The sequence below is a fragment of the Dendrobates tinctorius genome, unplaced genomic scaffold (assembly GCF_039654945.1).
Source record: "Dendrobates tinctorius isolate UK_male_01 unplaced genomic scaffold, ASM3965494v1 ptg000049l, whole genome shotgun sequence".
Taxonomy (NCBI): Eukaryota; Metazoa; Chordata; class Amphibia; order Anura; family Dendrobatidae; genus Dendrobates; species Dendrobates tinctorius.
Genome location: NW_027361717.1, coordinates 25,968,710 through 26,112,888, shown reverse-complemented (window position 1 = coordinate 26,112,888; position 144,179 = coordinate 25,968,710). Strand labels below are relative to the sequence as shown.

Sequence of the window (144,179 nt, the reverse complement as noted above, 5' to 3'; positions counted from 1 at the left end):
GGTGCCAGCACTGTCAGCTGGTCCTCGCTATTTCCATTTGCTCTTGCAGCTTATGCTACCCCTCCGGGTTCCAGCACCGTCAGCTGGTTCTTGTCAGAGCCTTTGGCCTAGGTGCCTCCATCTCGGTATCCGAGTTCCGGCAACGTCTGCTGGTCCTTGGTAGTGCTTTGTAGCACAGGTACCTCCTGCTTAGTAACCGGGTTCCAGCACCGTCAGCTGGTCCTCGGTAGTGCCATTGGCTCTTGTTCCTTCTGCTGCCCCTCCCGGTGCCAGTACCGTCAGCTGGTTCAAGAGGACAAAGAACAGGAAGACAACCACCAAGATGCAGAACAACAAGAGAGAGAAGACCAAGAAGCATAAAAAAAACAAAGCAGAAGAACATTAAGCATAAGACTAATACTCTGAGCAAATGATATTATCTTATTTATAAGCAGAAGAAGACTAAGCAGTGTATGGGGGTGAGTCCGTTCCTCCTCGTGGTGCCCCTGGAAAAGGCCTGCTGCTGCAGGCCAAACTGAACGCGGACAAATCCTGTTGTAAATCTTTTGTGACAGGCAGAACGGAAGGTGTAAACTTCTAACTTTTCCAGATAACAACTACAGGAATGCCTGACACAAACAAGAATATGATGAAGAAGAATAGGAAGAAGATGAAGAAGTTGAATATGTAGAATAATAATTGTTGAATAAGAAGAATATGAAGAATGTAAGAAAAGGAAGAAGAAGAAGAATGTAAAAAAAGGAAGTAGAAGAATTTAAAAAAGGAAGAAGAAGAAGAATGTAAAAAAAGGAATAAGAAGAAGAATGTAAAAAAAGGAAGAAGAAGAATGTAAAAAAAGGAAGTAGAAGAATGTAAAAAAAGGAGGAAGAAGAAGAAGAAGAATGTAAAAAAAGGAATAAGAAGAAGAAGAAGGTAAAAAAAAGGAAGAAGAATAAGAAAGAAGAAGAAAGAAGAAGAAGACATACATGTCTGGCAAAATATAAATGAGGCTAACATAGTCAATATCTTTGTAACTCCTAACATCTTTAAAAAAAAAGTTTAATTCCTGCTATTCCATTTGATTGGGCTAAACCTCTATGGCTTTAATGTCTCCTCCACCTCCCACAATACATTCTACATTATTCTTAGTTGTTTTTCTTCATGTAGAATTAACCTACAAGGAAAGAAAGGTTTTTTTTTAATTCCGATATTTTGGCCCCATTGACTTGCATTGGTTCCCGGTATCGGAATCGGCGATACCGATACTTTTTTTTAAGATCGGCCGATCCATTCCGATCCGATATTTTCAAGTATCGGCTGGTATCGCTCAACTCTACCTGTGACACATAGCAGCGACCGGCCCCCCCGCTGGATATCGCTGAACATGCTCGAATGTCCTAGGCCATTTTTTGATCGCTGGCGTCCCGCTGGCCAGCATGCATCGTTGTGTTTTATGCCGACGAGCGACCTCGTTGGCGACGCAGAACTCAGGGACGCAGGCGTGAGTCGTCAGAATAGCTGCTGTGTGACAAGGTCCCAAGGACTGCCGAGGTCATTATACGGATCGCCGTATCGTTGCTGCGTCGTTAAATAGATATGCCTGTTTGACAGCTTACTAGCGACCATGTAGCGACGTACCAGCGATCCTTACAAGGTCATATCGTTGTCGGGATCGCTGGAGCCTTATCTTTCAGGTTCTATCGGGGGCTTATCTACAGCATTACAGAATGCTGTAGATAAGCCCTGATGGCGGTAGCCGCAGCTCATAGGCCGAAAATGGGGTGACAGATTCCCTTTAAGGACTCTTACTCACATGCGAAAAACTCGGTCGAGACTCGCATGTCAATACCCTGCACTGCGGCTGGCACTCGGATCGCAAATACACTACCGTTCAAAAGTATGGTGTCACCCAGACAATTTTGTGTTTTTCATGAAAACTCATACTTTTATTAATCAAATGAGCTGCCAAATGAATTTAAAATCTAGTCCAGACATTGACAAGGTTAAAAAAAAAGATTTTTATTTGGAAAAATAATTTTCTCCTTCAAACTTTGCTTTCATCAAAGAATGCTCCCTTTGCAGCAATTACAGCACTGCAGACCTTTGGCATTCTAGCAGTTAATTTGCTGAGGTAATCTGGAGAAATTTCACCCCATTCTTCCAGAAGCCCCTCCCACAAGTTGGTTTGGTTTGATGGGCACTTTTTGCGTACCATACGGTCAAGCTGCTCCCACAACAGCTCAATGGGGTTGAGATCTGGTGACTGCACTGGCCACTCCATTACAGATAGAATACCAGCTGCCTGCTCCTTCCCTAAATAGTTCTTGCATAATTTGGAGGTGTGCTTTGGGTCATTGTCCTGTTGTAGGAAGATATTGGCTCCAATCAAGCGCTGTCTACAGGGTATGGCATGACATTGCAAAATAGAGTGATAGCCTTCATTATTCAAAATCCCTTTTACCTTGTGCAAATCTCCCACTTTACCAGCACCAAAGCAACCCCAGACCATCACATTACCTCCACCATGCATGACAGATGGCGTCAGGCACTCTTCCAGCATCTTTTCAGTTGTTCTGCGTCTCACAAATGTTCTTCTTTGTGATCCAAACCCCTCAAACTTGGATTTGTATGTCCATAACACTTTTTTCCAATTTTGTTCTGTCCAATGTATGTGTTCTTTTGCCCATATTAATCTTTTCCTTTTATTAACCAGTCTCAGATATGCCTTTTTCTTTGCCACTCTGCCCTGAAGGCCAGCATCCCGGAGTCGCCTCTTCACTGTAGACTTTGACACTGGCGTTTTGCTTGTACTATTTAATGAAGCTGCCAGTTGAGGACCTGTGAGGCGTCGATTTCTCAAACTACAGACTCTAATGTACTTGTCTGTTGATCAATTGTACAGCGGGGCCTCCCACTTCTCTTTCTACTCTGCTTAGAGCATGTTTGTGTTCCCTCTGAATGGAGTAGTACACAACGTTGTAGGAAATCTTCAGTTTCTTGGCAACTTCTCACATGGAATAGCCTTTATTTCTAAGAACAAGAATAAACTGTGGAGTTTCACATGAAATTTCTTTTTTTCTGACCATTTTGAGAATTTAATGGAACCAACAAATGTAATGCTCCAGATTCTCAACTAGCTCAAAGGAAGGTCAAGTTTATAGCTTCTCTAATCAGCCAAATTGTTTTCAGCTGTGATAACGTACTTGCACAAGAGTTTTCAAAGGTATTCTAACCATCAATTAGCCTTCTTACACAGTTAGCAAACAGAAAGTACCATAAGAACACTGGAGTAATGGTTGTTTGAAATGGGCCTTGTGAGAATCATGTGGGAATAGTGGATAAGGGCAGGTATATCTCGCCCAGATACCTTTCCTATGTGGCCTAGTCTGGTCAGTATCTCACCTGGTGACTAATGAATAATGGGAGGCGGATATAAAAGGATGCCAGGTGGTTGTGTGAGTGTCTCAGCCTGGGAACACAGAGAGTCTGTCTGTGTGAGAGACACGTGAGTGAAAGCAGTGCCCACTGCAACTGTGGTTTGGCTGGACGGGAGAAGCCTGCCAGTTGGTAGTTAGGTTGTACCTTGTTTAGTTAGTGCCAGACAGGCAAGGATTTGTTTTATGTTTTTTTTCTTTATGCATTGCTTTCACCTTTAATAAGCCTGACCCAGTGTTAGTTATACCCGGACCCCGGCTGTGCGCCTGAGTTTCATGCTGAACACACGTGACCTTTGACCCCAGCAAAGGCGATCCCGGAGTGTTTTATCACATTGTGGTGGAGAACGCGGGCATCACGTTGGACGCATGAGCATGGAGGACGTGGTGAAAGCGCTGGTACGGTCCACCGCCGACCAACAAGAAGCTAATCGGGTGATGATGGCCCAGCTGAAGGAGTTGGTGGACATGACAGCTACCGATCGTTCGCTTCTCCAGCAGGTGGAGCAGCGCCTGGCAAACTTACATGAGGTTAACCTGGAAGCCGAGTCGAGAGTGATTCACGTGAGTCGGTACTGGCAGAAGATGACGACCGAAGATGACGTCGAGGCATACCTGACCACATTTGAACGGACGGCGGTGCGAGAAAAATGGCCGAAGGCACGATGGGCCGGCCTGACTGCCCCGTTTCTTTCCGGTGAGGCCCAAAAGGCTTATTATGACTTAGAACCTGAAGCCGCGCAGGACTTTGACAAACTGAAAGCCGAGATCTTAGCCCGGCTGGGAGTGACGACCGCTGTCTGTGCACAGAGAGTGCATCAATGGACTTATCAGCCAGATAAACCACCGCGGTCACAGATGTTCGACCTGATCCACGTGACGAAGAAGTGGCTACAACCCGAGGTGCTGACAGCGCCAGAGATAATCCAGAGAGTCGTCATGGACAAGTACCTGAGAGCTCTACCGCCAGCCCTGAGGAAGTGGGTAAGCCATGGAAATCCTATGACGGCAGATCAACTGGTGGATCTGGTTGAACGTTACTCCGTGGCGGAAGGACTCCGAGACGACGCTACCCCTCCTCGTTCTTCATCATCTCCACGTGGAACCAGTAAGACTGTTCCAGGTAGTAGGGGAGAAGGAAAAATCCCTAAGACAGTGGGGGAGGAAACCGGGACTGCCCGCAATGCGAGGCCGAGAGTAACGAACTATAGTCTAAGCAAGGGGCCCGTCAGGTGTTTCCGCTGCCAAGAGATGGGCCACATTGCTGCGAACTGTCCGCTCACTACTGAACCCATGCAGTGCGACGTCACAGACTCTAAAAACCGCATGTCTATGGTTGAATGGGTTGTGAGTGTGTATGCCGGTCAAAAGGATGGGGAAAAACACTTGTGTGATTTAACTGTTGATGGCAAAAATGTGGTGGCATTGTTAGACTCAGGAAGTGTGGTGACTCTGGTGAAGGCTAGTCTGGTGTCAGCCCCGACTGGACCATCAGACAAATTTTCTGTAACGTGTGTGCATGGAGACACCTGTTCGTACCTCACCACAGTCATATGCATTACTACTTGCTATGGGTCTGTGCAACATAAAGTGGGACTCGTCCCTGCGTTATTGCATGATGTTATCTTGGGCCGGGATTTTCTCCACTTCTGGCAATTGTGGGAGAATCAGTTGATGCCCTCGGGTAATAGTGGACATGATTCTTCTCCCAGGGCGCGTGTGGGTCCCGAACCCCTGGAAGAGGTCTCCCCGGAAGACTCGGGGGAAGAGTCTGCTGGAAATGACCTGCAGTTTCCGTTTTCAGTCATGGCGGGTGATACGGAGGAGACCAGGGAAGAGGAGGAGGCCGACAGCCGTCCACCTCCCCGTTTGCCAGATTTGGAAGTTCAGAAAGATGACTTCCAAAGCGAGCAAATAAAGGATCCTACACTTTCTCAGGCTAGGACAAATGTAAAAGTGATAAATGGGGTACCCGTAGAACCTGGCTCTATGCTGGCATATCCTTACATGGTCCTGGAGAATGATTTACTCTATCAGATAGAGAAAAAGGGGGAAGACACGGTGCAACTATTAGTCGTGCCAAAACCCTACCGGCGGCAGGTGCTGGACCTGGCCCACGGACATGTGATGGGAGGTCACCTGGGTGTCCAGAAAACCACCGAAAGGATATTACACTGTTTTGCTTGGCCAGACATGCATCACGATATTCGTGTATATTGTGTCTTGTCCTGACTGCCAAGCCTCTGCGCCTAAGCCCTGGTTCTGTAGCCCTTTGGTACCCCTACCTATTATTGAGGTCCCGTTTGAGAGGATTGGGATGGATTTAGTTGGGCCCCTTCCACGGTCTGCACGTGGACACCAACATATCCTGGTCATCTTGGATTATGCCACTCGTTACCCGGAGGCCATCCATTTGCATAACACGGCCACAAAGACGATTGCCATGGAACTGGTGCATGTGTTTAGTCGGGTCGGTATACCAAAACAGATACTCACCGACCAGGGGACCCCCTTTATGTCCGGCGTAATGAAGGAGCTCTGCCGGTTGTTACAAATCGAACCGTTACGCACATCCGTGTGTCACCCTCAAACAGACGGGTTGATCGAACGGTTCAATAAAACTCTGAAGCAGATGCTGAGAAAGGCGATAGACAAGGATGGGAAGAACTGGGACTATTTACTTCCGTATTTGCTTTTTGCCATCAGGGAAGTGCCCCAGTCTTCCACGGGGTTCTCGCCTTTCGAGTTATTATACGCCCGACGTCCTCGCAGACTGTTAGACGTCGCCAAAGAATCCTGGGAGGGTCAGGTCACTCCGTTTAAAACGGTGATAGATCACGTATCCCAAATGCAGGACTGTATTGCAGCTGTTATGCCTATCGTCAAAGAACACATGATGCAGGCCCAGGGAACTCAAAAAAGAATCTATGATAGGGGCGCCAAGATCCGTACGCTTGCACCCGGAGATAGGGTGTTGATCCTGGCCCCCACGGTGGACAGTAAGTTCCTAGCAAAGTGGCAGGGCCCCTTTGAGATTGAGGAAAGAGTTGGTGAAGTGAACTACAAAGTATACCAGGCAGGTAAACGGAAACCTGAACAGGTTTATCATGTAAATCTGATAAAACCCTGGAAAGATCGGTCTGCCTTGTCAGCGGAGCTGGCCCGGCCCGTCTGCTCGCATACCGTACCGGAGGTATGGGTTGCAGAGACTCTCTCGGAGCGGCAAAAGACTGAGGTCAGGCAGTTTCTACTTCACAACCAAAAGTTTTTCTCAGAAAAACCCGGGTAGACTACGCTAATGAAACATGACATCGTAACGGAACCTGGTGTCACAGTTCATGTGAAACCCTACAGAATTCCGGAAGCGCGCCGTGAAGCCGTTTCCCGAGAAGTGAAGGCAATGTTAGAGCTAGGTGTCATTGAAGAATCGCACAGTGCTTGGTCCAGCCCGATTGTGTTAATTCCTAAACCGGACGGCACAATGACTTCAGGAAACTGAATGCGGTCTCAAAATTTGATGCCTACCCTATGCCCCGGGTCGACGAGTTAATAGATCGGTTAGGAAATGCCCGGTATATTACGACCCTAGACCTAACAAAGGGGTATTGGCAGATCCCTCTGGCGGAGGCTGCCAGAGAAAAGACGGCATTTGCTACGCCGGAAGGTCTATTTCAGTATGTGTATATGCCGTTTGGACTGCACGGAGCACCGGCGACCTTCCAGAGGCTGATGGATCGAGTCCTGAGGCCACATAGGCAGTACGCTTCGGCCTATTTGGATGACATTGTCATTTACAGCTTGGACTGGGAGACTCATCTCCAGAAAGTACAAGCTGTGATTGACGACCTGTGGGAGGCAGGTCTAACCGCGAACCCCAAGAAATGTCACATCGGGCTAGAAGAAGCCCGGTATTTGGGGTTTGTAATTGGGAGGGGTGTTGTTAAACCCCAGGTTGATAAGATTCAAGTGGTTCAGGACTGGCCGCAACCTGTCAACAAGAAGCAGGTGCAAGCCTTTCTGGGGATCGCCGGCTATTATCGCCGGTTCATACCCAATTTTGCAGCCATCGCTACCCCCCTGACGGATCTTACCAAAGGGAAAGACTCCGTCATGATTAAATGGAATTTAGCGGCTGAAGAAGCCTTCCATAGCCTAAAACGGGCACTTTGCTCTCAACCCGTACTGGTGACTCCGGACTTCCGCAGCGAGTTTGTGGTACAAACGGATGCCTCTGATACCGGTATCGGGGCCGTACTCTCACAAGTGAGGGACGGAGTGGAACACCCAGTCCTCTATCTCAGCAGGAAGCTGAATAAACATGAGCAAAAGTATGCGGTAGTAGAAAAAGAGTGCCTAGCCATTAAGTGGGCTCTAGAGGCCCTCAAATGTTACCTGGTGGGCAGAAAGTTCAGGCTGATCACTGACCATGCCCCTCTCAAGTGGATGCACTTACACAAGGAACGGAATAGCCGGGTGACCCGGTGGTTCCTTGCCCTGCAGGCCTACACTTTTACGGTGGAGCACCGCCCAGGGGTACAGATGGGGAATGCAGATGCCCTGTCCCGAGTGCACTGTTTGGCGGGTGTCATTGCTCGACCGGAGTGGTCTGAGCAGAGGATAAAAGGATGCCAGGTGGTTGTGTGAGTGTCTCAGCCTGGGAACACAGAGAGTCTGTCTGTGTGAGAGACACACGTGAGTGAAAGCAGTGCCCACTGCAACTGTGGTTTGGCTGGACGGGAGAAGCCTGCCAGTTTGTAGTTAGGTTGTACCTTGTTTAGTTAGTGCTGGACAGGCAAGGATTTGTTTTATGTTTTTTTTCTTTATGCATTGCTTTCACCGTTAATAAACCTGACCCAGTGTCAGTTATACCCGGACCCCGGCTGTGCGCCTGAGTTTCATGCTGAACGCACGTGACCTTTGACCCCAGCAAAGGCGATCCCGGAGTGTTTTATCACAGCCTCTATACACCTATGAACATATTGCATTACAAACCAGACATTTGCAGCTAGAATAGTCATTTACCATATTAACAATGTATAAAGTGTATTTCTGAATCATTTAATGTTAGCTTCATTGGAAAAAAATGTTCTTTTCTTTCAAAAATAAGGAAATTTCTAAGTGACTCTAAACTTTTGAACGGTAGTGTACATGAACGCACCGATCTGAGTGCCGGGTATTGACGTGTGAGATTCGTCCGAGTTTCTCGCATGTGAGTATGAGCCCTAAAACTCAGAATGTTCTACAGCGGACCTGTTGCCAGATCAAAAGTCACCAATTTTTGCTCTTTTTCTTTTATCCCTGCTGCTCGAAAAATAATCCACTTTTTTATTCCTCTTTACAGTTTTCAAGATATGAACCTTTTTACTTATTAATTTTATGGTGTTTACTAAATGGGCGTGATTTACAGAACAATAATGCAAAACACCCTAAAGACACACCCCAAGAGAATACTGTGAACCACCCAAGTGTTAAACAAATCCTTCAAGAATTAACAATTTTCACTAAGAAATTACCCAAATAGATAAATAAACCCCATCTTAGTGATTGTTGATACAATTTTACTTTTATTTATTTTAATTAATATAGATATATCTAAATTATTTCAAGACAAAAATGTGGTCTAATGTTAGTATATTTTGATATTATAATGGTGACCTATATTTTAGGGAGCCATACCCTAAGTGCCACTAATGCTAAACTAGCCAATTTATAGTATTGAGGATGTAATATCCTTTCTATATCATGGCTGCAGTCCATGAACTGGCCTAAAGATATAAGGATGAGTATATTTAACAAGGGATACAAGACCACACAAGCTGTTAAAAATAGCTCATAGCCTCTCTAGCAAAGCTTCCCCAATAAAATCCCCTGATGACGCATATCTAGCGAAACATGTAAGGGGGAGGCTATGAGCTATTTCTTACAGCTTGTGTGGCCTTGTATCAAATATACTCTCCCTTATATGCCATTTAGACTATACTTACAGGAAATCCTTCACCATGTTTTTGCCACCTAATCTGAGAGCAGCATGATGTAGGAGCAGATATCCTGATCCCAGTGATGTGCCATAAACTGCATAGTACAGTTTTGATAAAATCACTGTTTTATCAGTAGGAGATTATCACTAGAGAACTAGTAAACCTGATGCTAGTTATTCCTCCATATTCTTGATCTCTGTATTAGAGATGAGGAAACCTTTCAAGGTTCGGTTCAGTTCGTCGAACATACCTGAACCCCACTGAATTCAAGAGGCAAAACCAAGCGCATAGACAGCACCTTAAGCGGGGGCACAAAGCTTCCCAAACAGCTCAAATTAGGGTCAGACACAAGGAAAATTGTCATCAATTCACCCAGAGGACAAATAGTATAATTATGCAGCATGGATGCATGGGACAGGGCTTGTACCAGTATTTCTAGCTGAAACACTGATCAGTAACAGGTGGATTAGTGACAGGTGTAGGTCTGGTGCTTTGAGAGGCCTGCCAAATTCAGGCAACACACATGAAGGAGACTCAACTTGGAATTCAAACATTTGCAAAAATTAGGGGTAGACCCGATAAAAAGTGGCATTAATTGACCCACAGTAGAAATTTGATAATGGCATAGCAGCAGTCAACCATTGGCCATGCATGAGGTATCCGGGTCTGGGCCAGCATTTAGAGCTTTGAATTAAAGTTTCAATTAAGATTAGGTGGGTGAGGGAGCAGTGTAAGCCTGCTGTGCTGGGAGTCCTGATACCTCATGCAGCAGCTCCATCTGGATTTCTGCGCAGCCACACTCAGCTGCCTCAAATATCAGTTTGGTAGTTCACTAATGTTAGAAAAAATTAAGGTTAGTAACACAGGTAGTTTACTGAAAGTAAGCGCAAGCCTGCTGTTCTGGGAGCCCTACTGCTACAGGCAACACACATGAAGGAGACCCAACTTGGAGTGCAAACATTTTAAAAAAATATTGCCACACACCACTAAAGTGTCATTAATTTCCCCAAAGCACAATTAGTATAATGGGCCTCTGACACCCTTTAAACCAGGGTTCCCCAACTCCAGTCCTCAAGGCCCACGAAAAGATCATGTTTTCTGGATTTTCTTTGTATTGCACAGGTGATGCAATTATCACCTGAGCAATGCTAAGGAAATCCTGAAAACATGATCTGTTGGTGGGCCTTGAGGACTGGAGTTGGGGAACCCTGCTTTAAACTACAGGCAACCCTGCAGATGGAGATCCAACTTGGAGTCACTATATTTCCCAAAAAACTGTTTGTAACATCAGCAGCAGTAGCAACAGCAGGCACAGAAGTCACAACAGTGTAACAGACTGCAGTAATGTGAGATCAATGCATCACGCTAAAACCTGAACCATTGCCTAATCTGCCCAGTCTGTGACTGGGGTGCAAAATACATTGGAAATCAATGACTTGTTCATCTTGATGAAAGTTAGGCAGTCTACACTTTCAGAGGACAGCCGGGTATGCTTATCTATCAGGACACCACTAGCAGCGCTGAAGACACGTTCTGAGAGTACGCTGGTTGCTGGGCATGACAAAAACTCCAAGGCTTGACAGGCAAGCTCAGGCTGCTCTTCCATTTTTGAAGACCAAAATGCAAAAGGGTCCAAATTCCCCCTAATGGCATTGACACTGAGCTTGAGATACTCCTGCACCATCTTCTCAAGTCATTTATAACATGCCAGACTTGTACTCTGTTCAGGTGGTGCACGTGCTGGTCGAAAAAAGGTGTGAAAAGACCCACAGAAATTGCTTACGTCACTTACACTGCTGCTGCTAATGTTTTTGTGTTGACGACTCAACGTTCCCCGTGGTTGGAGGTCTATAACTGCAATGCACACTGTGTGCCTCACTGCTGTTTTAGGGAAAACCACTCTTAACATTGTCTACAAGCGTGTTTCGATACTCCAGCATGTTCACATCCCTTTCCATGGTCTGAAGCTTCGGGCAAAATGTACTCTTGTTCCATGGATCTAACAGAGTGACAACTCTGAAGTCAGCACTATTTCTAATTCTAACAAAACGAGCATGATATTGCAGACACTGCAGCAACAAGGAGCTCATGTGTCGGGCTCTTCCATGAGGTCCAAGTCCATGGTGTGTTGATGGTGGGGTAACACTCAAGCTTACTTCCTCCATCCCCTCCCGCCAACCATGGATAACAGAGAGGGGATCATTATGCTCCTCATCTCCTGACTGTTGCGCGCCATCACCTCTTCCCCCTGATCCTCCTCCATTTGTTCCTCGACTCCTCCATCATCACTAAAAATTTGTATGGTACCATGAAGCCCACCTCGATCTCTGTAATCCACCCTCCCATGGCACCCGCCTGTGCAACGACAGTCTGGAACTTAGAAATTTTGTTATCCCTTCCGCATCCTCATTTGCATCCACCTCTTCCTCTGCGACCACCACCTTCTCCTGCATACTATTCAAAGTGTGCTCCAGCATCTAGATGACTGGAATAGTGATGCTGATGGCGGCATCGTCAGCACTAACCATCTTAGTATCTTAGTAGCTATATCGAAAATGTGCAGAAGGGTGCAGAGTTCCTTCATCTGTGCCACTTGCACCACATCTGTACTGCTTTGGCCCAGGCTATGCACCAGGGCTTATTGCTGCTGCCACAGTCATTGTAACATGTGCAGAGCAGAATTACACCGTCTTGGCATATCGTATATCAAACGGTTAACGGGAAGGCCGAAGGACCTCTGCAACGATGCAAGTTGATGCCATGTGGGGTGCGAACGGAGGATGTGAGCACACAGCGACTGTGCTTTCTGAAGCAGCACATTCATGCGGGGATAGTGGCAGACAAACTGATGTACCACCAGATTGAGGACGTGAGCTGTTGTGAGTTCATTTTCCCCTTCACCATTGAGATCTGATGAACTCCCTCTTCTGGTGAAGGAAGGTAGTGAGGCTGATTACAAAGCACCTGAGCAGAATGATGATGACTGGGTGACTGGGATTGCTGACTGGATATAAGGCAGCCGACGCCCTTCTGCCTTGCGGGTGATTACTCAGAGGGATTCTTGGAGACCAGTCTGATTCCTGCTCCTCAAAAGCTAAGTTTTCTGCACTACTTTTTGCATTTGTGTTCTGGTTTTGTTTTGCCTTGTTTTTCTGGATTTCTGCCTTTCCCTGCTGGGTGAGCTGAATTCCTTTTTGCTCTGTCTTCAGATAATACCTGAGTACTGATATAGTCTTTTTGAAGCCTAGCGTCTTCAGGGCTTTTTTCCCTATTAGTCTGTTGGCTCTTGCTTCTGAGAGGGTTTTGGTGGATTGCAGACAGCAGCTTTTCTATTCTGTCCTATTTAGTTAGCTTGGGCCCCATCATTTGCTCAGCCTATCTTTCTATCTGTGTGAGTGTTTTTTCATCTTGCTTCACCGTCATTATATGTTGGGGGCTGCCTATTGCTTTGGGGTCTGCTCTGGGGCAGTTTAGATTTCCCTTTCTGTCTTTAGGCTATGTAGTTCTCCGGCTGTGATCGAGGGGTCTAGGGCACCGTAGGAACCCCCCACGGCTACTGCTAGTTGTTTTTGTTAGGTTCAGGGGTCTGCAATCCGATAGCTGCCAACTTCTCTGGTTTTCTGGACTTAGCTAGTATTTCTGTTTTTGCCTTCTACGGTGACTCATTCATAACAGTGAGCCATGCAAGGCATGTGTGTGATGTTGCCCTTGTACAGGGCCACCATCAGGTTCGCAATGTTATCACAGATGGCCTTACCTGGCTCCAGGTTCTGTGGAGACAGCCATTGCTCAAACTTGGCCTGGATAGCTGTCCACAACTTTTGAGCTGTGTGACTGCGATCTCTAAGGCATATTAATTGAAACGTACAAAAAGTAGTGAGAAAAGCAGCACTAGTGTACTTAGTGTTCAATTCCTATAGCAGGAAGTGGTTACTCAGATGATAGAGCTGAGGCAGCTTTTAAACGCTTGGATTCAAAAATTAGAAATAGTTTGCAGCACTCACCATAGCGTTCTTGAAGAAAGTCCTTTATTCCATAAAGCTGTTACAGGACATTAATTGTGGATAGCAAGGTATGGAGGCATGCGGGGAGAGAGTGAAAAGGACACTTCTACCACATCCACCTCTGGGGGTTAACGTCTGGTGACGAGGGTCTGGATTTTGCATGGACCCTACTTTATCTGGCCCCAAATCTAGCTGAAAAAACTTTGAGCATCAGTGCAGATGCTTTCCTTCTTTTGATTCTGTGAATCTTTGGAGCAGACCTCTGTTGGAATACAATCTGTGGACAGCTCTGCAGACTGGCTCATCTGTGGTTCCCCACAGTTATTAGGGTGGTTGGAGCCTGTCCAGTAACAGATGTTGTCAGATGTCTTTTGATAGGACAAGACGGTGCTTGTTCATTATTGTTCAGTTCAATATTGATTGCTACAAATATTTGCTTTGAAAACATGTAACTACCTGCCTCCCCAACATATTTCACCATTACTGGCATCTTCAAGGGAATGAGGCTGCGCTGGCATTGGCCTGCTCCCCCTGTGCATTAAACTGTTTTAAATACTTACCTGTTCTTGTTTTCCTTGCATCTTTTGACTCTTTAACGTCACAGGGCAGAGGGTGCAATGGCGTCACTACAGCATGCCCTCTGTGCTGAGCAATGCAGATAGCCAGAATATGCTGAAGACACCGGAGCTGAGGAGAAAGGAGCTGAAGACAGTGAGGAGAGGTAAGTATAAGATAAGTGAGATAATTTATTTTTTATGTATGGGCCCCATTCTGTATGGAGCATTATATGGGGCTCATTCTTTATGAAGTATTATATGGGGCCCATTCTGTGTGCAGCAATATACGGGGCCCATTATTTTGTATGGTGCATTATGAGGCCCATTATTCTGTATGGAGCTATATATGGGGCCATTATATACTGTGTGGACCATTATATGGGGCCTATTATTCTGTATAGAGCATTACATGGTGCCCATTCCGTATGAAGCAATACATGGGGCCTATTCTGTATGGAGGAATATATGGGGCCCATTCTAAATGGAGCAAATATGGGGTCAATTATTCTGTATGGAGCATTATATGGGGCCCATATGGGGTTCAATATTCTGTATGGAGCATTATATGGTGCCCATTATTCTATATGGAGCATTATATGAGGCCCCTTATTCTGTATGAAGCAATATATGGAGTCTATTATTCTGTATGGAGCATTATATAAGGCCCATTATTCTGTATGGATCAAAATATGGGCTCTAATATTCTGTATGGAGCATTTTATGGAGCCCATTATTCTGTATGGAGCATTATGTGACACCTATTATTCTGTATAGAGCATTATATGGGGTCCATTATTCTATATGAGAAATACATGGGTCCCATTATTCTGTATTTAGCAATATATGGGATCTGTTATTCTGTATGGAGCATTATATGATGCCCATTAATTTGTATGGAGCATTATATGGTGCCCATTATTCTGTATGGAGCAATATATGGGGTCCATTATTCTGTATGAAGCAATATATGGGGTTCATTATACTGTATGGAGGACTATGTGATACCCATAATACTGAATGGATGACAATATGGTGCTCATAATACTGTATGGAGAACTGGTAGATGAAATGGGAAGTTCACCAGCACAACCATCCTGTATATAATAAAATTATTTATTTATTGGAAAAAAATGATTAAAACATTAAAATAGAAACCTCAGAGCCTGTTAAACGTTCTTGGCTGTAACAGGATCCCTTAGCCTCGAGGGTATTGCTTTTAATACCTCAGGTACTCAAACACATACAGGCCTACACAAGGCCATGAGGATGTTAACATCAACCCTCAGAAGAAGAAAAAAAAAACCTCTTAGCGTCCAAGTATTGGACATCATCTTGAGACCCACCTGATCTCCAGCCATTTTCAAGATAAAAGGGGGATTATGGAATTCACCTCTTCCCCTCATCTACAATGGTGGCTTCACTTAAGAACTCTGGGACCTTCTAGACTTTTTCAGTTTTCTCCGGACTCCTCCCAATCCTCTGTGCCAACTGTAAAGTGTGATCTTCTCCCTTTTTCAACTTTTTCATCCCACTGCGGGGTTGTCTGTGATTGATGTACACACACAAAGGCTGCAGCTCCCTTAGCCAATTTTATGGTGGTATTTGCAGGTTGAGATCTATCTTTTGGCGGCCTGTTCTGGGTTGCTGCGACGGACTGGCATCGGGTCTGGGCAGACACAGTCTCCGACTGCCTCCTTGCATCAAATTGCAGCAGAGGGCTGCACTGCCACCTCTCATCCTCCACCCATTGGTTGATTTGACAGAGGTGCCTGTCTCTTTTGCGGGTCTTCTCCTTTTCTCGATTTCTCCATATCGTATACAGTATTACTAAGAACTCTGTATGATTTAAATGTACTTTTACTTTTTACTTATTTAATTATAGCAGGGTTTTTTCATTTTGTCTTTTGTAGGTTTTATATGCTTTTTGGCCATGTGAACATGCATTTATATGCTGCAAGTGTACCAACTCAAACCAAGCTCAATTTTTGTGTTTTTTCTTTGTATTTTTGCATTCTGTGCAAGCTGGGGTGTGGCCTCCCTCTCCTGAGCTGGAAGTTGTATTTAAAGGCTTCCCCTGACTGGTGTCCAGTGGTTGGGACCCAGTCCTTGTCTGCCCTTATTCACACAGACGTCATCTTTGACACATGATAAGGTTATTAATACTAGTCAGTGTAGGACCGCCCCGACCACAGAGTCACCTTGTCGATAGTGGGATGGCTTTTATGCTATTTTTGATCAAATACAGCATTACTAAGAACTCTGTATGATTTAGATGTACTTTTACTTTTTACTTATTTAATTATAGCAGGGTTTTTCTCATTTTGTCTTTTGTAGGTTTTGTATGCTTTTTGGCCATGTGAACATGCATTTATATGCTGCAAGTGTACCAACTCAAACCAAGCTCAATTTTTGTGTTTTTTATATCGTATACTGTGCACGGCCGTTGTGTCATTCGCTAATCTCCGGCAAAGCTCTGCTCAGCGTTCGCTTATCGGAACCATCGAAAGCCAAGATAACTGTCGATTTCACTCTCACGTGCTTGAACTGCAGCTATCGGCTCACCTCACTGCAGGCTCTCCTCAGTGTCAGCTTACACCCTTTCTTTTTCTCTTCAGCCCACCCTCCCAGGGCCACCCTTCTGACACGCTGGGGTATTATTCCCAACATCTTGCAGAACTAACCACAGATCTTCTGTGGATGTAGGCTTAATTCGAATAACAACCATAAGATTACATTAGACATAGGGAGCAAAATTAGCTAACAGAAATTGCATGATCTCACCTAAAATCAAATCTTTATTAATAACATTAAAAAATCCCAAACCAGAAAAAGAAAAAGTCACAATACATGTGAGACTGAATCAACACATCCCATAAAAATAATTACGGGACTAAGAAGAGATCCCAAATGAATAAAAACAATTTTATTACATGCCTATTAAAAATACAACAATAAAAAAGCAAAATGTCGTATCTGGGGACTCTGGAGCTCACTTGTGTAATAATCCTTGATAAGGCTAATTATAACAATTGTCCAGAAGCGTTTACATTAATACAAAGATGGTGTCTGGCCAAACACAATCCAATTTTGGCCTTTTTCTGTCTCTATTTGGAATGAGCTGTGCACTCTGACCTCTTATCCCTACACTGTAAACTCCTAAAATGATGATGTTTGGCCAGCCTCCATCTTTATACTACTATACTAGTTAAGTAGAATGAAAATGGGGCTGGTAGTCAGTCTGTGAAACATAGTCCAACGATTAAAGTGAGATGGGGAGGTGCAGGACCTGCATAGCAATGTGACTGTTAAGTAATTTTTTGAATACCTGTTTTAATAGTCCAATCAACTGTACACCCGACGACCGTGCTGCATGCTCTTGCCGTATTTCCATTTCCAGGCATGAACTGACATGTACCTACTTTGCTATATAGCATTAATGATTACTTTCCGTTTTTGTACAAGGAAGGGGATAACTGAACAAAAAGTAAATGAATAAAAAAAGCTAAAGTTTTATAACTGCTTTAATAGTCAAATTTAACAATATACACATCAAGCTAGGGGGCGCTGTATGGGCTCTCCAGGACATGTATGCAGGTGTTTCCTTTATTGTGATGGGGAAACAGTGACCGACAGTGTTGTAAATGGCTGATATGTATTGCATGGACATGTTTTGCTCAGCAGATCTACTGCTGAGGGTTTTTGCTATACATTGGGAGGCTTCCAGGTGACTTGGAGAGATGAGTGGGTCCAGTCACCTACATACCCACCCAAGGCTGTGTGTCTGAACACCCAAGATGAAGCCTGTGTGTGGCTGTGTGTTTAAGGACCTGGAGTGAGGTCATGACCATATGACCAGCCCATGTGATCCATACCTCACCTGCGGGTGTGTTTATGAGCTATAATGTGACCAAGGTGGGTCACTTGGGAGAGAGTGTATGGACCTGATTGGTCTGTGTGTTATGTCCGGGAAGGCCTATGTGTTGGAAGGTGTGCTTGCTACCTTCCTGAAGAGCACATAGTAAGGCTTTGGACTTGGTGGTCTTGGTGTTGGGTGGTTCCAAGTGGGGACATACGTCCTGAACAGCACACAGAGAGGCTGTGTTTCCAGAGTCAGTGACGTCTCTGCATGGGGAAGCTGTGGTACTAGCAGGTACGCAGGTTGCAGAGACGCGAGACGGTAATATTGGTAATAATAATAATTAATCTTTAATTTTATATAGCGCTAACATATTCTGTGATGGTCTTGGTGTTGGGTGGTTCCAAGTGGGGACATACGTCCTGAACAGCACACAGAGAGGCTATGTTTCCAGAGTCAGTGACGGCTCTGCATGGGGAAGCTGTGGTACTAGCAGGTACGCAGGATGCAGAGACGCGAGACGGTAATATTGGTAATAATAATAATTAATCTTTAATTTTATATAGCGCTAACATATTCCGCAGCACTTTACAGTTTTGCACACATATTTTCATCACTGTCCCTGATGAGGCTCACAATCTAAATTCCCTATCAGTATGTCTTTGGAGTGTGGGAGGAAACCGGAGTGCCCGGAGGAAACCCACACCAACACGGGGAGAACATACAAACTCCTTGCAGATGTTGTCCTTGGTGGGATTCGAACCCAGGACTCCACCACTGAGCCACCATACTGCCCAGTAACAACTTTTATAGGTTTATAGGTATCCACACGGATAGTCTAAGCAACCGAACAAGATAACAGGAATTGTCCTCGCAGGGACTCAATACAAGCAAACACGGAAATATAAGAACACGGCTACGTCCAGCAAAGCCGGTCACTATAGGGCCGCGGTATGGCCGACTATAACTATATAGTGTCACTTAACCGGCTCGACGTCCCTCGGCGACCCGGACATTGGTTCTTTGGCGTAGCAGCCACTGGACCCAGCCACTGAAGATCTGTCGCAGACTTCGAGCGTTCCGACGCTCCAGTGAGGCAGGGGCACGACAGGCCCTGGATGAGTCCTTGGACAGATGGGCCGCAGCCCCCGGATTGGGGCAAACAGCGGCGATGAGGGGTGGCGGCTGGCAGGCCACCTGCACAGCCAGTGACTGCAACGGAGGACCCGCGGCGAGCACCGGCCCAGCCCTTGCCGCGGACTGGAGCGGGACAGTGGTGGCCGCCGACGGCACTGAACTTGCCGCGGCCACAGGTAGAAGCGGGGCGGCTGCAGGAGGCGGGGGACAGGCTCCAGCAACAGGCTGACGTGAGGCGGCAACGGCCACGAGTGACTGCGGGCACGAGCCGAAATGGCCAAACTAGTCCGAGAACCGCTGCCTCGCATCGACCAGCGGCCGCTGCCACCTTACTCCAGCCCGCGGCTGCGGCCTGCCCGCAGTCACCAGCAGCCGCTGCCGCCTTACTCCAGTCCGCGGCTGCGGCCTGCCCGCAGTCACCAGCAGCCGCTGCCGCCTCACTCCTGCCCGCGGCTGCGGCTGCTGGTGACCACGGGCTGGAGTAAGGTGGCAGCGGCCGCTGGTCGATGCGAGGCAGCGGTTCTCGGATGGTCGTCTTGGCACCGTCCCACTGATGTCCAGGGGAAGTGTTTCTCCTGTCTCTCGCCTCCTTCCTGGCTCCGGTGAGTCGCTCTGGCTCTCAGTTGCTCCCACGGTCTCCTGGCTCCTTCTGTCCCGTTCTGCTGACTCACTGTGACTCTCATTCCCCGCCCCGTTTATACCGGCTCCTACCCCAGCCCATCTGTCAGTCTTACCTGTCCGTCCCTGAACTCTGTCCCCCGGAAACAGTTTCCCCCGGAACCTAGGTGACGGTCCCCTTGGTTCCGACCCGGACACCTGGCGGGGGCCCTCTCTCCCACACTCCCCCACCCTGTATGCTCGCCAGTCCTCGGGCGAGGGCTTTAGTAAACTCGAGTTAGTCTTTTGAGACAACAGTTCTTGTCTCCATACGAACTGGTCCTGTTCGTAGCGTTCAGGGGGTTTGCCAGCTGTTGACCGCTCGGAGCGTCTAAGTTCGGTTGTGGTGGAGTTTTCTGGGGTGATGGATGGTGGTAGGTTGGTTGATTCTGGTGGGGTGGCTGAGTCCACTGCGATATCACTACTTGGATGGCCTGCGGACACAGCTGGTGAATCCTCCTCCAAAGGCCTTACTAGTTTGACCATTTCGGCTCGTGGCTTCAACACGATATCTTGATCTTCCTGGTTGACGCAACGCACCAGGATGGTCCCTTCCCGCACCGTGGCCAGGGAGCGAGCTACCAGTATGCCAGGGTGCAGGCGGTCCGAGTAGCATGGCTCCACCTGCATCTCCACACCCTCCAATGGCATTGGGGGCGGATCGGCAGGGCCACCACCGTCTGCCCTGGGGGAAGCACGAGCAGGGGAGCCACTGGCGTGATGACTTTGCCCAGTTCCTCGCCCTCCTGGCAATCCTGGAGCACTCGTGCCTCCCGCACCAACTGCTGGAAGACCTGCCCTTGGGCTGTGCGGGAACCCCACTGGCTCAGGGTCTCCTGTGTGGGGTCATTGAGGAGTATATTGCCAAACTCCCGTAATATGTTCATACCCAAGATAACTGGATGGTGGTCGTTAGTTTCTCCTTGAGTCAGGACCACTCCCCGGCGGCTGAGGGGTTTACCACACAGCGTCATTTGGAGCCATACCACTCCGGCGACAGGAACCGGCAGTTGGTTTGCGGTTACCGGCTTTATCATGGGCCCCCACTGGGGCCTCGCTGCCTCCGGAAAATGCTGCCGAAAGTAGGTTGCAGGCATGGTCGTTACTTGCGACCCTGTGTCTACTAGGCACCGTACCGCACGGCCCTCGACATCTGCCCATACTACTGGCCACTTGGCGACCAGATCTTCGGGACTTCCACCACCCCTTGTTGTGGCTTCTGGCTTCGAGCGGCGTCCCCCTTTAATGTCCGTCGGGGTGGTTATCTCCCACGCCGCGGACACTCTTGTGCAATGTGGCCCAGTTCTCCGCACTCATAACACCGGAACTGCAAGGCCCAGCCGCGCCGGGCATTGAAGCCAGGCCACCCAGGCGTGGGCTCAGTTCTCTTCTTTACTTCTGCCAGCTCGCCTCGGACACTCTTCAGCTCCTGTCTCACTTCCTCAATCCACTGGGGCTCTCCGGCAGCGTTCACAGCTGCCTCCATGCCCCGGGCCTTCCCCACGGGGACCGTCATCCCCTGCTCCTGCTCTCTTACCCGGGCTTGACTCCCCACCTCAGAGAAAGCTATACGTGGTTTCACTCGGATCTGCTCCCGCAATGCCTGTTTTATTAACAGGTCCCAGAGTCCAGTCACTAACAGGTCACGTAGGGTAATGTCGATAGGTCCTACCCCTACTCCGTCCTTCCGCTCGATGGCTGTGTATAACTCCTGGAGGACATTCATATACTGGGTGATGGTCTCCCCCTCTCCCTGCATTCAACTGAACAACCGGGTCCTCAACTCTCCCACGTTTGTTGGATCCCCATGAGTTTCTTCCAGAATCCACAAGACCCTAGCAAAGGTGTTGCGGAGTCCTGGGGGTCTCAACATTACCGAATTCCGGGCTTCCCCACCTAATGCCATGAGAGCTACCTCCGCTTCTAAATCGGGGTCTTTGGATGTATGCGGAAGAGCCCCCGCATGCGCTCTGTCCAGCTCCACCACAGGGTATTGGAGCCGGAAAACCGTGGCAGTTTGCTTAGCATAGCCCCCAAAGAAATACTGGACCGGTGGCTCCCATTATCGGCGACGCCTGCGGCCCCACTTTGGTCGGGAGTACCGCTGTCTGCGCTAATGTGGAACTAGCAGGTACGCAGGATGCAGTGACGAGACGCAAGATGGTCTGGTGCTTTTGGTAAGAACTTTTATAGGTTTATAGGTAACTATCCACAGGGATAGTCTAAGCAACCAAACAAGATAACAGGAATTTTCCTCGCAGGGACTCAATGCAAGCAAACACGGAAATATAAGAACACGGCTACGTCCGGCAAAGCCGGTCACTATAGGGCCGTGGTATGGCCGACTACGGGTCCTTAACTATATAGTGCTATAGAAAAAGAAACGTGGCACAACTGGTGCGGTGCTCAGGTAGGATCCCAAACCAATAGTGCAAATAAGTAAAACCTGGCACTCAACTTGTTTAGCTGATTTAGTAGAAATTTTATTGAATAGTCAGTGGTACAAATAAATAGACGTTTCGGTCTAACTCGACCTTCATCAGTATACTGACAAAAGAAAAACAATACAATATACGTATGACTACAATGACCCTTATAGTGTCACTTAACCGGCTCGACGTCCCTCGGCATCCCGGACGTTGGTTCTTCGGCGTAGCAGCCATTGGGCCCAGCTGCTGAAGATGTCGCAAACTTCGAGCGTTCAGACGCTCCGGTGAGGCAGGGGCACGACAGGCCCCGGAAGAGTCATTGGACAGATGGGCCACAGCCCCCGGATTGGGGCAAACAGCGGCGATGAGGGGTGGCGGCTGGCAGGCCACCTGCGCAGCCAGCGACTGCAACGGACGACCCACAGCGAGCACCTGCCTGGCCCTTGCCGCGGACTGGAGCGGGACAGTGGTAGCCGCCGACGGCACTGAACTAGCCGTGGCCACGGGTAGAAGCAGGGCAGCTGCAGGTGGCGGGGGACAAGCCCCAGCCACGGGCTGACGTGAGGCGGCAACGGCCACGAGTGACCGCGGGCAGGCCGCAGCCACGAGCAGGAGCAAGGCGGCAACGGCCACGAGTGACCGCGGGCAGGCGGCAGCCGTGGGCTGGAGTAAGGCGGCAGCGGCCGCTGGTGACCGCGGGCAGGCCGCAGCTGCGGGCTGGAGTAAGGCGGCAGCGGTCGTCTCGGCGCCGTCCCACTGATGTCCAGGGGAATTGTCTCTCCTGTCTCTGGCCTCCTTCCTGGCTCCGGTGAGTCGCTCTGGCTCCTTTTATACCGGCTCCTCCCCCAGCCCATCTGTCAGTCTTACCAGTCCGTCCCTGAACTCTGTCCCCCGGAAACAGTTTCCCCCGGAACCTAGGTGACGGTCCCCTTGGTTCTGACCTGGACACTTGGCGGGTGCTCTCTCTCCCACAAAGCTACCACCCGGCTGAGGATCTGGAACTGTTAGGCGGCCTGGTGAACAGGGTGTTGTCCGGGACGGGGTTAGAAAGAGACTGTGTTCAGGCTATAGAGCCTGTGTGCCCACAGGCCTGAGAGAGCGAAGCTCTACTATGGACACTGAGGATTTGTATGTCTGATGTAAGACTGTTTGCCTTTTGTTCATGCTTCCATGGTTTATGGAGAAAATAAACCGCATAAGTGGAAAGTGTTCCTGTGTGCCTTAAATCTCACAGCCAAGTGAGTGTCCCCCAACACACGCAGTGAGTGCTGCACTGCAATAGTTATTATTAGGGTTACGTACGTCGTCGCATTTTTTTACTTTTTTTTAAGACTTTACAATCAAATGTTTTAGTAGTCAAATTTAACAATACATACGAGACACAAGAACACTGCAGGCTCTTGCTGTAAATTACTGTGCGCGGACCTAAAACAACATAGCAATCTCAGGCTTTTTGATCAGAGGGGATAATCGTGGTTTGAAAAATATATAAATAGAAATGTGAATACATTTTACACACAATTTACTTTCTGCATCCCTGTTTGATTATTTCAATTTGTCAACCATACACCCCAGAACTATACTGTGGGTCGTTGCTACATTTTGACACTGTCTTCATACCTCCTGCCATTGATTTGTTATGTGTTTGATTTAGGGCAAGGACAATTAATTTGCTTTAACCAAAAATATGAATAGACATTATTAGAGTAAATTGACTCATTTAGCAGTGCAGGCCTGTTTTGATACACTTGTTTAAATTGTGAACTGGAGACACATGTCACCCCATTGTTACAGTACTTCATTATCCTTTTTATCCATCACATGAGCCCCTGCCCTGTATTTGTGGTTTCATTGTTTTTCAGTGTTGGTTAGTTGTGTAATGGTACCACATTTTGGTAAAAGACTTAAACATTAGATTTGTGCCCAAAATGTATGCTAACCCAAATGTGGCACTGACAACAGAGGTGGTACAGTGAGAAAAAATATTACACTCACCATGGTAAAAAATGTGAGAGGTACTAGCAGCAGCACCACTAGCACTTCTAGCAGCAACCATCCTGTCATTAGTATTATGAAATGATGGTCGCAATTGGCTTACTTTGCCTCTGGCAAGCGCATCAGTGGAGACTAGAGGAAGCAGAGGGCATAATGGAATACATGTGACATTGCTCTTCTCAGTCACAGCAGGATGAAATAGCCTCTGACAGCGACACCATCAGCTTGAGTCAGTGTTCTGCACAGTCCACCTCCTCTGCTGCCATAATACTTAATGTTGCACAGAACTGAATTTCTATTCCATAAAGAACACCTGTTTCTGTTTAGACCGTTAGTCCCCTAACCACAGCAGCCCAAAGGCTGAAAAAGATAATACACCATAACAACATTTTCTAGTTGATTTTTTGGACAAGATGAACAAACCTTTGTCTTCGGAAGACGTGTGGCTCAGAGGAGATGGAACGCCCTGTGTTGCTGGCTTTGCAAGCAGTGGAGATAGGGGATGACACTGGACTGACAGTAGAACTGTGAGCCAAGAAAAATTTAAGGTGGTAATCAGGTGGGTGGGAAAGGACCTATGGTCATTTCCCACACAAAAACAACTGTCAGCTGAATTAGCGATCAAAAATGATGATGATTATGTGATGGATAAGACCTGGGAATATCACTGAAGGGGAGCTTGCTCATCTTCTCTCCAAATCACACATTACCACTTGTGCACTCGACCGTATCTCATCCGACTTCCTCCCCAACATCACCACCACTCTTATACCATCCCTAACCCACCTCTTCAACCTATCACTAACTTCTGGTACCTTCCCTTCTGCTTTCAAACATGCCACAATCACGCCTATCCTTAAAAAGCCAACCCTCAACCCAACAGCCATGTCCAGCTATCGCCCAATATCGCTGCTCCCATTCGCTTCCAAACTCCTGGAACAGCATGTCCACGCTGAACTTTCCTTCCACCTCTCATCTAACTTGCTCTTTGACAATCTACAATATGGTTTCCGTCCCCATCATTCCACTGAGACAGCCCTGACCAAAATTACCAACAACCTACTTACAGTCAAAGCTAACGGACAATACTTTATACTCCTCCTTCTAGACCTGTCCTCTGCTTTCGACACAGTTGACCACTGCCTCCTACTACAGATCCTCTCCTCCTTTAGCATCAAAGACCTCGCCCTATCCTGGATCTCCTCATACCTTTCCAGCCGCACATTCAGCGTCTCCCACTCCCACACTACTTCTTCATCCCACCCTCTCTCTGTTGAAGTTCCCCAAGGCTCTGTTCTAGGACCCCTACTCTTCTCAACCTATAAACTTGGCCTGGGGCAACTCATAAAGTAGCATGGATTCCAGTACCACCTTTATGCTGCTGATACTCAGATCTACCTCTCTGGCCCAGACGTCACCTCTTTGCTTTCCAGAATCCCGGAGTGTCTACCCTCCTTCTTCTTCTCTCGCTTCCTCAAACTCAATGTGGACAAATCTGAACTCATCAACTTTCCCCCATCTCACAGATCTTCCTTACCCGACCTATCTATAACAAAAAACGACATCACGCTTTCCCCCGCACCAGAGGTCCGCTGCCTCGGAGTAACCCTTGACTCTGCTGTTTCCTTCAAACCACACATCCAAGCTTTCTCCACCTCCTGTCGCCTCCAGCTCAAAAATTTCCAGAATCTGTCCCTTCCTCAACCCTCAATCTACTAAAATGCTTGCGCATGCCTTTATCATCTCCCGCCTCGACTACTGCAACATCCTTTTTTGTGGCCTCCCTGCTAACACCCTCGCATCTCTCCAGTCCATCCTTAACACTGCCACCCGCCTAATTCATCTCTCTCCTTGCTACTCCTCCGCTTCTCCCCTCTGCAAATCTCTTCACTGGCTCCCATTCCTTCAGTGTATTCAATTCAAATTACTAATACTGACCTACAAGGCCATCTATAACCTGTCTCCTCTATATATCTCTGAACTAATCTCCCGATATCTTCCCTCACGTAATCTCCGGTCCTCCCAAGACTTCCCTCTCTCCTCCACCCTTATTCGCTCCTCATCCAACCGCCTCCAAGACTTCTCCCGAATATCCCCCATCCTCTGGAATTCTTTGCACCAACACGTCCGACTATCAACCACACTCGGATCCTTCAAACGGAACCTGAAAATCCATCTCTTCAGGAAATCTTACAGCCTGCAATGATCCCCGCTGCCTCCTCACACAACTAGAGCTACCGCCTCACCAACACCAGAGCTGCTGCAACGCCCCAACCTACTGTCTCCTTCCCCACCATCCTGTAGAATGTAAGCCCTCTAGGGCAGGGTCCTCTCTCCCCTCTGTATCAGTCTGCGATTGTTAGTTTGTTTACTGTAAGTGATATCTGTAATTTGTATGTAACCCCTTCTCATGTACAGCACCATGGAACCAATGGTGCTTTATAAATAAATAAGAATAATAACTATTCAAGGTTGCTGAGGAGGTGGTGTAATCAGGGGAGAAAGGTGCTGGCCCTGGTTATACACCGCGCAGGTGACATGCAGTCAAAAGATCCTCTGGGCAAAATCTGAAGCAGATGATACTGTTGGTGTGGGGGGGGGGTGTTATGAATGAGTCACCGTAGGAGGCAAAAACAGAAATACTAGCTAAGTCCAGAAAACCAGAGAAGTTGGCAGCTATCGGATTGCAGACCCCTGAACCTAACAACAACAACTAGCAGTAGCCGTGGGGGGTTCCTACGGTGCCCTAGACCCCTCGATCACAGCCGGAGAACTACATAGCCTAAAGACAGAAAGGGAAATCTAAACTGCCCCAGAGCAGACCCCAAAGCAATAGGCAGCCCCCAACATATAATGACGGTGAAGCAAGATGAAAAAACACTCACACAGATAGAAAGATAGGCTGAGCAAATGATGGGGCCCAAGCTAACTATATAGGACAGGATAGAAAAGCTGCTGTCTGCAATCCGCCAAAACCCTCTCAAAAACAAGAGCCAACAGACTGATAGGGAAAAAAGCCCTGAAGATGCTAGGCTTCAAAAAGACTATATCAGTACTCAGGTATTATCTGAAGACAGAGCAAAAAGGAATTCAGCTCACCCAGCAGGGAAAGGCAGAAATCAGAAAAACAAGGCAAAACAAAACCAAAACACAAATGCAAAAAGCAGAGCAGAAAAACTTAGCTTTTGAGGAGCAGGAATCAGACTGGTCTCCAAGAATCCCTCAGAGAAATCACCCGCAAGGCAGAAGGGCGTCGGCTGCCTTATATCCAGTCAGCAATTCCAGTCACCCAGTCATCATCATTCTGCTCAGGTGCTTTGTAATCAGCCTCACTACCTTCCTTCACCAGAAGAGGGAGTTCATCAGACCTCAATGGTGAAGGGGAAAATGAACTCACAACAGGGGTGTCTCAGCAGTGCCTGAAAGCTGTGGTGGTGGTGCTGCCTGTTTGTGGGCATCTCAGGTACGGGATTTCTTTTCCATGTTGTCAGAAGGCCAACCTATTGTAGTGTGCAGGATTTACTTTTGGAAAATAAGCCATGTACATTCTGTCACACATTGATGAGGAACGACGTCACTCGATCAGCACATAAAACGGCATCACCTGCTCATGTGGGGAAGCAAAATCACCAGCAAGAAGAGGAGGGCTCAAGCTACCTTTTCTATATGTGATTATCTTTCTGGTAACCAATCTGCACCCACAAGTAGTGCCTTGACATAGACATCAGCCCCATCATTATCCTCTTTTACTGCTTTCTATACAATTCCTCATCTTCCTGCGATGCATCATCAGCCTTTTATTTGCCCAAGAAACATGCGTTGTCATGTGTATGTACGGAGACTGAATTTCCACATGTTCAAGTTCATCCCAATCAGTCCACAACACACACAAACCACTTGAATTTTGACTTTATTTTGTTGACTTTTGCAAAATGATTGTGTGTACTCCGCCTCAATGCAAGCTACTTCGCTGCCATTATTTTATTAAAAACAAACAAAAAAACCCCCACCATTCCTGACAGGGTTTGGCTCAAAATGCAATATCCCCCCACCTCAAAACGTATCATTGTCCAGGGATAAAATTTTCAACACGTCTCACAACTCTCACTATCTGTCACGTCTACCTGGGAGTAGATTCTTGTGAATCTCAGATTAAATGAATTTGGTTTCCTTTGTTGCCAAAGAGGTTAACAACCCTTTCAATGCTGGTGAGAAACTTGCAGCTCCATTTTCAGCTGCTTCTGATCAGGTCATTAACTCTTCCTATAAAACTTGGTAAAACCCTGTCTTAGCAATGAAAGCTTGGCTTCCTTGCTCCTTGGAGACGCTGTGCTGAATAGAAGTTCACTGTTGCTATTGGAGATTTTTCTTCCTGTGCTGTGTGCTAAAGCTAAGTGTTTGGAGACAAGTTGCTGTGGTGGTGTTCTGTAGTACATGTGTATCTCCTGGTCCTTTTTCCCATTTAGTTTATTCCTCCCTGTCCCTATCCTCCTCCCTATTGTTAAGGCCCTTTTACATTTAGCGATGCACCAGCGATCCAACCAGCGATACGACCCGGTCAGGATCGCTGGTGCATCGCTAAATGATCGCTAGTGAGCTTTCATACAGAAAGATCTCACAGCGATGCAGCAGCGACGCAGCGCACGATACTTACCATTCACACACAGCGATCCTGCGTCCTCCCGCCCGCCTCCACGCGTCGCTGGACATCACAGCAGGAAGTCTCAGCAGGAAGCGCCCGACGAGAAACGGAGCCGGACATTCTCGCGCGATCAGCGATGGACAGCGGGGGAGCCGGTCGGAGGTAAGTATCACACATAGCGATATCGCTAGCAATATCGCTATAACGTCACAAAACCGGTGACGTTTTAGCGATATTGCTAGCGATATCGCTTAGTGTAAAACCCCCTTTATTCACATTACATTTCAGGCCCATGCCTCACTGGGTGGGGGAGGGGACAGACCAGGGATTAACAGGAGCATAGTAAGGTCGGAGACTCGGGCCTCTCTACTATCAAGAGTACCCCCGAGACAGGGGTAGTTAGGGTCCCAGTTCAAGGGACAGTTTGAGGCGCCACCTCCCCTACCTATGACTGTCACAGCGTGACACCTTTATAAATTTTATTGAAACTGAATCTGGGGTACTTTCCCCCAGTAGCAACCTGAACAGGATTATATCCTAGCAATGGCCAGGGCGCAAAGGACAACATTGTTGTAACTTCTGTAACAAAAATCCTTCAATTTTTATTGAAATAATTTTTTGGGGGTGGATGAATTGGCGTATTATAATGATAAGCTGTGTTTGCTACTTGGAAAACCTTTCACAGAACAAATGGCTGTTGACCGCATGACTGACAAGCTGGTTTCAAATTTGCGGTTGTGTCCACAGCGTTTCTACCGCATACATCTGCATGCGTCGTGTTTTCCTATCTTTAACATTGGGGACGACGGTACATGCGATTGGATGCTTTTTGCCGCATTTGACGACGCATGCGTCATTTCGTCTGTGGCTGGGCGCGATAAACGCAACATGTTGCAATTTTGGAGACGTCAATTTGCCACCTAGAAACGTATGCGGTTGTTTGCAGAAGAAATGCGTTGAAGCAATGCATTGCAGTGTATGCGAACGCATGCGTTTCCAAGCACACGCGTTTGTTTGCGTTTGTGAACGCATGTGTTTTTCCTGAATAAACCTGTCTAGACACTAATTAGCCACTCCCCACACAAACCTAGATAAAAAGAGGGAGTGTGCATTGGCAGTCCACAACTCTGCAGACTGGGAACAAGAAAATAAGAAGCTCTGAAGCTGTGAAGAATCTCCACTTTGGACAATGTGAGTATTAAAGCCAATTGTCTGTCTTTTATTTTTTTCTCTTTTTATATGTACTAATAATTTCTGTCTCTTTTTTCTTGCAGCATTCAGAATGTCTTAATCTTCTTCAGAGGAGGAGCGCCCTGACCCTGAACATGGTGGATAGGAAAGTGAAGTGAGTACTCACCTCTACAGATTGGTAAGTATTCTCTGTCACATCTACACATGTTGCAATTTTTTTTTTCTTTTTCAGAACAGTTTTTCAACTGCAGCAGAGGGCGAGCAGGAGCAGCAAGTACAAGTTCAGGTGGCAAGGCAGCATGTAATTATACCTGACTGATTGTACTCTTTATTGTATCCTGACTGTACTAGTTTTGCCTGTTCATTTCTTCACTTTGCTTATTTCTTTACCTTTTTGGTCTTGACTACTTTTGTTCTTTTTTTCTTGACTTTACTTTTTCTTGCCTTATTCTGTCTCTGTTGTTTTCTTTCTTTTCCTTTTTTTAATCTCTCCAACATTAATGTCTTTCTTTCTTTTCTAGGTTCCAGAATGGGATGAAGACCTCAGCGAGTCCCATTGTGGGACACCCGGGTTCCGACAACGTGTCGATCTGGCGACTATGAAATTAGGTGGCCAGAGCAATGATGGATGGGATGACGCCCCGGATCGGGTCCGCAAGGCATTTCATAAGTATTGCAATGCTGTGTGATGCAGCAGTGACCTTGGCCGGGATCACACAACTGTGCGTGATGTGAGAAACTCCTGAGAGTTTCTCTCATCACACACAGTTGTGTGATCCCAGCCAAAAGTGCATTGTCTAACAATTTTTTTTTTTTTTTTTAAGGGCTCAAAGTCAAAACACATTGGTGTTCGATGAAGGATCGCTTCAACAAGGACCTTTGTCAGGAGAACCTGGTTCCCAGTGGTTCTGGAGCAAGGATAAGAAAATATAAATACCACTGCATGCTGGCATTTTTTAGACCGGTCCTTGCCCAGAGAGCGTAAGTATTTTTGTGGTCTATTGGATTGTGTTGTATTGCATAATCTGTATTTTTCTATTCCACAGGAGTTGGCGCTTTTACTATTGTGTTTGGTACTGTTTTTTTTCTTTTCACAGCACCTGGAGCAGCACCCTTGAGCCTGGTTCCGGAGCAGTCCTTCATAGAATAGCCACGGAGCCGTCCCAGCCATCCACCAGCGAAGCAGCAAGTGGGCCGTCAACACAGACTGGAGACCAGGAAGCTGGTCCATCAGGTGTCCCCCTGTCCCAGGCCTCTGCCATTTCTTTTTTGGCGTATCCCCGCCAGCGGCAGAAGGCCTCTGACAGGACGCTCATGCCCGAGTTTTTGCACTTGAGCTCGATCTTTCAAGATGGACTCAAGTCAATGGGAGACAGACTGGATAATAGCTTCAACCTTATGAAGACACTTATCCAGGATGTCAACAGAAGCCTTGACCAAGTGAAAGCAGTCCCCCAGAGGCCAGCACATAATTTTTTCAAATTGCACAGGGCATGTTGGAACACCTTACTCCTGATCTCCAGCTGAATGTCATGCAGGCCTGCAATGCTGCTTACGTGCAGGCTATGCAGCAGACTCGGTACTTGCAGCAGTCAGTGGTGGCATTTCCACCTGTGTCAACACTGACACGCTTGACCTCAATGCCGAGCTCTGCTGCATACCACTGCACGGCCACCCCCATTCCAAGCCCTGTCAGATACCACTACAGCACCACCACCATGCCTAGTGCTGCTCCTGCTTGGACATCCTCCACCGTCACCAGCATCACTACCCGGAGCCTGGCAGGACATCCTCCACTGCCACCAGCATGCAGTATCACTACCCAGACCCTGACAGGACATCCTCCCCCACCAGCATGCAGCAGCACCCGTACAATGCCAGCACCTTCCCCACCACCACTAGCATGCATCAGCAGCAACCGGACCTTAGCAGGCCGGCCATTAGCACCAGGTCCCAGCAGCACCCGGATCCTGCAAGGCCATCCACCATAACCAAGCTGCAGGAAAAAGCCACACCAAGGCTCCCTAGAAACCTGCGCAGATCCCAACAACGGAAGAAAAAAAAAAACCCGGACACTCACACTCCCTCCCCCCTCATCTCCCAATGTGTCTGTGATGTCAGGTTTGTCTCTCCTTTCTAGTGTGTCTCTCCTCTCCCATGCCTCCAGCACCATCCATGACCTCCCTGACCCCACTAGTTTGATCGCCCCTTCTCCTGCAACCCCTGCGTAGTCTTTACCCAGCCAGGCGTCACAGCTCAACACCCTCCCAGTTACGTCACTCTTCCCCCAGCCGCCGCAGTTAGTTTTTTATTTTTGTAAATAAATTGAATTTTTTTTGCCCCCAATACTGTTTGGTTCTTTGTGTATTTCACTGCCGGCAACACACACCGTGCGCCGTAAAAACACTGCGCCATACACTTTAAGTATTTGACACCACATAGTTCCAGGAGTGACACAGCTTTAACACTGCAGCTTTGCTTCTTGTTTCTGTATTGGAGCTATGAGTTGTTAAAAACTAATATTACTTGTATTTTCTCGAGCATCTCTTCAGTCTGCTTAATGTATGTGACGCAGACAGAAGAGACAATGGAGGTAATACAAGGCATATATCTATACTCACCTGGACAGGTGTCAGAAATAGAGAATTCAGGATGCACAAAACCCAGCATTCCTGAACTCACTATTTCTGACAGCTGGCCTGGTGAGTATAGATATGCCTTGTATTACCTCCATTGTCTCTTCTGCAGTATCTATTGGACGCAGACTGAAGAGACAATGGAGGTAATACAAGACATATCTATACTCACCAGGCCAGCTGTCAGAAATAGTGAATTCAGGATGCACAAAACCCAGCATCCTGAACTCATTATTTCTGACACATGGCCTGGTGAGTATAGATATGCTTTGTATTATACCTCCATCGTCTCTTCAGTCTGCATTCAATCGATACTGCAGAAGAGACGCAGGATGTAATGACGTCAACTACCATAGCACTGACATCATAAGTGGTTTTGACAGGAAAGACATAGGAGACTCAGGACAGGTATAAAAACACTGTTTATTAGCAACAAACATTAGGAACATTTTAAACATGACTGATACAGACCCAAACCCAACAGAACATTTTACACCATTTCATCTTACCATGCCACACATCCGATGTCGGCCACAAGGTAGGCAGCAAATTGGTCCCTCATGTGGCCAACTACAACTGTTGACCACAGAGGGTGATGCTGGTAATTTGGCAATGGGTTTGCAACTGGTTTATCCAGTTCAAAGTTGGGTCGCTCCTTAGCCATTATGTAATTGTGGCGAACCACACAGGCTTTGACAACCTCATGGACTGTCTCCATTTTTAGATTAATGGCTGTACCAAGAATGCGCCATTTGGAGACAAGAATCCCAAAGGTACACTCAACAGTTCATCGGGCCCTGGTCAGTCTGTAGTTAAAAATCCTTTTGGTGTTGGTCAAGTCATGACTGGAATATGGCTTCAGTAGGTCTTCAGACATCTGAAAGGCCTCATCCCCAACCATAACAAAGGGCATGGAAGGGCCTTCAGTGTTGGGGAGAGGTCGTGGCAGAGGTAAACTAAATTTTTTCCCATACAAGCGTCTGCCCATATCAGAGTTTTTAAAAGTCTGAGAGTCATTGCCACGGCCAAAAGCTCCAATGTCCACGGCGATAAAGCGACAGTCCGCATCTGCTATTGCCATGAGCACTTCAGAAAAATATTTCTTGTAGTTGAAGTACTCTGATCTGGTTCTGGCGGGTTTGGTAATCCGAATGTGCTTTCCTTCCACTGCTCCCACACATTTGGGAAAATTACACACTCGCCAGAAATTTTCAGCAGTTTCAAGCCACATTCCGTGATGGGTAGGGGGATAAATTCATCCCAGAGAACGTTCCACAAAGCCCGGCAGGTGTCCGCAACAATTCTAGAGAGGGTGGAAAATCCTAGCTGGTACTGAAAATGGAGAGATGTTAGCGTCTCTCCGGTAGCTAGGAATCTGCCAAAGAGAGAAAAAAATTAAGTAGCTAAACAGAAAGTAGAAAAAAATTAATACAAGGCAGAACAATAATAATTATGGCAGGCATTTAATTTAGAATTATTATGTACCTTAATGTGACCAGGAGACGTTCCTCAGCAGGAATCGCTCTACGGAGCTGGGTGTCCTGTCTCCGGATGGCTCCTTGGACACGACCAAGCAAATCCCGGAAGGTCTCTTGAGATATCCTGGTATATTTCGGAAATTTCTCCGGGTTGGCATTGAGCTCGCTATATAGGCTGTGGTAGGCTCCACGGCTCTCCCAGATTTCAATAATGGGGTGTCTCCAATAATGCTGCCATATTGTAAATTATCAAATCAAAATTCTTGCAATATTGTAATATAATTTCCTTTAACAAAATATTACATTTTTAGCAAAATCATGAATTATTTTTGGGTATGCAAATTGACTCTTTAGAGAGGAAGAGGACTTGAACTCTAGGGCCAAAAAGTAAATATTGACCCTTTAACGAGCCTTACCATATGAATATGAAGACACAGTGTTTCATTGTGTTACCAGAGGCAATTGGCATATTTAATTTTCCAGACATATCTTTGACTACTCCTTCCTAATGCTCTATGCAGCTTCTAAGCCTGCCATTGTAAAACCATGCCAGCTACCAACCTCCTGATTGCTTGCCCTTTGTTTTTTAGTGCTATACATTACTGATGCCACCAGAGATTTAGTTGCTGACCCTGCACTCTTTGCCTGACCCACTGTAATTCTTTACCATGGGGCTTCAGCCATTGCCAAGCTAGTCACTCAGCTCCTCACTACACACTGTGTATGTATAATATATTTTTTACACTGCTCAAAAAAATAAAGGGAACACTTAAACAACAGAATATTACTCCAAGTAAATCAAACTGTCAACACTGATTGACAATCAATTTCACATGCTGTTGTGCAAATGGAATTGACAACAGATGGAAATGATTGGCAATTATCAAGACACCCTCAATAAAGGAGTGGTTCTGCAGGTGGGGACCACAGACCACATTTCAGTACCAATGCTTTCTGGCTGATGTTTTGGTCACTTTTAAATGTTGGTTGTGCTTTCACACTCGTGGTAGCATGAGACGGACTCTACAACCCACACAAGTGGCTCAGGTAGTGCAGCTCCTCCAGGATGGCACAACAACGCGAGCTGTGGCAAGGTTTGCTGTGTCTGTCAGCGTAGTGTCCAGAGGCTGGACGCGCTACCAGGAGACAAGCCAGTGCACCAGGAGACGTGGAGGGGGCTGTAGGAGGGCAACAACCCAGCAGCAGGACCGCTACCTCAGCCTTTGTACAAGGAGGAACAGGAGGAGCACTGCCAGAGCCCTGCAAAATGATCTTCAGCATGTGTCTGCACAAACAGAAATGGACTCCACTCCATGAGGATGGTCTGAGTGCATGACGTCAACAGATGGGGGTTGTGCTCACAGCCCAACACCGTGCAGGACGCTTGGCATTTGCCACAGAACACCAGGATTGGCAAATTTGCCACTGGCGCCCTGTGCTCTTCACAGATGAAAGCAGGTTCACACTGAGCACATTTGACAGAGTCTGGAGATGCCGTGGAGAGTGATCTTCTGCCTGCAACATCCTTCAGCATGACTGGTTTGGCAGTGGGTCAGTAACGGTGTCGGGTGGCATTTCTTTGGAGGGCCACCTGGTGTTGGGCTGTGAGCGCAACCCCCATCTGTGGAAGTCGGGCACTCAGACCATCCTCATGAAGTCGGTTTCTAACCGTTTGTGTAGACACTTTCACATTCATTTGTGGCCTGCTGGAGGTCATTTTGCAGGGCTCTGGCAGTGCTCCTCCTTTTCCTTCTTGCATAAAGGCTTAGATAGCAGTCCTGCTGCTGGGTTGTTGCCCTCCTATGGCCTTCTCCACATCTCCTGGTGTACTGGACTGTCTCCTGGTAGCGCCTCCAGCCTCTGGACACTACGCTGACAGACACAGAAAACTTTCTTGCAGCAGCTCGCATTGATGTGCCATCCTTGATGAGCTGCACTACCTGAGCCACTTGTGTGGGTTGTATAGTCCGTCTTATGCTACCACGAGTGTGAAAGCACAACCAACATTCAAAAGTGATCAAAACATCAGTCAGAAAGCATTGGTACGGAGATGTGGTCTGTGGTCCCCACCTGCAGAACTATATGTGTGTGTATATATATATATATATATATATATATACACACTCACTGGCCACTTTATTAGGTACACCTGTCCAACTGTGTGTTAAGACTTAATTTCTAATCAGCCAATCACATGGCGGCAACTCAGTGCATTTAGGCATGTAGACATGGTCAAGACAATCTCCTGCAGTTCAAACCGAGCATCAGTATGGGGAAGAAAGGTGATTTGAGTGCCTTTGAACGTGGCATGATTGTTGGTGCCAGAAGGGCTGGTCTGAGAATTTCAGAAACTGCTGATCTACTGGGATTTTCACGCACAACCATCTCTAGGGTTTACAGAGAATGGTCCGAAAAAGAAAAAAAATCCAGTGAGCGGCAGTTCTGTGGCCGGAAATGCCATGTTGATGCCAGAGGTCAGAGGAGAATGGGCAGACTGGTTCAAGCTGATAGAAAGGCAACAGTGACTCAAATTGCCACCCGTTACAACCAAGGTAGGCAGAAGAGCATCTCTGAACGCACAGTGCGTCGAACTTTGAGGCAGATGGGCTACAGCAGCAGAAGACCACACTGGGTACCACTCCTCTCAGCTAAGAACAGGAAACTGAGGCTACAATTTGCACAAGCTCATCGAAATTGGACAGTAGAAGATTGGAAAAACGTTGCCTGGTCTGATGAGTCTCGATTTCTGCTGCGACATTCGGATGGTAGGGTCAGAATTTGGCGTAAACAACATGAAAGCATGGATCCATCCTGCCTTGTATCAACGGTTCAGGCTGGTGGTGGTGGTGTCATGGTGTGGGGAATTTTTTCTGGGCACTCTTTGGACCCCTTGGTACCAATTGAGCATCGTTGCAACGCCACAGCCTACCTGAGTATTGTTGCTGACCATGTCCATCCCTTTATGACCACAATGTACCCAACATCTGATGGCTACTTTCAGCAGGATAATGCGCCATGTCATAAAGCTCGAATCATCTCAGATTGGTTTCTTGAACATGACAATGAGTTTACTGTACTCAAATGGCCTCCTCAGTCACCAGATCTCAATCCAATAGAGCATCTTTGGGATGTGGTGGAACGGGAGATTCGCATCAGGGATGTGCAGCCGACAAATCTGCGCCAACTGTGTGATGCCATCATGTCAATATGGTCCAAAATATATACACATACATACAAAAAATATGCTCATGAAATAGGGCGTATCTTTGTAATGGCTTGTTGACAACAAAGCATTGCTTCTATACCTTGAAACATCTAGCCCTTTAATGCTTCCTAAATAAAAAAAAAAAAAAAAAAAAAAAAAAAAAGGATTACTCTTGGAAGACTTGGTAAAAAGCCTTTGTAATTTTTTACTATTTTTTAAGACTAGCAAACACGTTGAGGATCCCAAAAAGATGGATAATTGTTTTTAACTACTTGTGGAGAAGCTATTACATCTTCACTTTTAAATTTATCAAAACAGATTTACACAGCAATATTAAGAGATGCATTCTGGACCCATTGTGAAACCGCTTTCGCTTCTTCATTTAAGAAAGAAAAAAAAAACAATTGCTTTTTCACACAAAGTGGTGCACAAATTACTTCTTACGTTTGCGCCTCCTGTGAATAAACACTAGCGAGGCAGGTATCCCCTCCACTGAAGGATAATTTTTGGACCATTTCTAAAATTAAAGTAACCTAACAAGTCTGACAATGCAGGGTTATTAAATAGCCTGTCATTTACCATTGGTTACTATTCGTTTTCACCACGTCAGATAGGTTGGGGTCACTTGAATATTTCTAAGGCTAAGCTCAAAAGGGGTTCAATACAGTCCTAGCAGACCACATATTTTTAAGGCAATTAGAGGCTTTGTACTATTGTGATTTGTAGCGAATTTATTTGCCACAAATGAATTTTGGGTGGAAAATTTGGTGAAACTGGAAAATTCACATTCCAAAAGGTCAGTTAATCTCCAATTGACAGGTTACCACACAATCTCTGAAGTTTACATTAAAGATTTCATGGTGGGATGAGTAATAATCGATTTCTATTTTAACCATTGTTTGATGCAGCCTTCAGGAGATACTGCGGAAAAGGTTAAACAAATGTGGTCAACCATTTTGATACAGATATTGTTGAATGTCACATGCATTTTTAGTGTTATAACCACTATTGAAGTGAGATATTTTCTAGTACTTCACCCTAACCACTTTTTTGGTCTAAGTGGAGTTACTAGCTGTTCTGTTTGGTTTGCAGTTTTGCGCTTCGTCTCACATTCCATTGATTTGTATAGACTGCCCTCTACTGTTCACTAGCAGAGGATAGTTCTGGCTTTCTTCACAGGAGGTCCGCTAACCATTTCTATTAATTTTGTTATTAACAAATTTCAAGCCAACACACCCTAACAGCAGATGAATGGATTCGTCAGTTTTCAGCTTTTGTGAAATGAAGAATGGGTGTAGTAAGTAATTTACAGGTGATTTTTGTAGTGTGTACTGAGGAAACAATGGCTCCGTGACAAATAGCAAAATAAGAACAGTTCAACTTTATTTACAATCATCCAATGCAATAGGGAAGCGCATGTGCTTTTAATATTGCACAACCTTTCCAAAAATATAGATCTTTCCACCTTTCCTGGCATGCATGAGCTCACGTTTCCAGTACCAATGAGCTGACAACCACACGGTCAGTCCACAATTCAGGCTCTTTTACATGCCGCCAGATTTTTACATGAGAACCAGGAGAAAAAAACTCGAGCATGCAATAACAGCATATAAAAAGGTCATATTTTATTAGAATAAAGTACTACAATTAATATATATGCAACAATGTGCTCCTCAGACAAAAATAGACGGTATCAACCCAAATACCCTACTCCTCCATATAGATGGAAAAAATGCCCCAGAAAAGATCCCCATAAAAGCCCATGTGCTGTAAATAACAAGGTGAAGGAAGCGCCCAAACAAGAGGTCCTAAATTAGACATCATGAAAATACAGTAAGCGAGGGCGCCAGCATGCCATAATGGCCCTGCCACAAGTTGCAGCAAAGTAACATAAAAAAGAGACCACAGAGGAGCTTACCGGGACAAGGAGAGGGAGAACCAGGCTATGCCACCCCCGACATGCGTTTCGCGGCACCTCAGGCCGCTTTATCAAGAGGAATCTAGTAAAGAGGTCCAAACAGGACCTTAAAATAGCCCCTGAACTCGGTCATGCGACCGGGATTGCCCAATGATGATGGCGCTCTTGGCGCATGCGCCCCAGCCTCTGCAGGTCCTACAGAGCATTACAGGCATCATGCACAAATGCGCACGCGCCGGGCTGTAGCCCGAGCGCGCGCATAGTACATATAGATGCCGAACACTGAGTGGAGCCGCAGAGTGCAAAGAGCGATGCGCACGGCCGTCCATCACGGAAATAAAATGGTGGGAGGGAAATATAATGCAAAAAGATAAATGCAGCGATACAAAGGATTTGAGAAAAAGGAAGGAATGCATAACACACATATAATGCTATAGAGTGCATATATACATAGGTCCATCTAAAAACCGCCAAGTGTGAATAGCATAATACTGTACATAAGGCGGTATCACAATAGAGTATGCATATATATGGTAAAACATTATGAAAAAACATCCAATGATAAGACAGATATAGAAGTCCATTAGACGCTGCAGATACTTGATAGTAGTAGTCCAATCATATAATAAAGTCGCATCCATATCCAGAGCAGAAGGAGTACTGTAAACTAAGGAAATACACATAAAGAAAAAAAATTAAAATCAGTGATAAGATTAAAAGCAATAAAAACGAAAAAGGCCGCCATGGAACCTCCCGGAAGTTACAGGGATTTGTGAAGGCAGAAGAAAGGAGACAGGAGGTTCCAAAGTTTTTTTTTTTAAGAAATCACGCAAGAGAGAAATACCAGTGATGATAATCTGGCATACAGAAATAAGGGTCATGAAAAGATACACTCCATTGGTATAAAGATGTAACAAGACATGGGCATACTAATTAAAGAAAGGGGGCGAAGCTTAAATGTTCGTTGAGTCCTCTCGGACTCATAGTATCTAACTCAGCAATCCATCTCGCTTCCATTTGTGCGAGAATTTTTTTATTATCGCCACCCCTGATGCCCATGTGTAGTACATCAATCCCCTTCACCCTCGGCAACCCAGCAACACAGTGGTGCTGTAGCCGAAAGTGTCGGGGGATTGTTTTTAGTTCAGTCAAATCGGACACCGTCCTCGCTGCGCCAATGTCCTGCACATGCTCTCGAACCCGCATTCTCAGCTCTCTGGTGGTGAGACCCACATAGATCTTAGGGCACGGACATGTAGCGTAATAAATCACATTCGATGTGCCACACAAAATGCGATTTCTGATCTTGAACTGTCTCGTGCTGTCTGAGGAACTGAAGGTAGAGCAGCACAGGACATTGGCGCAAGCGACGCAGTGCCCACATGAAAATGACCCACTAACCGGGCCACTGGAACCAAAGAAGTCCCTGGGAGTAGGAACATAGTGGCTCCGTACCAAAAGGTCGTTTAAATTTTTGGATCTACGAGGTGTCAGAGGGAAAACTCCCCAGGGCGGCCCCCAGGGAAGGATCTGTCTCAAGAATGGACCAATGCTTACGCAAGATGGCCCGCATGTTGTGCCACTCATGGTTGTATGTCGAAATGAACCTGACAGGTCCATCTCCAACCATACCTCCACTCTTCCGGACAGGATGTAAAAGACTGCTGCGTGGGGTATGTCTCGCCCTGTTGTAACCGGCCTTGATACACCTGCGACTGTAGCCTCTAGTTAGAAAGCGGTCTTTTAAATCCCGGGCCTGTCTCTCAAATCGATCATCGGTGGAACAGATGCGTCACATACGGAGAAACTGTCCGACTGGGATGGCCCTCACAGTGGCAGAATCATGGGCGGATGTGGCATGTAATAAAGAATTGACGGACGTGGGCTTCCTGAATACATCCGTCTGGATGCGCCGGTCGACATCGAACTCCAGGCGGACGTCCAGGAAGTCCTCGCGTGTATCAACAAATGAATAGGTCAAGCGGATGCTGCTATTATTTTAATTCAACAACCTCATGAAATCCCCGAGCTGGTCGACTGTCCCATCCCACAAAAATAAAACATCTATATAGCGATACCAGCACAGTATATGGGACGCGCCCCGTGGGCCTCCGTCGCCAAATACCTCTCTCTCCCAGGCGCCAAGGAAGAGATTGGCATACAAAGGTGCACAGGCCGCGCCCATGGCTGTGCCCCGCTTCTGCAAGTAAAATTGGTCTTTGAAGACGAAGAAGATGTGGGTAAGGATGAAGCCGACCAGCTCGAGGATCAGCTCACATAGGGGGCCCCAAAAACCAGCGAACCGCATCCAGATCCACCAAATGATCAATACAGGTGTAGAGACTCTCCACGTCAGCAGTCAACAAAAGAGTGGAGGGTTCCACAAGGATGCCATCGACCTGCTCCAGAACGTCCGTCGTGTCTCGGATATAAGAAGGCAGTGACTCAACAAGTGGTTTGAGATAAAAGTCAATAAACTGACATGCTGGTTCACACATACCTCCTATACCCGACACGATAGGACGCCCCGGGCGGGGGGGGGGGGGGGGGTCGAGGGCATCCTTGTGGACCTTCAGTAAGAGGTAAAATGTGGGGTTCCTAGGAGACCTGACTATCAACCCATCATAGACTTTTTTGGTTATAGTACCACTCTTAAATGCCCTCTCAAGAATCACTTGAAGTTCCCGTGAAAAAGAGGCCCTAGGGTCAGAGGAAAGTCTCAAATATGTGTGGGGATCCCTGAGTTGGGGAAATGCCTCCCGTTCATATTTCTGGTTGGGCCAGACCACTATGTTCCCCCCCTTTGTCAGCCGGTTTAAAAACTACATCCCCCAAGGATTTTATCTAGGAGATTGCCTGACGTTGTTTATAAGTAAGATTATCAAATTATCGTCTAGAGGACAGTTTTTTTTAAATCATCACTCACCAGCTTGGTGAAAATCTCAACAGATGGACTGATAGACAAAGGGGGAACCTAGTGGACTTAAGCCGAACCAGGGGAGGGAACTTACTTGTGCATGGGCTGCCCTGTTAAGAGAGCAGATTCTCCAGATCACTATGTGCCTCCCTTTCAACATCCCTCAGGGCCTCAGGGATGTGACTTCGAGCATGAAGTTTTTTCAAAATGAATTTTCTTGAGAATAATTGAAGATCTTTCATGGCTGTGAAATAATTGAATGAGTTAGTGGGTGAAAAAGTCAGGCCTTTGGTAAGAACCTCCAATTGTACCTCCGTAAGCACATGGGTAGAAAGATTGAGTACCTGTAAATCCCCCCGGGAGCTGGCCTGGGGGGCCCTTGATCCAGCTGATTTGTTTTTAAAGGACTGACGAGTTTCGATCCTCTTGGCAGGAGCCACATTGGTATTAGTGTTCTGACCAGGGCCTCTCCATCCCGTCTCATCATCATGATTAGAAACATTAGACCTCAATGATGTAGACCTTGAGCGGGAATGAGACATATTCCTAAATTTTGGACGTGACCGGCCAGTAGTATCCCGCCATCGATAAACTCTCGATGTTAATTTGTCCTGAACATCCCTCTTAAAATTTTTTTGCCTTATTGGCTTGGATGTCCTAGGCCCATTTTTGTAGATCAGCATCAATTTGATCGTTCAATTTTTTGAGGGCATCATTGGACATCTCCTTTTGTAAAATAGACTGTAATTCATAAATCTCGGTCTCAATGGTGGTAAGGGAATCATGGTTCAACTGTTTTAATAGAACCATGAAGCCCTTAGAGCACTCATTGGTTAGTTCTTCCCATTTGTTTTTAAAAGTCTCATCCAAAACTGGGAATGAGGGAAAGACCTGAATCCGGAGGCCTCTTGGGATCAGGTCTTTCTGTATATATTGGTCCAGGAACTCGTGGTTCCACCAAATCTGAGTTCTCTTGCGTAATAATTCCTTAAAATTGTAAACGACTTCCTGTATGTCCTTATTGGAGCCAACACATTCCCCGTCTGAATTGTCCTGAAACACGTCATTAAGCCGAGTGCGCCACGTATGGTCACGTGCGCGAAAATCCATAATAGGAATAGGGACAACTGTGAGAAACACAGACAATTATTGGCAACAAAAATCCCATAAACATGATGTGGCGTAATGGAGATGGGGAACAGCAACACAAACACCAGCGCCAAAATGCACAAGCTCAAAATACGATAACCAGGAGAAAAAAAAAAATAGAGCATGCGATAACAGCATATAAAAAAGGTCATATTTTATTAGAATAAAGTACTACAATTAATATATATGTAACAATGTGCTCATCAGACAAAAATAGACGGTATCAACTCAAATACCCTACTCCTCCATATAGATGGAAAAAATGCCCCAGAAAAGATCCCCATAAAAGCCCATGTGCTGTAAATAACAAGGTGAAGAGGTCCTAAATTAGACATCATGAAAATACAGTAAGCGAGGGTGCCAGCATGCCACAATGGCCCTGCCGCAAGTTGCAGCAAAGTAACATAGAAAAAAAAAAAAAAAAGACCACAGAGGAGCTTACCGGGACAAGGAGGAGAGGGAGAACCAGGCTATGCCACCCCCGACGCGCGTTTCGCGGCACCTCAGGCCGCTTTATCAAGAGGAATCTAGTAAAGAGGTCCAAACAGGACCTTAAAATAGCCCCTGAACTCGGTCATGTGACCTCTTGTTTGGGCGCTTCCTTCACCTTGCTATTTACAGCATATGGGCTTTTATGGGGATCTTTTCTGGGGCATTTTTTCCATCTATATGGAGGAGTAGGGTATTTGGGTTGATACAGTCTATTTTGTCTGACGAGCACATTGTTACATATATTAATTGTAGTAATTCTAATAAAATATGACCTTTTTATATGCGGTTATCGCATGCTCGATTTTTTTCTCCTGGTTCTCATCGTATTTTGAGCTTGTGCATTTTGGCGCTGGTGTTTGGGTTGCTGTTCCCCATCTCCATTATGCCACATCATGTTTATGGGATTTTTGTTGCTAGATTTTTACATGAGTATGCACAAAAAAAAAAAAAGTATAGTCTGCTCCCGAATATACACTCTGGGCCCTCGTCCTCACACTGCACTGGCACAACCAGATGGTATCCTCCTGGCTCACTAGGCTCTTCTACCTTTGGTCAACTGGCTACTTCAGTTGCCACCATGGGTTCTTTTGTTGGCTACTGGCTTTGATACGTTTGTCAGGTAGCAGCCGCTTGCACGCTCAGCTCTGCTCCTCAAGACTTTGGCGGCTACAGCTTCTTTAACAGGCAAGCCTTTACCCCTTCCCCAACACCTATTTCCTCTCATGGGATACCATAAAGGAGGTCTTTTCCGCTCCTCATTACCCCTTCTGGAGATTACAGGGACTAAAGAAAAATGGCATTATGGGAAGAGAATCGTAATTAGAACATACAAAAATGAAAGGTAATCTTTCGGTAAGATCAATGCTTCCAAACTGAATATGGGAATCCATGCATTTTAAATGTAATTCCATCAACACCTTTATGGCCATGGACTGCTGCATTCCCAAGACATGTGCATTTTAATTTATATTCAAATGAGGTATTAACTGTATTGGGTGTGTCAGAGCACTTAACTTGTTTTCTTTCAACACTTTATTACTTAGCTGCAAAATAGGTGATAACTTGCTGATTGTTGGGTGTGTGAATTGTTGACTTACCATCTAGGTCAATAAAAGGTTCTGGGATGATGCTTTCTAATGTTTTAGTCAACAGATCCACACTGTCCTGAGTTTTTACACTTACATAATGAATTGAGAGGTCTTATTCTAGCCAGCTTCTCTATTTAAATAATGTCTGTAACGCTGAATTCATACCATGACTAAGGACAGATCTATGTCCGAAACATTTATTTTTGCTTCAATGAAAATTTGTTAATGTGCCTAGAACCTTTTAAGCTGTACTAATTGGTTAACTGATACAATGGGTGGAAGAAGTATTGAACATGTCACCAATTTTCTAAGTAAATAAATTTCTAAAGGTGCTAGTGACATGAAATTCTCAACAGATGTCAGTAATGACCCATCCAATCCACACAAATAAATCAAAACATAGATATCCATACATTAAAGGGGTTGTCTACTACAAGGACAACCCCTTTTTGGGCCCTTGTAGGGGCCCTAAATGTTTGGGCCCTGAAGAAAAAAAAAAACTAAATTCCCATCCCGTGCCATTACAGTGGTGTCAGCACTTATGGTCTCGGAACTCATGTGACTCCAGTGCGCCCAATCAGCACTGGAGTCCCTGTCCACACCTTCACGCGAATTGAAGATGAAGTCAAATATCAGCTGCAGCCTGGACTTCAAGTTCAATTCATACAATGGCAGGGCCTGTGCTGCCAGCGCTGATTGTAATGGCATGTGAGCTTGGCACCCAACCACACGAGCCCCAGGACAGCGAGTGCAGACACTGCTAGCATAGCGCCGGCAGATGAGTATAAGTTTTTTTTTTTTTTTTTTTAATCTGGGCCAAAAATTTAGCTCAAGAAGGGGTTGTCCTAGTAGTTATGTGTAATAATGAGAAATTACAAAGTGAAAAAGTGTTGAACACGCTTACTGAAATGTAATACTTCGTAAAAAAAAAGCCTTTGTTGTTGATGACCACTTCAACACGCCTCCTGTATGGAGAAACTTGTCGCAGGCTTTCCTCAGGTGTGATTTTGGCCTAGTCTTCCACACAAACGCTTCAAAGCCTGAAGGCTCGGAGCTCCTTCCATCAACTCTGAGCTTTAGTTCCTTCCATAAATTTTCTATTGGATTCAGGTCAGGTGATTGGCTGGGTCATTCTAGCAGCTTTATTATCCTTCTCTGAAAGCAATTGAGATTTTCCTAGGCTGTGTGTTTGGGATCATGGTCTTGATGAAGATTAAAAAAAAAAAAAAAAAAAAAAAAGGGTGGATATTTCATTATGCTAGTAGATGGCAGCAAACTTCTCAAGAATGTCTTAGTACATTTGGATACAGGAAAGATATATATCTTTGTACCATGTTAGCCAGTAGATACAAGAATATTTAGAATTGAGATTGCTCAGTAGTTGATACCTTTTAATGGCTAACTGAAAAGATGGTAACAAATTGCCAGCTTTCGAGACTACTCAGGTCTTTTAACCAGGCTAGACTAATACAAAATCTGAAGAGTCACATTTATACACAAGACAGCACAGAAATAGCGCAATAGATAAGACAAGTGATGTGAAGCGGAATAGTCATTATGGGAGAGGGATAAGCATAAATATTGGAGCAGTTCATCGATAAGCAGTGTGAAGGTTTTATTGCCCTCTGATTGCAGTCTGGTTCTGTGTTGTGATGACCCCAGAAGGTCTGAGGAGCAAATTCCTTAACTGATGTAAAAATACATAAATCCATGCAACACATTCATACCTGCACTGAATGAGTCGAAAGTTTTCATAAATTTGTACTGAGATTCTTCTCTCTCTGAGACTTGAAGTTACCTTTTTAATACAAGTAATTTAATGTCCATCATGCTATGACCAGGGATACAAAAATGTTTTGCCACAGGTAGATCCATTCTTTTTTCTCTTATTGTGTGACGATGAGAATTCATCCTTGTTCTCAGTTTTTGCCCTGTCTCCCCCACATACAGACCCACAGTTGGACATTTAGTACAAATAATTAAGTACACCACATTAGATGTGATGCAGCTGAACGTACCTAGGATCTTACAGTCCTGATATGAGTTGGGGATCTTTATCTTGTTTGTGGTCATTATAAATGGACAGGTTTTACATTTTTTTCTTGTTGCAAGGAAATGTTCCTGCAGCTGTTGGAGAGGACAGGGAGCTTCTGACAATGATGCTTCTTAAATTTGGGGGGCTGCCTAAAACAGCAGTGGGGGGGGTCTGGAAATATGGATTGTAATCGGGCATCTTTTTGCAGTAAAGGTTGTAATTTCCCTGCAGCTCCCCTTAGCACCTCCAGATTTGGATTGTAGGTGACCACTAGAGGCACCCGGTTATTCTCTTCTTTAGCTTTGTAATGTAGCAGGTGATTCCTTGATATTCTGGTGGCTCTTGTAATTTGGTTTTCAATTGTTCTTGGATGGTAGCCCTGATTCAAAAAGGTTTTTCTGAGGCGACCAATGTGTTCATCTCTATCCATGGGGTTGGAACATACACTCACTGGCCACTTTATTAGGTACACCTGTCCAACTGTGTGTTAAGACTTAATTTCTAATCAGCCAATCACATGGCGGCAACTCAGTGCATTTAGGCATGTAGACATGGTCAAGACAATCTCCTGCAGTTCAAACCGAGCATCAGTATGGGGAAGAAAGGTGATTTGAGTGCCTTTGAACGTGGCATGATTGTTGGTGCCAGAAGGGCTGGTCTGAGAATTTCAGAAACTGCTGATCTACTGGGATTTTCACGCACAACCATCTCTAGGGTTTACAGAGAATGGTCCGAAAAAGAAAAAAAATCCAGTGAGCGGCAGTTCTGTGGCCGGAAATGCCATGTTGATGCCAGAGGTCAGAGGAGAATGGGCAGACTGGTTCGAGCTGATAGAAAGGCAACAGTGACTCAAATTGCCACCCGTTACAACCAAGGTAGGCAGAAGAGCATCTCTGAACGCACAGTGCGTCGAACTTTGAGGCAGATGGGCTACAGCAGCAGAAGACCACACTGGGTACCACTCCTCTCAGCTAAGAACAGGAAACTGAGGCTACAATTTGCACAAGCTCATCGAAATTGGACAGTAGAAGATTGGAAAAACGTTGCCTGGTCTGATGAGTCTCGATTTCTGCTGCGACATTCGGATGGTAGGGTCAGAATTTGGCGTAAACAACATGAAAGCATGGATCCATCCTGCCTTGTATCAACGGTTCAGGCTGGTGGTGGTGGTGTCATGGTGTGGGGAATTTTTTCTGGGCACTCTTTGGGCCCCTTGGTACCAATTGAGCATCGTTGCAACGCCACAGCCTACCTGAGTATTGTTGCTGACCATGTCCATCCCTTTATGACCACAATGTACCCAACATCTGATGGCTACTCTCAGCAGGATAATGCGCCATGTCATAAAGCTCGAATCATCTCAGATTGGTTTCTTGAACATGACAATGAGTTTACTGTACTCAAATGGCCTCCTCAGTCACCAGATCTCAATCCAATAGAGCATCTTTGGGATGTGGTGGAACGGGAGATTCGCATCAGGGATGTGCAGCCGACAAATCTGCGCCAACTGTGTGATGCCATCATGGCAATATGGTCCAAAATCTCTGAGGAATGCTTCCAGCACCTTGTTGAATCTCTGCCACGAAGAATTGAGGCAGTTCTGAAGGCAAAAGGGGGTCCAACCCCTTACTAGCATGGTGTACCTAATAAAGTGGCCAGTGAGTGTATACGATTGTATCTGATGGCTTGGCTGTAGATAGAGTTCTTCATGCGTTTTGGATGGAAACTGTCCCATTCAAGGCATGTTGGACGGTCGATTGGCTTTGGATACAGGGATGCCTCTCTTTCATTGTTCTTTAGCTTAATGATGGTGTCTAAAAAGTTAATTTCAGTGCTGGAATAGTTGAGTGTTAAGTTGATGGTGGAATGAAATTGAGTAAACTGTTCGTGGTACATCTTTAGCTGTTGCTCAGACTCCGTCCAGATGATTAAAATATCATCAATGAACCGGTAGTAGGCCAGAGGCCTGATGGGACATGAGGACAAAAAGTTGCTTTCAAGCTTGGCCATGAAAAGATTTGCATACTGTGGACCATTTTACTTCCCATAGCTGTGCCAGTCTCCTGTAAATAGATCTTATTGTCAAATTCAAAGTAATTGTGGGTGAGGATAAATTTTGTGAGTTACACCACAGAATTTACATCATTCCCAGAGTTTTCCATGAAGACTTTGCAGGCATTTAATCCATGCTGGTGTGGGATATTAGCGTACAAAGATTCCACATCCATGGTGGCCAGGATGGTTCCTTCTGGTAGAGGACCTATTGCTGCTACAGTAGTTTATTCAATAGGTCAGTTGTGTCCTGAATGTAGCTGGGTGTATCGTTTACCAGGGGTTTCCATCCAAAACACAAAGAACTCTTTTATCTACATCCAAGCCATCAGATACAATCGTATATGTTCCAACCCCATGGATAGAGATGAACACCTTGGTCGCCTCAGAAAAACCTTTTTAAATCAGGGCTACCATCCAAGGACAATTGAAAACCAAATTACAAGGGCCACCAGAATATCAAGGAATCACTTGCTGCATTACAAAGCTAAAGAAGAGAATAATCCGGTGCCTCTAGTGGTCACCTACAATCCAAATCTGGAGGTGCTAAGGGGAGCTGCACGGAAATTACAACCTTTACTGCAAAAAGATGCCCAATTACAATCCATATTTCCAGACCCCCCAATGCTGTTTTAGGCAGCCCACAAATTTAAGAAGCATCATTGTCAGAAGCTCCCTGTCCCCTCCAATAGCTGCAGGAACCGTTCCTTGCAACCAGAAAAAAAAAATGTAAAACCTGTCCATTTATAATGACCACGGACAAGATAAAGATCCCCAATTCACATCAGGACTACAAGATCCCAGGTACGTTCAAGTTGCATCGCATCTAATGTGGTGTACTTAATTATTTGCACTAAATGTCCAACTGGGGGTCTGTATGTGGGGGAGACAGGGCAAAAACTGAGAACAAGGATGAATTCTCTTCGTCACACAAAAGGAGAAAAAAGAATGGATCTACCTGTAGCAAAACATTTTTTTGTATCCCTGGTCATAGCATGATGGACATTAAATTACTTGTATTAAAAGGTAACTTCAAGTCTCAGAAAGAGAGAGAAGAATCTGAGTACAAATTTAAGAAAACTTTCGACACATTCAGTGCAGGAATGAATGTGTTGCTTGAATTTATGTCTTCTACATCAATTAAGGAATTTGCTCCTCAGACCTTCTGGGGTCATCACAACACAGAACCAGACTGCAATCAGAGGGCAATAAAACCTTCACACTGCTTATCGATGAACTGTTCCAATATTTATGCTTATCCCTCTCCCATAATGACTATTCCGCTTCACATTACTTCTTAACTATTGCGTTATTTCTGTGCGGTCTTGTGTATAAATATGTGATTCTTCAGATTTTGTATTAGTCTAGCCTAATGAACAGATCTGCGTAGTCTCGAAAGCTTGCAATGTGTTACCATCTTTTCAGTTAGCCATTAAAAAGGTATCAACCACTGAGGACTCTCAATTCTAAATATTCTTGGTACATTTGTCCATTCATCCTTCCTTCAAAATTATATGAAGTTTGAAAGCATTATACGCTGAAAAACAGCTCCTCACCAACATGTTTCCACCTCCAAACTTGACAGTTGGAATGGTGTTTGTGGGGCGATATGCAGTGCCTTTTTTCACCTCAAAACACGGCGAGTATTGTCATACAAAGAGTTGAATGTTGGTCTATTTTGACAAGACTATATTCTCCTAGCATTTCACAGACTTATCTAAATGTTGGCTAAGCATTAAACATCCTTAAACATGCTTTTTGTTCAGCAAAGGAGTCTTGCATGGCGAGTGTGCATACAGACCATGGAAGATGAAGTGCATTGAATATAAAATGAAAAGAAGAACCAGCTTCTTTTTGCATTAGTTTTCTTTGAAACAATTGTACCTGCCAATTCCAGGTTTTTATGTAACTATCCACAGGTGGTTCTTGGACAACTCTTCTGATAATTCTTTTCACTCCTCTATCAGAAATCTTGCAGGAACACCTGATTGTGGCTGGTTTATGTCAAAATGATGTTCTTTCCACTTCTGAATTATGGCCCTAACAGTGCTCACTGGAACCTTCCGACATTTACAATTTCTTCTTTACCCAATGCTATCATGTTTTGCAACAATAGGTTGCAAAGGTCTTCAGACAGCTCAGTGATTTTATCCATCATGAGAAGTTTTTTGTCTGGTATCTTGGTAATGAGACACCTTTTGTAGGACAGTAGAACCAGTGGATATTGATTTTCACAAAGAGGCAGGATTGCTTTCTAATTACTTTCCATGGCTTTTTGCATTCTATACTTTTCCCCTGTATCATTTCTCATTACTACACACATTATGATTTGACTTATTTGCCTGTGTGGATTGGATGGGGTTTTTACAAACATCTCGTGATATTTTTAGGTCAATGACACCTTTAGATTTTATTTGCTTAGAAAATTGGTGACGTATTCATTATTTATTTCACCCGCAGTATAACGTCACCAATTAGTACAGCTTAAAAAGGTTCCAGGTCCATTAAACATTTTATAACAATGAAACAGAATCAAAGTCACCCAATAAATGGCCAGGTGCGTTTTTTGAAAAGGAAGTCTGTTTAAAAACAGGCATGCTGTGCTGACAGTACAGGCGCTAGGTGCTTCTTTGGCATGGCTCAAGATTTAAGTGCACCTTCCACCTCTGACAACCCTGACTTCTTAAAGTAAAGGCAGAGACAAATGGAAAACAAGTAGGATATAGTATATTTTCTCTGAACCACTAGTATTTCAGAGAAAAAAAAAAAAAAAGATACCTGACTGCAATCGTGATTTCGGCAGCATGAATCAGACGACAAATTCCAGTGAAGTCATTGTTAAGTAAATTACCAGCTATAATAGAGCAATTAATAAACAGACAAGGAACTCAAGATCAGAGTTTTATTAAAAGACAATTTAACAGCAGTTATGTTTTACCCAAACTAATACAAATTTCATTGGGCAGCTGAGTAAAAGCCTTCCATCATCAAAAACCAAGGTTATTACCAGAAGAGGCAAAAGTAGTGGCAAGACAGTGTTCAGACTATGAGTAGTTTGAAAATGGAATGTGTAATTTTTGATGGTTTGTTTTTGTGGCTTAGCCAAAGTCCATAGTGAATCCAATGGTAAGGAAAGGTATAAAAAGGACAATGATCTAGGTCTCCCATTTTGCATCCAAAATAGCTTAATACTGCAGCAAAAGCTGCACGCGATTTCATTCCAACAGTTAAAAAACAAGTTGGCCAAGTTCAAGCATACAATGTCCAAACTATTCAGAATGAATGATTGAAGACAGATCAGAACCAAAATCCCTTTGACACATCCATTTTAACTATTTTATGCTTGACTAATCAATTAATTGCAGATTGGATAAGGGAAAGAGTCACATGGGACGATATTAAAAATAAAAGTATAAGCCAAGTCAATTTTAAAATGCATGGAACATTCATAGTCATAGAGCAAGAGTTGAAACATGTTGGTGGACTTGGCTTATAACATCTAAAATCAGTTTCCTAAACTCCAGTCCTCACAGCCCCCCACAGGTCATGTTTTCCGGATTTCCATAGTGTTACACATGTGCAAGAATTTCCATTTCCTTGATACTTCTACCACTTGTGAAATACTGAAGGAAATCTTAAAAACATGACATGTCAGAGGCCAATGACTAATGGAGTTTGGGAAAAACTGTTCTAAATAATCAATGGATTTTAAACTAACATCATGAACTGCCTTTGATTATGACAATTCATGAGTGGCCAACACAGCAAGGTCTTGTGCTCAGAAGGGTTTCAAAAACCGAAAATCTGGCGGGCTTGTTAACTTGTTTGCTTCCAATACCCTCATGAGTATATAGCACCCAGATCTCCCTTCATAATCTGTGACCTCCCATGAATTTACATGTTTTAATAACCATCAGATGTACTAGAGTTTAAACAATCCATGTGGTCCAGGCAATGATTTAACAAAGGTCTGCCTGTGTTACGTATAGTAAATGCACCAGATTATATTTTTCACATTTTGGTACAGCAAGATAAATAAGATTTCCAACATCAATTACAGGGAATAAAATTATAAATGAAAAAAAGAGCGGGCTAGACTATAATCCCATGGACCTTACAATGTAAGAATTGAATACACAGCGTGCATTCCATTGTAACGCATCGAAAATAGTAAAAATGAAAAACACAGTAAATGCTAAAAACACTAATATAATTGGTCAATGTAAGCACAAGAGTGAATAGTTTGACCTCAAGCACGTCTGGCCAGCCTCCGAGGTGTATGAAAGTATGGGGGGGGACGACCATAGCAAATAGCTTCAGGGAATGTGTGGTCATGAATAGCCTTAGACTTCCTTCACACGGACCTTTTAAAATGAGAAGAAAAACGAGCGCACAAAAAAAAAAAAAAAAACCAACACCAAATGAGTGAAGACAATGTTCACATGTTTAGCATTTGTCTTATGAGAACATGCTGTGGATTTGCAAGATGGAAGGATGCTTTTAACCTATGTCCACAGATTTCACCCTAACCCATTACACACCACTCCAAATTCTGCCACTGAAGTCTAGTATCTGACTTGTGATAGGAGAAAAAAAAAAAGTAAGTGTACTTCTATAAAAACATTGCAAGATTGGTGACCCTGCATGAGAAGGACTGGGTTTGGAGGAGTGACCTAAATTCATCCAATATAGAGGATTCATTACTTTCCAGCCTTGAAGCCGCAGCTTGGCCTTCCAGAGTTTCCCTTTAAATAGACATAATGCATGAATAATAAATATATATATATATATACACATATACACTTTTCCTGTCAGTTAATCACTGATCATGACGCAATGTAATGAATTCCTGTTCCCAAGTAAAGGTCACAAGCCAAAATTCTTTACAATTCTGCAAAGTGCAGAAAGTACCATCGCCACAGCATATTGGTTAAAGTCCATCACCTGTCCCCCAGCAGCAGATTACATGAAGGTCCCCAAAGTCTGGAATGTAAACGCCACCTTCTGTCCCAGAAAGTCACCCGGGAGCACTGCTCTTCACACAGGTTTAGAGATCAACGAGATAATTTTTCATCTTTCCATTTGCAGGAAAATGGCTGAAATTCCTACGTTAGAAAATCCATGCAATACAGTGGAAAAAACAAAACCAAGTCCAAATAAGATTGGCTTGCATATCATTCCATATATAAAGAGGGTTACATTTTCCATAGACAAGGTAAAATGGGGGGGGGGGGGGACTCTTGTGGATATTATCTTACCCCATTAAATCTAGGTGTAGTTTGATGTAACTTTAGCATCTCAAAACGGGACCTCTGAATGGTCAGTGGAGCCCGACAACCTTCTGACGGTTCCAAAACTCCATAATCTCATTTGGGATTTCAGGCTTTTACTTAATATGAATGTTTTCCCTAGAGATTGGCAGTAGTAGTGGCAGACACCATTCTACTCATACCAATTGTGCCCCTTCAGACAAGCAAAAATGTGTAACAATGAGAAAAGGATCAATACAGGCAACCGAGCAGTGGCATCAACTCAGACTAGTGGGATTTTTGTTTTTTAAACATGATTTTTAAAGAGGACGTGACCCCTCTCATGACACGTCTACTTTAGCACTTTTAAATCCCTATGAAATTTTTTAAGGCTACTTTCAGACTTGCATTACAGCGTCGCAGCACTGCGATGGGCACGGCGTGTGCGCCATCCTATGCCAACCTTTTCCTGGGAACAGGTTTTTGGGGATGGTGCATGTGCCGCATCCCATGGACAGTGCTGGTACCGCTACACTGACAATGTTTTCATCATTTGGCAGGGTCCCGAGTCTGGTTTTCTGGACATCAGCCGTGGTTTAAATCAGAAAAATGGGAACATCAAATTGACCTATAGAGTGGCAGCGAATGAGATTGACTTCTTGGATATCAAAATCATGTTGTGTGCGGATGGTATAATTCAAACGGACGCGTTTCGCAAAGAAAAATACAACAAGATGCATTTGACGCACATCAGCACAGCGCAAAAACGGAGCATGCGCCGGCAAAAACATACCAGCGCATGCCCAGCGTACCCAACGCTAAATATGGGGTATGCTAATCGCATGCAGCGTCATGCGACCATAGGAACTGACCGGAGGGGGCGTGGCCGGGGGCGGAGCTTAGTGGCAGCCAAGCGCTGCGCCTGGTAACGCAAGTCTGAAAGTAGCCTAAGAGGAGTGTGTTCTGCTATTCTCCCGCCTGAAAATGTATGATGAATAAACTGACAGGGTGTAACCAACCCAATTCTCCTTGCCAATGAGGTTTGTTCCCACACTGTCAGCACTGGACACTGCCCCAACTTAAATGTTAGTTTATCAATACATTTCTAGTACGAGTGACAGAAGCATGGCACAGAGTTCAAAGGATGAGCCTGAATCCTTATATTATTTAGAATACAGGCATTTAGCAACAAAGATGTCCAGAGAGGAGATAGCTTTAATGACATTCTTAAAATTCTAGGAATATTTCACATCTTACTTTTAGGCTTTGGCAAATTATTACTATCGAAACCGATATCACTGTGCTAATCTAGTGAGGGAAAGCTAGTATTTGCTCTGGTTAACAGAAGTCTCATAGGAAGCCCCTTCCTCCATTTCTAAGCCGGATAACCTCTTAAAATAGCTTAGTCTTTTCAATTCATTGTTAGTCAATATAAATACATTCAGTTGGTATTCCCTTATTAAATGTGGTAGTTCTATCTGGATATTCTTTGTATACTCAATTAGGTCAAGTGATCTCAGCATGATCCCCCCAGGAGTTACAAGGCTTTAAAGGGCCCGTCACACCAAGAGATATTGCTAGCAATATCGCCATAACGTCACTGGTTTTGTGACGTAGCAGCAATATTGCTAGCGATATCGCCATGTCTGATACTTACCTCCGACCGGCTCCCCCGCTGATTATCGCTGATCGCGCGAGAATGGCCTGGGCAGTTTCTCGTCGTCAGCTTCCTGCTGGGCTTCTTGTGGCGCCGACGAGCGACGCGAGTGGGAGGACGTCAGGATCGCCTCGTCTGACAGGTAAGTAGCAACCCCTGCTATGTCGCTGGTGAGATCTGCCTGTGTGGCAGCTCACTAGCGACCACTTAGCGATGCACCAGCGATCCTGACCGCGTCATATCGCTGGTGCATCGCTAAGTGTGACAGTACCTTATTGTTCTGTCCTAGAGGGGGGTCACCATCTCAGTCACTAGAACATCCTGTATGATGAAATTGTATGGAATGTATCACTGAAGTTATCCACAAGGGAAATAATCTCTTATCAAACATAACAAGGATTACTGCACGACTTCCGTCAGTTATAATGTAGATCACAGTCAGCCTCCCTGACTGTACACTTAATAGATTAGTTTATTGATGATACCATAGTAGGAAAAATAAGGTACCATCCCAGCAGGAACAGATGGGACTGGCTGCAGCTGGTCATGTGAATCTGTATTGTTACATCAGAGCATAGAACAGATCCTCAATTTGTGGCTCGTGGCCCATAGGAGGCTGGCAGCTATGTGCCTGCTTGGTGCCTTATCACCAGGTCTAGCAAACAGCTATGAAGGGAAGGTCTTCTGTGCAGGGCTATTCACAAGTCACCACCAGAAAGTGGATTTACCAGCCTTGGGGTTGGAAAGATAAATTACAGTAAGTACCAAGCTTGAGACTGGAGGATACTGCCAGATAAAGGGGGTGCTTGAAGCTGGATGTGATAGTGTAGTGGGAGTGCTTGATGCTTGAGTACAGAATGGGAGTAAAGTAGGATCACATGTATGCAGGTATCCTGCCTTGGTGAGATTTCTTAGGGTAAGCTTTAATGGTTAGAACAGGAATGGGGCTCTGGGTGTCGTTCATGACTCTTAAGAAAAGTGGACGACCACTAGCAAAGAGGAATAAAGTGCCAGATCAAGATGGAGGCTAAAACACAAAACAAAACAGAAGGCTGAACTACATGTAAGCAAGTGCAGTGTAGATAAGTGCAAAATGGGACAGAATTATGCGAGGACAGTCCTGGAAGGCAATAAAACTACATGTGATGATTGAGAAGTTAAGGATCGGGTGACTCCTCAATTTCAGCTTTGGAGTTGGGGTATTACTTTTGAAGCATGTATTAGGCTGGTTTCATATTAGCGTTCTTGTGTGCAGCGTTTGCGGTGCATCCGTCCTCTCTTTAACATGGGGACGCATGGTCTTGCGTTTGCACGCGATCGCATGCGTTTTCGTACGCATGCGTCTGGACAGTTGCGACGGGGCGGGGCTAACGCAACATGTTGCATTTTTCTGGCGTCGAATTTCCGTTAAAAAAAACAAAACCATGCGCACGGAATGCGCCAAAAGAAAGCATTACAGTCTATGGTGAGCGCATATGTGCGCAGAGACATGCTCATGACTGCGTTAGCGTCCGCATGCGTTTTTTTGGTAAACAAGTCTAGGAACTGTCTAAACAAGTTCCTAAGACCACCCCTAAAACCATGATACATAAAAATAGGGGGTGGGCATTGTAATTCACTTCTTTACAGGCTCTGGAGAAGAAAGCTGCAGGAGAGACGCCATAATTGGAAATGTAATTACATACTGCAGGGATAAAAACAGACAGACCTCCATTAGCTGGTATAATTTTTTTATTTTGTATTTCTTCTTGCAGAATTCATTGAGGATCAGCATGGCATCCAACAGTGACAGTTCCCACAGTGGACAAGTGAAGTGAGTACATTAGCTACAGTTGGTAAGTTTTCACTGTCACTTCTAGACATGTATCCAATTTTTTGATCTTCACAGAGCTCTTCAAGTGGCGAGGAACACCAGCAGGAGCAGGCAACTTGGGGCCAAGCTTTGGTGGTAACACTGCGTGTAAGTATATATTTTTTTGGGATAAAACTTATCTTGCAAACTTTAAATGTCTTTTTCTATTATAGGTTCCACAACGGTACGAGGTCGATAACGACCTCCTCATCACATCTGTACAGGAGCGAGTTGCGCTATAGGACACCCGGGATCCCCAGCATGCCAACGCACTGGTGTTCAGGCGGTTGCGGGACGAGGTGGCCAAAGAACTGTAGGATGGATGGGACAATGCCTCAGCTAGGGTCCAAAAGGACTTAAGTATGGCAGTGAAACAGTAGGCTGGGATCACATAACCGTGTGATGTGATGAACTCCTGCGAGTTTCTTGCATCACACACGGTTGTGTAATCCCGGCCAAAAGTGCAATTTTTAACATTTTTTTTCCTTTCACAGTGAAGACAGACAAAACTAGATGGCGTTCCATGAAGGACAGATTCAATAAAGGACCTGAGGCAGGAGGGCCAGGTTCGAAGCGGTGCTGGGGCAAAGACCAGGAAGTATAAGTACCATTGTCTCTACAGCTTCCTGAGACCGGTCCTTGCTCGCAGAGTAAGTATTTTCTTGTTGGATTCCATTGTGTTGTGTTACCTAATCAGAATTTTTATGTTCCACAAGAGTTGGTGAAATTAAAATTTAAATTTTTGGGTAGTAATGTTTCCTTTTCTTTTCACAGAACCCATAGCAGCACCTTAGAACCTGGACCGACATCAGGAGTGGTCCTTCATGAACGGCCATCGGACCCGTCCCAGACATCCCACAGCGAAGGGGTAAGGCCTGCAGCACAGTCTGGAGAACCGGCAGCCGGTGCATCCGGTCTTCCCCTGTCAGAGTCCTTTGCTTCTTTTTTGGCTCTTCCTTCCAGCGGGGCTTGGACAGGCCAGTCATGCCCGAGTTTTTACATTTGAGCACAGTATTTCAGAATTGCTTCAAGGTCCTGGGTGACAATGCAAACTGGTTTGTCACAGGTCACCCGACGCCTTGACCAACTGGAAGCAGAGCTCCAGCGACCGGAAAGACTTTAGTGCCATAGAGAAGGGCATGATGGAAAACCTAACACCGGAACTCCAGCTTTCTGTGATGCAGGCCTGCAATGCTGCATATGTCAGTGCTATGCAGCAGACTTTGTTCATGCAGCCACCACCAGCAGCTGCATTTCCACCAGTCCCGCCACTGACAAGACTGATGTTAGAGTTCTGCTGCATATCATTGTGCAGCCGCCACCATGACAACAGCCCGCCAACACTACACCATGCCGGGTGCTGAGGAAAGTAACACTGCACCGCCGAGTACTGCTCCTGTGAGTACACCCACCATGATGCCGGGGAAAAGCAGCCATGGAGATCGAAGTCCAAGAAGCCATGGACAGGGCCAAGAAGCCATGGAGATCGTAGGTCAAGCAGCCATGGACAGGGGCAAAGCAGCCATGGAGAGCGGAGGTCAAGCAGCCATGGACAGGGGCAAAGCAGCCATGGAGAGCGGAGGTCAAGCAGCCATGGACAGGGGCAAAGCAGCCATGGACAGGGGCAAAGCAGCCATGGAGAGCGGAGGTCAAGCAGCCATGGACAGGGGCAAAGCAGCCATGGAGAGCGGAGGAGCCAGCGCACTAAAAAAAAAAAAAAAATAAAAAAATAAAAGACAAACAGTCCATGTGCCGCCTCCCTCACCTCAAACATTGGCTTTGCCAGACCATGTGTCCAACTCAAATGTCTCAATCTCCAGCATCCCTGACCTTCCACCAAGTCTACTTGCCTCTTCCCCTGTCACCACCTCTTCACCCACTCCCAACCAGAACAAGTCCAGTCCCCCCTTGTCCATAATTTTTCTCCTTTTTAACATTCCAAAATTTATATTTTAACAATAAATGTTATTTTGTTTTCACCCATCAATGATTGGTCTTTGTGTCTTTCGTCGCCGGCAACACACATCGGTTTTGACAGCTCATATCTCCATGTCAGACACAATCTGATCATCCTTATTTGTTTGCTCTGCAGCTCTGTGTCTTTCATGGAGCCACGAGTCAAAATCCTCTTAAGAAAACCATAAAAGGTCAAGGGTCACCAATGCTTTGAACATATGGCCTGTAAAGCAATTTGTGACCTGGTTTTTTTTTTTTTTTTTTTAGGGTTTATACATTTACATAGCTGATCACCACTGCACATGTGTAAGGCATTTTCAACAGGTGGTAGGAAACATAACATGGACATTTTAATAGTCAAAAAAAGGTGTTTTTATTATCTGCAGCATTACAACAATACAGGTACTGCATAAACTACCATTTCATCTTGCCATGACAACCGGCCAATATCTGAAACAAAATAGGCCGCAAATCTATCCCTCATTTGTGCAGTTTCCACTGTTGACCTCAGAGGGTGCTGTTGGTAATCTGGAAATGGGTCACAAACTGGCTCATTTAGTTCAACGTTGGGTCGCTCTTTAGCCATAATATAATTATGGACAACCACACACGCTTTGACCACCTCATCAACGGTCTCAATTTTAACATTAATTGCTGTCCCTAAAATGCTCCATTTCGAGACAAGGATACCAAAGGCGCACGCCACAATTCTTTGTGCCCTGGTCAGTCTTTAGTTAAAAATTCTTTTAGTATGGTCCAAGTCCCGACTGGAGTATGGTTTTAGGAGGTTGCCACACATCTGAAATGCCTCATCCCCAACCACAACAAACGGCATTGCAGGTCCTTCAGAGTTGGGAAGAGGTCGTGGCTGTGGGAAATTGAAATTACTACGATATAATCGTTGGCCCATGTTGGGGTCTTTAAATGTACTGGAATCATTAGCACGTCCGAAAGATCCGATGTCCACGGCGACAAAGCTGCAGTCCGCATCGGCAATCGCCATGAGCACTGTTGAAAAATTTTTTTTTATAATTGAAGTACTCAGATCCAGTTCTTGCCGGTTTGGTAATACGGATATGTTTCCCGTCCACCGCTCTAATACAGTTGGGAAAAATCAAAGTTCCTGGAATTTTGCAGCTTTGGCTATCCATAATTCCGTGGTGGGTAGGGGTAAAAATTCCTCCCGAAGAACGTTCCACAAAGCCCGGCAGGTGTCTGCAACAATTCCGGAAAGTGTAGAAATTCCAATCCGGAACTGAAAATGGAGCAATGTTAAGGTCTCTCCGGTAGCCAGGAATCTTATACACAGAAATAAAAAAATAAGTAAATTGCAGACCAATAATTATAAGAGGCGTTTAGTTTGAATTACGTACCGTAGTGTCACCAGCAGACATTCCTTAGCAGGAATTGCTCTCCAGAGCTGGGTGTCTTGCCTGCTGATGTATCCTTCAATGCGTCAAAGCAAATACCGGAAACTGTCTTGAGATATCTGCGTGTATTCGTAATATTTGTCCGGGTTGTCATTTAGCTCGTTGAATAAAGAGTGGTAAGCTCCACAGCTCTCCCGGAGTTCAATAGGGCGTCGCCAATATCGCCGACGCAGTCTCTCTTCCGTTCTTCATCACACGCAACAGCAAAAGCAAGAGACAAGCCGAGATCCAAATCCATATTGCGGTACAAACTCTTCATTTGAAGATCCATCATGACGCACGATACAGGAGCAAAATGGATTTAATCTGTGCAAGGGTATGTAAACAAATTCCAGTAGACCAACCCACTTTTGTCCCATTGGTGTTGTTATCATGTTATTTAATCTGAAACTATTTTTTCCTTTTGGAACGCATGCGCTTAAAAACGTGAACGCATGCAAACTCATGTAAATGCAGCGCTTTTAAGCGCGTTATAAAAAGGGTGTGTTATGCGTTTTTAGGTGCACTTGAAACGCTGCGCACAAGAACGCTAAAGTGAAACCAGCCTTAGTGAAGTGTACCAAGTAGCCACAAAAGGTAATGGGGTTGTTTGCATCTAGTACACTTTTTTTTGGCTTTTGGGTATAGAGCCGGACATCACAAAATGCTCTTGAAATTTCCCAGATCACATTCACCCTTGACTGAACCTTGTCTATACTGGCTCACATACACGTAAGAGCTAACATGGGGTATGTACAAATTAAGAAATTGTCAAGATCTAAGCATAGTAATCGCTACCATTTTACTGATACAGGCAATGATGCGGAATTTTAATACTATACTGGAAGGGCATCTGCATTTTCTTCACATGAACATTCCTTAAAAATCACCATTTGTTTTACTAGAGAATTATATGGTTTCAAACAAATTGGTAACCATGCATAATGTATTGGGTGCCTTACAGGTCTATTCCATTACCAACTACACAGCAGATACCAAAAGTACCTCAAGAACCTCAAGACTGCTAAAGAATTGTGAATGTCATAAGCGTTACCTTTAGATGGAAATCTATATCATCTGCCCATACAGTGGCCGCCAATGACCAGTTTCATATCGGTTTTTCTCATAGACACTGGAATCAGTGAAAAATAAATGAATGGAGACCTGTCTCCTCGTATGACGTTAGGTCTAGTAGAAAATTCCTCTGAGAAGATATACTAAAAGTAATTGTGTTCCTCACTGAACAATGGGGTCTGACTTAAAATGCAACACTCTGCATCAAAAGCTTGGTCAAAGTAAAACAACTAGTAGTATAAACTTAGACTAATTAGTGTGAAAGTTACACCAAACTATACAGAATGAACCACTAAGGTCCTGTGCACTCACTTTCTGAGGCTTTAGGTTGACCACACTAAAGGAATGGTCAGGAGCCCAACTTTCCAACATCTGCACTTGAGAATTTTGCAGGTGTATTGGGTACTTTGCTTTCCCAGGAAATAAAAAGGAGTTGTCCACGACTTTGACAACCTCCTTCTCATGCCACACGTTTGATCCCATTAAAATAAAGCTTATACTCACCTCTGGCGCCGTTCCGGTAGAGTCTGCACCCACTTTCCCGGGGTTTATAGGAGGTTGTTTTGTCACGTGAGCCCAGCGCCAAGTCAGTGCTGGCGTCACTTGCCCTGCCTCCAGACGTGCAACCAACAGCAAGCGAGTGGCCAGCTGCAGGTCTCACTTCCTGTTAATTAGGCATATGTCTGAAGGTGCACATGGGCGCCAGAGCTGACTGGGCGCTGGCTCATGTGACTTAACCTCACGCAAGTGCCAACACTGCAGGAATAGGGTGGGGAAAAAAAAAAAAAAAAAAAAGTGTTTTTAGTTTATTGGGGCCAAAAACTCAGATTGAAAAGGGGTTAACCTAGTAGAGGACCACCCTTTTAATGCTGTCTGGAGATTAGTGGCAGATTATCGCGTTCACGGTATTCAATAAAAATGCACAACTTGTCAATCCGAATATGGGGGTTCATAGGAGTCATGCATTTATCTTCTCTGGCGCTTCTAAAAGCTTTGCTATGCAATGTCATTCCCAAAAGCATGCAGTATTTTTGGACCTTAAAAAAAATAAAAAATGATAAAATGGCCAGGACACAACCCCCACACCTTCCCACTGCTTGTAGGGCATTTTATATGTCGGTATAGACCTTCATGTAACATGTGGCACTATTTTTGGGTACGAATATGCTTTATAATGAAGACTACCATGATACTTAATCATCAAATGCTAGACAGATTATTCGCACACAAAAAAAAAAAATAAATATTGTTTTGTGCACTCAGGCTTAACTATAAGAGTCATACGACATACAGGACTAAAGGCCCTGTCACACAGCGATATCGCCAGCGAGATTGCTGATTTTGTGATGCCACAGCGATCTCGCCTGCCGGGTAACGCTGATCGTGCAGGATCGTCCTGGGCCGTTTGATAGTTGGTGTCCCGCTGGCCAGCGCGTATCGCTGCGCGTGGCTGTGGGAGAGCAACGATCAGCGATGCTGGTTTACAATGTAAACAGTGGGTATCTAAGCCACGCAGCTCTTAGATGCTCGCTGGTCCTGATCGCTGGTGGGGCTATGTGACAGCTCACAAGCAATCAGCTAACTACGTCCCAGCGATCCCATCCACGTCGGATCGTTGGTGGGATCGCTGGGACATCGTTATGTGTAACGGGGCTTTAAGACTAGTGCATACTGGGATTTTTATCATGCAGATTTTGGTTCACCAACAGCACTCAGACCAAAAATATGGTCGTACGAACTTGGCCTTTTTGGGGAGGTAACAAAGGGTCACATACTATCCCTCAGCCATCAGAGACTACTGGAGGGATCACCACAGGAGGCTAGTCACAGCAGCCAACAAGCTGACCATCTGATCGCCCATTAACCATTTTACATTCAATGAACCCATCTCAAACAGGAGTATAATCTTCACAAAGGTCACGGATGTGAACAGCGCTTTGTAGAGAACTAATGTATATATTACACACAAATTTTCACAAATCAGAAAAAAAATCACCTAAGATATTTCATACTCGACAGCCAACTCTACTAGCTACGCAGTGAGCTCCAAACATCAGATCTACTAGGATTTACCCAATGGTGGTTGTCCGGGACTTTAACATTGATGGTCTATCCTTAGAATGGGTCATCAATGTCTGATTGGCACCCACACTGTTCCAGTGTTGGCAGGAACTGCTCAGTTACAGAGCCACACAGTGCAACTACGACAGCAGTATAGTGGCTGCGGCCAGGTACTGCACATCCAACCCCTAGTCAAGTCAATAAGAATTGATTTATAGCATCCGGCTGTGGATATTTATGGAATAATGGAGCAGTTCCAACCAAGGCTCAAACCAGGAACAGTAGATTGGAGATGTCAAGTGTCGCAGAGACACAGATCAGATAATATTGGCTAGGGCAGTGTTCCCCAACTCCAGTCTTCAAGAGCCACCAACAGGCCATGTTTTCAAGATTTCATTAGTATTGCCAAGATGATGGAATTATTGCCTGTGCAGGTACTGCAATTATCACCTGGGACATACTAAGAAAATCCTGAAAACATGAACCGTTGGTGGCTCTTGAGGACTGGAGTTGGGGAACACAGGGCTAGGGCATCAAAGTCCCGGACAACCCCTTTAAGGCAGATTCTGTAATTCCACCTTACACGACATCTATGCGTGTTTACTGTAATGTCACTCACTGTAACACTAAGGCTTTTTTCTGCCATTATCTTGCATCAATGACAGATGTAAGTTTACCATCTGGTCCAATGGTTAGCAGCTTATACACATGGCCGCATTAAATGATGCGATACAAAGTTCTGGAGAGTTAAAAACAACCAAACCTGATTATTCCATAGAGTAGCTTCCATATATAACACATTTATTTCTTGAGACTAATGATCAATTAATAAAATTCAAGCGATCAGAGGAGGATACAATGTCAACACCGCTAAGTTACATGCAGCTCCTATTAAATATTTAAGCCTTTCATAAATGCAGGTTCTCCATAGGTACAGAGCATCATTTGTACATCACATATATGCACATTAACTATTACATTCTCTGCCTCCATTATACGAGTACATATGTAATTACCATTAGGGGGTAATCATACCAGCATCGGTCTTCCTTACACTTAGGCAGCATATTATGTTAGAAAACACCCAAAATGCCTTTTATAAAAAAAAAAAAAGTTTGCGCAGGGAGATACCACAATAGTCTTTTTTGTTAAAAGTCTCTAATAAGCCGAGTAGAGCACCACCATTGTGCAGGTACCCCTAACAATCAGCAGTAATCTGTTGGAAACAATGTAGCAAACGTTCGCTTTTTTCTGCAGCGCCATCCTCAGGGGTAATTATAAAGGACATGTACACATTTGTTTCTTGCATGCAGAGTTTAGAAACTTTCCAAACCACCATTAAAATCATTCTACCATTTGGTAGCTACTAAGTGCTATACAAAAATGTTACAAATCCATGGGCGCTCCCGCTTCCTCCCTGCGCACCCTCCCTTCTGTGTTAGAGATAGCAGGGAGGGGGCTGTACACCAATGCACACAATTAGGAAAGAGAACAATGGATCTCCGAGGGCAAAAAACACTACAGATAAAATTGAAACCACATGAAGAAATTGAGGCATAGAAGCTGTGCCGAAATATGAATTAGAGGGGGTTGTCCGCCAAGTTATCACAGATTACCTATCCTGGGGAGATATCAATATCTGATCGGTAAGGGTCCAACTCCCGGCAACATCCACCGATCAGCTGTTCTTGGCATCTGCAGCCGCAAGGTCATAACTGCTGAGCTGCTCCGTCTGCTGATAGTAGCCGCAGATGAGCACTGAGTACGCCTCCTTTTCAAATCAGTAGGAGGCACACGTGCAGTACCCAGCCACTATCAGAAGACAGAGCAGCTCTACAATTGAGTAGCTCCGGCCGGTGGGAGTGAATGACAAGAGTTCAGGAACGGAGACTGCAAACTAAAGTGTAGTGCAGTTTTATTAACTAAGCAACTGCTAACATGTTAAAGCTCGAATCCCCCCATCCTATGTTAAAAAACACAATCTAAGTACAGGGTGGGCCATTTATATGGATACACCTGGATGGGCCATTTATATAGTTGGATCCAAAATGGCCGCCATGGTCACCACCCATCTTGAAAAGCTTTCCCCCTCCCATATACTAATGTGCCACAAACAGGAGGTTGATATTTTATTTAGGTGTATCCATATAAATGGCCCACCCTGTACTCAGCCTAATGTAACCAATAGGCTGCATGATGCACACATGCAGGGTCAGCTGAAAATACAAACATTCCCAAGCAGGTTTTGGCCATGGAATCTGAGAGAACCTTGATGTAGGTGATAAGACCACAACTAGAGCGGATGTGTCTTACTGGGCAGTGCTTTGCCGTTTCTATACAAATCAATGTTTTATCAACAAGAGATGATCACTACAGGACAAAGCCTCACGCCTGTTAGTCCCACCACTGCCCCACCTCCGACTGGCAGCTGTGTATATTTTATAGCCACAGAACTCTGCTAAATAGCGGTGTGGGCGGGTTACAAAGTCAGTCAGTTTTCTCGCTGCAGAGCTCTACATGCTATCACAACTGCTGCACTCAAACTAAGTGATACATTGCTGAAAACAGGGTCTCTGCCCCTACATCATGTCGCTACTAGATCACATAGAAAAACCTGCTGACAGAGTCCCTTTAAAGTGAGCACAGGGTTTCACCCATTTAGGAACCTCGTTTTAGATAATCATTTCCTGGATCAAGTTTTTGAACACTGATATTCTAAGCGAAGCAACTCCTCTAAAACCACTGAGACACCACGTTCGACACCTCGTACTACATAGGACCAAGAAAAACCTTCAAAAAGACTTACCACCTGACACTGAAGTGCATACGTTCATTGTTTTCTAGCATTAAGTACTCAAGAACCCACATGAAAACCACTGAACATAACACAATGGTTTTGGAATGTGAGCACTGGATCAGAGGACTGGAGAGAGTTTTTTGGGGGGACAAAAGGTAGTAAACATTCTGTCTTCAAACTATCCACCTATATTCAGGTGGACAGGAGGTCTGTGACAGCACTTCATGCCTCCATACATAGTTAGACGTATATGGGGCACATATTGACACTTTTCTTTCACACCCCAACTCTTGGATGGCTTACTTTACATTAAAATAATGGCGCACTCAGTTTGACCCTTCTTAACCCTATCCCACAAAAAACTTAAAAATTGTCAAGCAAAAAAACTAAAAACAAACCACAAAGCATAATAGAAATATATATATTTATCTATCTATCTGACGTATAGAATAATATAAGCCAGTTTTTCAGTAACATTTTCCAACAGCGAGATGCCATTCTATGGGGCAGTTGTACAAACACTGAAAGATCCACAGATGTATTTAAGATATACTACACTTTAAATAAAGTGATCTTTACATGCCACCTCTGGTAAACTGCCTTTAAATAATCCTGACCGTGAAAATGGGTTTTGGCTAAAGTAGGCAATTCGCTTGCCACAAAGGCTTTTAATGCGCAACTAGTTAAATTAGCAGCACAGGAAAGCTAATTCCATGTGTTGTAAGTAACACGCAGAAATTAAGACAGGTGAAACACGTATATTACTTACTGGTAATTTTTGTTTTTACGAAACCCATGACAGCAGCAACAAGAGAGGGAATCTGCCCTACAAGGACAGGGAACCTTTAAGATAAAAAGGGCGGCTCCTCTCTCCACATCAGTGGATTACAGAGTGCACAAGGCCCTCCAAGTTCATGTACACACATTTATACATTACTGACTATATATCAATTATCCTCAACCCCACTCACATAGGCCAAACGGATAGCTTCCCTTATCCACCTGGATAGGGTACCCTTCGAGGCTCCCATTCCCTTCCTAGAACCCTGGAAGGAGATAAACCGAGCCCTATCCCTTCTCCAAGATTTTGCTGCTCTAAAATAGTGAAAAAGGCATCTCCTGACATCTAGGGTGTGGAATTTCCTTTTCCTATCATTCTTTGGGTCAGGACAGAAGGAAGTTGAGATATCTCCTGCGACCTATGGAACCTAGACACTACTTTAGGCAGAATCAGGTTTTAAGACTACCCTATCATCCATTACCATGGTAAAGGGAGGATCTGCTGAAAGGGCTTGCATATCACAGATTCTCCACGTTGATGTAAGGGCTACTAGGAGTAAGGTTTTTAATGTAACCAGTTTCACGGATCCATCAGCTGAAGGTTCAAAGGGGGGTTCGGATAAAGCATTTAAGACAAAAGTTCAAGTCCCATGGAGGGACCATGGTCTTTGAGACTGGTCTGGATCTAGCGCAGGCCTTAATCTCATCTCCCACCGATTACCCGCTAGGTTGTAATTATAAAGAGCCCCTAATGCTGACACCTTAACTTTCAAGGTACTCAGTGCCAGGCCATGTTTTTGTCCTTTCTGAAGGAACTCCAGGATCTCTTTAAGGGGTATCTTTCCTTCTGGAGAACACCCTGTGGATGACAAGAACTTTTTCCACATTCTACCATAAATTTTTGTAGTGTCTGCCTTTCCACTGGCAAGTAGAGATCAAGTTAGTTAGTAGAGAATCTCTTACCCTCTAGCAGTGACCTCAAGTTCCTGACTGCTAAGTGCAGCCCAGTCACCCGAGGATGAAACACAGGCCCTTGAGCTGGAAGATCTGGTATCTCTGGAAGGACCCACGGCACAGTAACTGACATGCTCCTCAGCCAAAAGAACCATGGCCTCTTGGGCCAAAAAGGGTCTATAATTACCCTCGCCTCGTCTTGCCTGATCTTCCAGAGGACTGCTGGTATCAAACAGATTGGGGGAAAGGCATAGGCCAGGGAAAAAAACCCCATTTGATTCGGAAGGCGTCCACCTCCTGGGGATTTTCTTTTGGATTCAGGGAACAAAATTTTTCCACTTTGCAGTTCTCTCGAGTGGCAAAAAGGTCACTCTCCGGTTCCCCCCCCCCCCCCCCATGTCCACCAAACGTCTGAATACTGTTGTTTTAAGGGTCCATTTGCCCAGCAGAACTGGCCTGCGACTCAAATAATCTGCCGTTACATTGTCCTTTCCCCTGATGTGGAGTGCAGACAGCGATAAGATGCTCTTTCCGCAAGGCCGAAAAATAATCTGGTTACATGCATTAGGGTCCAGGATCGTGTGCCCCCTGATGATTCCGGTAAGCCATAGTGACCTGGTTGTTTGATACCTTCACATGATGGCCTTGCAGTACAGTAAGAGACTTAGCAAGGCATTCTCTACTGCCCAAAGTGCCAACATATTTGAGGAGGCTTCCCTTCCTACCGCTGACCATGTCCCCTGAACCAGATGGTTGTCCAGAAGTGCTGCCCACCCCCTGGACTGGCATCTGTGGTAACTACCCAGGTGACCTGAGGAAACCACAGGACCCCCTTCCAAAGGGATTTTATGTCCAACCACCAGCGGAGCAGCATCAATATACCTTCTAGATACCCCCCGCAACGAATGCTGGCTTAGTAGGACAAACCCCTGCAACTCTTGAGTGGATCTGACCCCACTTCACTGCCGGAGTACACGAGGTCAGGGAGCCCGGGAGGAGCATAACTTTGTTTTGTATTTACCTGGAAAGGAGACTTTGCAATTTTTCTCTTTTGCTCTGGCAGATGACATTCCTGCTGGCAAGAATCAAGTAAAAGCCCTAGAAAGAAAAAAAAAAAAAAAAAAAGTGTCCTTTGTGGGCGCAATCTTGACTTTTCTAGGTTCAAACATCAACCTAAGTTTTCTAAAATGGTGGCTATGTCCTTCACTTGATTGTTGCAGTGGGTGAAGCAACGGCCTTCTCTCAGACTAGTCATCCGATAGCTGGACGATTTCCTGTCTGAGGTTGGCCGAAACCTCCGCTACCAGTTTTGTAAAAACCTGGAGGGGCCACTGCCAGGCCAAAGGGAAGGGCCTTGTACTGGAGGTGTCTTATGGTGCCTTCCACTGGTACCGCCACCCAGAAGATTTTCTGAATGTTGCAGCTGGATTGTCTATTTTATTGACTATTTTGAACTTTGGAATTCTCAAGAATTTGTTTAGGCCCTTCAAGCTGAAGATCATCCTGTTCGAGACATCTAGCTTTTTTATTAGAAACAGGGGAGAGTAGAACCCCTTTCCCTTCTCCTGCTGGTAACATCCTGCAAGACTTTGTTCCTCAAGAGACACAGTATCTCTGACTCCAGTGCTTTCTGCTCTGAAACAGTCACTCGCTGGAAGGAAACAATGAACCGATCTGGGGGCTACCTCAAACTCCAGTCTGAACCCTGCCCCCACCAAGTTGAGAATCCAAGAACTGGATGATATTTTCTCCCAGGCTGGAAGGAAGAGGGAGAGCCCTCCTCCCACTTGGGGAAGAGTCTTTTGGGGGGACCTCTGACCACTTCAGGAAGAGGTACCGAACAGGAACCTCTTGGTTTTTTGGATCCTTTGTCCCATCTTCTCTGTTCCGCGGATGTTCTTTTCCAGCTATCTTTTCCCTTGAAAGGACTGCCTGAAGGAAGAGAAGGGTGGCTTTGGGAATCCCTTTTTCTTATTGGCTACTTTCTCCAAGAGGTCATCTAGAGCCGAGTCAAATAAATATCCTTCACGGGAGAGAACATAGCTGTCTTTTGCCTGAACATCCCCTGGGCAGCTTGTCAACCAGACCGCCCTCTTGCCTGTGTTAGGGTACAGTTACACCTAGCGACTCACCAGCGATCCCGACCAGCGATATGACGCGGTCAGGATCGCTGGTGAATCGCTGGGTGGTCGCTAGTGAGCTGCCACTCAGGCAGATCTCACCAGCGACATCGCAGGGGACGGGGATCGCTACTTACCTGTCAGACACGGCGATCCTGACGTCCTCCCGCCCGGCTCCACGCGTCGCTCGTCGTCACAGCAGGAAGCGCCGCAGGAAGTGGACGACGAGGAATGGTCCAGGAGCTTCTCGTGCGGTCAGCGATAACCTGCGGGGGAGCCGGTCGGAGGTAAGTATCACATGCAGCGATATCGCTAGCAATATCGCTGCTACGTCACAAAACCGGTGACACTACAGCGATATTGCTAGCGATATCGCAGTGTGTAACGGGGGCTTTAGATAGTGCGGCCAATCTTGCAGCCAGTCTGACTGAGTCAGCTGACGCATCTGCCTAGAAGGCCGCCGCTCCCCTGATCAGGAGCGTGGTTTTAATGGCGTCACTGGATGAACCATCGCTCAGCTGAAACTCCAATGTGCTCAACCAGATCATGAGGAACCTTTCTGTGCAAGTCGCCACAATGGCTGGTCTCCATGCCCCTGCTGATGCCTGCCATGTTGCCTTAAGAAAGGTATCAACCTTCCTATCAAGAGGGTCCTGCAATAGTCCCGAGTCCTCAAAGGGGAGGGACGAACTTTTTGAGGCCTTAGATATGGCAACATCTAACTTGGGAGCTTTACTCCAGGACGCAGAGGACTCATCCTCAAATGGGCATTTTCTTTTGAAGGAGGGTGGTGGTGGTAGTTTTCCTATCCAGCTTTTCCCACTCTACTGATTAGAGTCTGCAATTTCTTTTTTTGTCCAAAGTGCCAAACATGATGTTTTGGATAGATCTTTTAGGCTTCTGGTCCACCAGCCCCATTGTGGAACTCATTGCCTTAACTAAATTGTCCACCTCCTCCAGGGGGAAGCAATAACCTGAGCCAGAGTCGCTATCCGATGAGGACTCTAAAGTATCCTGCAAGAATCCCTCGTCAAATGATATTGACGGTGAAGATACTTCGGCCCTATCCCTTCTTGATGTTTCCCCTGATAAGACCGGGAGTTTAATGAGCTCTCCACTAGAGTTGAGCGGGTTTCATGAAACAAAATTTATTTCAGATGAAACTGGTCTGACTAGGGCAAAAAAAGTCGGAGTTTCGTCCGAAACCCGACCCCAACGCAAGTCAATGGGGAATAAAAGTCGACATTGAGTGGATGAATGTCACTAAATTAAAGGGTACCAGAACAGGAGGCAGGATGTTGCCCAAAAGGTCTCCCTTAGGGACTGCAGAATCTTCCATCCTGGAAGAGCTGTGTCAACTTGTCCTGGAACCCTTGGACCTGCATGCCCAGCTGGAACATCTGGAATTCCCATCCCAATGAGACTGGCGTCAGGGTTGCTGCAGGCTTTGCCGCTGCTGTGAAGAGGGCTGTTGTGCTGCCATCGCAGCACCGGCCCTGCCTGGCTGGTGATCCTCCCTTAAGAACCATGTCTGCAGGGGATCCGCTGGCATCTCTCGGTACCACCCCGGAAGTCGTATCCTGGGTGAATGGCACTGATAACACGATCGGGACCTGACTTCCAGTTACAGGATGTGCGGCAGGGCTGCCGGCTACCATACGGTGATGGTGCTGCAGGCTCCCGCCCGCTCAACGGCGGAGAACCCATCAGGCTCCCCAGCGGCGCTTCCAGGACCGCTGGCGCCGGCCAAAGCAGGAACGGTGCCCTGCCGCCACTGACCAGCCCAGGCCTGGAACCACCTTCTTCTGTGATGCCATCATGCAGGTAAAGGCTGCACCCCTCAAGGACAGGAAACCACTGATTCGGATAGAGGAGCCACCCTTTTTATCTTAAAGGTTCCTGTCCTTGAAGGGTGGATCCCCTCTCTCGTTGGTGCTGTCATGGGTGATAGGAAAAAAATCAATTTAAAAAAGGGTACAATTATCGTAGTCCACAACCCATAAATCATTGCTACGATGCCAACAGGCTATGTGCAAATGTATGTTTATATTAACAGATATAAACCCTATATGACTTGTGCTTTTATTTTTACTTCCAAGATCCATAAAACATTTCTCTGACGAAGTACCTTGGGGACTTATTTGTGGAAGGAGTTGTAGGTATGAATGACACTATAAATTTTACCTATTAAAAGTACTGAAAACAGGTGTGGTACAAAATATTTTGGGGTGTTTCGATTATTTTCGTTTTATGGATTTTACCAAAGTGTGCCAATTTTATATTTTGATAGAAAGGACTTTTTATGGACACAGCCATTCGCAAATATGAACCTCTGATCGCTTGTACTATAAAACTGAAGTACTAGAAATCATAGTCTATGAAAAAGAGGCACAGGCTTGTATTCGGAGAAATGTCAAGTCATATCCCTTGGTTGCCATACCCATCAGGACCCCACAATTGTGGGGTGTTCCTGTTACACGGCTTATGCAGTGTTTCAAAACCTTCCTTGTCTGACAAGCTTATAAGCTGCATGTTCGGAGCTCAGTAGACATCCCCTGTGCACCTCATCTGCTCTTGCCTGGTCTTATTTTGAGAAAATTCAGCTTAAGACTCCTAAACACCATATATTCTGACTAGATGTCTAACCCCAGGATGCCTGTATAGTGAGGAGGATTAGTTTAGAAATAGAGACGTAAACATGCAGAACCGGTCCATTGACTGGGCTCAGTCTGAACCCTGAGCTGCAGGTGCAGCGCCTGGTTACACCTGGGGCCATATAGCAGCAATATGAATAAAATGGTAGGGCATTGGAGCAATAAAAGCAAAGTGGACATAGCATAGGCTCTTTAGTCATAACACTACATAAAAGCCATTCTGCTACACAGAAGAAAAAAAAAAAAAAAAAAAAAAAAAAAAAAAAAATGTATTCTAAAAGTTGTTCTCTGCCCCTCTGGCAAAGTCTTGACAACCGTTTTAAAAGCAACAGTCCAGTTCCGATTCTCAAAACCAGTCTGCAACTAGTCTGTACCTACAAGGAAGTTTACCTGCCATTTTCCTACATCTTGCTTTTTTTTGGCTGCGTTATGCCCAATTTTCATTATGGCAGAACCATGATCTGTGACTACAGTTTAGCTACAGTGCCTTAAGGGAGTCTGAGGTAGTCTGAGACAAACCCCTCTGTCTCATCATTGGTTCAGGCTTCTGCTGCCCCCTACTATTGCAGTGCTGCCTCTTCTGATTGGCTGCTGGGTATGACAAGTTATCACTAGGAAGTTAAGAGATTGGAGAGCACATTTCCTGTATAGCAAAAGGCATAAAGGTTATAGGATACAGAAAGAAAAAAAAAATAAAATAAAAAACCATCTCCCACATTAAGAGGAATGAGCCTCAGTAAGGAGAAGCCTGGGAGGTCGCTTTAAAGAAAAAAACAAAAAACATTGCTCTTAAGTAATCCAGCAAACACAAACCCCTCAGATATCCATGCTGACCCCCGTATCCATCCTGTGCAGTGGCGGCTGAGAAAATATGCATTATTCTAATAACAGATTCTCCATCGCAGACACTAGTATCACGATTTGAGGGTTTTGCTACATATTACTAAAGGCATTGGTTTATGTAAGAAAAGTAAAAGCCATTTTCATCCAAGGCATAATCATGAATATTCCTTTTATAATGCACACTGAAGCAAGAAGTCCCGAAGTGCCACTTTATCGGTCAAGGAAATTTTACTACAAGGTGTACTTATTTTTTGTACAAGTGGCATGCATTAAAGGGAACCGGTCTTGTGATTCCTGCTGCCCAAACCACAATGGCAGCCAGGTATATTTTCCTCCTAAACATTCTGGCATCCAAGAGAAAATACAGTTCGAAGACCACGCTAATCTCATCACTGGCTATGGTCCCCGGCCGGATACTCCAGCACCGCTAAAGATGTCTGACAGACCTCCACCAGAGCGAGAGACCTGTCAATCACCTGCAGCGGCACTGGGAACGGCCGACAGCGTGGTATTGGACTAGTCTAGTCTCTGCAGTGGTCCCCGGTTGGACAGAACATGTCAGGAAAAAAAAAAAAAAAAAAAAGTCTACACGGCTGCAATTGTGCAGTCCAGCTCGGATTCATGCTGCACACTCGTTGCTTGGGCAACTATGAATCACCGGACAGGTTCCCTTTAAAGGAGCGTGCAGGACAAATGTGAAATGCTGAGCTATGTCTAGTGCTGGACCGGGTGGGGGTTTCACAAGCATGGTAACGTGTGTATTCGGCACAGCTTCCCTCCATTAGACATAACACCGCACAAGCTTTTGCCCCTGATGTTCCTGTAAGATGAGGATATGAATTCTTACTCCATAAAACAAGATATATGGTCAATGATAAAAAGGATATCTTAAATTCCCTTTAACAAAGCCAGACCTGAGTGAGCCATCGGTAAATACTGGCAGGGATGGCAGCTCAATTTGTGTAATAAAAAAAAAAAAAGTACCCTACAGTCACCACTTAAAAATGGAGGCTTAAAAACAGTGGAAATGATAAAAAAAGCCATCAGATGACCCTGTGCCAGACGGTCCAGCTAGGGTTTCGGTAAAAACCCTTGTGTAACCCTAGAACAGATTACTCATCGGGTACAGTTCCTAAAAGAATAAAATAGAGATAAAACCACACTACACACCATGGAAGAGATGCCTCTCTGGAAAGAAGGAGCAGTTCACACTGCTCCCCAGATCCATTACCTAAGAACACTGGTTTCCATTGCACAATCACCGACACAATACCAAACTGTCAACAACTGGGATAAAAAAAAAAAAAATTAAAAGCCATAATCTCCACACAGCCACAACCCACAGACTCTCCGATCACATGGCGATAAGGTGGAAAGCCTTCCAAGTCTTGAGTAAGGAAGGCTGATCCCCTGATCACTTCTGTCTTGTGGGTTCCACAGAGCGGGTCATGTCTTCTGCCCATCGCATGCACAGCCATCCACCGGAGGAGGCGCATCATCCATCCAGCGGCTTCCCTAAGTAGACCAGTGTCACTTCTGTGTTCCCGTACACTGCAGAAACTGCTGGATATAGACTGGCCTTGGGAAGTCCCCTAAATGCCACACCTAAAAACTCATAGCCACGCTCGAAGGCCAGCGTCTTGTCTTCCATGTCCAAGATGACTCTGATCCTTTCACCTATCTGAAATAGAAAAACCCAAGGTGAGTACAGGAGGCACAACCGCCAATACAGGGCAACATCACCAAAGTCAGTGTCTGTATGGACTGTGTATTTTGTGCCTTAAAAGGACTGTCCACACAGAATGACTGTTCAAACGAACTCCCGCCACTCAGTGAGCCATGGTGGGGCCAAACATTTACATATACTTTCCCATTCATCTTCTCCCTTTGGTGGCCCTATGAATACAGCTGTCAAAGAAGAGGGTGGAGATAGAGGGAAGACAAGCATGTGGGGCAGGTGTATGTAAGGGATTAGCCCCGCCATGGAGCACTGAGTGGCGGGACTTTGTTTGAACAGTCATTCTATGCTGACAGTCTTTACAGGGAATCTGTCAGCAGGTTTTTGCTACATAATCTGAGTGTAGCATAATATAGGGAAAGAAGGCCTGATTCCATCGATGTGTCATTTACTAAGCTGCAGTTATGCTAGAACCCCTTTTTTCTTAGCTGTAGATGTAGCAGCGGTTAGAAAGTGAAGCTGTGTATAACCCCGCCCACAGCACTGATTGCTGACAATGTACACAGCTGCCAATCAGTGGTGGGGTTGCACAGATTAGCTTGACTGGTCTGCACGTGGGACCTAGTCCTCTATAGATAATATAATGCTAATAAGACACGGATTGTAGTTGCAATACAACACATCCCTGGAATCAGGCTCTTGTGCACAATATTATGCTGCTCTCAGATTAAACAGAAAAAAATATGCTCACATTCCTTTGCTAGGGACTGTCAGCACAGGATGACTATTCAAATCAAGTTCCGCCACTTGGTGATTCACCGCAGGAATCAATCATTTCTAGACACGTTCCCACCTGCTTTTTTCCTTCAATCCCCCCCCCCCCCTCCCCAGTTCACAGCTCAGGCTTCATAGAGCCATAGAAAGGTGGAGATACCGTATTTTTCTGACCATAAGACGCACTTTTTTTCCCCCTCCACATTTGGGAGGAAAGTGTGGGTGCGTCTTATGGTCGGAATGTAGCATGTGGGGAGGGGGCAGCGGCTGAGTGGGATTGCAGGAGGCAGGAAAATGTTGCCTGCTGCAGGAATCCAGCCGCTGGGGAAACCATGTGGTCCCGATACTTAAAGTGAATATTCATGAGCCACTTCCCCACTCTCCTGTCAGCTGAGCAGCGAAGAACAGACCCACATGGTTTCCCCAGCGCAGATTCCTGCAGCAGCTGGGGAGATCTGTGTCCAGTGGTGGAGGCGGCAGGAGCAGAGTGCAGCAGGAGGGATCCATACCTGACTGGCAGCACAGCCAGGGCTTGATGCTGAATGCTCCTGTGGAGGACCTGTGGTGAGGTCATGAAGAGGGCGGGCTGGAGCATCACATGACTGCACAAAGCCCTGCCTCTTCATGATGTCATCATAGGTCCTGCAGACACCGCACTGTCCTCTTTCATGACCTGTGGTGAGGTCATAAGAAGGAGGGCACTGTGCTGCCATGTGCTGCTGCATGACCTCACCACAGGGTAGCTGGCTGCAGGACCTGCACTGAGCACAGTGAGCAGCAGCCTGTACAAGATAGATAAGGTTAGTAATTGCAGCACATAAAAATCACTGACAACCTGTGGTGAACTATAACTCCCAGCATGCCATAGGATCTGCAGTACATGCTGGGAGTTATAGTTCTCCCATAGTATCTTAAAGCAGCACTACAGTGTTATTTTTCAGTGCTGGAGTGGTGCTTTAAATACAAGACCTTTGCCCCCATTCTTATATTCACCCTCCAGAGTCTTCACACAGTACTTTACAGACAACACACTAGGAAAATGCCGTTCAGGGAGCGGTAAAAAAAATCTCTCTAGACCGCAGTTGCTTTAAATTTTTCATCTTTGGCGGATCCGTCCATATTAGCGTCCACTGACATCCGTATGTCACAACGGAGGCGGATCCGTTAATTTTCGTTTTTGGCGGATGTCAACTGTCCGCCATCAACGAAGGTGTGAAACAATTAGCCAGCAGAGATGGCAGGTAAATGCCAGTAAATTCTAAGCCACGGCTTTTTTTTTTTTTTTTTTTTTTTTTTTAATGGTCCCCAATAACCCCTTTAAGCAGAAATACAGTGGGGGAAATATTTGACCCCTTGCTGGTTTTGTAAGTTTACCCACTGACAAACATATGATCAGTCTATAGTTTGAAGGGTAAGTTAATTTTAACATTGAGAGATAGAATATCAAAAATAAAATCCAGAAAATCACATTGTATAAATTATATACATTTGCATTTTTGGTTCTTACCGTAAAATCTCTTTCTTGGAGCCTTCATTGGGGGACACAGCACCCTCCCTGTTTAAGTTGTACCGTGTTGGGTCTTAGAGTCCCTTGTTGGGTTGGTACATATGGTTCGAGTTTTTCTCGTTGCTTCTCCTACTGCTTTTTCACCAACTGAGGTGCTTGGTGCCTGTCGGTGGGTGTATACTGCCGGGGAGGAGCTAATTTTCTTGTTTTTGCATAGTGTCAGCCTCCTAGCAGCAGCAGCATACACCCATGGTATTCTGTGTCCCCCAATGAAGGCTCCAAGAAAGATTTTACGGTAAGAACCAAAAATCCATCTTTATCGCCTTATTGGGGGACACAGAATACCATGGGACGTCCCAAAGCAGTCCCCAAGGGTGGGAACAGCAAAAAGGAACGAAAGTAACCGAAAGGCTCAGGTCGGCCGGTGAGCCACCGCCGCCTGCAGAACCTTCCTACCAACCACAGCATCAGACGAAGCCTGGGTATGAACCCTGTAGAACCTCGTGAAGGTGTGCAAAGATGACCAGGTTGCAGCCTTGCAAATTTGCATGGCCGAGGCCTGGTGACGAGCAGCCCACGAAGCCGCCACAGCCCGGGTGGAATGAGCTCTTACTCCCGGAGGGGGCCGCTTTTCCTGAAGACGATACGCTTCCAGAATGGTAGAACGAATCCAGCGAGCGATCGTGGATTTGGAAGCCGGAAGGCCCTTCTGGCGACCTTCAGAGATGATCAGCAAGGAATCGGACAGACGAAAGGAAGAGGTCCTGGCAAGATAGACACGCAGGGCTCTAACTACGTCCAGTTTGGGGAGAGACTTCTCAAGAGGATGAGATGGAGCCGGACAAAAAGAAGGAAGGACGATATCCTCATTGATATGGAAAGCGGAAACCACCTTTGGAAGAAAAGAAGGAACGGGCCTGAGGACGGCTTTGTCCTGATGGAGAATGAGGTAAGGGGAACGACATGACAAGGCCGCCAATTCAGAAACTCTTCTGATGGATGAAATGGCGATCAAAAAGGTGACCTTCCAAGAGAGAAGGGACAAAGGAATGTCCTGGAGAGGCTCGAACGGCGCCTTCTGGAGCGCGCTAAGGACGAGGTTGAGATCCCACGGGTCTATTGGCGAATGATGGGGAGGAGCCACGTGGGAAACCCCTTGTAGAAAGGTCTTGACCTGTGGTAGAGAAGCTAGCTCTCTTTGGAAGAGGATAGAGAGCGGAAACCTGGCCCTTGAGCGTACTGAGGGACAGACCCGCATCTAACCCAGCCTGAAGAAACCCCAGGATAGACGGGATAGAAAAAGACATTGGGAAGACTCTTATCGCACCAACGGAAAAAAGCCTTCCAGTACCTATAGTAAATGCGGGAAGAGGCTGGTTTCCTGGCTCTGATCATAGTTCGAATAACCTGACTGGACAGACCTGATTCCTTCAGAATTGCGGTCTCAACGGCCATGCCGTCAAACTCAGACTGAGAATTCTCGTGGTAAAGGGGGCCTTGCGAGAGAAGGTCTGGATGGTCCGGAAGCCTCCAGGGAACGTCCGCGAGCATGTTGACCAGTTCCGCGTACCAAGGCAGTCTTGGCCAATCTGGAGCGACTAGAATCACTGGTACGCCTTCCGATTTTATCTTTGACCACCCAAGGGATCAATGCCAGAGGCGGGAACAGATACGGAAGTTGAAACTGGGACCACGGAGTCACCAGTGCGTCGCATGCGACGGCTAGAGGGTCCCTGGACCTGGCTACGAACTGCGGCACCTTGTGGTTCATCCGAGATGCCATGAGATCGACATCCGGGGTGCCCCAACGGTCGCATATCTGAGAGTAAACCGCGGGGTGCAGGGACCATTCGCCGGACGCTAGGCCCTGGCGACTCAGAAAGTCGGCTGCCCAATTTTCCACCCCTGGAATATGGACGGCGGAGATTGTCGGAACGTAACGTTCTGCCCAGCGTAATATCTTGGCCACTTCTGACATTTGTTTGCTGTGCGTGCCCCCCTGATGGTTTATGTATGCCACGGCCGTGGCGTTGTCAGACTGAATACGGACCGGCTTGCCGGAGAGGAGGGGCTGCCAGTGAAGAAGGGCCAGGAAAACTGCCCTGATCTCCAAAAGATTGATTGGAAGGAGAGACTCCTGTGGCTTCCAGCGGCCTTGGGCCGCTTTCTGATGGAACACGGCTCCCCATCCTAGAAGGCTCGCATCGGTGGTGATGATTTGCCACTGAGGCAGAAGGAAGGACCTCCCTTGGAGAACTGACGCTGGCCGTAGCCACCAAGTGAGAGACTGCCTCACTCTGAGAGGAAGCCGAATAGGACGGTCCAAGGACATCGTGGACTTGTCCCAGGCTGAAAGCAGAGACAGCTGGAGGGGGCGAAGATGAAACTGCGCAAAGGGCACTGCTTCCATGGAGGCCACTATCTTCCCCAGGACCTTCATGCAGAACCGAATGGGAATGGGAGCAGGCCTCTTGAGAGTTCTGATGCCCTTGGACAGAGTTGTAAATTTTTCCTTTGGAAGAAAAACACGGGCTAGCTCCGTGTCGAATTCCATACCCAGAAAGGTCAGACGCTGGGTGGGGATCAGAATGGACTTCTCCTTGTTGACCAGCCAACCTAGGCGGCTGAGAGTGTCCAGGGTTATCTGAAGGCTCCGGAGACAGTCCTGGCGAGACGAACCCTTGATCAAAAGATCGTCCAGATAAGGGATGATGAGAATCCCTCTGGAGCGAAGGATGGCCATGACGGTCGCCATCACCTTCGTGAAAACCCGGGGCGCTGAAGCCAGGCCGAAAGGAAGAGCTGTGAACTGAAAGTGGTCTCTCTGAAACGCAAATCGAAGATACTTCTGATGTTGCACACAAATTGGAATGTGCAGATAGGCATCCCGAATGTCCACCGAGCAGAGAAATTCTCCGGGCTCCATGGAAGCAATCACCGACCGAAGAAAAGAAGAATCTACACGTGGCGATTGAGCAATTTGAGGTCCAGAATAGGACGAAGAGAGCAGTCTTTCTTCGGGACTACAAAGATTGGAGTAGAACCCGGAAAACCGTTCGTCTGAGGGAACGGGAACAATGACTCCGGCGGAAAGAAGGGAGGAAATGGCCTGCAGAAAACCCGGAATCTGGGCCCGCTGTCGCAGAGGCCGAGACCGGAAAAACCGTCTGTTCGGGAGTGAAGCAAATTCGATTTTGTAACCGGATGCGACGAGTTCTCTGACCCAAGCGTCGTCGACAGCGGACAGCCAAGCATCCGCGAAAAAGGAAAGTCTGCCGCCCTCCCTGGAAGAAATTCCAGGTGGGGGTGACCCGTCACTTAGACGAAAATCTGCCGGAGTTGGCTCCTGCAGATCTGGAATATTGTCCTCTAGATCTCCAGCGAGGAGCGGGTTTGTAGGAAGGTTTCCTCTGATCCCGCTCCCTGGTGGCAGGCGGCCGATCCTGTTGAGTGGCTCTCTCCGTGGCAGAGAAGGGACGAAAGGGCCTGAATGGTCGAAACCCCCTTCTGTTGAAAGGACGTTTTGGTCAAGACTGGGGAAGCGAAGTACTTTTACCTCCAGTGGCATCGGAAATTATCTGATCCAGCTTTGCTCCAAAGAGCCTAGAGCCATGGAATGGCAGGTTGGTAAGCGACTTTTTCGAAGTAGTGTCCGCATTCCATGACTTTAGCCAAAGGACTCGGCGTACAGCTACTATGTTGCTGTTAGCCCTTGCTATGCAGCCGGCCGCGTCCAAAAGGTATTTTCCCGCCTGGTTAATCTGATCTGCAAGATCTGCCAACTCGTCTTGAGGAGCTGACGCTAAGATGCCTCTGCGAAGAATTTTTGCCCAAGCGGAAATGACCTTCGCCACCCAGGCGGATGCGAAAATAGGGCAGAGAGAGGCGCCAGATGCCTCAAAGATAGACTTAGCCAGAGATTCAATCTGCCTGTCAGTAGGATCTTTGAGCGATGCCCCGTCTGGCAGAGAGCACCGTTTTAGAGGCTATCCGGGATACTGGAGGATCTACCTCTGGAGCCTTGGACCACTTTGAGAGCAGTTCTGCGTCAAAGGGGTACAGAACGTCCAAGTACTTGCGGCCTGGGAAACGTTCCTCAGGGCGCTCCCAGTGTTTGGATAAGGTAGTATCGAAATCGTTGTGACTGGGAAAGGTTCGAGACGGAGGTCTGGCTCGCCTAAGGAGAACCGAGCTTTCCTGAGTTGGAGCCTCATCCTGTTTAAGTTTTTGTGTTTGGAAGATAGCTGCAATAAGACCATCGACCATGTCCCGCGTTTTAGAAACGCTGTTCTCCTCTGAGCTAGCTTCCGAATGAGAATGATCGCCTGACTGAAGGTTGTCATCCGAGGAAGGAGAAGGAGGCCTGGGAGCGGAAGGGCCCTGCGAGCTCGAAGACGAAGTGGACAGAGCCCGCTTCCTAGAAGTCCTTCCCTGTCTGTCTCTCTGAAGGTCGCGGTCAGGTGCGGACGACTCACCCCGAGAGGTGGTCGGGGCAGAGGTGGCTGAGGATAGCTGAGGTAATCGTTCTAAGACCTGGACCAGCGACTGTGATACAATGTCACAGTCTGTTTCTGACTTGACAAAAGTAACGGCCCACTCTGGGGGGAGAGAGGAGGGAAAAGTGCCCTCCGCCCGGGACTCGGTGCGTTCCTGAGATGCTGACATATTTGAAGGACTGCAGGGGGGGCAGAATGGGGACGACTGACCCGATGCCCACTTCTTTTTACAGCGCGCACAGGCGTAATAGGTAGCGGTGGGCCTGAAGCAGAGATCCCCTGAAGGGTTGGGCATAAGTAAACTGCACTGAATGGCCGCAGATATTAGGGAATAACTGCCGAGGAGAGCTAATCCCTGTTCCAGAGCCGAGCCTACCGAGATTCTGTGCGAGCAGCAGAAGAAAACGCCGAAGTGTCCCCCAAGCAGCGCAGGAAGGAGTGAAAATCCAGGAAATCCTTGTGCTGGAGGCTGGGGGCGGAGCTTAGCGGCTGCGCCGTGACTGGCTAACAGCGACGGAGAGGGCATGGCCGAAGGGGGAGGCTGGCATATCAAAGAGAAAGAAGCCCTGTGATGGGCTAGAAAGGGCGTGCTGAAAAGAGCGCGCTCAGGAAGGGAGGAGGGAGAGCAGAGGAATTCCCCGCGCTGAGGGGAAAGTGAAAGTGCCTCCCACCCTGACGGCGCCGCAGCCCCATGCCTGACATACCGCGCTAAGGATGGGATCTGATCAGTCCTGCTGCTTGTGACGCTGCGGTGAGTGAGGGGATCCCCATAGACTCCCTGGCTAGAGCAGGGAAAGTGAATTAAGGCAAGCGGCTGAGCGCGCGACAGGCAGAAAAGGGCGGGAGATTCAAACTTGTGGAACTGCAAACAAGGTTCCTTCTTCTCCCATGTCACTGAAGCTTATGCGGGGCCGGAGGGAACATACAGGCACTTACCTGACGTCCCAGAAGAGGATGACCACAGGGGCCCCCGGGGAAACGGCAGGCCGCTGGGAGGGGAAGGAGTCCTCTGTACCCGCATCCTGCAGAAGACGGCTTGAAACACCTGTGATCGCCGTCTTCCTCTCAGCCCTGTCCCGAGAAAGGGATGAGGAGGGGGATTCGGCAAGGACCAGCCACCTGTCCGCAACCCTTATCACCAGAAGGTGATAGGGAAAAGTCCTGCCTGCGGTACTGAGAGTTGCGATGTGGGTGACACCACACTGCTCGCTCAGCCGCATGATATGGGAAATCAGGGTGATAACTACACCCTGTTTCCCGATGGAAAATAACCTAAAAGACAAAAGAGGGAAAAATTAATAAGTTCAAACTAAACCTGAAAGGAAAATTGGATTAAAAATGTGGATCTGGGGAGATCCCGGTCCGCCTCCTACAGACACTAAGAACAAACTGAGGTGCTTGGTGCCTGTCGGTGGGTGTATACTGCCGGGGAGGAGCTAAATTTCTTGTTTTTGCATAGTGTCAGCCTCCTAGCAGCAGCAGCAGCATACACCCATGGTATTCTGTGTCCCCCAATAAGGCGATAAAGAAATTATATTTGATCCCTACTAACCATTAAGAGTTCTGGCTCCAACAGACCAGTTAGACGCTCCTAATCAACTCGTTACCAGCATTAATCCCTTAATGACCGGAGATATCAGTTTTGCGCTCCCCTTCTTCCCAGAGATATAACTATTTTTCCGTCAATATGGCCATGTAAGGGCTTATTTTTTGCAGGACGAGTTGTACTTTTGAAAGACACCATTGGTTTTACCATGCAGTGTACTCAAAAACGGGAAAAAAAATTCCAAGTGCAGTGAAATTGCAAAAAAAGTTCACTAAATGCCAAAACTGACCTGCCATTATGATTCTCCAGGTCATTACGATGTCGCGGCAACCAAAAAAAATGTAATTCTGGGGTTTTGATATTTTTCTCGCTATGTCTAGCGATCAGGTTAATGCTTTTATTGATAGCTCAGGCGATTCTGAATGCGGCGATACCAAATATGTGCAAGTTTGATTTTTTTAATGGTTTTGTTTTGATTGGGGCGAAAGGGGAGTGATATAAACTTATGTTTTTTTTGTTAGTGTTTTAAAAATAAAAAAAAACTATTGACATGCTTCAATAGCCTCCATAAGAGGCTAGTAGCTGCCACAACTGGATAGTCTCTACTACATAGAGGTGATGCATAGATCACCTCTATGTAGTAGAATTACAGCATTGCTATGAGTGCCGACCACAGGGTGGCGCTCATAGCAATCTGCCAACAGCCATAGAGGTCTCGTGGAGACCTCTGGTTGTCATGGCAACCAGAGGTCTCGTGGAGACCTCTGGTTGTCATGGCAACGCATTGGTGACTCCTGATCACGTGACGGGGGTCACCGATGCACTCACTTCCGGCCGCGCGCCAGAAGCTCTCGTTAAATGCCTGCTGTCGGTGTTTTGACAGCAGGATTTAACTAGTTAATAGGCGCAGGTTGATTGCAGTTCCGCTCACGCCTATTGCGGGCACATGTCAGCTGTTTAGAACAGCTGACATGTTGCGGCTTTGAGGTGGGCTCACCGCCGGAGTCCACCTCAAAGTGGGGGATACTGACCGCTGACGTACTATCCCGTCAGCGGTGAGGGGTTAAAGACAACTGTCTTACATAGTCACCTTTATAAATGACTCCTGTCCACAGACTCAGTCAGACTAACCTCTACAACATGGGCAAGACCAAAGAGCTTTATAAGGCTGTCAGGGACAAGATCATGGACCTGCACAAAGTTGGAATGGGCTACAAAACCATAAGTAAGACGCTGGGTGAGGAGACAACTGTTGGTGCAATAGTAAGAAAACGGAAGAAATACAAAGTGACTGTCAATAGATATCGATTTGGGGCTCCATGCAAAATCTCACCTCGTGCGGTATCTTTGATCATGAGGAAGGTGAGAGATCAGCCTAAAAAAACTTAATGATCTCAAGACAGCTGGGGCCACAGTCACCAAGAAAACCATTGGTAACACATTACACCGTAAGGCTATGTGCACACGTAGCTTTTTTTGCCTTTTACGCGCAAAATTGCAGTGAAAACGCAGAAAAAAAAAAAAAACATCCCATGCAATCCTATGGGATTCCACAATGCTGTGCTAATGCTGTGGAAAAATACGCAGCATGCTCACTCTTTTGCAGAATCGCAGGAATTCCACACATAGGAAAGCATTGTTCCGCTTACTTTCTGCATGTGACTGTGCCAACCATGTGCAAAGTAAGCAGAAAATTTGCAGATGGTACCCAGGGTCTGGAGGAGAGGAGATTCTCCTCCAGGCACCATATCCCTGTGTTAGAAAAAGAATTAAAATAAAAAAAATTGTGATATTCCCACCTTCCAGCATTCCACGCAGCATTCCCAGGCATCAGTGATGCCTTGCGACAATGTCCTTTGATGACGTAGCGGTCTCACGAGACCGCTACGTCAGCAAAGGTCATTGTCGCAAGGCAACCCTGGGAACGGGACTTGCCGGTAGTATCGCTAGGATCAGGAACGCTGCGTGGGACGCCAGAAGGTAAGAATATCACCTTTTTTTATTTTTCTTTTTTTAACATTAGATCTTTTTACTATTGAGGCTGCATAGGCGGCCTCAATAGTAAAAAGTTGGTCACACTGGTGAAACACTATCTTTCACCAGTGTGACCAACCTGTCCGTTTTCCAAGCAATGCTACAGATTGCTTGGAAAACCCTAGTATTCTGCAAGCTAATTATGCTTACAAAACACTTTTTTGCGGGAAATAAACAAATTAAAAATGCAGATTTCCCGTGGCATGGAATTCTGGATGTGTGCACATAGCCTAAAAGTTTAAAATCCTGCAGTGCCCACAAAGGTCCCCCTGCTCAGGAAGGCACATGTGCAGGCCCATCTGAAGTTTGCCAATGAGCACCTGGATGATTCTGCGAGTGATTTGGAGAAGGTGCTGTGGTCAAATGAGACAAAAATTGAGGTCTTTAGCATTAATTCAACTTGCAGTGTTTGTAGAAGAGAAATGCTGCGTATGACCCAAAGAACACTGTTAAGCATGGAGGTGGAAACATTATGTTTTGGGGGCGTTTCTCTGCTAAGGGCACAGGGCTACTTCACCGCATCAATGGGAGAATGAATGGAGCCATGTACCGTAAAATCCTGCCTTCTCTCCACCAGGACATTAAAAATGGGTCGTGGCTGGGTCTTCCAGCAAGACAATGACCCAAAACATACAGCCAATGCAACAAAGGAGTGGCTCAAAAAGAAGCACCTTAATGTCATGGAGTGGCCTAGCCAGTCTCCAGACCTTAATCCCATAGATAACTTGTGGAGACACTTGTAGCTCCAAGTTGCCAAGTGACCGCCTCAAAATCTTAATGATTTAGAGATGATCCGCAGAGAGGAGTGGACCAAAATTCCTCCTGACATGTGCACAAACCTCATCAACTACAAAAGTGTCTGACTGCTGTGCTGGCCAACAAGGATTTTGCCACCATGTATTAAGCCTTGTTTGCCAGAGGGATCAAATACTTATTTCTCACTTTAAAATGCAGATAAATTTATACAATGTGATTTTCTGGATTTTATTTTTGATATTCTATCTCAATGTTAAAATTAATCTACCCTTAAAATTATAGACTGTTCATGTCTTTGTCAGTGGGCAAACTTACAAGATCAGCAAGGGATCAAATACTTATTTCCCCCACTGTAGGTTCCATTTACAGCATTCTGTTCAGTAGCCTGCTTAGAAAATATGTTAATGGTAAAGGTTACTTTTTACTTACTTGATATTTGGGTGCATTGTTGCACTGTGGAAAACTTCCATTTACTTCTCCATTGTGCAATAGATTATTATCCACTAGGTTCCAGCCCCAACTCTGGTCATCACTACCAAGGAGCGCCACATATCCCTGACACTGCATGGGAGCACGTTTTGTTGCAATGCCAATGACCGCCACTGTGCCAAGTGGCCCTTCCCACCATACTTCCCAGGCATGGCGTCCCTCACTGAAGCCAATTTTGGTGCGTGCCCCGTCCGTGCTCTGAGCGATTGGATTGCGATGCAGAGTAAAACCATTCTTCTTAATATATACATTCCTAGAGCAGTCGTTGGAGCTGAAGCCATGCTGGAAGGCTCGCATCTGCAGAGAGAGTTACTGATACTCAGACTGATCCACGATTGGTTATTTTGTTGAATATTACTAACAGTACAGCAGAGTTGAGCCATACCATATTACAAAGACATCTGCAGCTTTCCTCATAGTTTTACCTCTGCTGCAGAGCTGTGTCCAACTGCAACTTCAATTTCTTAGGCAGCCAGTATGGGAGGGGGGGGGGGGGGTGGTGAGCACAGCAGACCTTTGTCTCAATACAGACCCATCTACAGTTGTAACTCTTACCATTGCTCTGTCAGTTCAGCTGTACACCCTCCCCCCCCCCCACACTGGCTGCCTGTGAGATTGTAACTGAAGTAGTGTTAATTGTAGTCAGGCACAGCTCTGCAGTGAGATCATTAGAGAGGCCACTACATATCACACTGGTAATGCCCCACTTTCATTTTCAGATTCTCAAGGAAATTTGGGTCCAGACCATAGATATTAAAAGGGGTAATCCAGGGAGGAAAAAAAAAAAAAAAAAAAAAAAAAAAAAAAAAAAAAAAAGATAAATTGTACTGTTCCGCGATAAAGATGAGATACTCAGTGCACTTCAATTATCTTCATAACCCATAAAATTATTTGCACAGCAGCTGCTCCTCACTGCTCCCCCCTCCTGCCTGACATTACATCACACACCGGTGTTAAGCTATGAGGAACAGCCAGTTCCCACCTAATAGCAGGGGCATGGCCTGCAGCAGGCTGTTTCTAGCTGCTTGTCCCTGGACATCCATCTCTAATCAGTCTAAGAACAGGGGGGCACTGCCTGTTCCAGGCTGTTCCTCGCTACTCGCCCCTTGTCTGTCTCCATTTAGTCCAAGAACAGAAGGCATGCTCCCTTCTAGCAGCAGTCATGCCAACAAGAAAATGCAAAAACACCCTGTGATCCTCTGCTGTACAGTCCATAATGCATACTGCCACGTGTCATACAGAAAGCAGAGGCAGAGCACTGCACTGGTTTATTATTGTATCCCCCTTATCAACTTGGGGGTGTCCTGTCACCTACAACTTTATCACCCTGGATTGTCACGTGACTGCTCAGCCTGAGGAAAGCATCCAGCCGTCTGTTGCAGATTCTGTCAGGCATGGCATAAACCCCCCAGGTCCCATTGCTCTGTTCCTTATATTGTGAACCAAACATACATGGGCTTATAAAATATCTATCCGTTTATGGCATTTATTCTGTCTGTATGACACGTGGCAGTATGCACTCAAGGGTTGTACAGCAGGGGATCACAGCGCGTCTTTGCAGCTCCTTGTTGACATGACTGCTACTACTAGGGAGCATGCCCCTGTTCTTGGACTAGAGACCAATATCATGGAGCAGGCAGTTAGGAACAGCCTGGAGCTGTCCACGCCCCTGCCCTTATCAGGAAACTGGCTGTTCCTCACAGCTGGGAGCATCACACTGGAGTGTGATGTAATGACACAGACAGGAGGGGGAGAGCAGTGAGGAGCAGCATCTGTCACAGGGAATTATAAGGGTTAAAAAGATGATTGAAGTACACTATAAAAATGAGATGCACAGTGCATGTGTTCAGGAACAGTACAAACATTTTTATCCCCCGGGACGACTCTTAACAGCTCATTTACATATAAGAAAAATGTGGGATTTCTCTGGAATAAGACACTGGATCATAGAATGCCTCATCACTTTAGTCAGCTACCTATGCCCTACATGTCCATATAGATTGCTTACAGGGTAGATCCTATTGACAGATTCCCTTTAAAGCAGGGTGGATAAAAATCAATGTTTTTTTTTAAAAATAAAAAAAAAAAATAATAAGTAAATCGGATTTTTTTGATTTAAATCGGATTTTTTTCAATAAACTGCTTTTTGAGGAAAATATTTTACCATCCAAAGGTTCTTCCATCATGAGATAAAGCTGAGTTGTTTAACTCAGTAGAATAAAGGCTGTATATGTGTAACATTCACAATGCCATGCTCTTCCAGAGGTTTCTGTAGGATTAGTGGGCAGTTTCTCTCCTATATTATCACAGACGCTCGCTTTACTTACGCAGTTCTCAAAACTGAATTTGACTCCGCAGAGGTCCCAGCCTCCTCTTCACAGCAAAAATGTTACAACATGAACAGAGTTGAGAAAAAGACCTTAATCCTATTGTTCTACAAACCTATGAATACAGAATCAACCCCTTCAGTGCCAAGTCCAAGAAGTTAGACAATATGTTTCTGATTGTTTGGGTGGATCAAGGAAATGCTGTAGATATAGTATATCTTGACTTCAGCAAAGAATTTGACAAAGTCTCTCATACAATCCTTATTGAAAAAATGACTAAGTATGGAATGGACAAGGCAACTGTTAGGTGGATTCATAACTGGCTTAGTGATCGGACCCAAAGAGTGGTCGTAAATGGCTGCACATCCAGTTGGAAGAATGTCTCAAGTGGGGTACCACAGGGCTCTGTCCTGGGCCCTGTATTGTTCAACATCTTTATCAACGATTTAGATGAAGGAATTGAGGGTAAACTGATTAAATTTGCTGATGACACAAAGCTAGGAGGGATAGCTAATACTAGAGAAGAAAGAGAGGATTCAAAAAGATATAAATAAACTGGAGCAGTGGGCAGCAACTAACAGAATGGTTTTTAACAGGGAGAAATGCAAAGTACTACATCTGGGCAATAAAAATGAAAAAAGCATATATAGAATGGGAGGAATAGGGCTAAGTGACAGCACATGTGAAAAAGACTTGGGTATACTAATAGATCACAGACTGAATATGAGTCAACAGTGTGATGCAGCAGCAAAAAAGGCAAATGCAATTCTAGGATGTATTAACAGAAGCATACAGTCTAGATCACGTGAAGTCATTATTTCCCTCTACTCCTCTTTGGTCAGACCTCATCTGGAATATTGTGTCCAGTTTTGGGCACCACATTTTAAAAAAGACATCAACAAACTGGAGCAAGTTCAGAAAAGAGCGACCAGAATGGTAACCGGTCTGCAAACCCTGTCTTATGAGGAAAGGTTGAAGGATTTGGGAATGTTTAGTTTGCAAAAGAGAAGACTGAGAGGAGACTTAATAGCTGTCTACAAATATCTAAAGGGCTGTCACATTGTAGAAGGATCAACTTTATTCTCATTTGCACAAGGAAAGACTAGAAGCAATGGGATGAAACTGAATGGGAGGAGACACAGATTAGATATTAGAGAAAACTTTTTGACAGTTAGAGTGATCAATGAGTGGAACAGGCTGCCACGAGAAGTGGTGAGTTCTCCTTCAATGGAAGTCTTCAAACAGAGGCTGGACAGACATCTGACTGGGATGATTTAGCGAATCCTGCTTTGAGCAGGGGGTTGGACCAGATGGCCCAAGAGGTCCCTTCCAACTCTACGATTCTATGATTCTATATCTGCACAACACAAGAAGAATGTGAATCTAAGTGTGAGGAGGAGGAAGGGCAAGCAGACAAGAAAATGAAAGTGAAACTTTGAGCACAATAGTGCAGCATAGCCACAGACAGACAAGTCTGGATCTGTTTGTGTGTACGATCTGAGGTTTATTACATTCTTTCCTTATAATGGCAGCAGGCCGTAAAAGAGACCCAGTTTGGGAATATTTTAATGAAGCTCCTTCGCCTATCGGTAAGGCAGGCATGAGTGCAAAATGCAAACGATGCAACAAAGAGATGCAAGGCCTGGTGGCGCGAATGAGACAACATCATGAGAAGTGCGGTGATGAAGATGACCAAAGAAACACTTCTGAACAGGCAGGATCTTCAGGTTGGTAAACATTTTTATTGAATCCTATTTCTAAAGACTGAACTGTCATGTGTGAGAAAAATATTTCTTATTACTGCATGTTACTATCATTTGGTACAGTTATGAAGAAAAACAAATATTCCTTTTGGGGCAGGGGCAGTGATGTGTTGTGTACAATAAGCAGAAATTGTATAAACAATAAAATAACAACATTGACTTTTTTGTTTAGGGGAATTCATGGATTCTGGAAACTATCCACCTCCAAGATCACCATCATCCTGTTCTACAGTTTCAGAGTTATCCATCCAGGATAGTGCTTCATTAGCAGCAGCATCATCATCAGACACCCACAGCCACATATCACCATCACCCAAAAGGAAGAAAAAACCTTTACCTCCTGGAACCACCATAGATAGGTTTGTGATAAGAACTAGCAGATTAGAAAAAGAGTTGATTGATGAAAAAATTGCCCAGTTTATTTATGCAACGAACTCTTCTTTCCGTCTGACTGAGAACCCACATTTCATTAATATGGTTCAGTCACTGAGACCAGGATACAGTCCACCCAGCAGAGCTGATGTTGCAGGGAAACTGCTGGATCAAGTGTATGACAGAGAAATGGAGCAATGTGCAACAGCTCTGGAGGGTAAAATTGTTAACCTAAGTATTGATGGGTGGAGAATGTCCACAATGATCCTATTGTATGTGCTTGTATAACAACAGAAGAAGGTAAAGTCTTCCTTGCACAAACAACTGATACGTCAGGAAATGCACACACAGCAGAATACTTACAAGAAGTGGCAGTAAAAGCTGTAACGACATGTGAACAAAAATTCAAATGTCTAGTACGCAGTTTGGTCACTGACAATGCTGCAAACGTATCCAAGATGAGAAGAGATTTAGAAGAGCAGGGAGGGAATACAAAGCTGCTAAAAACATATGGTTGCAGTGCTCATTTGCTGCACCTCTTAGCCAAAGACTTAAGTGTTCCAGAAATAAAGGCTAATGTTGTTGAAATTGCTAAATACTTCCGTAATAATCATTTTGCTGCAGCAGCTCTGAAAAGGATGGGTGGAACCAAGCTAACGCTCCCACAAGATGTTAGATGGAACTCTGTGGTGGACTGTTTTGAGCAGTATATCAAAAACTGGCCTATTCTGATGACACTTTGTGAAGAAAATCGAGATAAAATAGATGGCACTGTCACGGACAAAATCCTCAACATTGGGCTTAAGAGAAATGTTGAACATATGCTGAGCTTCCTGAAACCCATCTCTCAAGCTTTAAACAAAATACAGAAAAATAGCTGTTTTATTGCAGATGCTGTTGAAATTTGGAAGGAACTGAGTGAACACTTAAAAACAGAACTACACATGGACAGAATTAAATTACAAGCAGTAAACAAACGAATGGGACAAGCACTGACTCCAGCTCATTTTTTGGCAAATATTGTCAATATCCAATATCAGGGTCAAAACCTAAGTGCTGAGGAAGAGGAGTTAGCTATGACATGGGTATCCAGCAATCATCCATCTTTAATGCCAACTATAATAAACTTCAGAGCTAAGGGGGAACCATTCAAGAAATATATGTTTGCTGAAGATATTTTAAGGAAGGTCACACCAGTAAACTGGTGGAAGTCACTTAAGCGCTTGGATTTAGAGACTGTTCAAGTAATGATTTCACTTTTAACAGCAGTAGCTTCTTCTGCAGGCACTGAAAGAATATTCTCTTCCTTTGGACTCATTCATTCTAAATTGAAAAATCGGTTGGGACCCAATAAAGCAGGAAAGCTTGTTTTTCTTTTCCAGATTATGAATAGGAACAAAGAAGAAGATGATGATGAAGATGACGACAAGTGAGCTACAGAGGACAGCAGGGACAGTAGTATTTAAGTTTTTCATGTGTCGGCTGGGCTGACAGTCTAAGTTTCTTAAAATATATATATATTTTGTTTAGCCAAATTAGTTAACAAACATGGATGTTTGTTTAAGCAAATAACTTATGCTGTAATGTTATTGTTTCAGTTGAATAAATCTATTTAAATTGTTATTAAGGTCAGGATTATTTTTCTCCTTCCTAAGTACAACAGAACAGTGGTGTCCAAATATGAATGATTAACCCATTAAACTGGGGAGAAAAAAGTAATATAAAAAGTGATTCTAAAAATCTTCATCTACTTGCATGTTAAAGTAGCAAGAACTAGTTTAGGTAGAAACTGATTTAAATCACTGATTTAAATCAAGCCTTACTGACTAGTGATTTAAATCGTGATTTAAATCAGTTAGATTTAAATCAAATCCACCCTGCTTTAAAGGCATTGTCCAGAATGTACATATTGATATCTATCCAAAAGGATAAGCTTGCTGGGGATCAGACACCCAAAAACCCCACCCTACTGCTCAAGTAATGTCTGCTCCTGCAACAGTGGTATGTAAGCAATGTATGGAGTGAAGGAAGACACTACAGCACTATGACAGGGACACTAGATGGGCAGAGCTGCAGTGTTTGGCTAGGAAAAGGTGTCGGGGAGGTCATCAATATTTGCGCCCCCAGTGATTTAGCACAGATGCTCTGGTATTCCCACCAGTCCTCCTTTACAGGCTGTTCAGTGATGACATGCCGCCATTGATTGCTTACAGCAGTCACGTACATCATGTCATCACGGGAAGGCAAAGACCCGTGGAGGAAACATAGCATCTGCGCTAGATTAGTGGAAACCTGAACAAATGAGCACCATTTGCTGTGATTTTAGCACAATTACCGCTTTCCCACCCTTTACACTGACAAGCTGTGCGTATCTGATCTACATTTGCTTTGCAGTTGAGTAAAGGGGAAGCCATCAGCAGAATGTGCCCCATTACCTAAATCAGCCATTGGTCACATGAATTTTTTCTCCCCCCATTTTAATCTGTTTTTAAAATAATTCACTGCAATCTTGCAGTTTTCACACTTGCTACCGAGGTTCTCTCTTCATTAGACTTTGACTTGCTATTTCAGAAAGCCAGAACATGCACATTAGTCACAATGGTCAGACCCCCAACCCTCTTCTATTGAAGCATCTGATGAGGGTGTGCAAAAGTCACTGACAGAAGGGGGAGATGGGTCTCCTGTGACATCACCTGTGATAGAGCAAGGTTCCCCAACTCCAGTCCTCAAGGCCCACCAACAGGTCATGTTTTCAGGATTTCCCTTGTACTGTACAGGTGATGCAAATATCACCTGGGCAATACTAAGGAAATCCTGAAAACATGACCTGTTGGTGGGCCTAGAGGACTGGAGTTGGGGAACCCTGTAACAGAGGACCTACTCCTGCCTCTGCTGATAAGTAGCCTGCTGGAAACACTTTCTGAAAGGAGAGGAAATACAACTCTAAAATCTCTTCAATGGCCACTGAACATTGCAAGATTACGATTTTTTTCTCAATAAACATCATATGAGGAAAAAAAAGCCTGTTCTTAAAAGGAGTCTATCATGTCTTGCTAGCCCATCTGAAGCATAAAGTAGAGCAGAGATCCTGATTGCACTGATGTGTCACTTACTGGGCTGCTTGCTGTCATTTTGATAAGTCACTAACTGCTGCAGATCTAGCAGTTCTCTTAAATGCTAAGCCCATCCACACCACTGACTGGCTTTCTGCCTATGTACTGTAAAAGCTGTCAGTGTTAGGAGCAGGGTTATACAGAGCTCATGAATATGGAGGGCTACAAGACAGGTTTACTAGTCCTCTAGTGATGATCTCCTGCTGACAGTAAAATGATGTTATCAAAACTACACTAAGTAGCTCAGTAAGTAACACATCCCTGGAATCAGGCTCCCTGTCTCTACATTACGCCGCTCTCAGATTCGGTGGCAAAAATTTTGCAACAGATTCCCTTTAAGGATACCGACACAAAAACCTGATTTGAAGTACCACTCCAACTTGGTTTGTTATTCAGTGCTGGAGTGGTGCTATTAATCCAAGGTTCCTGATCTCAGTCTTAGGGCTCATACTCACACGATTCTCGTGCGAGTCTCTTGCATGAAAACCTGGCACTGCCGCTGGCACTGAGCCTGGAGTGTGCAGCTAAATAGAAATACATGTAGCCGCACACTCCGGTCCAAGCGCCGGCGGCAGTGTCAGGTTTTCAAGCAAGAGACTCGCACGAGAATCGTGTGAGTCTCTCACAAACAAGTATGAGCCCTTATACTTAGTCCACTCAAACAAAATAAGGCAGCACTCTGTAGCACCATAGCATGCAAACATGACATATGAATTGCATTACTGCATTAGAAATATGAAAGATTGAGAAAGCTTCATGCATAAAATGGCCAGTTTATGTGTACCTGGAAGCCACGGTAAGGTGTTTCTCGTTTTCCAGGACCCCAACCTAATGCCAATCCTCACTTAGGTTCCCATACAGATGAAGTGTGAAAGTGAGGATGAATGAACTCATGGAGATCAACATCCAACACTGCGGAGACACCATCACGTGTTTCTCAACGCAGTGATTCTAGAGCACTGCCCCCATCCCTTATGGGAAATATGTAAAACAGAAGCCGCGGAGACACCATTACATGTTTCTCAACGCAAGCAATAACCAGCCAGGTCTTTCCCCGGGAAGGAACAACCACGGGAAGGGCAGTCTCCAATGAAGGAAACCACCTAAGCCAAAACATGGTATCCATCCACAGACAGCTGTTTCGGGGTATTGCCCCTCATCAGAAATATGGCTAGTCATTGCTTGCGTTGAGAAACATGTGATGGTGTCTCCGCGGCTTCTGTTTTGCTTATTTCCCATAAGGGATGGGGGCCTTGCTCTAGAATCACTGCGTTGAGAAACATGTGATGGTGTCTCCGCAGTGTTGGATGTTGATCTCCATGAGTTCATTCATCCTCATTTTCACAGTCTTTTACTAGGCATTGCTCCTACCAGCCAGTTTCCTACTCCACACTGATGAGGGGCAATACCCCGAAACAGCTGTCTGTGGATGGATACCATGTTTTGGCATAGGTGGTTTCCTTCATTGGAGACTGCCCTTCCCGTGGTTGTTCCTTCCCGGGGAAAGACCTGGCTGGTCATTGCTTGCGTTGAGAAACATGTAATGGTGTCTCCGCGGCTTCTGTTTCACATATCCCATACAGATGAAGACTTTAGTCTATGTAAATCCTCTGTAGACTAAAATCTATATCTCTGTGGAGGGGTGGTGGCCCTGATGTGATTAAAAACGCCTGCGGCTAAGAGGTCAGAAGGTTAATAAATACAAATTCAGAGTGCTGCCTTTTTTGTTTGAATGTATACGAGTTGGTGATTCGGGGTTAAGCACCTGTTCACACTTAGTTTATGCTTGGATGTGACTGTCAGTTTTTTTGAAATTTGTATTCATTAACTTTCTGACTGCGCACTCCACCTCTTAGCCGCAGGCGGTTTTAATCACAGCAGGGCCACCACCCCTCCACAGAGATATAGATTTCAGTCTAAGGAGAGGATTTACATAGGTTCCCATACAGATGAAGACTTCAGTCTAAGTGAGGATTGGCATTAGTGTTAGGGTCCTGGAAAACAAGAAACGCCTTACCGTGGCTTCCAGGTGCACATATATTGGCCATTTTATGCGCTAACCTCTCAATTTTTCATATTTCTAATGCTGTAAAGCAATTCATTTTTCATATTTGCATGCTATGGCACTACAGAATGCTTCCTTTTTTGTTTGAGTGTATACAAGTTGGTGACTCTAGTTTAAAGGGAAACTGTCACCTATCTGCCACCGCCATTAGGCATTCTGTAATGCTGTAGATAAGTCCCCAATGTAACCTGAAAGAAGAAAAACAAGTTAGGTTATACTCACCAGGGGGCAGTCCGGTGCCTCCCATGTTCTAGCGATGCCATCCTTTTCTTTGCTTCCTATCGCGGCTCCGGCATACTGCTCTGCCCTGTTGAGGGCAGAGTACTGCAGTGCACAGGCACTGGACCTCTTCTGGCACCTGCACACTGCAGTACTCTGCCCTCAACAGGGCAGAGCAGTATGCCGGAGCCGCGATAGGAAGCAAAGAAGTGGATGGCATGAAGATGGAAGGGCCTGGACCGTGATACCCATCGGCCCCTGGGTGAGGATAATATAACTCGTTTTTCTTCTTTCAGGTTACATCGGGGGCTTATCTATAGCATTACAGAATGATGTAGATAAGCCCCTGATGGCGGTGGCCGCATCTTATATACGAAAAATAGGTGACAGATTCCCCTTAAGCACCACTTAGTTTATGGTTGGATGTGACGGTCAGTTTTTTAAAGTTTATACTTAGTCCATGACGCTACTCTGGACCCCCGGCGCCATTTTGTGACAGTAACATCTGACTAACTAAGTAATGGTCACATGCACTCAATGTATTAGAGCCAGAACAAGGCTCTTACATTGAAGACCGTGACCTCTGGCTCATCAAGCAAACACTGGAGCAATCCAGGAGGTCACAATCAGCTGAAGACCAACAGAAGTGATGCCGATAGAAGGGGAAGACGGCAGGTGGCGAGTGTGATACTAGGGGCAGGATACTTGGAGTGATAGCACCATTCCGACAAACACTGGAGTGGTGCTTTAGGCCATTTTCTAATGATCACTTCCCTACAAGTATATTGTTCTCCATAACCTGTCATGTCAGGCTTGGGAGAGAGATTAGCGGTGCTCAAAATGCATAAGGCGGCCCACAAGATGTGTAGGGCACCATTCAGCCGATCTGCCATCTTTCCAGACTGCCTATACACAGGAGCGCTCGTCACTACATACACTTTAGATCTGGCTGCATTTACTGACTGTGTACGAGACTCTTTGCACTTCAGATCCATGCTGATCCTCCAGCAGCGCCACTGCAGAGGGCACGTGCCGTATCATTGGCATCAGGGCTCCCATGGCAGAGCGGTGATAGCTATTATACGCTGTACCACTGGCGGAGACCAAACACAGGAAGAAACTAACAGCTGCAGAGATAACAAACACCTCCATAAAAGAGAAGAACCCATTCCAAAAGGAAGCGGTCAGCTGAATCTTTGACTATAAAAACCCAACAAACAAGCAATAAAGGGGGTCAAGATGTGCAGGTCTCCTTACTAATAGATAACATAGATCAGCACAGTTAAGTGAATTAAAACAGCCTTTAGGGTATGTGCACACGTTACGGATTGTTGTGCGGAATTTTCTGAGCTGAACATGCATTTTTTATGCAGATTTATTGTGGCTTTTGCATGCGTGATTACACCTGTGGATTCCTATAATGGAATGGGTGCAGAAACGCTGCGGAAACCGCACAAAGAATTGACATGCTGCGAAAAAAAAACACTGCATTCCCGCACGGATTTTTCTGCAGCATTTGCACAGCTTTTTTTTTCCCCATAGAATAACATTGTAATGTAAATCTCTTGCGGATCCGCAGCAAATCCGCAACGTGTGCACATACCCTTAAAAAAATCAAGAAAATATTAAACTAAATTCACACAAAAAAGATGACCTGTAACAAGTGAAACAGATGTCCAATCCACATGGAGACAGATATAAGACAAGGATCGTCACAAAGGAAAATTATTTTAGCAAAGTTACGCTGACGCTTCTGGTCTTCTGCCTGCAGTCACGTGGACCAGACATCTTTGTCTCCCTCCTATTACAAAGTTTTATTGTGCGAGTTTAAGAATTAATATTTTCTTGATTAACCCCTTTCTGACATCAGACGTACTATCCCGTCCATGGGACCCGGGCCCCTATGCCCATGGACGGGATAGTACGTCTAGCGCGATCAGCGGCGCTCGCGGGGGGAGCGCCGCTGATCGCGGCCGGGTGTCAGCTGACACCCGGCACTACGTGTCAGGGGCGGTCACGGACCACACCCGACACGTTAACCCCTGGCACACTGCGATCAAACACGATCACAGTGTACTGGGGGTTAAAGGGCAGCATCAGCAGGGAGGGGGCTCCCTCCGTGCTTCACTGAGCCCCCCCACAGCAGCGCAATGTGCAGCGCTGCTGCAGGGGGCTCCATCCCTGTAGGTCCCCGAATCCAAGATGGCGACAGGGACCTTCGGGGGCCTGCACGGAGCTGGCTTCCTCAGTGCCTGCAAAGCGCAGGCATGAGAAAGTCTGCGTGTATGCCAGTGACAGATCGCTGATCAGTCACAGTGATCTGTGATGTGACAGATCAGCGATCTGTCACAGGACAGTGATGTCCCACCTGGGACAACCTAATAAAGTAAAAAAAAAAAAAAAAAAAAATTATATATATATATATATATATATATATATATATATATATATATATATATATATATATATATATATATATATAATAAAGTTCACATATTTGGTATCGCCGCATCCGTAACGACCCGCCCTATAAAGCAGTCCCATTAGTTAACCCCTTTAGCGAACTCCTTAAAAACTAAAAAACGAAGCAAAAAATAATTAATCATACCGCCGAACAAAAAAAGGGCAATAACGCGCAATCAAAAAGACGCATATAAATATCCATGGTACCGCTGAAAACGACATATTGTCCCGCAAAAAACGAGCCGCACAGCATCAGTGAAAAAAATTAAAAAGTTATAGCTCGCAGAATAAAGCGATGCAAAATTAATTATTTTTTATATAAAATGGTTTTCATTGCATAAAAGCGCCAAAACCTAAAAAAAAAAAAAAAAAAAAAATAAAAACACAAACACACAAATGAGGTATCACTGTAACCGTACTGACCCAAAGAATAAAACCGCTTTATCAATTTTACCGCAGGCGGAACGGTGTAAACGCACCCCCCCAAAAGAAATTCTTGAAACGCTGGTTTTTGTTCATTCTGCGTCCCAAAAATCGGAATAAAAAGCGATCAAAAAAGTCACGTGCCCGAACATGACACCAATAAAAGCGTCAACTCGTCCCGCAAAAAATAAGACCTCACATGACTCCGTGGGTCAAAATATGGAAAAATTATAGCTCTCAATATGTGGTGATGCAAAAACTATTTTCACAATAAAAAGCGTCTTTTAGGGTGCAACAGCCGCCAAACATAAAACCCGCCATAAATAGTAAATCAAACCCCCCGTTATCACCCCCTTAGTTGGGGGGGGGGGGGGGGGGAAGTATTTATTTCTATTTTTCCATTAGGGCTAGGGCTGAGATTAGGGTTGGAGTTAGAATTGGGGGGTTTCCACTGTTTGGGCACATCAGGTGCTCTCCAAATGCAACATGGCGTCTGATCTCAATTCCAGCCAATTCTGCGTTGAAAAAGTCAAATGGTGCTCCTTCCCTTCCAACCTCTGCCATGCACCCAAACAGTGTTTTACCCCCACATATAGGGTAACAGCCTACTCAGGACAAATTGCAAAACAACTTATGGGGTCCAATTTCTCCTGTTACCCTTAGGAAAATAAAAAATTGGGGGCAAAAATATCATTTTTGTGGAAAAAAAAAAAATATGACTTTTTTATTTTCACGCCCAGATGTTATAAACTTATGTGAAGCACTTGGGGGTTCAAAGTGCTCACCACACATCTAGATAAGTTCCTTGGGGGGGGGTCTAGTTTCCAAAATGGGGTCACTTGTGGGGAGTTTCTACAGTTTAGGCACATCAGGGGCTCTCCAATCGCAACATGACACCTGCAAACCATTCCATCAAAGTCTGCATTCCAAAACGTCACTACTTCCCTTCCGATCCCCGACGTGTGCCCATACAGTAGTTTTCTCCCACATATGGGGTATCGGTGTACTCAGGACAAATTGGACAACTTCTGGGGTCCAATTTCTCCTGTTACCCTTGGGAAAATAAAAAAAAATTGGGGACTAAAAGATCATATTCGTGGAAAAAATATGATTTTTTTTTTTATTTTCATGCCTGGGCGTTATAAGCTTCTATGAAGCACTTGGGGGTTCAGAGTGCTCACCACACATCTAGATAAATTCCAGGGGGGGGGGGGGTCTAGTTTCCAAAATGCGGTCACTTGTGGGGGGTTTCCACTGTTTAGGCACATCAGGGGCTTTCCAAACGCGACATGGTGTCCAATCCCAATTCCAGCCAAAAAAATCAAATGGCGCTGCTTCCCTTCCGAGCTCTGCCATGCGCCCAAATTGTGGTTTATCCCCACATATAGGTTATCAGCGTACTCAGGACAAATTGCACAATAGCTTTTGGGTTCCTGTTACCCTTTGAAAAATAAAAATTGAGGGTGAAAAGATCATTTTTGTGGAAAAAAAATATGATTTTTTAGCTGTACGTTATAAACTTCTGTGAATCCCTTGTGAAATCAAAGTTCGCACCACATATCTAGACAAGTTCCTTGGGGGGGGGGGGGGGGGGGGGGTGTTTCCACTGTTTAGGTACATCAGGGGCTCTCCAAACGTGACATGGCGTCCGATCTGAGTTAATAAATCCAACATATACATCCAGCTCACCAGACATAGCATTCCAACATCGGAGCACGGGACCGGTGTCCAATCCAAAGTAATAAAGATAAATGTCCAGCTCCACGATATAGTGAAAGTGCAATTCTTTAGTCACTTAATCAAGCCTTGTCACCTCATGCTGGCTTTTAACCTCACTTGTATGGATTAAGTGACTAAAGAATTGCACTTTCACTATATCGTGGAGCTGGACATTTATCTTTATTACGTCCGATCTGAATTCCAGCCAATTTTGCATTGAAAAAGTCAAACGGCGCTCCTTCCATTCTGAGCTCTGCCATGCGCCGAAACAGTGGTTCCCCCCCCACGTCAGGTATCAGCGTACTCAGGACAAATTGCACAATAACTTCCAGTCCAATTTCTCCTGTTACCCTTGGTAAAATAAAAAAATTGAATCTGAAGTATTTTTTTTGTGAAAACAAGTTAAGTTTGTTTTTTTTAAATATTCAAAAAATTAATGTGAAGCACCTGAAGGGTTAATAAACTTCTTGAATGTAGTTTTGAGCATCTTGAGGGGTGCAGTTTAGAATGGTGTCACTTTTGGGGATTTTCTATCATATAGACCCCTCAAAGTGACTTCAAATGTGGTGGTCCGTAAAAATAAAATGGTGTTGCAAAAATGAGAAATCGCTGGTTAACTTTTAACCCTTATAACCTCATAACAAAAAAAAAAATGTTGGTTCCAAAATTGTGCTGATGTAAAGTAAACATGTGGGAAATGTTACTTATTAAGTTTTTTGTGTGCCGTATCTCTGATTTAAGGGCATAAAAATTCAAAGTTGGAAAATTGCGAAATTTTCACCAAATTTCCGTTTTTCCACAAATAAACGCAAGTAATATCAATTAAATTTTACCAGTATCATGAAGTACAATATGTCACGAGCAAACAATGTCAGAATCACCGGGATCCATGGAAGCGTTGCAGAGTTATGACCTCATAAAGGGACAGTGGTCAGAATTGTAAAAATTGGCCCGGTCGTGAAAGTGCAAACCACCCTTGGGGGTAAAGGGGTTAAAGTCCGGTTTTAATTCACTCCTAATGCGCTGATCTACGTATACTACAAAACCCACAGTCGCCATCCTATGTACTGCAGAAAATGCCCCGCTGCTAATCCCAGGGCAGGCTCAGGGTAAGTGCACACGTTGCGGATTGTACTGCAGATTTTTCCGAGTGGATTTGGCAAAATCTGAAGGTCAAAAAACCTGCATTTTACCTGCGGATTAGCCTGCGGTTTGACACCTGATCATGGAGCAGGTGTCAAACCACTGCAGAATCCACACAAAGAATTGACATGCTACCAATTTAAAACCGCAGCAAATCCGCGCGGAAAAATGCACAGCGTTTTTTTCCCCTTTGATTTTAAAGTTACTGTACAACGCAGCAAAATTCGCTGCTGATCTGCAGGGCCAAAAACGCTGCGGATCCGCAGCAGAATCGGCAACGTTTACACATAGCCTTAGATGCAGAAAGATTAAGTTTTGGGCAGAATCTATCCTTTACATTACGAAGGGGGTGAAATCTGCAGGAACAGCAGAATGAAGGCCAGACCCTCCTGTATTTACTACAGGCCGCCTGTGCAAGCTGAAGATATGGATGAACTCTTTATGCATCAAATGGCCAAGTTCTCCAAAAAATATGACATAGTTGTCATGGGAGATTTCAACTATCCAGACATTTGTTGGGAATCTCTCTCAGGCAAAACTAACAGGTCAAGGAAATTCTTATCCTCTCTTGCTGACAACTTTATCTTCCAAAAGGTAGGGGAGAAAACAAGGGGAACTGCTACCTTGGATCTAATCCTTATAAACAGGGAGGAAATGGTTGAGGAGGTAAAAGTGGCTGGGACCCTAGGAGGTAGCGACCATGCTATTTTAGAATTTTGGATAACTAGAGGAGGAAGACCTGTGAAGACTCAGACGTCAAGGTTAGATTTCAGAAAGGCAGATTTTAAGGGATTCAGAAAGATAATTGGAGGGATCCAATGGCTGGATATCCTTAAAGACAAAAATGTCCAGGAAGGATGGGAAATCTTGAAAAATGAAATTCTCAAAGCACAGTTGTTAACAATTCCGAAGAGAGGGAAGAATAGGAAGCATTTAAGGAAACCAGGATGGGTGAACACAGAACTTATGCACATGCTAAAAAGGAAGAAAAAAATGTTTATAAAATGGAAAGAGGGAGGCATATCTAAAGAAGAATATAATGCTGTCTGCAGAATCTGCAGGGCACAAATCAGATTATCTAAAGCTGAAAATGAATTGAGGCTTGCAAGAGATGTCAAAAGCAATAATAAAGGATTTTGGGGATATGTCAAAAGTAATAGAAAAGTCAAAGATGCTATAGGATTTTTACAGGATGAAAATGATGAAATGGTAAGACAGGATGTTGAGAAGGCTGAACTTTTAAATTCCTATTTTGCATCTGTTTTCTCTCAGAAAGGAAATGTAACACCAACTGTTATTCACTGTCCTATTAAGGGAATAGAAGAATCCAGGATATCTATAAACAGAAAGATAGTGAGGAAACACTTAGCTAACCTAAATGAATTCAAGTCTCCAGGTCCAGATGAATTACACCCCAGAGTACTGAAGGAGATAGCAGAAGAAATTTCTGAACCACTCTCCATAATCTTTGAAAATTCTTGGAGAACAGGAGAAGTGCCAGAAGACTGGAGAAGAGCAAATGTTGTTCCTATCTTCAAAAAGGGGAAGAAGGTGGACCCAGGCAACTATAGGCCGGTGAGTCTGACTTCTATACCAGGAAAGATCTTTGAACAAATTATTAAACAACATGTAAGTCAATACCTGGATAAGAATGAAGTGATCAAACAGAGTCAGCATGGGTTTGTAACTAATAAGTCATGTCAGACTAACTTAATTTCCTTCTATGACGGTATCACTGATTGGGTGGATCAAGGAAATGCTGTAGATATAGTATATCTTGACTTCAGCAAAGCATTTGACAAAGTCTCTCATACAATCCTTATTGAAAAAATGACTAAGTATGGAATGGACAAGGCAACTGTTAGGTGGATTCATAGCTGGCTTAGTGATCGGACCCAAAGAGTGGTCGTAAATGGCTGCACATCCAGTTGGAAGAATGTCTCAAGTGGGGTACCACAGGGCTCTGTCCTGGGCCCTGTATTGTTCAACATCTTTATCAATGATTTAGATGAAGGAATTGAGGGTAAACTGATTAAATTTGCTGATGACACAAAGCTAGGAGGGATAGCTAATACTAGAGAAGAGAGAGAGAGGATTCAAAAAGATTTAAATAAACTGGAGAAGTGGGCAGTAACTAACAGAATGGTTTTTAACAGGGAGAAATGCAAAGTACTACATCTGGGCAATAAAAATGAAAAAAGCATATATAGAATGGGAGGAATAGGGCTAAGTGACAGCACATGTGAAAAAGACTTGGGTATACTAATAGATCACAGACTGAATATGAGTCAACAGTGTGATGCAGCAGCAAAAAAGGCAAATGCAGTTCTAGGATGTATTAACAGAAGCATACAGTCTAGATCACGTGAAGTCATTATTTCCCTCTACTCCTCTTTGGTCAGACCTCATCTGGAATATTGTGTCCAGTTTTGGGCACCACATTTTAAAAAAGACATCAACAAACTGGAGCAAGTTCAGAAAAGAGCGACCAGAATGGTGACCGGTCTGCAAACCCTGTCTTATGAGGAAAGGTTGCAGGATTTGGGAATGTTTAGTTTGCAAAAGAGAAGACTGAGAGGAGACTTAATTGCTGTCTACAAATATCTAAAGGGCTGTCACATTGTAGAAGGATCAACTTTATTCTCATTTGCACAAGGAAAGACTAGAAGCAATGGGATGAAACTGAATGGGAGGAGACACAGATTAGATATTAGAAAAAACTTTTTGACAGTTAGAGTGATCAATGAGTGGAACAGGCTGCCACGAGAAGTGGTGAGTTCTCCTTCAATGGAAGTCTTCAAACAGAGGCTGGACAGACATCTGACTGGGATGATTTAGCGAATCCTGCTTTGAGCAGGGGGTTGGACCAGATGGCCCAGGAGGTCCCTTCCAACTCTACGATTCTATGATTCATCTCCTGACAGGGAGCGCTGCTCTCCGCCACAGTGCGCGGATGACGGTACAACCCCACACCCGTTACCACGCTGGACGGACAGGGACTGTGCCTCATGTGTTGGGAGGACACCTAGGTGTGCAGGCGACCAAGCAGGGATATAATGTCAGCGTCACATGCAGAAGGGGCCCGCACAGGAGGAGCCACTACAATACAGGGCCTGATGTTCTGCACTGGCTCCAGATCACTGAGCAGCAGGGAATGAATGGAGACCACACTGGAAGTCTGCAGCGACCAATCAGCTGGCCGCTGACACCTGCACACTCGCCTCAGATATAAGAGCGGTGATGTGATTGGCTGAGAGGCTCCCCGCTCACCTTCGCCTTGTACGTGGGCAGGTTGCACAGGACGTCGGTGCGCAGCGCCTCCTCGCTGACCGTCCGCAGGCACAGGCTCCGCCACACTTCGTTATTCTCGTCCCCGTGCAGGCAGCGGTGCCAGTGTTTACAGACCAGGCCGCAGCTCCGGAGGTCTGACAGGTCAAGGTAGGAGAAGACCAGCTCCAGCACCCGGCTGGGTAACCTCCCTGAGCCCGCGGCGGGAGGCGGAGGAGGAGGCACAGCGGGAGCCGCAGAGGGAGCGGCGGCCGCAGCCATCCCCTCCGTAATTCCCGGTAACCGGCTGCTCAGACCCCGCCACCCTCCCACATCACTCAGCGCCGAGCAGCAACATCCTGCTGCACACGTAATCAGTAGCCAATCAGCGGCGGCGTACACAAAAATAAATAGAAGGCGGTCCAATCACGTGCGCGATAACCGCGGGCTCCAGTAGTCTTCCTGTTCTGTCTCCGCCTTGTAGTCTTGCGCCAATCACAGCAGGAGCCTGCCTCCTTATGACAGTGCGGGGCCCAATCACAGCGAGAAGCTCAGCCGCGCATGCGCCTCACATAATAACCACGCCCTGCGACCCGTGAATTACATCACTGTAGCCAATCAGAGGGCGGCTTTTTACTTTTGCAGGAAGACTATGGCCAATCGTTTGCAGTCGCTCTTCTACGAGTGAGGCACCGCGGACTGTGAAGAGCGAGGTGCGTGTTGCGGTCACACAGGTCCGGGCAGTAGTGCATGCTGGGACTTTGCTGTGTGGCTGCTGCTCTTCCGCTTTGTCCGGTAAAGTGTCCGTGTGCTGCACCTTGTGCTACACTGGAGTGATGGAGTATAGAGCGGGAGCTGTATAGCGATCACATGGCAGGCCCGGGGGCAGCGCGGAGCAGCAGGTGTACACAGGCTGCCTGCAGCAGCTGCTGTCCTCAGCTATTTTTTTTATTTTTAAAGGGGTTGTCCACTAGTGAACAATTGCTTTATTAATGACCCCAGGGTGCTGCATAAAAAAGTCAGCTGGAGGCTCTGTGGGGGTTACATTGTAAGGGAAGAGTCAAGACGGCCATATACATGGGATGAGGGTCACAGCGTAATGCTCGGACTGGCCGACAACTTATCTTTCAGTGCTGCTGTCAGGAGGGCCACCGGGCAGTGTGAGCGTTGTGGTGTGACCCTCATCCCAGGTATATGTCCGTCTGTTCCTGCACATAGAGCCCTGGGTGATCCGGGTAGTCAGGGGAGTAGAGTAATCCACCTACACTACGTGTACAGTCTCACAGGTTTAGCACATGAAAACTTTAAAGGGAACCTGTCACCCCCCCCCCAGGCGTTTTTAAGTAAAAGAACCACCTTCAGCAGCACTAAGGCTGCACTCTGTGAAGGTGGCTCTTCCGTTTCTGACCCCCAGTAACGCTGAAATATTAATTTTTACAAATAGCTCCTCATACCCCCCCGCAGTGTGAATACATTGTAAAACACACACTGCAGGGCGGGATCTGGGGCCTCCACAAGACGCAGGCGTGATCGCCTGATGTCAGTTCCTGGTCAGCGCGCACTGCGCATGCCCAAGAACTGTTTTCACAGAGCAGGCGCAGCCATAGGAGACAGAAGGAGACGGGGCCCAGACGGCAGCACAGGGGCATGATGGCCGTCTATGGGAGGCGGGGCCCAGACGGCAGCACAGGGGCATGATGGATGGCTATGGGAGGCGGGGCACAGACGGCAGCACAGGGGCATGATGGGAGGCGGGGCACAGACGGCAGCACAGGGACATGATGGGAGGCGGGGCCCAGACGGCAGCACAGGGGCATGATGGATGGCTATGGGAGGCGGGGCCCAGACGGCAGCACAAGGGCATGATGGATGGCTATGGGAGGCGGGGCACAGACGGCAGCACAAGGGCATGATGGATGGCTATGGGAGGCGGGGCACAGACGGCAGCACAAGGGCATGATGGATGGCTATGGGAGGCGGGGCACAGACGGCAGCACAAGGGCATGATGGATGGCTATGGGAGGCGGGGCACAGACAGCAGCACAGGGGCATGATGGACGGCTATGAGAGGCGGGGCACAGGGGCATGATGGACGGCTATGGGATGGTGGTGCCCAGGGGCTGCAGAGACATGATTGACGGCGGGGAGGTGGCTGCTTCAGGGGGACACACCATACCTATGGGACGCATAACAGGTATGAGGACCTATTTATAAAAGTTAATACTTCGGCGTTATTGGGGGTCAGAAACGGAAGAGCCACCTTCACAGAGTGCAGCCTTAGTGCTGCTGAAGGTGGCTCTTTTACTTAAATATGCCATGGGGGGGTGACAGGTATCCTTTAAAGGGGATTGTTGTGATGGGGTGAAAAAGGCTTCCAAAGAGCCCATTCTCCTTCATGACGAGGTGATTGGCATACATTCCTTCCCAGTAGAGCGTAGAATGGCCGATAAGTCTCCCTATGCCAGTTTAACACTGTCCTTAAAGTGGACGATTCATCAGTTCAAGCATGAGAAGCTGTCCACGTCCTGGAATCGTGGCCGCAGAGCTTAATAACACGACTTTTAAAAATTGTAATTTCTCCTCTGCGGTGCTCAGATATCATCATGTATAAAGTTTAGGTTATAATTTGCGATTGTTTAACTGGACGTTATCAGATATGTCACTAGGGGCGTGGTTTCCGTCTCCTGCATGAGGTTGACCAATTATAAGGAGGCAGCAACACAGGGGGGATAAAAGAACACGCCCTCCTCACTGACGTCATGCAGCTACTGGGTAAAGATGCAGCTGAGCCAAGTTTTGAATTAGTAGGCCACGTTCACACTATCAGTATTTTACCTCAGTATTTGTAAGCCAAAGCCAGGAGAGGAGCAATCAGGAAAAGTATAATAGAAACACGTCACCACTTCTGTATTTATCACCCACTCCTGGTTTTGCTTTACAAATACTGAGGTAAAACACTGACCAAATACTGAATGTGTGCACGTGGCCTCAGACTCTTCCAGATCTCCTCTCACAGTGCTGTCAGCTTTTACCCTCCCCCCATACTGATTGCTGTGAGATGACATCTGGAAGTTTTTGTAATGATACATAACCCAGCTCTTCTCTCACAGCTCTGTAATCTGAGGTTACAGTCTGCGTCATTGCCCGCATACACTGTCATGTGCGTCCAACAGCAGCAAGTGAAGTTGGGCTTGGCACCTTTTATATGCTGCTTTCTATCTGTTAGTGGCATTTGCCGTGCGTAACGTCTCGTCCAATGCAGTTATTGGCCCCCTCACACAACATGATTGTGGGGCGCTGATGGTTTGCTATGGCAGCAGGTCTGCTTGCCATTATGGTACTTCTGGGAAGACCAGCTTATAGCTGCGCTTCTTGAGAAGCTGTGACACTATGGTATTGCAGTATATAGTATAAGTGACAGGTTAGTTGCAGAATCAAGTCCCCAAGGGAGACTAAGAAAATAAAGTTAAAAAATATATATTTTTAAAAATTAAAAAAATGATAAATATAAAATTTGACACCCCCCCCACCTCCTTTTTCAAATCTAGAAATAGGTTTCTTTTTTATTTGTCATACTGATGTGTCTGCTGTAAAAGTCCGATCTATCAAAATATAAAACTAATTAACCTGACTGGTAAATGCTGTAAAGAGAAGGTAAATAAAACACCAGAATTATTTATGTATTTTTTTGGATGCTGGAACACTACAAAAAAAAGGAATAATTCAAAATGGTATCAATCAAAACAGCTCAGCCACTCAAAAAAGGAGCCCTCACATAGCTCCTTTGATGGAAAAATGAACAGGACTTAGAATATGGTGATATAAGCAAATTTAAATTTTTTCTTCTATGATTTTACAATTTTTTACAAAGTCGTATAAGTATTGTGACCAGGTATTGGTAAGTATGGCTGCTTTTTTTTTTTACCTTTCATTGTAATCCTGTCTCTGAAGATAAAGAGCCTGTTGAAAACTGTTTTTGAAAGTTCAGGAAGTAGGAGTCTATAATAGCCCCAGTGGCCAGTGTGAGAATTGCAGGATTAATAATTTTCTATTTTAATAAATATTATTTGAAAAAACAACCCACATAAATCTGATTTAAACAATAGGTAACGTTCTAATGTCACTTTCCCTTAAAATGAAGATTGAGATTGCAGACTACTCAAGTGCCAGCTAACCTGTACTCTATGTAAGAGAAACTTTTCTCCTGGTTGAACATGTGTGAAAGACTTTAATATTTATTATAATAATAATAATATCATTACATGTTATTTACGTTGTAAACTTTTATTTTCTTACCTGCAAGTGGAATAATGGCTGCAAAGTGGGACTCTGGACATGCCAACCCGGTGCTGAGTCTAGCCATCAGCAAGGACAGAGCGATTGCTTCTGGGGCCGAGAGTGGAGAACTTACCATCTGGAACGAGCAGGGAATTCCCATCAGCAAAGTGCGTCTGAAGGGAGATGACGATGTGACGAGTTTAGCGGTTTCCACAGTTTCTTCCTGTAAGGTTTATGCTGCTCATGGGGAGACGATCACAGTGCTGGACATCAGAGCGTTGGGAGAACCAGTGGAGACCTTCACCATCAACAAAGAAGAGATCAACTGTATTTCCGTCAACGAGACGGACAACCTCCTAGCAGCCGCTGATGACTCTGGAACCGTGAAAGTCCTGGACCTGCAGAGTAAGAAGGTCTGCAGAACGCTTCAGAGACATACTAATATATGCTCCGCAGTTGCCTTCAGACCCCACCGGCCACAAAGTCTTGTCTCATGTGGGCTTGACATGCAGGTGAGTTAGTATTATCCGCACTCTTCATCCTAATTATTTCCTGAAGACATGACAGTCGGGTCTGAACCTGTGAGGTATTGATGAAGATGTAAAAACGTTGGTGTGTTCTTCTAGTCTGGCAGAGCACAGATGGAAATGGTCGTCTGGAGTTGGACTATGGAACCTACAACTACTTTTTTTTTTTAAGGCTATCACCTTCTTATGTTTTCCAAAGATTGACAGCAGTAGTAATTTTTTTTTTCTTTTAGACCTTGGCAAAAGGAGGAATATTGCTTTAATGTTGTTAACGGGAGGCTGTCAGCTCAGAATGACTGTTCAAATCAAGCTCGAGCAATCTGTGCACCTTGAACATGGCCAAACAGTTCGGTGCACCTTCTCGCCCACTTGTTTTCCATCTATCTCTGCACCCATATTACTTGATTGACCACTCTGGATTTATAGGAGGCAGAGGAGGGCGATGATGGAAAACAAGTAGGTGGAAAGGTGCCCTGAACTGCTTTGGCTTGGTTTGATCAGTCGTTTTGTGCTGGCAGGCTACATTTAACTCCTAACTTTGCAGAACTGTCATGGTGATAATATTCCTCCTAACAAAGAGCCAGTATATATTGCTGCACCCTCTAAATTACTTCCAAGACTCCCAATCAGGGTGCTTCATGAATTTTGGAGCAAATTGCTGCTCAGTGGAGGTCATATTACCCAAGCTATATTACCTTTGTGAAAGAAGGTGCTGTGTGTGAGGAAATCAGCACTTAGTGCACACTGTTTGCACGTCTGTGATGACGTATTATACAAAAGGGAACTGCCATTACTGTTGCCCCTAATATGTTTCTTCAGCGGTCAATAACGGATGTGACACCGGGCCAAAATGTTGATCCAGGATTTTCCTGCTTTGCATGGCACTTTATGGCTCACGTATTGCAACCCTGTGATATTTGCAAATGTGTTGGCGATAATCTTTGAGTTGATGTTTCATATTCTTCAAAATGAGATCTGCTCTGTTTACTACGTGGTGAAGGGAAGAATACTGGAAACATTTATGTCATGTTCTGTCATCTGTAGGTGATGCTCTGGAACGTGCAGAAAGCGAGACCCCTATGGCTAACAAACCTGCAACACTTGGCGCAAAATGAAGAAGATCTGGATCTCTATCAGTCTCCCGGTCAACTCTTTAATCCACCGCTGGCTCATTCGCTTTCCATATCCAACTGCGGTAATTTGTTCTGCTGTGGGGCTGAGGACGGCAAAATCCGATCATTTCGGATAACCGGAACTCGTTTTCAGGAAGAGATGTGTTTTAAGGCTCACACCCAAGGTGTCTCCCAAGTCAGTTTTATAGGACAAGACCCTGGACAGACTTTGCTACTCTCTGGAGGCAATGATGGCAGAGTATGTGTCTGGAATCTGGAAAAAGAGACCGTGCAACCTCAGAAACCGCAAAAGCCTCACCACTCGAAAAAGTCTGCATCCAAGGTGAAAGTGAAACAAATGGCCGAGGCGTCTACAAAAGTTGGTTGTAGTCTCTGCATTGAACATGGAGAAAAAGTGAACTGGATTCTTGGAGCTGAACTCCAGGGGTCAAAAGTGGTTCTGGTTGCAGACCCTAGCAATGCCATATCCCTGTATCCGCTTGGGGAGCTATAGCTAGCTGAGGCTGCACATCTATAAGGGGGTTATCCAGCACTTCTCGCTTCTGCATCAGGAGAGACACCGGTGTCGCATCATTAGCCCATTGCCAGGTTTTGTGCATGTGTTCTTTTGTAGGTAGTTGAAAGGTGTCCAAGATTTGCTTCTACCTGTCAGGCAGTCGTCAACGCCACATCGGCAGCACCTATCACCTACCAATTCAGAAGAGGCTCGGATAATCCTGTGGAGATTTATTAGCAACAGACATAAGAACCCAAGTTACATCGATCATTTTATGTGACTCGCCAGTGCCTTATAAAACGTTCTACTTTGTTCTGCACAAGGATGGTAGTCCGTGATTATATTGATGTTCTTTCACTGCGCTATAGACACAAGTTGTGCTCCAGTAATGTGCAATGGTAATGGACAGGGCCGGTGCTGGAATTATTAAGGCTGATGTTGTACATTGAAGTCCTAATAAAGGGGCTTGATGCACCAAGTTATTGAGAGGCACATGCCACCAGGTGAATTTGATGTCTTCTCAGTGGTGTGCGCCTCACCAAAAATTCACCTCCAATCAGCGACTGGAGTAACAATTCTGGCTTATGTTACGCCATTAAAGTAATGTAACTTTTGATGAATTTAGTGCCACCACATCCATTCCCTTCCATTGCTCCATCCATCTTGATGGAGCTGGCCAGGACTGGTTATTTTTCAAAGTAGTTTCAACCCATAAAATTGTGGGGTACACTTTGATGAATTGGCACCATAGTGTCCAATAGTTTGTCAAAGATCTTAAAAGATGCCGTAGTAATGTCGGAGACCCATTGGTGGGCACGTTTCCACAGCTGTCAGAGAGCGACAAGCTCCGCAATACACATGGCAGCGGATAGTGCTGTGACATTACTACTACAGGTATACCTTACACTTTGGACTCTGCGTATCACATGTAGGAATTCTGAACAAACTGAAGCACGACTTGTGATTGTGCCGGGACTTGTTCTAATTATTATGCTACATACAGGTTGATGCTTGACATGTTGCATGATCGAGATTCAGGAGTTTATCATTTTCTAAGTTGATAAAATGTGGCCAGAGGGATTATTCACTACATTTTATTAGTTTAATAGTGGGCCCATGGTGGTCCTGAAAAAAAACACCAACATAGTGGTTGCGCCTGCAAGGGTTAATCTACCTCCTCTCACTCAGTTCAGCATTCAACCTCTGTCCTATGCGGCAATGGAAGCATAAATAACACCCCGACACAGACCAAGCACCCCCGCTTATACAAGCTGCCACCACTCACCAAACACACGGGCGTGAGTCCCGGAAATACTACTGCTATATGCCAATCACCATGGTCACACACTTTAACGCTATGGATTCTTTTAGAGCATACAAGGTTCAGACTTATTAAAGTTTTAATCTTTAATAGAAAAGGTACAGTGCTTACAATAAAAGGAAATAAAAATATGGAAATAACAAGTGACATACAAATATGCAAAACATCGATAAAATAAACAGGGAGAAACTTACAGAAATATCTAAACTTTGCAGTCTGGTATTCTGTTTCCTGAGGAGGGGAGGAATATGAAATGGACCACACCAGCTTGGCTGCCCCTAAAACTGTGGTCTTTATTTGTGTATGGCCTAATTTATAGGTTTAGCCAGGAGATCAGATTTCTAGACCAGCCTCTCATGTTAATATTCTATTTCCTGGTTTGTGACTGGACCATGACTACTTTACCAATGAATACATTATTTTTCTAAAGGTTTTTGTCTTAGCTTTTCTTTCCCTTAGTAAATAGAAACTGATAGGCTGCAGCTAGGTCTCATTTGGCGTGTGCCTTCAAGGCATCATGGGTGTGAAATGTTTTCAATTCTGTGTGTTCCCAGGAAAGCACCCCGGGGTCTGAGACCAGGAAAACTGCCATTTCTCAGGATATCTTCTGTTATCACCTTGGTGAGACCTGCAGCCTAAGAACAGATGCTAGTTAACTGCCGGCCATACATCGCCTACAAATACATATTTCCACTACAGTGACTACCAGACACCCACAGCGCCACTATATGGCTGCCATTGTCTCCTGCTTGTCTGTTGGATTCCTCTTCCTTCATGAGGATCAGGTGGTCTCCCACATTACTCCAGCCAATCAGTGTCCAAATTCCAACTGATGCAGAATAAAGAGCTTTGGCCTCAGATGGAATGTGACCACTGCAGCCAATCAGTGGCTGTTAATGGATTGCAGCGTTCATCTGACCCCTCCTGCCAGAAGAAGACTTGAGGAGACTGGCGTTGGGGACACCAGCAAAATGGAGACACAGCAGGGACCAGTAGTTGAGGTTTTTTTTTCCCTTTGAAGCCTGTTTCCACAATGGGGATTTGCTTTTTTGCTGCAGATTTTCTAAGGCATGTCTGCACCTTTTGGGTTCCTTTTGTTTTTTTCATCGCTTTTCGTACTGTAATTTTGTGTGTTTTTTTTCTACGTGTGTCTTGAGCGCATTTTTGTCGCTGCAGTTTTTACCTCTTGTTGGCGTGTCATGTTTTAAATAAAGCTGCTTTGCTTTTGATATTTCCTGGTATTTGGCTTTGACCAAACCTGTAGACAGCATCTGGTTTTTAATGTGTTTCTGCAGCAGAAACGTGCTAAAAACTTGTGTTTTTTTACCTGCAGATTTTCTGCATTGAATGCAATTTTATGAGGAAAATCCGCACATAAAACGCAGTGTACTCGTGAGAGACATTGACATGGTGCGGATTTGAAACTTGCACCGCTGGTCAGTTTACCATAAGGCTAAATTAAAAGTTCAGTGTATTCCTACAAACGTCCTACAGTGGGCAGGAGGTTTCTATAAATCCCATCTATTTAGCGGTAACTGTAAGATGCTGTGTTTTTTGTACAACCAAAATACAGAGTGTGAAAAGCTCATAGTGGGAATGAACCTAAAACTACCATGGGTCCATTTTAGACTAATAAAGTAATTAAGCTGCTGCTTTATTCTGACAGAGCTGTAATGGGCTCAAAGGGAAACTGGCAGTAGGATCAACCTTCCTAAGCAGTCAACATGGGCACACCGGTCATGGGAAGCTGAATATAATGATACCTTGATGTCTGTGATAGGATGTCTTATTCCAGAGAAATCCATATCTGTCTTATATGTAAAATATGGTCCAGGCTCTGGGAGGCCGCTGCCTGGATGATAACTCTGCCTCCACAGCTTATTTTACACAGAACAGGAGAAATTTGTCTTCTTGCAAACGCATTCTTTGCTTCTCTTTGAGCTCTTCTATATTGCAGCAATATTATACCCTGTCTGCTTGTAAAGCTGAGAGGAACCTGCAGATGTGTCAGGTATAATCACACACAGCTCTGCAGTGAGATCAAGAGAGCAGAGAGCGGCCATTACACATCACACTGGTAACTCCTCCTTCATGTAAAATAAGCTCTGGAGGCAGAGTTATCTTCACCATCCTCCCCTAGAGCTTGGAAGAGGCCATTTATATAAAGTGATAAAAGATGATTTCTCAACAATAAGGTATTTGATATGTGACACACAGGACTTTTATTTTCAGCTGTCTATAGCCTGTTAAGCCAATATTAATAGTTCAGATAGGTTAAATGTGGTGACAGATTCCCTTTAAAATGCATATGTAAAAGGTTTTTTTGTGCCCTGTGCTTTTTAATTAGAGAAAATATAAATGATGATCATTTAAAAAAAACCAAAATATATACTCTGTGAATTTGCAAAGCTTAAACCGCTTCATGACGTGACATACATTGACGTTATATTTCATGTCCCTGCCTTTGATGCCGGCTCACAACCTGAACCTGCATCTTCTCCGGCAGATGATGGCTAATTTAAATAGCCATCATGTGCCGTTAATAGCCGGGGGTGGAGCAGATCTAATCTCTGACAACAACATTTAACACGCTCAGTGGGTGCGGGTTGGGGGCATGTCATGCCATGCGCCCATTGAAGTGGCTGTACCATGATCGTGGTGTGTCTATGGGTTGCCATGATAGGTGAGGGTCTGCTTCCATTCTGTGAAAGCTAACGTTCAGTTGGAATTCATAGAAGACCATGATTTTCTCCATACATAGCACAAGCGACCAGACTATTGCAATTTAAGTCCCCTAAGGGGACTAATAAATACAATTAAAAGTAAAAAAAAAAGCTTTAAAAAATATAAAAAAATTAAATCGCAATTTCAAATCGCCCCTTTTACCTCATAAAGAATAAAAAATGCTCATATTTGATATTGCCTTATCCATAAGTCTTTTTTTTTAATCAAAATATAAAATAAATTAATCTGATCAGTAACCGTTCTATCAAGTAAAAAATTGAAATGCTAGGATTACATTTCTTTTGGCTGCTGTAACATTGCGAGAGGCAATCAAAGCATTGTATCTACCCCAAAATGGTATCCGCAAAAACGTCAGCTCAGGGCTCAAAAAAATAATCCCTCCTACAGCCCCAGATCTGGAAAAGTGAAAGCGTTACGGGTCTCTGAAAATGGTGACAAAAGCAAATTTTTTTTAATTTTATAAATTTCCAAATTTTGGGGTATGTGCATAATTGTATTGACCTGGAGAATCATATTGCCAGGTCAGTTTTACCATATAGTGAATATGGTAGTTGGAATGGATTTTTTTTTCCTGATTTTCAGTGCATCACATGATAAAATAAACTGTAATTCAAAAAGTACAACTTGTCCTGAAATAAACAAGCCCTCATATGGTTATGTCGATGGAAAAATAAGTTATGGCTCTTGGAAGAAGGGGATAAAAAAAAAATAACTGTCTGTGCCATGAAGGGGTTAAATGTGCATCCTATATTAAGACTAAGTACATTTTCTGTACTGCAGTAAATTCTGTACTTCCCAAAGCATCCGCTCACCTCTTCTTTATTTCCAGGTCCACACGGACCTGGAACACTTCTCAGCATCCACATGTCTTCTGCAATCGGGGCAGCCTATTGTTAATTCTTCCCTCTTTAGCAGCTTGATGGTCCCATGTTTATGATCCCCACATTTATGGGGGGATAATTTTGTGCATTCTAATAAAATCTTATTTACTTTGGGACGGTGGTATGTAATGCACGGTATGTATTTTTTATGTTTTGATTTGTAAGACTGCTCTCTGCTCTGATGGACAACCTAGTGCAATTTTACTTCCCAGTGTAATTATGTTTTTTATTTTTTTTAAAAAAAAAGCAAAAACATCTTTGTGGCTCGAAGGGTAAAAAATAAAATATATGATGTATTTTTCAAATTATAGTATGCTCTCTTTTCTAGAAGACACAAACATCTTTGCTACATCCATACACACAGCGTTGCTACATCATTAAAACAAATGGGGACATACTGTATTTTGAAGTTCCTTCCAAGCAAATTACTTATCAGTGACCTGGAAAGTCCTTCAGATAGTCAGGATTTGCAGTATCCATGCATGTGTTGGTAGCTTCCTCTCCTGCCCTGCACTGATCAGTGTGGGGCTAGAGGACAGAGAGCCGTGCCTCTGCATAGTTGTTGCATTGATTGGGTAGGGCGCTGTGTATAGGGCCTGTCACACTAAGCGATATCGCTAGCAATATCGCTATGTGTGATACCTCCGACCCGCTCCCCAGCTGGTTATCGCTGATCGCGCGAGAACGTCCTGGACTGTTTCTCATCGTCAGCTTCCTGCTGGGCTTCCTGTGGAGAGACGAGCGTGGAGCCGGGCGGGAGGACGTCAGGATCGCCTCGTCTAACAGGTAAGTAGCGACCCCCGTCCCCAGCGATGTCGCTGGTGAGATCTGCCTGTGTGGCAGCTCACTAGCGACCACTTAGCGATGCACCAGCGATCCTGACCGCGTCATATCGCTGGTCGGGATCGCTGGTGCATCGCTAAGTGTGACAGTACCTTTAATGTTCTTTGCCAAAGGAAGCGGCCCCCGGACTATAAGACTCACACTTGGGAGAAAAAAATAATTTTCTTGCTAAAAAAATGTCTAATAGATGAAAAACACTGTATTTTTGGTATCACTATAAGATTTCACTTGTAGAACAAAGTTCTGAGGGCACATTTACTGCAAAGTGAACACTAAAAACAAAACCTCCAAAATCACAGAAGTCATGCAGAGGTTTATGAAGTGCTCTGACACTCCTGGACCGCGATCATCCTTCTATCCCACTGAAAATTAAGGTCTCTTCATACAAACCTTCTACGAATTAATGACTGCCCAGCTCAATCAATAATAATTAAAGAAAAACCAACAAAAATATATCTAAAAGGGAAAAATAAGCATTAATATCCATAGGAAATAACCAAAATCTCAAATTCAGAGCAGCTGATAAAGGAAGAGCAGTCCTCAACTGTACGGACAAAGAAACGGAGAAAAAAAATCCTATCGGATGAGAAATGCTACTGAAGAATCTCCCCTCCTATTCCCAGAAATGGAATCTTCACTTAAAAAAACTCATAAATAATGCAGAATTATCAATAAAATTGAAAGAGACTTTCTAATTATTCCTTATCCATCCACGCTCTACTTCTATTATCTACCAGAAGTACATAAAAATCCAACCAGTCCACCGGAAGACCTATTGTATTGAATGTGAATTCAGTAACCAGTAATTTGTCGATTACAAGACCGTTGTCCGACACCTCCCTCCCCTAGCATTCCTCTAGTGTCCTGCAAGTCCACATATCTGTTGATGGAATTCATGTGAAATAAAGACGCACAGTTTTTCAGCTTTATTGGTGAGTGCTGCATCTTTTTTCATTTCACTTCAGTGTATACAAGCAGTCATTCAACAAGAGCTTAAAATACCCATACTGCAACAAAATTTTCTTACTGATAGCCTCAAATTAATTCTGGAGAACAACTATTTTACCTACAACAATGCCATGTACCATCAGCTCCTTGGTACCAAGGTAGCACCAGCTTTTGCAAACTCTTTATGGGGGTTTTGAACAAAAATATATTCTGACAACCAGACAGAAACAAAATCATATCCTACCTCAGATATATCGATGATCTGTTCTTGTGGAATGGGGACAACACAAGAGCATTAGAATTTTGCCAATGGATAAATGACAGCAAATAAGTAATTTAACTCACCCCCAACATTTAAAAAGAATCTTGTTATGAACGAGTCACCGTAGGAGGCAGACACAAAAATAGAAGCTACGTCCAGAAAACCGGAGAAGTTGGCAACTATCAGATTGCAGACCCCTGAACCTATCAACACAACTAGCAGTAGCCGTGGGGGGTTCCTACGGTGCCCTAGACCCCTCGATCACAGCCAGAGAACTAAATAGCCTAAAGACAGAAAAGGAAATCTAAACTGCCCCAGAGCAGACCCCAAAGTAAAAGGCAGCCCCCAACATATAATGACGGTGAAGCAAGATGAAAAAACACACAGATAGAAAGATAGGCTGAGCAAACAATGGGGCCCAAACTAACTAGAAAGGACGGTTGCTGTCTGCAATCTGCAAAAACCCTATGAAAGACATAAGCCAACAGGCTGATATGGAAAAAGGCCCTGAAGCAGCTAGGCTTCAAAAACTAAATCAGCACTCAGGTATTTTCTGAAGACAGAGCTAAAGGAATTCAGCTCACCCCAGCAGGGAATGGCAGAAATCCAGCAAAACAAAGTCAAAGCACAAATGCAAAGGGCAGAGCAGAAAACTTAGCTTTAGAAGAGCAGGAATTCAGACTGGTATCCAAGGATCCCACAGAGAAATCACCCGCAGGGCAGAAGGGCGTCGACGGCCTTATATCCAGTCAGTAACTCCACTCAGCCAGTCATCATCATTAGTCTCAGATGTTTGATAATCAGGCTCACTACCTTTCTTAACCAGCAGAGGGAGTTCATCGGGCCTGAGTAGTGAAGGGGAAAATGAACTCACAACAGTACCTCCCCCTTGACGAGGGGTCACCGAACCCTCAACCAAGCCACCAGGGCGATCAGGGTGAGCCCGATGAAAGGCACGCACCAATCTTTTGGCATGAATATCAGAGGCAGAGACCCAGGAATTATCCTCCTGACCATAACCCTTCCACTTAACCAAATACTGGAGTCTCTGTCTAGCCAGACGGGAATCCAGTATTTTCTCTACCTCATATTCCATGTTACCTTCCACCAATACAGGGTCTGGAGGTGCCACCCCCGGAACAACAGGCTCAACAAACCTCTTCAACAAAGACTTATGGAACACATTATGGATTTTAAATGTGACAGGAAGAGCCAAACGAAAAGAGACTGGATTAATAATCTCCAAAATCTTGTAAGGTCCAATAAATCTAGGCTTAAACTTAGGAGAAGCCACCTTCATAGCAATATTTTTTGATGATAACCACACCATATCACCAACCTTAAACTGGGGACCCATGGTCCTATGTCGGTTGGAAAACCGCTGGGCCTTTTCCTGGGAGAGAGATAACTTTTCCACCACTTGGTCCCAGATCTGGTGCATTCTCTCCACCACAGTGTCAACACCTGGGCAGGCAGAGGGCTCCACCTGCCCTGAAGAAAATCGAGGATGAAACAAAAAAGTTACAAAAAAAAGGTGACATCAAAGTGGCAGAACTAGCTCTATTATTTAAAGCAAATTCGGCCAAGGGCAAAAATGAAACCCAATCATCCTGATCAGCGGAAATAAAACATCTCAAATATGACTCCAAGGTCTGGTTTGTTCTCTCTGTCTGCCCATTGGTCTGAGGGTGAAAAGCAGAGGAGAAGGACAACTGAATTCCCAGCTTGGAACAGAAAGTTCTCCAAAATCTAGACACAAACTGAACTCTGTCAGATACAATGTTCTCAGGAATCCCGTGCAAGCGAACCATCTGTTGCAAAAACAATGGCACCAACTCAGAGGAAGATGGCAACTTAGGGAGTGGTACAAGATGGACCATCTTAGAGAATCTATCACAAATCACCCAAATAACAGTCATTCTCTGAGAGACAGGCATGTCAGAGATAAAATCCATTGAAATATGGGTCCATGGCCTCTTGGGGACAGGCAAAGGCATCAACAACCCACTAGAGCGAGAACACGATTTAGACTGGGAGCAAGTCCCACAGGACTGCACAAAATTCCTGACATCACGAGACAAGGCGGGCCACCAAAAAGACCGTCTCACCAGATCTCTAGTACCAAAAATACCTGGATGACCAGCCAAAGCAGAGCAATGAACATCAGACATCACTCTCTTCTTCCACTGGTCAGGAACATACAACTTTCCACTGGGACAACGCTCAGGTTTGTCCTCCTGGAACTCCTCCAGAGCACGTCTCAAATCGGGCGAGATGGCAGAAAGAACTACCCCTTCGCCTAAGATGGTAGCAGGCTTGGTCACCACAGGAGAATCCGCAAAGAAGCTCCTAGAGAGGGCGTCTGCCTTGACATTCTTAGTTCCAGGAAGAAAAGAAACCACAAAATCAAAACGTGTAAAAAACAAGACCCACCTAGCCTGTCTAGGGTTCAAGCGCTTAGCCGACTCTAGGTAAATCAAATTCTTGTGGTCAGTGAGGACCACGACTTGATGCTTAGCTCCCTCCAACCAATGTCTCCACTCCTCAAATGCCCATTTCATGGCCAACAGTTCCCGATTCCCCACATCATAGTTACGTTCAGATGGAGAGAACTTTCGGGAAAAGAAGGCACAGGGATTCATTTTGGATGTTACAGGATCCTTTTGGGACAAAACAGCTCCTGCACCAATCTCAGAAGCATCCACCTCTACCTGGAACGGAAGTGAGACATCAGGTTGCCGCAAAACAGGGGCGGAGGTGAATCTTCGCTTCAGCTCCTGAAAGGAAGAAACAGCCTCTGGAGATCAATTTAATACATCAGCACCCTTCTTAGTCAAATCAGTCAATGGCTTGGCAATACTAGAAAATTTTGCTATAAATTTCCGATAAAAATTAGCAAAACCCAAAAACTTCTGAAGGGCCTTCAAAGAAGTGGGCTGAACCCAATCGTAAATGGCCTGTACCTTGGCCGGGTCCATTTCAATAGTTGACGGAGACAAAATAAATCCCAAAAAAGAAATCCTCTGTAGTCCAAAAAGGCATTCAGATCCTTTGACATACAGGGAATTCTCCCTCAAGATCCGGAACACAGTCCGAATATGTTCCACATGAGAATCCCAATCCTTGGAGAAGATCAAAATATCCAGATAGATAATCAAAAATTTATCGACAAAATCTCGGAAAATATCGTTCATGAAGTACTGGAAGACAGAAGGGGCATTAGTGAGCCCAAAAGGCATCACCAGGTACTCAAAATGTCCTTCTGGAGTATTAAACGCCGTCTTCCATTCATCCCCATGCTTAATGCGAATAAGATTATACGCCCCCCTGAGGTCAAGCTTGGTAAACCAGCAAGCACCTTTAACTCTAGAGAATAGATCCGAAATCAGGGGTAACGGATACTGATATTTAACAGTAATTTTGTTGAGGGCACGATAATCAATACAAGGTGTCAGGAACACCGCACTGCACTTGCTCACTGTGCCAGTGCGGGTGTCCTGAGTAAAAAGACAGTACTCACAGATACCTGTGGAGCAGGGCAGCAGCGGTGACGATGCGTGCTTCAGAGTATCAGGACCTGAAGCACATGACTGCTGGGGGCGTGGCCTAAGCTCCACAGATCTAGGAGCTGCAGGGAAACTCCTAGAAAGGTAACTACGGGGCAATGTTACCAAGGGGCATAGACAGAGACAGAAACCAGACGAAGCCAGGGTCAAAGCACCAGATAGCAATACAGTACCACGGGGTTTAGACAGAAAGGATAGTCAGGACGTAGCAATAGGTCAGAAAACCAGAACGGGCAATAGACGGTACAATAGGGACAAACTGTAACGGAGTAACGATAGCCAAGCCAGGAGGTCAGAACCGGAGAAGACAGTAGTACCAAAGCGAGAGACGGAGTACAGAGTGAGGGAACAGGCCAGGTCATACACGGGAATCAAACAAGCACACAGAATACACGCACACCAGGGGTCAGACACACCAGAACAACAGTGTAGCTGACAGAGAACCCTGGTAAAGAGTGAGTATAAATACCCCTCCCAGATCCAGAAAGAGGCCACGAACACTTAACCCTGTGAGTGCAGGGCAAGAACCCTGTTCAAACCATGACAGTGCCCCCCTCTTAATGGGGGGCCACTGGACCCCCAGGCTTGTCTGGGTATCTGGCATGGAAAGCCCGCACCAGACGATCGGCATGCACCGAACTGGCCGGAACCCATGACCGATCCTCCAGAGAGTACCCCTTCCAGTGTATCAGATACTGGAGTCTCCGGCGCACCCACCGGGAGTCAACAATGCGCCCTACTTCATACTCCAGCTGCCCCTCTACCAGCACTGGCGGAGCATTTGATGAGGGATCCTCTCTCACCGTCCCCACAGGCTTTAACAGGGACCTGTGGAAGACATTAGAAATTTTAAAGGAGGTGGGCAGCTGCAGTCGGTAGGCTACTGGGTTAACAACCTCCACAACTTTGTATGGGCCAATAAACTTGGGGCCCAGCTTTATAGAAGGTATCTTAAGCTTGATATTGCGGGTGGATAGCCACACCTTCTCCCCTACTGCAAATGCTGGACCTGGCCCCCTCCTCCTGTCAGCAAACCGCTTATAGTTTTCCTGGGCCTTGGAAATATTCCTCTGAACCTCCCTCCAAAGAATTCTAAGACGTTGTGTCACATCCTCAGCACCAGGACAACCTGAATCCATACGGGAAAACTCTCCAAAATGTGGGTTAAAGCCATAGTTGACCTGAAAAGGAGACTTCCCAGTAGACTGACTCACACGACCGTTGAATGCAAACTCTGCCATGGGCAATACCTCACACCAGTCCTCCTGCCTGGAAGAGGCCAAGCATCTCAGAATCTGCTCCAACGATTGGTTCGTGCGCTCCGTCTGTCCATTAGACTCTGGGTGGTAGGCAGAGGAGAAGGACAACGAAATCCCCAGCTTTTTGCAAAAAGCCCTCCAGAACCTGGCTACAAACTGTACCCCTCTGTCTGACACCACATTCATAGGCACTCCATGTAACCTAATTATATGCTGCATAAATAAGCGGGCCAGGGTTTAAGCAGATGGTAACGCGGGGAGAGGTACAAAGTGAGCTTGTTTTGAAAACCTATCCACCACCACCCATATCACCGAGTTGCCCCTGGAAGGGGGAAGATTTGTGATAAAATCCATGGACAAATGTGTCCATGGTCTATCCGGAATTGGCAAAGGCACCAATTCCCCGGCCGGCCGGACCTGAGAACTTTTAGAACGAGCGCACACCCCACATGCAGTCACAAACTTTTTAATATCTGTTACCATAGAGGGCCACCAGAAATCCCTCGCAATTGCCCCCCGGGTAGCTGCAATCCCAGGATGAGCACTCAACACAGAATCATGAAATTCCTGCATAAGTCCGAGACGGAAACGTTCCGGTACAAACAATTTACCCGGGGGTTTACCACCAGGAGCCCGAGCCTGGGCCTCCAAAATCCCTCTCTGTAACTCAGATGAGATTTCGGCCACCACTACTCCTGGCTGAAGAATGGAGGAGGGAGGTTCTGGAGGGGACACCGAATCAAAGCTTCGGGATAAGGCATCAGCCTTGATGTTTTTAGATCCCGGGCGGAATGTGATGGTAAACTGAAAACGAGAAAAAAAAAGTGCCCACCGAGCCTGTCTGGGGGTCAATCTCTTGGCAGACTCGATATAGGCCAAATTTTTGTGATCAGTGATGACTGTAATGGGATGAACAGACCCCTCCAGGAAGTGCCTCCATTCTTCAAAAGCCAACTTTACCGCCAACAACTCTCTATTGCCGACATCGTAATTTCTCTCAGCAGAGGAAAATTTTTTAGAGAAGAAGGCGCAAGGCCTCAGGTTAGTAAGGGTAGGAGGGCCCTGAGACAAAACTGCCCCCACCCCCACTTCCGAGGCGTCAACCTCCACGACAAAAGGTCTTGACGGGTCGGGTTGTACCAATACAGGGGCTGAAGAAAAGCACTTTTTTAATGTCATGAAAGAGTTTTTTGCAGCTACAGACCAATTTTTTACATCAGCTCCCTTGAGAGTGAGGTCCGTTAGAGGCTTTACCACCTGCGAAAAGCCCTTAATAAATTTCCTATAAAAGTTGGCAAAGCCCAAAAATCGTTGCAACCCTTTCAAGTCATGAGGTTGCACCCACTCCGTAACAGCCTGGACTTTCTTAGGATCCATGCGGAACCCCTCTCCTGACACAATCAACCCCAGAAAGGATACTTCTTGCATGAAAAATGAGCATTTTTCCAGCTTGGCATACAAATGATTCTCCCTCAGTCTCATGAGAACCATCCGCAAATGGTGCAAGTGAGATTGACTGTCCACCGAGTACACCAGAATGTCATCCAAATAGATAACCACAAAACGACCGATTAAATCAGAGAAAATTACATTAATAAAATTCTGAAAAACAGCAGGAGCGTTGGTGAGACCAAAGGGCATAACCAAGTTTTCGAACAGCCCTTCAGTCGTCAGGAATGCTGTTTTCCATTCGTCCCCTTCACGGACTCTTATAAGGTTATATGCCCCACGTAAATCCAGTTTAGAGAACCACTTGGCCCCGGTGAGTTGGTTACATAAATCAGGAATTAGGGGGAGAGGGTATGTATTTTTCACAGTAATTTTGTTTAATTCCCGAAAGTCGAGGCACGGCCGCAAACCACCATCTTTTTTCTTAACAAAAAAGAAGCCCGCTGCCACAGGTGAAACAGAAGGCCTAATATGCCCTTTGCGGAGACTCTCAGTAATGTACTCCTTCATGGCTAGACGTTCGGGCCCGGACAAATTGAACAGGCGAGCCTTGGGTAACTTGGCTCCAGGGACTAGATTAATGGCACAATCAAAGGGTCTATGTGGTGGTAGCGCCTCAGCCTCACTTTCAGAAAATACGTCTTGAAAATCTTTCAGGCACTCCGGAATACCTTCCAGATCAACAGACGACACTGACACAGATTTTACTGGGGTGACAAGGGTTGTCAAGTTACAACATAGACCATTAGCCATACAACCCCACTGAATGATCTCCCCTGTGACCCAGTCAATAGTAGGATTGTGACGTTGAAGCCAAGGCATACCTTGTATCAGTCCAGCCGGCAGATTATTTATGACAAAACATCTTAATTTTTCCACGTGAGTGGAACCCACTTTCAGAGAAAAGGTATCAGTCATGAAACAAATTCCCTCCTGGGTGATAGAAGAATCAATTGCCACGATTTTAACAGGATCTTTTAACCTGACTGTCCCTATCTTATGAAAAGTCACAACTTTGGCATTGATCAGATTAATAGAAGAACCACAGTCAACAAAGGCGGTAGTCCCAACCGGGCCGCCTGTAAGTTCCAGTTCCACCGGAAGCAGAATTTTAGTAAGCGAGTAAAAGGGTATCTGGGAGTCTGGGCAACCTCCTCGATTGTTACCCAGACTCAGTCGTTTTCCTGACGGCTTCACTGAAGAAGGGCAAGAAGGACAGTTCCTTCTCCAATGTCCAGCGGATCCACAGTAAAAGCACAATTGGTTGTTTCTTCGGTGTCTCCTCTCTTTTTCCTCCAATGACGTGGCACCAACCTCCATGGGCTCAGGACTAGATGCAGAGTCTCTCAGATTGGAGAATAAAGGGGTCTCCTGCAGCATGACCCCTCTTGCCCGCAGCCTACGGTCCATGCGGACAGCCTGGATCATAGCGTCCTCCAAAGAATCCGGTGGAGGATGAAGGGCTAGGGCATCTTTCAAACGTTCGGACAGGCCTCTACAGAACAAACCCCGGAGGGCAGCGTCATCCCAGGAGACCTCCGCTGCCCAGCGTCTGAACTCAGAGCAGAACCATTCAGCAGAGTTCCTTCCCTGTGTCACACTCATCACCATATCCTCTGCCAGACGCACTCTATCAGGCTCATCATAAATGTGCCCCAGAGCCTCAAAGAACAAATTCACAGACATGCGTTCAGGAGCAGAGGAAGAGAGAGAAAGCCCATGCCTGTGGAGCCCCCCGAAGTAGGGAAATGACGACCCCCACCCTCTGGAACTCATCCCCGGAAGAGCGGGGCCTCAGAGAAAAAAAAAGCTTGCATCCTTCTCTGAAAGACCTGAACTCCTTTTTATCCCCTGAGAAAAGGTCTGGCAATTTGACCGGAGATTCTGGGAATGCCAATGACACATCTCTATCCCCAGCACAAGAATCCCCTGTAGAGGCAGCCCCCTGTACCATATCCACCAACTGATGCTGGGTCTGGGCCATCATGCGCTGTTCCACATTAAGTTTGTGGAACATTTGGGTCAGGTGCTTGACCTGATCAGCCAAGGCTTGTATGGGATCCATGAGGATAACACACTTTTTTTTTTTTTTCTTTTCTCAGAGGGGGAAAAAAAAAACTGAAATGGTCAGCTATAATGTCAGGAACACCGCACTGCACTTGCTCACTGTGCCAGTGCGGGTGTCCTGAGTACAAAGACAGTACTCACAGATACCTGTGGAGCAGGGCAGCAGCGGTGACGATGCATGCTTCAGAGTATCAGGACCTGAAGCACATGACTGCTGGGGGCGTGGCCTAAGCTCCACAGATCTAGGAGCTGCAGGGAAACTCCTAGAAAGGTAACTACGGGGCAATGTTACCAAGGGGCATAGACAGAGACAGAAACCAGACGAAGCCAGGGTCAAAGCACCAGATAGCAATACAGTACCACGGGGTTTAGACAGAAAGGATAGTCAGGACGTAGCAATAGGTCAGAAAACCAGAACGGGCAATAGACGGTACAATAGGGACAAACTGTAACGGAGTAACGATAGCCAAGCCAGGAGGTCAGAACCGGAGAAGACAGTAGTACCAAAGCGAGAGACGGAGTACAGAGTGAGGGAACAGGCCAGGTCATACACGGGAATCAAACAAGCACACAGAATACACGCACACCAGGGGTCAGACACACCAGAACAACAGTGTAGCTGACAGAGAACCCTGGTAAAGAGTGAGTATAAATACCCCTCCCAGATCCAGAAAGAGGCCACGAACACTTAACCCTGTGAGTGCAGGGCAAGAACCCTGTTCAAACCATGACACAAGGTCTTAATGATCCATCCTTTTTGGCCACAAAAAAAAACCCGGCACCTAAGGGTGACGAGGATGGTCTAATATGACCCTTCTCCAACGCCTCCTTAATATAGGATCGCATAGCCTCATGCTCGGGTACAGACAAATTGAAGAGCCGACCCTTGGGGAATTTACACCCCGGGCTCAGTTCAATTGCACAGTCATAACTCCTATGAGGAAGCAGGGACGCAGACTCATTCTCACTAAATACATCATCAAAGTCCGCCAAATAATCAGGAACATCATGCGACTGAGGAGAGGTGGAAAACACCGGAGCCTCACTAAAGGCACACCGACATCCCCAACTCACCACAGACACAGATTTCCAATCCAAAACTGGATTATGAATTTGCAACCAGGGAAACCCCAGAACAATGGTATCATGCAGATTATGCAACACCAAAAATCTGCAATTTTCTTGATGGTCTGGGGCGAACCGCATTACCACCTGGGTCCAAAACTGAGGTTTATTTTTTGCCAAAGGAGTAGCATCAATCCCCCTCAAAGGGATAGGCGTCCGCAGAGGTGTCATCGGAAATCCACAACGTTTAGCAAAATCCAAGTCCATTAGGTTTAGAGCTGCTCCCGAATCCACAAAAGCCTTGGCGGAAAATGTGGACAGGAAGCAGATCAGAGTAATAGCCAGAAGAAACTTAGGTTGAACACCACCAACAGAAAACGTGTGTGCAAAGCGTTTCTCTCGTTTAGGACAGACAGAAATAATATGCGAGGCATCTCCACAGAAAAAACACAACTTATTACGCCTTCTGAACTCCTGACGCTGCTCTCTGGACAAAACTCTATCACATTGCATAGGTTCAGACATTTGTTCAACAAGTGGCAACACTTCTCGTGCAGTTTTGCGTTCGCGCAAACGCCGATCAATCTGAATGGCTAATGACATAGAATCGTCAAGACCAGAGGGAACAGGAAATCCCACCATAGTATCTTTTACGGCTTCTGACAAACCCTTCCGAAAGAGAGCAGCCAGGGCATTATCATTCCAGGTAGTAAGTACCGCCCACTTTCGGAATTTTTGACAGTACGATTCTGCAGAATCTTGACCCTGGTTCAATGCCAGCAGGGTCTTTTCAGCCTGATCAATGGCATTAGGTTCGTCATACAACAACCCCAAGGCTTGAAAAAATGCGTTCACATTAGTCAGAATAGGATCATCAGGTTTCAAAGAAAACGCCCAATCCTGGGGATCGCCACGCAGCAAAGAGATGACAATTTTAACCTGCTGCGCGGAGCTCCCTGACGAGTTAGGCTTCAAGGCAAAAAATAATTTACAATTATTTTTGAAATTCAAAAATTTAGACCGATCCCCAAAAAATACATCAGGTGTGGGAATCTTTGGTTCAGCAGCATGTGAATGAGCAAGGTAGGCGGAAATTCCCCGCACTTCTGCAGCGAGCTGCTCCACGCGATCAGACAATTGCTTTATCTCCATTGAGAGAAAAAAAAATTCCCCCTACGGCCTCAGAGATATAGAGGAAAAAATATACACACTTTTTTTTTTTACAATTCTTTCCTGCTACTGAGTACCCTAGGATCTGCGGTATGGCGGGTGATTCTGTTATGAACGAGTCACCGTAGGAGGCAGACACAAAAATAGAAGCTACGTCCAGAAAACCGGAGAAGTTGGCAACTATCAGATTACAGACCCCTGAACCTATCAACACAACTAGCAGTAGCCGTGGGGGGTTCCTACGGTGCCCTAGACCCCTCGATCACAGCCGGAGAACTAAATAGCCTAAAGAGAGAAAAGGAAATCTAAACTGCCCCAGAGCAGACCCCAAAGTAAAAGGCAGCCCCCAACATATAATGACGGTGAAGCAAGATGAAAAAACACTTACACAGATAGAAAGATAGGCTGAGCAAACAATGGGTCCCAAACTAACTAAACAGGACAGGAAAGGACGGTTGCTGTCTGCAATCTGCAAAAACCCTATGAAAGACATAAGCCAACAGGCTGACATGGAAAAAGGCCCTGAAGCAGCTAGGCTTCAAAAATTAAATCAGCACTCAGGTATTTTCTGAAGACAGAGCTAAAGGAATTCAGCTCACCCCAGCAGAGAATGGCAGAAATCCAGCAAAACAAAGTCAAAGCACAAATGCAAAGGGCAGAGCAGAAAACTTAGCTTTAGAAGAGCAGGAATTCAGACTGGTATCCAAGGATCCCACAGAGAAATCACCCGCAGGGCAGAAGGGCGTCGACGGCCTTATATCCAGTCAGTAACTCCACTCAGCCAGTCATCATCATTAGTCTCAGATGTTTGATAATCAGGCTCACTACCTTTCTTAAAAAGCAGAGGGAGTTTATCGGGCCTGAGTAGTGAAGGGGAAAATGAACTCACAACAGAATCTATTGAATTCCTAGATATAGAACACACCATTACAACACTTTTTTTTTTAAAGTATGAATGACACTTGTTACTTACACTGCACTAGTTCTCATAATAAAAATGGCTGTAAAACATTCCATTTAGTCAATTTAAAAGAAAACGAAGAAATGGCACAGATACATAGGCCACAATTCTAAGAAAATCGCTTTAGAGAAAAATAAAAATACAGATCTCCCCTCCCAACTAAATCTTCTCAACACCTACAATAACTCGCATATATGTATAAGTAAAATGCTGGATAAAAAAATTGGAATATTCTGTTAGACCCCTTCCTAAAAAATACCATTCTTAATAAACTAACACATTTCGTAGAGAGACAATCTACTGGCAACTTGCAATTTAAAGAAATCTAAAAAAAAATACAAAACCAGTAAGTTACAAAAGCAACACCCCACATTGCCTATACTATGACATCATTCTTAATACAACTAACAACTTCACCTGTCAGCACACAAAATGAACATTTACTATGAAACAAAAACTAACATGTCAGTCAGACTACATTCTATGTCCAATAAACATGCTTCTGTAGTAGACAACATATAGATAGAACTATAAAATACAAATTAATTTTCATATACTACTATACTTTAATTTTTAAAATCCCTTTCCTTCCCTAACTAAATTATCTAAGTGCTTTTTCTACTTATTTTTGATGATGCTTCTTTTGGTGCATGCTTGGAAACCCAAACAAAGCGCCCTCAGTGGGGCAGGAGCTAGGATAATACCTGCACTGTCACAGTGTGGTGTACTTAATGACAGCGCGCTCTCTCACCGTCTCAGATCAGTAGTAGCAAGTCAGCAACAGAGTACACTGTGTGGGCGCTATATAAGAATACTCAGTATGCAGATACAAGCGTCTCCCCCGCACGTGACGTCAGTTGCAGGGATGGTGCTGGTCTTTGCAAGCCGAGTAATTCTCTTACAACGCGCACTGACAGTGCACTCTATTGCTGGCTTGTTACTACTGATTTAAGCCGACAATAGAGCGCACTGTCATTGTGCACAGTGACAGAGCAGGGATTAGCCCAACCCGTGAAATGAAGGTCACTGATGACGCTTTTGTGTATCCTACAAGCACTGGGATTCTCAGTTGAAGTATCATTAACCCTTTTACCCCCAAGGGTGGTTTGCATGTTAATGACCAGGCCAATTTTTACAATTATGACCACTGTCCCTTTATGAGGTAATAACTCTGGAATGCTTTCATAGATCCCGATGATTCTGACATTTTCTCGTGACATATTGTGCTTCATGATAGTGGTAAAATTTCATTGATATAACTTGCGTCTATTTGTGAAAAAAGGTAAATTTGAAGAAAAATTTGCAATTTTCCAACTTTTAATTTTCATGCCCTTAAATCACACAAAATACTTAATAAGTAACATTTCCCACATGTTTACTTTACATCAGCACAATGTTGGAACCAAAATGTTTTTTTGTTAGGAAGATATAAGGGTTAAAATTTGACCAGCGATTTCTCATTTTTTCAACACCATTTTTTTTACGGACCACATCACATTTGAAGCCACTTTGAGGGGTCTATATGATAGAAAATACTCAAAAGTGACACCATTCTAAAAACTGCACCCCTCAAGGTGCTCCAAACCACATTCAAGAAGTTTATTAACCCTTCAGGTGCTTCACAGGAATTTTTGGAATGTTTAAAACAAATGAACATTTAACTTTTTTTCACACAAAATTTACTTCAGATTCAATTTGTTTTATTTTACCAAGGGTAACAGGAGAAATTGAACCACAAAAGTTGTACAATTTGTCCTGAGTACACTGATACCCCATATGTGGGGGTAAACCACTGTTTGGGTGCACGGCAGAGCTCGAAAGGGAAGGAGTGCCATTTGACTTTTTCAATGCAAAATTGGCTGGAATTGAGACCAGACGCCATGTCACGTTTGGAGAGCCCCTGATATGCCTAAACAGTGGAAACCTCCCACAAGTGGCCCCATTTTGGAAAGTAGACCCCCCTAAGGAACTTATCTAGATGTGTGGTGAGCACTTTGAACCCCCAAGTGCTTCACAGAAGTTTATAATGTAGAGCCGTAAAAATAAAAAATCATATTTTTTTCACAAAAATGATCTTTTCGCCCCCCAATTTTTTACTTTCCCAAGGGTAACAGGAGAGATTGGACACCAAAAGTTGTTATGCAATTTGTCCTGAGTATCATGATACCCCATATGTGGGGGTAAAACACTGTTTGGGCACATGGCAGAGCTTGGACAGGAACCCTAACTTTATCCCCAACCCTAACCCTTAGCCTAACCCTAATGGGAAAATGGAAATAAATATGTTTTTTTTATTTTATTATTTTTCCCTAAGGGGGTGATAAAAGGGGGTTTGATTTACTATTTATGGCGGGTTTTTATTTTTGGCAGCTGTCATACGCTAAAAGACGCTTTTTATTGTAAAAATAGCTTTTGCATCACATTTTGAGAGCTATAATTTTTCCATATTTTGGCCCACAGAGTCATGTGAGGGCTTTTTTGCGGGACGAGTTGACGGTTTTATTGATACTGTTTTTGGGCACATGACAATTTTTGATCGCTTTTTATTCCGATTTTTGTGAGGCAGAATGAGCAAAAACCAGCAATTCATGAATTTTGGGGGGGGGGCGTTTACACCATTCTGTGTGTGGTAAAATTGTTAAAGCGGTTTTATTCTTTGGGTCAATACAATTACAGCGATACCTCATGTATATTTTTTTATGTTTTGGCGCTTTTATACAACAAAAACTATATAAAAAATAATTTTTTTTGCATCGCTTTATTCTGAGAGCTATAACTTTTTTATTTTTCAGGTGATGGAGCAATATGGCAGCTTGTTTTTTGCGGGACAAGATGACGTTTTCAGCGGTACCACGTTTATATCCGTCTTTTTGATCGCGTGTTATTCCACTTTTTGTTCGGCGGTATGATGATAAAGCATTTTTTTTTGGCTTTTTTTTAATGGTGTTCACTAAAGGGGTTAACTAGTGGTACAGTTTTATAGGTCGGGTCATTACAGACACGGCAATACCAAATGTGTGCTTTTATTGTTTAGATTTTTTTTATTTCAAATATTTATTGATGGAATTAATATTGATTTTTTTTATTTTTTAAATATTTTTGCAATTATTTTACATTTTTTATTTCAGTCTTACATTTACACTGTGTCCCACTATGGGACACTCATTTTGTGCAGGCTCATTGCTTATATGGCACGCAGATCTGCATGCTATAGAAGCTGTCAGTGCTGCAGTTTCTATTACACTGACCTCACAGATTCCTGACATGCACTGTGCGTGACAGGAAGTCTCTGAGCTCTGTTAACCCGGATGTCATCATGACATCATCGGGTTACCTTGGGAGCAATCAGGACCCCGCATCATGCTGGGGGGTCTCAGATCCCAAGGCAGAGGGGCTGGCAGCCTCTCTGCCGCCTCTGGCCCCCTGTGATCATGTTTGATCGCAGTGTATCGGGGGTTAAAGTGCTGGCAGCAGTCCGTGACCGCTCCTGGCACTTAGTGCCGGGTGTCAGCTGTGAAAATCAGCTGACACCTGTCCACGATCAGCCGCACTCTCCCCGAGAGCGCGGTTGATCGCATATGACGTACTATCCCATCCATGGGCGGTAAGTCCCAGGGCACATGGACGGGATAGTACGTCTGATGTCAGAAAGGGGTTAAAAAAGGTAGAACAGCAAAAAAAGAAAATCAGATTGTTTAGTTTGTAAAGGATAGGGAATTTTTATTACAGTATATCTGAAAATAGTTTAGATTTTGGAGTTAAATAGATAAGCACATAGGATAAAAAATAATTGTATTTCAGATCATCCCTTTAAGTAAACACAGATCCAACATCAAAAACAAATTTATGAAATTCAGTGTATCCAGACACTGGACAAATCTGAATGGTTAAAAAGAAGAGAAATTGTTATGGATGGACGAATTGGAAACCATCTGCCCGTATAGACTGAACGAAATGAAAGAAGCCATTCCATGATAAATTGGAAAAAAAAAGCGTCATCTACTGGGCAAAGGTTGAATTACAGCGAATTACTATTCATTGCAATGTATTTTTTCTATTGTGTTATATTATAAACTAAGGCTGGTTTCACATTTGCGTTTTTTTTCGCGGTAATTTAGCGCTAAATAGCGCATGCATTTTTTTCCCTATACTTTGCATGGGATGCGCTTATGTGCGCATACACATGCGTTTGTACGCGTTTTACCGCGCATGCATTTTTTTGCGGTATGCGCTCAGGCGCACAAAATGCAACTTGTTGCATTTTTTGTGCGTCCGATTTGCCTCAAAAAAACGCATGCGCGCGCAATGCGTTTTTTTACAGCAAGACACCCATTATAAGTCTATGGTGAGCATATGTGCGCATTGGCATGCTTATGTATGCGTTTTTTTGCACATGCGTTTTTTTTTTTACCATTAGTTTAGACAATGGAATTTAGGGGTTTGGGTAAAGTTAGGGTTAGTTAAGGGGGTTTAGGGTTAGGGTCAGGGTTAGGGTCAGGGTTAGGGTTAAGTATGGTTTGGTTAAGGGTTAGGGTCAGGGTTAGGGTCAGGGTTAGGGTTAAGTATGGTTTGGTTAAGGGTTAGGGTCAGGGTTAGGGTCAGGGTTAGGGTTAAGTATGGTTTGGTTAAGGGTTAGGGTCAGGGTTAGGGTTAAGTATGGTTTGGTTAAGGGTTAGGGTTAGGGTCAGGGTTAGGGTTAAGTATGGTTTGGTTAAGGGTTAGGGTCAGGGTTAGGGTTAGGGTTAAGTATGGTTTGGTTAAGGGTTAGGGTCAGGGTCAGGGTTAGGGTTAAGTATGGTTTGGTTAAGGGTTAGGGTCAGGGTTAGGGTTAGGGTCAGGGTCAGGGTTAGGGTTAAGTATGGTTTGGTTAAGGGTTAGGGTCAGGGTTAGGGTTAGGGTTAAGTATGGTTTGGTTAAGGGTTAGGGTCAGGGTTAGGGTTAAGTATGGTTTGGTTAAGGGTTAGGGTCAGGGTTAGGGTCAGGGTTAGGGTTAAGGTTAGGGTTAAGTATGGTTTGGTTAAAGGTCAGGGTTAGGGTTAGGGTTAAGTATGGTTTGGTTAAGGGTTAGGGTTAGGGTCAGGGTTAGGGTTAGGGTCAGGGTTAGGGTTAAGTATGGTTTGGTTAAGGGTTATTGTCAGGGTTAGGGTTAGGGTCAGGGTTAGGGTTAAGTATGGTTTGGTTAAGGGTTAGGGTCAGGGTTAGGGTTAAGTATGGTTTGGTTAAGGGTTAGGGTCAGGGTTAGGGTTAAGTATGGTTTGGTTAAGGGTTAGGGTTAGGGTCAGGGTTAGGGTTAAGTATGGTTTGGTTAAGGGTTAGGGTCAGGGTTAGGGTTAAGTATGGTTTGGTTAAGGGTTAGGGTCAGGGTTAGGGTTAGGGTTAAGTATGGTTTGGTTAAGGGTTAGGGTCAGGGTCAGGGTTAGGGTTAATAAAGTCATGGTTTGGGTTAGTGTGAGGGGCCACCTAATGTTGGAAAAAAACGCAAACGTGGTAAAAAGGCACTAAAAACGCATACAAACGCATAAAAACGCTGCGTTTTTTTCATGCATGCTCATAAAAATGCTTGAAAAAAACGCAGCAGTTGTATGCTTTTGTATGCGTTTTTCAATGCGTTTTTTTGCGGGAAAAACGCGCTGCAAAAAAAAGCAAGTGTGAAACAGGCCTAATTTAATTATTGCAATATTTTGTTTTTCACTATTTTAAACAATGATACCCAAACTATATATTGTGCCAGTATATGAGAAATAAAAAGCCACATGATCATCACATGTGTAACTAACGTGTTTTCAATCTGCTACTGCTATATATGCCACAAAGTACTCCAGTTCTGTATATTTACCTGACGAAGGCTCAAGTTCAGAGCTGAAAACCGATTCGTGAATTTTAGAGTCTTCTAATAAAGGAATCCTACCTACAATTAGTAAGAGACTTCTTTACCTGGCGGACAGCGCACCACTGCACCCCACTGACCAGCTTTTTATTGAAAATAAAGGTGGCTAGATTGGTCACTGATATTTTTATCAAAATGTCAGAAATGTATTTTTGTACATTTTGACTCATTTGCTTACCATTCTAATTTTTTAACAGATGGAAATAATTAAGATAAGAAAATTAAATTTTTTTATTTAGTTGCCCAATAATTCTGCATACTGAGGTATTCTCGTAAAAAAAGACAAAACTTAACTTTTTGTTAGGCGTGGGGTTCCTGCCACTGCACAGCAGGAATCCAGACCCTTGCACCCAGCGATCTCCCATTCTTCTTCGGCCACAGTGGAGCCTGCTCAGCAGATTCGTCGGTCCCGGCGCTCTGCCCAGGCCAACTCTGTGGGTTTGCTTGCTGCTATCACCTCTGGCACAGCTATGACAATGCAGGCTGCTCAGCAGCGAGATTCTCCAGGGACTAAGTCCTCATGTCGGGCCACTGAGCATGCCCGTGGAGTGATCTCCCATTGGAGATCGAGGGTCACGTGCTCAGGTCCTGCTCGTGTTCGGATTGGCCCATCCGAGAAGCCAGGAAGGTCCCGGATACCCGTGGCTATAAAAAGTTTGCATGGCCACTCGCCCATGCGCTAGGATAGACTATTTACAGACTATAAGGTGTGAGAGATGTATGCACGTATGAATGTATCTGGTGACTGACTCATTATGAAACCCCTACCCTTGGTACGCATTTGTTGTGCAGCCTAGCCTGCTAGCGCTTAGGTGTAGGTAGCTCAGGGTTTGAGTCAGACATTGGTCCTCACCAGTGATCCAGCACGCCTCAGTGCACGTGCTCCACACTCCACTGCCAGCGTATTTAGCGGCGCTCATGGCAGCGACGCCGCGCTCTCAGTGGGCCTAGAGGGACTCTAACCCCGTGTCCTTTGGGTAGCGTTCTGTGGCCGTACACTGTGCGCTCTTTTAGCCGAGCTCTGTGAGCACAAACAGGCTCTGGTGTTTATGTCCAGCGGTAGTGCGGCTCTGTGAAGCAACAGAGTCCGCCCCCGTACACACTGGGTGACGATAACCCACGTGTGTTTTTATAGTAAACCACCATATAGCATCCGCCATTACTGTGCAGCAGGTTACCACCCCTGCATGGTGGACCCTGGGCTGTGAACGCACCTTATTACCATCTTTATTATTTGGTGCGTTCTGCCAGCCCTAACATTATCCTAGCGCCAGGGTCTGGCTAGTAATGGCGGATGAACAGCGACTGCTGCAGTACATCCGGCAGCTGCAGGGCAGGTTGGCTGCTCTCGAGCGTTCAGCCTCAGCTGCGGATGTTACTGCGGTCGCTGTTCAGGCAGCCACAGAGGCTGTCTCCCGTGTGACCTCAGCCATCCCTGCCCCGACTTTGTCCCGCCTCCCGCTGCCCGAGAAGTTCTCGGGTGATAGTGCTTCTTGTAGGGGTTTCGTAAGCCCCTACAAGAAAACCAGGGGAAGAGTCTTGAGGAGATCATTTGCATATTCCCAGTGCCTTCTGGGATAAGTGAAGAGTCTCCGCGAGCTCAACGATCACTGGGTTTTGGCCGTTGCAGCTGAAAAGAGGAAATCGGAAAACCAGGGGAAGAGTCTTGAGGAGATCATTTGCATATTCCCAGTGCCTTTTGGGATAAGTGAAGAGTCTCCGCGAGCTCAACGATCACTGGGTTTTGGCCGTTGCAGCTGAAAAGAGGAAATCGGAAAAACCGCGCACCGACAGGCGCGCAAATTTTGGCTCGTCTTTCATTGTTTTTAAGAAATCTCAAGATGGAAGAGGCCAGGAGCCATTTGGTGAGCTGCATTTCTTGCTACATGTTCACAGATTTACCTGTGGAAAAGCCAAACTTCACATGCCACAAATGCAAGCTTGTGTCCCTGTTGGAGGAAAAGTTGCAAAATCTCGAAGAGAGGTTAGCTACGTTGAAGATCATTAAAGGGAAGGTGCCATCCAAAAAAATTTTTTTCAGCAATTGAAAAAATGTAAAGAATTAATGTTTACATTTTCTTAAAAAATATTATCGTTTGTTTTTAATTTTGCAAAATATGAAAAATAATTTTAAAAAGTTTGGCATTTCCACTTGTTAACACTAGGGGGAGCAGCTACTGAAATCTGGCACAAAAACCTATGACATCTATAGACACAGTGAGCAGCCATTTTGATGGGGCTTGCAAAGTTACTGACTGTCTTTGCATGTAAAGTCTGGATCAGAACAGGCCATCAATCAGCAGAAATGTTTCCTGGATTTCTGTGGAGCAGACAAGAAGACGGTCCATCCATGTGAATAAAACACAGCGCTCTTTGTACAATCCCTGGCACCGAACAGGGCGCTCTCCTGAAATACTCTGTGCTGCTGTCGCTCTGCTCCTTCCACCATACATCAGGCCCCTGTCCCCTCGGTTTCACACATCGCTAGGACGGGATCTGAGGAGAGGAATGGGGTCTTCGGTCACCGAGGATGGCAGGCAGCAAGGATTCTGGGAGCAGAGTGACAGCAGCACAGAGTATTTCAGGAGAGCAGTATCACACGGGATAGGATTAGATACACGGCTCAGCAGGCAGCATCACACAGGAGAGGATTAGATACACGGCTCAGAATACAGTATCACACAGGATAGGATTAGATACACGGCTCAGCAGTCTGTATCACACAGGATAGGATTAGATACACGGCTCAGCAGGCAGTATCACACAGGAGAGGATTAGATACACGGCTCAGCAGGCAGTATCACAGAAGAGGATTAGATACACGGCTCAGCAGGCAGTATCACACAGAAGAGGATTAGATACACGGCTCAGCAGGCAGTATCACACAGGAGAGGATTAGATACACGGCTCAGCAGGCAGTATCACACAGAAGAGGATTAGATGCACGGCTCAGCAGGCAGTATCACACAGAAGAGGATTAGATGCACGGCTCAGCAGGCAGTATCACACAGGAGAGGATTAGATACACGGCTCAGCAGAAAGTATCACACAGGAGAGGATTAGATACCCGGCTCAGAATACAGTATCACACAGGATAGGATTAAATACACGGCTCAGCAGTCAGTATCACACAGGATAGGATTACATACACGGCTCAGCAGTCAGTATCACACAGGAGAGGATTAGATACACGGCTCAGCAGTCAGTATCACACAGGAGAGGATTAGATACACGGCTCAGCAGGCAGTATCACACAGGAGAGGATTAGATACACGGCTCAGCAGTCAGTATCACACAGGATAGGGTTAGATACACGGCTCAGCAGGCAGTATCACACAGGAGAGGATTAGATACACGGCTCAGCAGGCAGTATCACACAGAAGAGGATTAGTTGCACGGCTCAGCAGGCAGTATCACACAGGAGAGGATTAGATACACGGCTCAGCAGACAGTATTACAGATATGCCCACACTGGTGAAACTTCCAGCCCCCCCCCCAATTATACACTAGACTATGGGCTGTATAAGTCACTGTCCTCCTCAGACAGCCATAAAAGCAAAGGTGTCAGATTACCGGAGATCACGGGCTGTGAGTGAGGAGGCGGAGACAGAGCAGGAGGACGCTGGAGCAGGAAGCACAGGGCTGAGCCTGGAGTAAGCAGTACAGAGGAGCATAGATGAAAGTCACCCGCACTCACCACTCTCCATCCTCCGGCTCCAGTGAGCGCTTCTCTCCTCTGCTGACCACCTTCTCCTTTTCTTCAGCCTCTCCTCACAACACAGGACCCTTTATGCCACAAGTGGTCCTGTGATAGAGGGTAAGTGGAGCTCAGCAGATAGCACTGGGCTACAGTAAAATGGCGCCCAGCCACACCTACAGCAGTGAATGGTGCAGCCCACAGGGGCGTGCCCAGTTCTCTGCTACTGAGGCTGCAATGTGCGGTCGGAAGCCGACACAGTCTCCTATGTCCAGGGACGGCCATATTTGCAGACTGTATGAGTCCTCCACAGATCTGCAAATCAAGATGTCAGCGCCCAGTGGCTACATGAAAACATTATTACAAACAAACCATAAATCCTGGTTAGTACAACATTTGCTGAAACAACATGTTTTGTAACTTACTATTTTTTTGCAAATTATATAAAATTGCGGCACCTTCCCTTTAAGGAAGGTGAAGAGTTCTTGGACAGAGCAGAATTATCTCTTCATGTTACAGAAAGAGAAGAAATTCGAAGTGCACCTGAAGAAACAGAGGAATGGAGACATGTGACCCAGAGAAGCAGGAGGATCAGGAGGCAGTCAGCACCCATACTGCTCAGGAACCAGTACCAGGCTCTCACGCAGGAAAACAATGAAGAAATACATCAGGATAAGACTTTGCCAACAAACAGCAACCTTGTACGCCCTCAGAGTCCTCCTGGATGGAGAAAGAAAAATGTTGTGAAGAAGAAACGGAGAGTGGTGGTCATGGGGGATTCCCTGTTGAGAGGAACAGAGGCCGCTATCTGCAGACCGGATATAACTTCAAGAGAAATGTGCTGTCTTCCAGGTGCAAAAATTAAAGATGTGTCTGACAGGATATCAGGACTCTTCAGACCTACAGATGACTACCCATTCCTGCTACTACATGTGGGGACAAATGACACCGCAAGAAACGACCTGGAAACCATCTGCAGAGACTTTGAAGACTTAGGCAAGAAAGTGAAAGAACTGGGAGCGCAGGTGGTCTTCTCTTCCATCCTCCCAGTGGATGGCCATGGAACAAGGAGGTGGAATAAGATTCTGTAGGTGAACAACTGGCTACGTCGATGGTGCCGTCAGCAACGATTTGGATTTCTGGATCACGGAGTGAACTACTTATACGATGGACTACTTGCTAGAGATGGGGTGCACCTTACGAAGACTGGAAAGCGTGTATTTGGAAGTCGCCTTGCTACACTTGTAAGGAGAGCTTTAAACTAGAACAACATGGGAAGGGAAGCAAAAGGCCAGAAAAAGCCATACACCTGACAAATGCTATTGAGAACTCTGCTATTAGAAGTGGAAAGGAAGAACAAAGACGAAAGAATCTAATTAATACAAATATTGGAGAAAGTGAAACCAATCACAAACTAAAATGTTTCTATACTAATGCACAAAGCATGGGCAACAAACAAGGAGAATTGGAACTACTAACACAGGAAAAGAAATATGATGTCATTGGAATCACTGAAACTTGGTGGGACAATACACATGATTGGAATACAAGACTAGAAGGATACAACTTATTTGCAAGAAACAGACTTGATAAACGAGGAGGGGGTGTCGCATTGTATGTTAGAAACGCGTATATCTGCACAGAGATTGAAGCTTCAGAGACTGGGAGTTCTGTGGAAACTGTTTGGGAAAGAATACAAGGACAGAACAATGGAAAGGACACCATTGTAGGCATTTACTACAGGCCGCCTGTGCAAGCTGAAGATATGGATGAACTCTTTATGCATCAAATGGCCAAGTTCTCCAAAAAATATGACATTGTTGTCATGGGAGATTTCAACTATCCAGACATTTGTTGGGAATCTCTCTCAGGCAAAACTAACGGTCAAGGAAATTCTTATCCTCTCTTGCTGACAACTTTATCTTCCAAAAGGTAAGGGAGAAAACAAGGGGAACTGCTACCTTGGATCTAATCCTTATAAACAGGGAGGAAATGGTTGAGGAGGTAAAAGTGGCTGGGACCCTAGGAGGTAGCGACCATGCTATTTTAGAATTTTGGATAACTAGAGGCGGAAGACCTGTGAAGACTCAGACGTCAAGGTTAGATTTCAGAAAGGCAGATTTTAAGGGATTCAGAAAGAGAATTGGAGGGATCCAATGGCTGGATATCCTTAAAGACAAAAATGTCCAGGAAGGATGGGAAATCTTGAAAAATGAAATTCTCAAAGCACAGTTGTTAACAATTCCGAAAAGAGGGAAGAATAGGAAGCATTTAAGGAAACCAGGATGGATGAACACAGAACTTAAGCACATGCTAAAAAGGAAGAAAAAAATGTTTATAAAATGGAAAGAGGGAGGCATATCTAAAGAAGAATATAATGCTGTCTGCAGAACCTGCAGGGCACAAATCAGATTATCTAAAGCTGAAAATGAATTGAGGCTTGCAAGAGATGTCAAAAGCCAATAATAAAGGATTTTGGGGATATGTCAAAAGTAAAAGAAAAGTCAAAGATGCTATAGGATTTTTACAGGATGAAAATGATGAAATGGTAAGACAGGATGTTGAGAAGGCTGAACTTTTAAATTCCTATTTTGCATCTGTTTTCTCTCAGAAAGGAAATGTAACATCAACTGTTATTCACTGTCCTATTAAGGGAATAGAAGAATCCAGGATATCTATAAACAGAAAGATAGTGAGGAAACACTTAGCTAACCTAAATGAATTCAAGTCTCCAGGTCCAGATGAATTACACCCCAGAGTACTGAAGGAGATAGCAGAAGAAATTTTTGAACCCCTCTCCATAATCTTTGAAAATTCTTGGAGAACAGGAGAAGTGCCAGAAGACTGGAGAAGAGCAAATGTTGTTCCTATCTTCAAAAAGGGGAAGAAGGTGGACCCAGGCAACTATAGGCCGGTGAGTCTGACTTCTATACCAGGAAAGATCTTTGAACAAATTATTAAACAACATGTATGTCAATGCCTGGATAAGAATGAAGTGATTAAACAGAGTCAGCATGGGTTTGTAGCTAATAAGTCATGTCAGACTAACTTAATTTCCTTCTATGACGGTATCACTGATTGGGTGGATCAAGGAAATGCTGTAGATATAGTATATCTTGACTTCAGCAAAGCATTTGACAAACTCTCTCATACAATCCTTATTGAAAAAATGACTAAGTATGGAATGGACAAGGCAACTGTTAGGTGGATTCATAACTGGCTTAGTGATCGGACC

General features: G+C 45.2%; 2 protein-coding genes across 6 annotated transcripts; one reads left to right on the top strand and one right to left on the bottom strand.

Moving 5' to 3' along the window:
- Positions 1 to 51,717: 51,717 nt before the first annotated feature.
- On the bottom strand, positions 51,718 to 106,839 carry FBXO45 (F-box protein 45). The gene is made up of 3 exons (XM_073576568.1): positions 106,393 to 106,839; positions 87,456 to 87,812; positions 51,718 to 75,916 (listed from the first exon to the last, which is right to left on the bottom strand). Exons 1-3 carry the CDS (start codon positions 106,669 to 106,671, stop codon positions 75,731 to 75,733), a joined length of 822 nt encoding a protein of 273 aa, XP_073432669.1. The 5' UTR covers positions 106,672 to 106,839; the 3' UTR covers positions 51,718 to 75,730.
- Positions 106,840 to 106,946: 107 nt separating this feature from the next.
- Positions 106,947 to 118,078, top strand: WDR53 (WD repeat domain 53). 5 transcript variants are annotated; one of them, XM_073576564.1, is made up of 3 exons: positions 106,947 to 107,102; positions 110,693 to 111,179; positions 112,239 to 118,078. In XM_073576564.1, exons 2-3 carry the CDS (start codon positions 110,700 to 110,702, stop codon positions 112,818 to 112,820), a joined length of 1,062 nt encoding a protein of 353 aa, XP_073432665.1. In that variant the 5' UTR covers positions 106,947 to 107,102; positions 110,693 to 110,699; the 3' UTR covers positions 112,821 to 118,078. The 5 variants fall into 5 exon arrangements, with proteins under 5 accessions (XP_073432665.1, XP_073432668.1, XP_073432666.1 ...); XM_073576567.1 differs by having other exon boundaries at positions 107,052 to 107,123; XM_073576565.1 differs by having other exon boundaries at positions 107,098 to 107,184.
- Positions 118,079 to 144,179: the final 26,101 nt, after the last annotated feature.

Excerpts from the sequence above, each read along its gene's own strand:
- FBXO45 (XM_073576568.1), bottom strand. The coding sequence starts at position 106,671 with ATGGCTGCGGCCGCCGCTCCCTCTGCGGCTCCCGCTGTGCCTCCTCCT. Across the intron at positions 87,813-106,392 it reads TGCCCACGTACAAGGCGAAG|ATGCGAGCCTTCCAGCATGG; the intron begins GTGAGCGGGGAG and ends CTCTCTCTGCAG. Across the intron at positions 75,917-87,455 it reads ACAATGCACCCAAATATCAA|ATAGGTGAAAGGATCAGAGT; the intron begins GTAAGTAAAAAG and ends TTTCTATTTCAG.
- WDR53 (XM_073576563.1), top strand. The coding sequence starts at position 107,260 with ATGGCAGGCCCGGGGGCAGCGCGGAGCAGCAG. Across the intron at positions 107,292-110,692 it reads GGGGCAGCGCGGAGCAGCAG|TGGAATAATGGCTGCAAAGT; the intron begins GTGTACACAGGC and ends CTTACCTGCAAG. Across the intron at positions 111,180-112,238 it reads CATGTGGGCTTGACATGCAG|GTGATGCTCTGGAACGTGCA; the intron begins GTGAGTTAGTAT and ends TGTCATCTGTAG.